At 43.9% G+C, this 144179-nt stretch overlaps 1 protein-coding gene, 1 long non-coding RNA gene and 1 other non-coding gene across 3 annotated transcripts; 2 read left to right on the forward strand and 1 right to left on the reverse strand.

The window, feature by feature from the left end:
* Positions 1-5720: 5720 nt before the first annotated feature.
* On the reverse strand, positions 5721-114087 carry Mboat1 (membrane bound glycerophospholipid O-acyltransferase 1). The gene is made up of 13 exons (XM_021180393.2): positions 113824-114087; positions 56807-56952; positions 55715-55792; positions 49171-49266; positions 32027-32082; positions 29284-29338; positions 27129-27312; positions 25441-25633; positions 19796-19899; positions 16539-16603; positions 14231-14363; positions 10997-11148; positions 5721-6976 (listed from the first exon to the last, which is right to left on the reverse strand). The coding sequence occupies exons 1-13, from the start codon at positions 113917-113919 to the stop codon at positions 6856-6858; spliced, it is 1479 nt and encodes a 492-aa protein (XP_021036052.1). The 5' UTR covers positions 113920-114087; the 3' UTR covers positions 5721-6855.
* LOC110308058 (uncharacterized) lies at positions 17099-20902 on the forward strand. The gene is made up of 5 exons (XR_002379508.3): positions 17099-17167; positions 17765-17863; positions 18547-18659; positions 20493-20579; positions 20782-20902. It is a non-coding gene; the product is annotated as an uncharacterized LOC110308058 (long non-coding RNA).
* LOC115029152 (U2 spliceosomal RNA) lies at positions 101015-101198 on the forward strand. The gene has a single exon (XR_003834718.1). It is a non-coding gene; the product is annotated as a U2 spliceosomal RNA (small nuclear RNA).
* Positions 114088-144179: the final 30092 nt, after the last annotated feature.

Raw genomic sequence — 144179 nt, forward strand, 5'->3', positions numbered from 1 at the left:
TCTGCTGACGGGTTCTTTTGCTGTGCAGAAACTTTTTAATGTTATGTAGCCCCATCTGTTGGCTCTTGCGGCTAGTGCTTGTGCTATTGCAGTTCTGTTCAGAGAATTCTTGCCCAAACAAGTGTCTTAAAGAGCATTGCCTGGTGGCTTCTGGCAGTTTCAGACTTTTGGCTTTAACTTGATGTCTCTGGTCCACTTCAAGTTGATTTTATGTACAGGGTGAAAGGCATGAATGTAGTTTCATCCTTCTACAGGCGGGGTCCAGTTTCGCCAGCTCCAACAGCTGACTAATCTTCCACTGCATGTTTTTGTTATTTTGTCAAAAACTTAGGTTCCCATGACCTCTCTGTTTTAATACCATGCTGTCTTTCTCACTGTAGTTCTGTAGCAGAATTTGAGGTCAAACTATAATAGTCATTTTAAAATTGTTATTAATTGAGAGTGTTTTGAGGATTTTATACACGGTGTTGTGTTTACATAATTTCCATGCTTCCCTCTCCCCCACCAGCTCCTCCAGAGTGTCTCACCAACACACACACACACACACACACACACACACACACACAGACACACACACACACACTATTGAGTCCATTTAACATTGCTCATATGTAGATGTGTTTATGGGGGATTGAATGACCTCGCAGGGCAGCTACACTGATTCTCCCTCCCAGCAGCCATGGCCTGTCTGTAGCTCTTCATCTGGGGGGAGACCTTGTGAGTTCTCCCCATCCATGTTGGTGTATCAACCGGAATGCCGTGATATGGATTTTCTTTAGCTGACTCTCTTATTGAGATTATTCTGAATCTGGCTTCCTATCAGAATCACATAGACAGTAACTAATAATGCGGACTCTGGCATAGCCCCAGACACCGTCACACCGAGAATCTGTGAAGGCACCTGTACAGAGCTGATGAAATCCCGAGGAAATGTGTTTTGTTGACACTAGCATGGCTATGTCAAGGACACCGATGCCTCAGACCCACAGGAGTGACAAAGGTCAGACTCCAGGATGTGGCAAGACCTTCCTCTGGTCCTTGTATGAACACTGGCTGAGAGTGCAGAAAGCTTTGACCTTCTGATCAACGCGTACTTCTCCCCAAAGTTTATAGCCCGAGATGGCTCTCCCACAGAGATCTTCCATGGAGACTAGCTTCCCGCTCCTCCTTGTGTTGTACATAATAAGCTTGCTGGGATCCAGGGTTGTGAAGTAGGAGCTCTTTCTGTCAGAGCAAGCACAGCCTATCCAATTCCAGATTGTCTGTCTGTCTGTCTGTCTGTCTGTCTGTCCTTTCTTCATCCATGAGTTATCCCTGTCAGGTTTCCAGTACCAGTCCATGCAGGATGTAGCAGGCATTCATTACTTTTATATCCCAAGATCTCTTGCCTTATAGACATGCTTGAAAGTGTACACAATGGGTGCATAGCAACCTTCAAATACACAGAGAACATCCTAGCCAGCACAATTGCAGATCCTTCTATATTCTCTATCTTATCCAGTGATTTCTCCCTTCTCTTGTCAATGTTAACCAAAACTGGAATGATAGCCCAGTTTTAGGTATTAAGAACATTTCTAGGGATCTGCAGGTGTGGTTCAGTGATTGAAGATTTGCCTAGCAGGCATAAGGTCCCAGCACTGCAAAGTGTGTCAAACGACTCAGTAACTAGACGCCTTCCTGTGCTTAAAGGTCACTAGAGCAGTCTGCATACTAGGAATTCTCCTTCTCCTTGGCCTTCAAACTCCTGTCACGGCCCTGTTCTGTTCCTGGGTGCTCTGTACTTAAGACCTCCCATAGCTGCCTTCATTTCTAGAAAAGCAACCTGCTTTTCACAGCAGGCTTCAGATACCCAGAGTCCAGGGAAACCTTTGAACTTTTATATATCTCAAAATACACCAAGAAGCATATTAAACAAAAGGACCTTTGGGAGCAAAGGTGTTGGCAAAGATCCATATACGTAACATCAGCTGACAAGCAGCTTGGCTTCCACCTCCATGTATTCCTTAGCTCCCATGCACTGTGGAATGGAGGCGAGGATTAACTCATGTTGCAAAACAACGCTCAGCTTAAATGGAATATGAAAAAGATTATTCTGAGCCACAGATGACTGACTGTGGTCCAGGGACACAGAATCAGGCTGCCCCGAATGACCTGCTCCAGTGTGGAAGTGGTTACTGAGCTTCTACAGCACATCCAGTTCTCTGCCCCAGTCAACTTCCAAGTGGCAGGGCCAGGCAGCCTGCATCTGCAACCTCTGGCCAGCCAGCCTGCATCATCTGCAACCTCTGGCCAGCCAGCCTGCATCTGGAAACCTCTGGCCAGCCAGCCTGCATCATCTGCAACCTCTGGCCAGCCAGCCTCCATCTGGAAACCTCTGGCCAGCCAGCCTGCATCATCTGCAACCTCTGGCCAGATGAATGCTACAAGAAAAAGCCAATTGGATCTTCAGCTGAGTTTGTCTTAACTTTGTCTCTTGACACCTGTAGTCTCAGAGCCCTGGCTTCCGCCTCTACTAGAGAAGGCCACTGCCAGGTTCCCAGAACTGTAAGAAGGAAAGCAGGTTAAAAATGAAGTTGTTCATGGATGCTTCTGTTCTTCTTCACGGCCAGAGTCGGCAAGGTTAGAAAGTTTGACAAAGCTCATGTGAGCTGAGACTTTTTTTTACAAAAATAACTTACCTTGTGGGCCCCGTGGAGTCACTTGCAGAGCCTGGAAACTACTTCTGTGAGCAGCCATGAATATGGAACCTGCTTCTTGGTATGGGTGGTGCCCTGTTTGCTTGAGGTCAAGGGGTCTTCAGACAAGGTCAAACTTAACTTTTCTGGACAGCAGGCCAGAGGACAGTGAAGTTGCTGCCCTGGTAGAGAATTAGCCCTAAGAAATAGTTGCTCTAAATTTGCAAGAAAGCAGGGATAAGGCCACCAACCCAACTGCTTTCTAATTTGGAGGTGCTGCATGTCCCCAGGGCATCCCATAGTACAGGGGTCTGAACTACATCTTTCTGAGATCATTGTATAGGGCAGAGAATGGGTCCCCAGCATCGTTTAGTTGCTAAAAGCACCAAGCCTACACCAAATATAACACATATTATAAATAAATGCATTCATTAGTGAATGGATGGAACAGGCAGTTTGAGACTATGTAAACTCATTGTTTGAGTGCTCTCCCCCACATAACATGCTTCCAGTGTTCTCTGCAACCACAGGCCTTTACCTCAGAAACTAATTTTGAAAAGCAGAAACATCTCCCAGTGCAAACACAGCTCAATCAAAACTGTCAAGAGCAATGACGCATTAAACTAATCCATTCAATCCTTCATTCACTCAACAAACACTTACTAAATCTTCATTACACAGCAGGCACTATGCCAAGTGCCAGAGACAATGGAAGAGAAAAAGATGAAGTTTCTAGACCACCAAGGCTCTGGTTTTCTTAAAGCCTCTTACGTAGTTCAGATGTACAGTGGAGGTGAAGAAGCAGGTCATCTATTCACTGCCCAGACACTTCAAAGAATGTATGGCTTGAGTCCTACCAGTCCCAGGGATGCATGTCAACTCCTCCAAGACCCCCTGCTGCCTTCTCTCTTAACTAGTTGGAATCTCAGATTGAATTTCCTAAGTCTTCTCTCAACTGCCAAATAATAAGTACAGGGCTGGCAGTGATGGTGTGTGCCTTTAATCCCAGATCTCAGGAAGCAGAGGCAGGTGGATCTCTGAGTTTGAGATCAGTCTTTTTAAAAAAAGGCAAGTACAAAAACAAACCATTAAAAGAGAATATTTTACATTTGTCTTGAGAGAGACAGGGAGAGAGAGAGAGAGAGAGAGAGAGAGAGAGAGAGAGAGAGAGAGAGAGAGAGAGAGCCAAGAGGTGGAAGAATTCTCAGCAGTTAAGGGTACTTGCTGTTCTTAAAGAGGACCCAGGTTTAATTTCTATGACTCACCAACCATCAGTGACTCCAGTTCCAGGAAATCTATGCCCTTTCCTGGCAACAGGCACACACATGGTGCATATACATACATACAGGCCATCATTCATACATATAACACTTTTTAATAACAATTTAAAAAGCAGATAATGTATTTAGTTTAACCCAAAACTCTCCGCCTAACCCATCTTTACTAAACACACATTCTACTTCAGACAGCCTAGAAATCTAATGCAATCAATACAGATTTCCCTACTGGATTTATAAACCAGATCTCCCCTTCTAGGTGCTGTCCCTTTAGAGCTTATGAAAAGCCTCACAGAAACAAGATGGTGGCCCAGCAGTCACATCTCCTCCCGTCACCAAGGTTCTCTCAGAAGTGGAGATGCTTAAGAACAGGGAAGCCTGGTACGAAAGAGCATCTCTGTCATGCGGCCTGCTCATGCTTCCTGTCGATCCTGATTGTTACCATGCTCTTCGGTGTGAAAGCTTTTTCATGTTTGTACCTCACAACATCCCTGCTGGAGGCTCGGGGACATTTCAGGCACCTACATCCCATCCTCTAGCACAGTGGTTCTCAAGCTTCCTAATGCTGCAACCTTTAACACAGTTCCTTATGTTGTGGCAACTACACCCCCACCCTCCCCAAACCATACAATTATTTCATTGCTGCTTCATGACTGTATTGTTGCTGTTAGGAATCAGAATGTAGATATAATATGTAGGATATCTGATATGTGACCCCCGAAGGCTCGGGACCCACAGGTTGAGAACTGTTGATCAATCACAAATACTGTTCTTGGGTTCTAGGGCAGGCTTGAGTTCCTGGTTAACTCTGAGTGAGCCTCATGTGCTGAGTTCATACTACTTAACCATGCAGGATCCAGAAGGCTGGGATAGCCTGCCCCTTGCCCCTCAGCAGAAGCCTGCAAGGCAGCCTCCCAGGGCTTGGTGTACCCTCCCCTCTCCTTCAGCTTCCACAGATTTTCTTCTCTGGCTTCTACTTCCTCTGGCTTCCTGCTGACGCGTTTGTTTCTGTTTCCATCGTACCCAATGAGGTGATGGCTACACTGAAGAGTATAGGTAAATCTCTTCCTGTCCCTAAACATCACAGGCTAACCACAACTTACCCAGAATGTACACGATATTAGCTATTACAAAAGCAATCCCCAGACTAGTTAAGATACAAGGGAGATTATTCTTATTCTTTCTGCAAATTGCCATTTTACATATGGAACTTAATCATCATTAGATGCTGGAATCCGCAAGTGGCTCTTGAACCAATCCCACACTGGTACCCCCGGGAGGGACTATTGTTCTCCTATGTAGCACCAAGACTGGATAAGTTTTGGTTAAAAGACTTGCTCATTTCACCATCTTAAGACACACTAGAAAAGACACTCACGGAAAACCCCATGGATAGTAGAAGCTCACACAAGAATGCCTTGGCCTTAAGTCTCAGTTGTATCAATAGTTCTGCAACACAGGACCACTAAAATGTCTAATCCACATTGCCTTCCTCTGTGGAGGAATAAGCCATACCTACAGAGCTGTGGACGGAGATAAGAAATCGGGTAAAGAAGTCGATCTCCATTCCTGACTTACATGGTAAGTACTGACCACGTGCTAGAACTTAAAACAACGAAAACTTCAGCTCAGCATGCATTTGTGAAAATACACACGTCTTGATACAAACAAAAATAATTTTTATGAGGAATCATTTCTTAAAATAGAAATATATTATTTATTCAGTGAGAAACTAATTTTTTTTAAATCAATTGTTCAGAACAAAATTTCACCTTCCAGGCCATTTGATTGAGGCACATCATTGAAGCGCATATTTTATTATTATTATTATCATCATCATTATTATTATCTTCCACATTTTAAATATTATATTTCCTTCTTTCACATAGACTATTTTATCCAGTAGAAATTCCCCGAAGGAGCTACAGCACATTCATAACAAAGACAGAGTAGAGCACTGTCGTTCGCCTGCAGCTTCCTGACATGACAGATCACCTAAAATAAAGCTGGCTGTAGCCCGTTACAGACATTACCAGGTGTCTACACGTTGGCCGTGATCATCGACACTCGCGTGATATGCAGAGACGAAAGGGAGCCTCTGCATGGTGAATGCAGCTATTTCTTGAAAAGACATTTGGCCGCCTTTGGACGGTGTGCTGGTATCTGGGTGCCTTCTCAGGGTCAATAGAAGTCAATCGGATTCAAGCACGGGAAATGGAAACCAGTAGCCCCCACCCGCTCCCCAGCTCCTGGGGCATGCAGGCAGCTTTCTGATGTCTAATCTTGGTTCAATTCAGAAGGAAAAAAAGGGAATACATTCCTGGCGGGGTTGGGGGTGATAATGTAGCTGGTTTGGGGGCGCATCGATCCATTCAAGCATTCAGGGGCTATTCTTCCCAGTTCCTGGAGGTTTTTTTTTTCTCCTATATCCTGAAAACTCCCCTCCACAATCTCTTTCCTCCAAGGGCTTTTGAGCATAAGAGTTGTGTCCACAGCCTAATAAGTTGCACATCCCAGGGTCTGGAGTTGCCAAGAGAAAAAAAAATTCATGCCTGGGAATGTTCTGATTTCAAAACTCCAGACAAGTCATCTCAGCAGACACCTCCTAAGTGCCAGAGGCAACGGCTGGAATCATACTTCCAGATTTCAGTAGGTGCAAATGATTTCAGAAGGCCTACCCGGTGGCCTCTTGTCTACGCTGTTTCTGAAAGGCCCTGTAAAGAATGCAGACAAAGCTAGACATGGTGATTTAATGGTACAAAAAAAAAGACATAAAAATATTCCCTGCAGCGAAAAAAAATACATGTAAACATCTCCTCTGAGTCACTGGAGAACCCTTGAGCCTGTCCGTTATGTCTTCCCAATGTCCCGCAACTCTCTTGTTCATCGTTTCTCTGTGGGTATCAGTCTGCCTTCTTCTTTACAGAATTTGGACTCTGAGACTGCCTTTGAGGCTGGCGTGGTTTGATTGGCAGAAAAAGGATTATCAGCAGACATATGATGTGTAAAAAAAAGAACACGGACCTAGAAGTAAAAACACAAGAGTTGTCTTTCAAAGAAGAACGTGAACAGAAAACACATATGACATCATCTTCAGTGGGATGAGAGGAGGCCGTGCTCAATGGCAGCAGAAGCATCGATTCCCAACGACTCTCTCACTCCTGGCTCTGGTGGGCAAGCAGGCCAGGGATGTATGAAACCACAAAGCTGGGTGAGGCAGACATAGCACCGTCCCACTGACATGATCAGACCAAGAGAATTAACTGTGGGAAGCCAAACATTCCAGCTGATCAAAAGCCGGGGGTCAGAGCACATGGGAGTTCGCTCTGTCCTCTAAGCACAGGCACAGCCTGATCTCCCACCTGTTTCTCCAGGTTGAGGAGCTCTCATCTACCTCAGGAACGGGAAGGATCCTGATTTACTAAAAGCTCTAATTCTATGACTCATTGGAGAGGCTTGTAAAGAGGCGCCATAGCGCATGTGTGGTCAGAGGATAACTTTTAGGAGTCAGTGTGCTCCTTCTAGCACGGGTTCCAGGGATTGAACTCAGGCTGTCAGACTTGCACACCAAGTGCTTTTAGTGGCTGAGCCATTTTACTGGCCCAGGATCTCGATTTTGAAAACTCCTTTTAGAGCCTTGGAAATAGCTTTCATCCAACCTAAACAAGAACCAAATTTTACTCTTAAGATGGGTTGGGGTGCCACTGCCACAATATAAATGCTAGGTAAACACTGGGCACAGCCTGCTAATATATACATGTAAATAGAAATTGCGTTTGTTAGCATAACTGTTCCAGATCTACTGGGAAGGCTAAATTAATACTTTAATCCTACTCCCTCAACCCTGCCCTCAAACTCACATAGAGATCTGACTGGCTCTGCCTCTCCACATTACTGAGATTAAAGATGCAAGCCGCTACACCAAGCTATCTGTTTTGAATTGATTTCTTAAAATCTTAAAGTCCTGGTTAGTGTTTACAGGTACCTGTTCCCAAGATGTCTGGTGAAAGAAAACAACATTTTCATTGTCTCTTTGACTTTCCCTTTCCTTGCTTTGTAGCTATGTAAGTTACTTTACTGAAACATCACCTGCTCACCTGTGCCCCCCTCTCTCTGTCTCTGTCTCTCTGTCTCTGTCTCTGTCTCTCTCTCCTTCCTTTCTCTGGATGGTAAGGACTGGACCTAGGACTTCTGTGTGTTAGGGAAGCATTTGTCACTGAGCTGTTGCCCTGTGTCCCCAATCAGTGCAATGTTCTCTAAAATCTAAAGAAAAAACAGGTCAAAGGCAAAGGATCCACTCCTCAGTAATGACCAGGCCAAATATCTCGGATCTAGCCTGAGCTCCTCTACCGTTGGCGAGAGGAATGGCTCCCTAAAAATGTTTAGGAGCAGTCAAAAGCACCGCCGTCTCGTCACTTGCTCTTTTGTCCCTTAAACACTAACTGCTTACGATGGCAGAAGCACAGGGCCAGGATACAGCTGAGTGGTGGAGAGCATGTTGTCATGGATGGAGCCTGTCTTTAATTCTTAGCACTGAAAACAAAAAGTGTTAAACTGCGATTTCCAAGAGAGCATGAGTTTCCGCCCTGTCCCCTGGGAGAACAGCAACAGGAAAGGCACAGTGGTCCTTTGGTACCCACAAGGGGACCAGTCCCAGGACATCTGCTCATGCTAAATCTCCAGACCCCCCATGTCCTTAGAAAATGGTGCAGTACTTGCATATAATCTATAGAAGCCTTTCCTATTCTTTTAATCACCTGTGGCATACTTAGAAAATCAAATATACTGTAAATGTCTAGAGAAAAACAGCGAGACGAAAGCTCCGTGCATGTTCCACCATAGAACCAGTTTCCTGTGGGCTCACGGGTGCAGCCCCATCTTCAAGCAGGAAGTAACCCACAGAAGACCCTGGACCACAGTCATGACAGTGGATAAACTGAACTATACAAGAGAAAACAAAGCCAAGGGAAGGATAAGGGAGGCTATTTGTATCTCTCCTGGAGAGGAAGCGGGTGTCACATGATGCTTCCCTGAGATTCCAGTCACCCCTCCCTCCATGCATGGAGTATATACGATGCACAAAACTGAAGAGGGGTTTGCTTCTCACTGGTGAAGCCAGCATGCAAAATATTGATGGTTTTGTAAATAATCCAATAAATTCATTTTCCCCATCTGGACTTGAGAGTCTTTCTTTGATCTGTCAGCTTCTTTTCTATCTGGGGAGCAGATGTTTATGTCTTTCAAGGAAAGTCATGAGAGACATCAACACAGACCCCACAGCATCTTAAAAATACTCTCAGCTCATGGATCAGAGGGTCAACTGTGTACAATGAACTGCTATTTGAATAATAAAGGAATAATAATAAAGTGACTGCCTAACTTGTGTGTAAGAAACACTGCAATTTAAGGGGGCCTCTTAAGGGAAATCCTGGACATAGACTGGATTCTCAGAGGTTAGAGTCAAGATGGCAGGAAACTCCGACTCTTAGGTGAACACACCTAAGATACTTTGTTCTTTTACTCTGGCTCATTTCCCATGGGATATGTGGCCATTATGTTAATTAAATCCCAGTACACAATCAAGAAAAGCAAACTTCAGTGTCCTTGTAAGGTTTAGTGGCCTTTCCTGACAGTCCATAGCTCCTCTAAAACTTTATGGAATATTCCATCTTTCGATTATGCAAAGTCTCAAGTTAGCTACCATTTATTGAACATACTCAATACTGACTTTGGGACTCTAGATATAAACAGCGTCTGTTCTCAAAGAACTGGCTATCTACAAAAGCTATTTATAAATTCTAAACCATCTTCTTTTTTTAATGTGTGCATGTGCTTGCTTCGTTTGAAGCTTATCTGTGCATCTGTATGTGGAAGCCAGAGCTCAGCTGTTGTTCAAAAACACTGCTCATTTCCTCTGAGACAGAGTCTTTCATTGGTTGGCCTGGTACTCTCCAGTTAGGCTGCACTAGCCAGCAAGCCCCAGGGATCCTGCTGTCTCTGCCTCCCCAGCGCTGGGATTACAGCTGCACTGCCACATCCGGCTTCTCATGTGGGTGCTAGAGATCGAACTCAGGTCCTAAGCTTTCAAGTCAAGTGCTTTATTGACTGAGCTACCCTGGGGAAAATTCTAACATCCTCACATATTGAATTTAAAAGAGCATTGCTTAAAAATAAGTGCGTGAATGAGTATTGGTGTTTCAAACGATTTCATAGGTTTCTTTTTCTTTCTCTTTTGTAACTTTTGGTTTTCTCACACACACCATATCAGAAATGTAAGTGAAAGATGGAGTCCATCTGAGAAATGAGTTTGTATATAGCTGTCCTTCACTGCTTCACTGCTGGCCACTAAACTTATCCACAAATAAGCTACAGATCTGAAAGGCAGCTATAGTCACCTTCTGTAAACGGCTGTGGCATTTGAATTTCCCTTTGTTAGATTTAATAGCTCTCTTAAGAGTGAGTCGGAGCTGGAGAGAGGGTTGGGTGTATACAATGATGAGGACTTGAGCTGAGATCCCCAGAAAATTTATTTTTTAAAAAAATCTGGGCATGTGGGTATGGCCAAATGTGTCAGTATTCTGAGTACTAGTGTAGGTTTCAGGGGAAGGACACAGGGGCAGAGTTAGGATGATGGCTTGGGCTTGTTGGCCACCAAGCCCAGCCAAAATATGGCTGGAAGAATAGATAGTCTCAAGCTGAAGATCCTCCTGCCTCTATTCGCAAGTGCTGGGATTACAGATGTACGTTCACCACCCTGTCCAGAGAATCCTCTGTGCTTGTGTTTTATATCTACCTCTTCCAAATGCACTTCTAGAGCCTTTCACACATTGGCAATGATACTTGAAAGCATCATCACAGGTACCAGTGCTCATGTGTTGGCATCTTTGGGACAGTCACTGCCTCTTAAGGCTTCTACGGGCACGTTCAGAGTCAAGTTGTGTTTAACTGTTCTTAGCAGAATCCCTCAGTCCATCGGTTCCATTTACCAATCCTGAAGTCAAGAAAAGGTAAGTCAGGCAACAGCTGAGGACCAAGGAGACTTACTTGTATAAACTGATGGTTGGCTCGACTGCCAACATGACGAAGGGCGCCGCCGTGTAAGAGACAGTCAACTGAGTGACAGCCCAGGTCACCACGTCATAGGCAATCTTTCGAGCTTTGGAAGAGAGGAAGTGGTGTCTGTAGTTCTTCCTCACCTGCAAACCAGGAAGGCAGAGGTAGGAGGCAGGAGTGAGAACTGAATTAACTTCCACTCAGTCACAAGGGAAGACACAGGCTGAAGAGCATGACCGACTCTTTGAATTGTACTTTCAACCAAAAAAAAACCCTTCCATCCCTTTTTTTATTACATATATATATATATACATGTATATATGTAATAACACAACATATATACTATATGGTATCCTTTTTAACCATTCCTCCCCCCACACACACACAAACACAGAGTTTAAGAACATGTCCTAGAGCCTTCCAAAACCTTTTCTATTTATATGTATCTACATTTATATTCTTAATGGCACTAGCGTATTTCTTTAGTCTATTTGAGATTTTTTGGTGTAATCTGTTATAGATTTTTGGCCATGCACATAAATATTAATCTTCAATGTAATTTATGGTAATTGGGGGAGACTTAGCTTGCCTGCCAGGCCCTTGTCTTGCTGTTACAGTTGTGCGGTGCATACTCTGTACTCTGTTATATTTCCATGGCTATAGTAGTGCAAGTGTCAATTGTCACCAGAACTGAAAGCAACTGCTATTTACTGGGTGCTTACTATGCAGGTATCTGTGCAAATGCTTTATACAGATCGTGTCTGTTGAGTCTTCTAGCAAATGACTAGCACTGCCTGGCAAAGCAAAAACCTTTCTTAGGCTGGGAATATGTGGTGATTAGAATATGCTTGGCCCAAGGAGTGGTACTATTAGGAGGTGTGGCCTTGTTAGGGTAGGTGGGGCCTTGTTGGAGGAAGTATGTCACTGTGGGAGTAGGTTTTGCCAGTCTTCTCTTGTTTGCCTTCAGAACAAGATGTAGCTCAGCTCCTCCAGTGCCATATCTGCCTGCCTGGATGCTGCCATCCTTCCTGCTATGATTAAAATGGACTGAACCTCTGAAACTGTAAGATAGTCCCAATTAAATGTTGTTCTTTATAAGAGTTGCCTTAGTCAAGGTGTCTCTTCACACCAATAAAACCCTATGATGGGATGTGTCTAGTTGGTAAGTACTTGTCTGTGACACACAAAACTCTGGAATCAGTCCCCAGTGCCTCTTAAAACCAGGCACAATGGCATAGGGCTATGATTCCAGCAATCCAGTGTGATCCAGAGGTGGGGGCAGGAGGATCAGAAGCTCAGAGTCATTTTAGATACATATTTTTGATACATACATGTTTTTGATACATACATGTTTTGGATACATACATTTTTGGATACATACATTTTTGGATACATACATTTTTGGATACATGTTTTGAATACTTTTTTTTTTTTTTTGGAATCTGGGATAGCCTGAGCTACATGCAATTCTGTTTCATGATAACAAACAAATCCCCCACCACCAACAATAATTCTTTTCACCTGCTCTCACGTCCTCAAGGATACTCTAAGCTCCATCCACTCAGAAATGCTGTGCAGCAGCTATGAAATTTTAATAGCTAAGGAAGTAACCTCCAGAAGCCAAGACTTTCATGACCGCTGAGTTCATTCTCTGGCTAGAAAAAAACTTGGAAACTCTGCTCCACCAATCCCTCTCTTGCCACTTGCTCACTAACTTCCTTCTGAAAAACTGTTTCCAAGGCTGCAATAGACAAATCTACATAAATCAAAGCTTGTGCCAGCAGAGGCCACTGGGGTATAGATATTTTAAGGAACGATACGCTGAATACATCAACAGAGCAAAGCGCTGACCTTTATTTTGTAGTTTGTTCTGACAATCTGTTCTTCGGTTTTGTTTCAGAATCCAAGTTGATATATATAAGAAGAACAAATAAAAGCTCTTTCCTGCTTCTCATGTTCAAATATGTATTTTAATTTTTTTGAATTTTTAAAATTAGTCTGAACAGCAACTTTCTACCTTGTTCACAGGCAGAATCTGATATACTTTGTCTAAGTAGAAGAGGGACATTCAGGGGAGAGCTCTTGACTTATTTATTCACTGTGATGTCTGGATACCTACACTGATTGGCATGTGGCAGGGCTGCTGGGATACCCATAGAAGACAGCCTTGGTAAAGAGCAAGTGCTTGGGAGATAATCCAGCTGTGAACTGAATACCCAGAACCCACTTTAAAATAAACAAAAAGCAACAACAAATAAAAACAAGGCAAAAAACCCAGGCCTAGTGACATCCACTTTTGTGCTGTCACCAGCTAAGTGGGAACAGGCAGACCCCTGGAAGCTCACCAGCAGCCAGTTCCAGGCCAATGAGAGATTTGTCTCGAAAGGAAAAACGATAGTGGGTGCTGTCTGAGAAATGATATCCAAGGCTGTCTTCTGTTCTACACACACACACACACACAAGCACACCTACATACTCGCCAACCCGCATCGCACCATACACCTACCTCACACAAAAGGAATAAATAACAAAATTTACATTATAGCACAACTCATGTCATTGAAACAAGAAAGCCCATAACCATGGTCAAAGAACAAAATTAAATCAAGTACAGAAGCCTATACTTCACACAAATAATTTGATGCTTTGATTGCATCAGACAGATGATGGTGGACCTGTCGCCAGTAGACTCAGTTCCTCAGGCTGCAACCTCACTGACTGCCAGAGCCATGGCCAATTACTTCTCAACTTAGCATAATGAAGTGCGATATGAAGCAGGGTAGGAGCGAACTGAAGTCTGGTAAAGCCTCCACTAATTAATAAACCTGATCATCTTTATATGCACATTCCGTCTGCAATGATTAAAAGTGTCTCCATTTCTCAAGGGAGTCATTTGTTGCTCATAAAATTCTTACTGTTTTACTCTCTGCAAGTGAATCAGTTAACCACTTTTACAAAGACAAGTCCTTATACATAGAAGTACTTTTGCAATAAGACAACTTTTTACATATTATATGATTTTTTTTCCCCAAATACTATTCCAAGAAAACAAAAGTAGCATACAGGGAGGAAGTTAGCACTCGGTATCAAAAAGCCACTCCCAGCAACCCCACAGCTCCAACTCACCAGAGCAACAACAACCATCACACACACACACACACACACACACACACACACACACACACACCACGTTGCTAAGAGACCCAAAACCTGAAGGAAGCTTACCGCTCTGGCTGCCAGTGTGACAGGGACTCCAGTTAGGAATGTGAAGTAGTATCCAGGGTAGACGCCGTGCCACAGAGCAGACAGGAGGAAGGTGAGCACTGTGGGGTACCAGGGAACCCGCTCATAGCACACACTGTGAAGAGAGGAAGGACCACCAACCCGTGGTGAAAACACTGCACAATTCCAGGGACACTTGCATCCCTTCGGGCAGACCCTACGGAAGTCCTTAGATCCATTCTGAAAGATGCCTGCCTGACTCTTAGCAGGAGCTTGCGATGAAATCTAGGCAGCCTGTGCTTCTCTGGCATCTTTGAGCACTATCAGACATGCACTCCCTGGCTCCACTATAAGTCATAACCTCATTAGACTAATTGGTCTGGACCCTATCACATGGGCTATTATCACAAAGGTCTGGGTGGTCTCGTTCAACTCAACACAAGTTCCTGCCTCATAGATGCAGGTTCCACCAAAGGGAGCATCCACTAAGGGTACTGATAAGAGTGTCAACGGCATTAAAACACCTGGACTCCATATGTGCATCTTTTGAAATTATCTTCATTTAGCCAACATTAATTCATCTTTCCAACATGCCCTTATGCCATCTGACTAATGGACATTTTCATCTTGGAACTCCAGGGAGAAATTAGTGTGCTAGTTAGAGGAACTGCTCAAAGCCTGTCAGATTTTAAATGACCAGGATAGACACTGAGCAGCCCTTACCCCAAATGCCTGAGACAGGCCTTTTCAATATCAGACCTCTTTTCTTTTCTTTTCTTTTCTTTTCTTTTCTTTTCTTTTCTTTTCTTTTCTTTTCTTTTCTTTTCTTTTTTCTTCTTTTCTTTTCTTCTTTTCTTTTCTTTTCTTCTTTTCTTTCTTTCTTTCTTTCTTTTTTTTTTTTTTTTTACAGAATTCAGATGTTTGCAACTGCATAAATTATCTTGGGAATGAGACCCAACTCTAAAACACAAAGCTCATTTGTATTTCATGAACACTTTCCATACACAGCTGGAATGCAGCTTCACCCAATGCCGCAGCATGGATGTTCTGACTGCTGTCTGTCCTGTGAGGTCAGAGGTGAAATTTTCCACATACGACATCATGCATCAAAGGCTTCAATATGGGGACCTTTGCTGCTTCATGTTCTCGGATGTCGATGCTCAATGTGGGAACTACACTGTGAGAAGCTAGAAAAGTTAGCTGATTCACTTGAGATCTTATTGATTAAAATAACTGATAGGAAGTGACAGGGGCTTTCTCTCTAAAACTCAAGTCTATGCATTGCCAATCACAGTCAAAGGTGGCCAATATACACTGTAAAAAGTCAGAGTGTCCTAATAGGAAGTGAAGCAGAAAATTCAAGCAATTAGCATGGATTCATCACCAACGGTTAAAAAGTAACTGATTTTTAAAGTTGTTATTATTATTATTATTATTATTATTATTATCATTATCATCATTAATTTTTTAAGACATGGTTTCTCTGTATAGCCCTGGCTGTGCTGGAGATGGCTCTGTAGACCAGGCTGGTCTTGAAATCAAAGATCTGCCTGTCTCTGACTCCCCAAGCCTGGGATCAAAGACCTGAGCCACCACAACTGATATACGTTCAGATTCAGGGGGCCATTTCCCTTTTCATTAGAAAAAAAGAAATATAACTGAGATTAAAAATACAGGATTAGAACTCTATTCTCAGTAAGATTTCTTTTTAACATGAGGACTAGGCACATGCATTTTTAAAAAAAATTCTTTGTGTCATTTTGCATGAGTGAAAACTTTTATCTCTAACATTTTTCAGTCTTAATCACCTTGGGCTGGGCACAGTAGCAGCTCTCATCAGGGATTTGACATTCACACTGACTTCTTAAGATCTAAAATCTAGACTCTCCTGGGTATCAGGCCATACATCCCAGAGGCCAAAGGTCTGGTTCTTGGAACTGACCTTTGGCCCTGTGTCTGTCACTCAAAACTCTGTGACTTTGGGCATGTCATGTAGCCCCTCCCTTTCACTTTCCATGGCTACTAAATGGGGTAATACAACTAATGACGTCTCACAGGATTGCCAGAAGAAATAAACAAGTGTGTGGAACAGAGTGGTGAGCATTATGGGATACAATGGGCTCAGACAGAGGGTCTTCTCAAGCCACTGTGCCTACTTCTTTTATTTACAAGATGTGCACGTTAATGTCAAAGTGTCAGACTACATTGCGGTCAGCAGCTGCATGACTGGACGGCAGCAGCTGCTGCTCACCTAGGAAGCCCCTAAGCGCATCCCTGCCAGGAGCAATCAAGTAGCTCTTGTGTCCCTTACCATTTCAGCCACGTAGATGTCTGAATATTCCAGTTTTCCAAGTACATTTTGAAACTCGTGGCAGTCTGAAAACAAGAAAATAACACCTATCATTAGCTTTAAAAAATACCCAAGCAACGGAAAGTCCTGCCCAGACTTCCCTTGCTCGGAGCTGGTGTGGATTCCGAGCGAGATTACTCACAGTCCCATCAATCAGCTGTTCTGCCCCCGGCAGTAACATTTTCTGGCATTTATAAGATGCAGTTAAGCTTTGGCTTGGAAACTTGAATCTGCCCAGAACTTATTTTTACATCAGTGCAAAACTGAAGGAGGGGGGTCCTGTCCATCCCCTCCCACTCTGATTTCCTAATAAACGAAGTCAAATGACTAAAAACTACTCTAAAATGGGATTTACCACACAGAAAGGTCGATCACCGGATTGTAGGGCTTTGGGGGCGAGTTACGTGAAACTGTTAACTTTGTACTTTGTAACCATGTGCAAACTAGGTCAGCCTTTTACAGTCATGTCTATAAATAGCGGCACAGTCCCAACTGCATCCAGTTTTGCCTGGAATAGTAAGAGCCTTCATGCATGAAGGGATCACAATACAGAAAAGAAAATAAAGAAATAACACCCATTGGGAAACAGGGTAAGTTAGTCAACTGCCAAAAGAAGGCAGCCCCAAATAAGCCATGAATTGTGCTTTCTCATTCAAAGGGTAACAAGAAGTGTGGCTTTTCCCTCATGGGAAACCAGCCATAAGAAACCCTGTTTACAGAGTAGGGGAAAGGAGGGGAAGTAGGGGAGGGAGGGAGGGAGAAAGAGGCAGGGGTGAGGGGAGGGGAGGGATTAATATATGAGAGAAGAATGAAGAAAGAAAGAGACAGAGAGAAAGAGGGAAGGAAGGAAGGAAGGAAGGAAGGAAGGAAGGAAGGAAGGAAGGAAGGAAGGAAGGAAGGAAGGAAGGAAAGAAGGGAGGGAGGGAGGGAGGGAGGGAGGGAGGGAGGTACGGAGGGAGGGAGGGACGGAGGGAGGAAACCTGCTGAGGCCACATATCCACCTGATGATTACATGCTTGAATGGAGAGCGCAGAGCAAACAGAACAAGAAGAGAAACAGAAGATGGCCTAACAGATGTTAGATGGGTAATACAGGTGGAAGCCAGATGATAGAGAACACAGGCTGGATGGACAACAAATGACAATAGAGAGATGAAGCACAATAATTACAATTGATGATGTACACAGGTAATGTGCTTCTCGGGTTTTTGTCAACTTGAAACAAGTTAGAGTTATTTGGGAAGAGGATCTTCAATCGAGAAAACACCTCCAACAGATTATCTGTAGGTAAGTCTATAAGTCACTTTCTTCATTAATGATTGTTGTAGGGGGGCCCAGCTCTCCGTGGGCAGTGCTATCCCTGGGCAAGTGGCCCTGAGATGAATAAGAGAGCAGGGTGAAAATATCACCAGTGGTCAAGCCAGGAAGCAGCACTCCTCGGCCTTAGCTCCTGCCTCCGGGTCCCTGCTCTGACTTCCCTCAGTGATGGGCTGTGATGTGGAAGAGTAGGCTGGGATAAACCACTTCCTCCCCAGGCTTCCTGTGGTCCCGGACTTTTATCACAGCAATAGAAACTCTAGGACAGGTAAATAGTTATGAACAGATGATAATTAGAGAAATGATAGATAACAGAGTAAAAGACAAGAGGAAATCAGACACACATATGAAAGATGCAAGGTAAATGGGAAAGAGGTAACGGATGATGTACAGTTGTCAGGTGATCTGTTATTTATTGGGTTTTTCTAAATCCAGTTTGTTTCTATTTACACAGCTAATAGATGCTTTAAACATGGCCTTGGAGCACTGTAACAAAATCAGACTTCCTTGTTGCTCCTTTGTTCTTGCCCCATACCAAATACAGTGGAAATTAATATTCTCATTTTCTCTTAGAATAACTATAAAACTTAATATCAGCCTTTGACCCCCAAGCACATACTCATAACGAAAGGGCTCTGATTTTCGATGCACAGTGGGATATACAGATTTCCCCACGGGAATGAAGTCCCTATCCAGGGCCTTGCCTGACATCTGCATAACGAAGAGAGGTGCACTGTCTTCTCAAGGCTTTCCGAGAATGAGACAGGTGGGTCTGCTGTCTGCAAACTTTCTGGCGGAGCAGTGGTTTACTGTAATGGGACAAAGTGTCATGGCTCACTCAGAACCAGTTCTAAATTTGAGCCATTTTTTAAAACCATACTTGCCAGGGCTTTCTGATGCAAAGAGCCCTCAGATTCTCTAGAATCCAAATAGTAGCATTTCCCCCACACTGGGGGCGAGCTGTTGGTGCAACCTGGTCAGTCTGAGGCATCAAATCTCACATGAAATTAAATCGAATATATGATGCAATTTGGTTAGGTAATAGGTACAAAGTGCTTCTGTTTCACTCTTCCCATTTGTCTTTGGAGGTAACAGTGGAAGAAGAGGATGGAGAAAGATGAAATGGAGGAGGAGAAAGGATGGGGAAAGGGGAGAGGAGGGAGTGAAAAGGGGGGTGAGGAGGAGGGGAAAGAAGGAAGAAGAAGATACAGAGAAAAGAGGAGAAAGAAAAGGAGGCAGAGAGAGGGAGAGAAAGGGGCAAGAGGGAGAAGAAAAGGAACAGGAAGGGAGGGGAAGAGGAGAGAGAAGAGGAAGAAGAAGAGAAGGAAAAAGAGGAGGAGGGGAAAGGAGGAAGAGGAAGAGGAGACTCTAACACACTCCTTACAACTTTTTGATAGGTGAAAGGCAGGCCAGCTTCCCTCTAGAGGCCTTCCAAATGCAAAAGGCCTCAGGCAGAAGAAGGTGGCGGTTTTCTCAGAGTCACTTTGGTCATTTTTCCACTAAATGTGGGTGGAAGATGGTCAGTTCCCCAGGCTTCCTAGACTCATGTCTGCCCCAGCATAGATGGGAATCAAAAACTGATAGTCGACCTGAGCAGCTGCCTGGATGTTGTGCTCTTAGCCTTCCTCTACTGCTGCAGGATAAAGGGCTCTGTGACCTGGGAGTCCTGTCCGTGCAAGTGTAAATAACGTTTACTTTTGCTTTAGCAAACTGGAATGACATGGTCTACAGGGAACCATGTCTGTCTCCAAAGACACACCCAGAGCCGTCATCCTAGCCATCATAAAGACTGGGGAAGAGACGCACTATCCTAGTGGACTAAAAAGTGTGCTTTGGGACAGTTCTCCAAAACCGAATGAATTAAAATTGTGACTGCTTGCCCCATAAACACAATATCCTCACCTCAATCTTCCAGATGTTCAGGTTAGATAGTAGATCCCAGCGAGACTTCCCATTCGCGTCCATGCCATTGAACCCAAATCCAGCTGCATTGTGCACCGCATCCGCTGTAGTTTTTAAGAAAAAAAAACATCAGGATCCAGGCAGAGGTCTTTAAAAGAGTGCAAACATTTGTCCAGTTCCAACACTGGAAACCTATTCTGTACTTTCTTGGAAAATGAGCTCCCCCCACACACACACACACACAGAGGATCTGGCCTCATTATGAACTCAACTGTTTGGTGACCTTGGTTTTCATTCATTTGTTCTACAGCCTTTAAGTAAGTGCTTGCTATATGCCACAAGACTGGAGGAGCATCTAACGGACAGAGACACATAGAGGAGGAGTGGAGAAATGAGATGAAGATAAGGCAGTGGGATTCAGAGCTGGGAGGATGCTAGAGGAAGAGAAGAGGCCACAACATGTCACTGCTTAGACGCAAAGCTCAGTAGGGGACGTGGCAGGGGGCTAAGAGTTATTACTCAAGATGGAAGACTGATGTGACCAAGGCAGGTTAAGGAAGAAAGGGTTTATTTTTCTCGTGGTGGGGAAGGCATGGCAGTAGGGGTACGAGGCCGCTGGTCACACAGCACCCTCAGTGAGGAGGTAGAGAGAGGAATGCTGGCTCTCAACTCACTTTCTCCATTTTATCCAATCCAGGAGCCCAGACCGTGGTATCACTCACACTCAGGGTGGGTCTTCCCGCCTCAGTTAAACCTCCTTGGAGAAGACTTCAGGCTTGCTCAGGTGAGTGTGCCCAAGGTTATTTGGAACCCCACATAGTTGTCTGTCAATATTAACCATCTCTAGGGTTATAGGGTAGGTGTGCTACGTCAGGAGAGACCCAGTACTGGAAACGAACCAAGATCTTATCCTGGACACGTTACACGCAAGAGGATGACAGGCTAACACAAGATGAAATTAATGTAAATTTTAAACCCATAACAAGGTAGAGAAGCCAAGTTGGGAACTGGGAACCAGCTGCAATGGACGCCACACCAATACACGGGGATCAACACCCTCCACAGTGTGCTGTGGCAGAGCTTAGGAGGCAGAGACAGAAGGATCAAGAGTACAAGATTATTCTGGGCTGCAGAGCAAGAATGAAGCTTGAACTACACAGGAAAATTTTCTCTCCAAAATAAAGAAAATAGCAAGCTATCTTCTCCACAGAGTCATTCTGAAAGCCTCCGCTTCCATCTTTATTTATTTAACTAAACTATAAGAAAATGGTCCCCAAAAGAACAATTTGCCTCAAAATGCTCTAATGAGGTGTTTTGTAACCAGCTAGAGTCCTGACAAGCTCCTATAGTTATGATGAAGACCAACAGACTAATTTCCTCCTTCATCATTGTCCAAATTCTGTTAGATTATGCTCTTCAAGAAAGTGCTCATTAGTGACTCATACTAATTAAATCACAGTGCTTCAGAGTTCTACATCTGAAGGAGATCTTTGAGGATCATCCCATAAAAGTTCAAGTGCAAATGCAGACCGCCTTCCTTCCAAGCCTGCTGGAGAGGAGCCCATCTTCAGAACAGTCACTCAAAAGGATGGCTCTGAGCTTAGTGGTCCAGGACTTGTCTAGCACTTACCATGAATGCCATCCGCAAAACTGGAAAGAAGGAGAGAGGGAGAGAGGGAAGGAGGGAGGGATGGAGGGAGAGGAAGGGAAGAGAGGGAGAGAGAGAAAGAAGAGAGGGAGAGAAGGGGAGAGAGAGGGAGAGAGAGGGGGAGATGGAGAGGAAGAGAGGGGGAGAGGGGGAGGGGGGAAAGAGGGAGAGATGGAGAGGGAGAGAGGTGGAGAGAGGGAAAGAGAGAAAAGGGGACAGAAGGAAAGAGAGAGAACACAGTTTTATGATTATCTCCTCTATTTTTAGCACAGTTGATGATTTAATGATGCTTATCTTAGGCTTGACTTCAGTTGAAAACTATCTGGTTTCTCGTAGAAGGATTTAAAAAGGACAGAGCCCATGTCATCCTCTGACCTCTAAAGGGAAACTCAGTAGAGAAAAAGGAGAAAACAGATCGCCAAAACGGAGCCTCATAGTTCATATGTGAGATCAAGTCGAGAAATGACTGATGTCAACCGGGAGACGGCCCATGTCCTTCACCTTGGGCCTACCACACAGAGCTGAATGCATGTGTCCTGTGATCACCAGCTGCGATAGTCAGACTTTCACAAGACACCTGAAGAAAGCCACTTAAGGCAGGAACAGCCCCAGATGTTGCAATCCATCACTATAGGGAAAGGATGTGTGTGTGTGTGTGTGTGTGTGTGTGTGTGTGTGTCAGAGCATGTCACATCATGGCTCTCAGGAAGCAAAAAGAGCAAATATGCCTGTGTCCCCATCTTTCTTCTTCTCCCTCATTCTCTCCCATCCCAGAGCCCTCAGCCAATGTGTGGTGCTGCTGCCACACAGGACTGGAATTTCCTCCAGGCTAACTGTCTCTGCAAATTCCCTTACATTCACATCTAGAAGTGTGCTTTACCAATAGCCTATGTGCTTCTCAATGCCAGCAAGCTGGCCATCAAGATGAGACATCGCATACCTTTCTGGGTCTCAGTACCCAACACCTTATGAGTATTTCTTATTTACTCTCCCAGCTGTGTTAGGAGGGACAGTAAGGTAGGCTCAGCAGTATAGGAATACAGAAGCTAGAGGAGGAGACAAACTTCTAGAAACCTGTCCTCTAAGAGTAAAATGGATATAATAATGGTGCCCAGGTTAAAGAGCTGTTGAGGTGTATATAAAGTACACAGTACAGGGCCCATCTGAGGAAGCACTCAAGAGAGGGTGGTGGCCATTTTTATTGTAATAGACTCTGCTAATGCAGATGCAAAGGAGACTGAGGCTAGCGATGGTTGTTCAATGTGCAGACAATTCCAGGGTAGGCAGTATTGAATGCATTGTAGGTCAGAACGGATTCCACATCCTAAAGGCTTAAGAGCTCCTTTTCAAGATGACTGATTCCCAGAATCACCCTGTTTGGAGAGCCAGGATTCCCTGTTCTGCACAGTGCTTTCTGCAGAAGTTTATCTGAGATTCCATCACGGCTCAGAGCAGCCAGAGAGAGGTGCTGACTCATAACCCCAAGCCAGCTTCCCTTTCTCCACGCATGGCGTAACTTACTATGGCAGACAAACTTGTTTGGATATCCCTTTCTTGGAGTTCGTGGGCCTTAGAATGTAGCCTACGCTACAGTTGAGCCTCCCTAATTAGTACCAAGTAGCTGGAGAGAATCAGGATTGGGTGTGAAGTCCAAAGAAAATAGTTTTACTAATTTAATAGAAACAGTAATGAGAGCAAGTCTTACATAGCACAGTGCAGCTGAGATCCGTGAGAGGCCAGCTTTAAGGATTCAATTTATAATAATTTATTATTAGTATATCAATTATATGTAAATGGCATTTTAAAGAACTGGATAAAACAATTATTCCGTTAAGCAATTTAAATATTCCCTGATGGACTATCCATTGCTTCTTTATTTATAAATAATGCAAAGGTTAATTTCAGACTAGCCCATGTAATCAAAACTGGAAAAAAAAACTTCAAATTGAAGCTGTGCAAATTAATAAAGCGTTTCCACTATGCAACCAGGAAAACAGAGATGGGGCAGACGGGATGGGAGATAAACATCTCAGTGCACAGAGAAAGCTGCCCCGAAGAATCACACCTACATTCCAGTCTGGGGAGTTCTCCTAAGCACAAAGACATCCTGTTCCCTGTCACCCCTCCCACCCAGACCCTGTCAGCACAACCCACCTGTGTCAGACTCTCCCCACGAGGCCACCGAATGGCCTTGTTTCCTCCTTAAATCTGGAGCTCATTTAATTCAAAGCCAGCCCTTAAGCCCTGAGATACAAAACGTGGGAGCAGGAAGGGTGGGGGGAAGAAGAGAGAAAGCAAACAGGTGAAAATAGAGAACGCAGTTAACAGAAACAGACTTTCCCACTCTCTTCCATCCTCTCTCCATAAACACATGTACGCATGCACACAGGTAAGCATGCATGTGTGCACGCATGCACACACTCACGGAAGTCCACGCGCGCACACACACACACACACACATGCACGCACAATACCGATGAACGCCTGAACACATTCTTACTCAGGTTAGAAGAGCAAAGTGAAAGCATTAACTATTTTGCATGGGAAAACATATATACGCAAGGATCCAAATGGACTCCCAGCTACTTGAGATAGAACTGCCTAGCTACTACAGAAACAAAGAAGGCAGCATTTTTAACTATCCAAGCAACAGCAGAATCAGAAAGGAGGGGAATGGACTTTTGAAACATTTTTCCTCCACATTATGGCCACTGGGGCTGCTCTTGATGCCTCTTGCCCAACTGGTGGAGAGTTCTGTGTCCCAACAAAATGGCAGTCTTGAGATGCAGAAGATATTTCCTAGGACAAAGCCTAGTACTCAACTAAATTACACCAAACAGAAATGGGAACACAACATAGCCCACTATAAATTCTAAGGCAGCTCTAATGCTGGCATGGTAGCTCACAGCTCTAAGTCCCAGCAGTGGCAGGTAGATCTCTGAGTTTGAGCCAGCCTGGTCTACAGAGTGAGTTCCAGGCCAGCTAGTAAGATCCAGTCTTAAACAAAACAAACAAAACAAAACAAAACAAAACAAAACAAAACAAAACAAAACCCTCTAAGTGTGTTGTCTCTGGCCAAATAATGCATTTGGACTGAACTTATACATACATTTTTTTTTACATTAGAAATAACCTTTTCCAGGGAAAAATTGCTTAATGGGCACGTTTGTGCGTGGGGCAATAAAAAGTGTCTGGCTCTCAACATTAACATAATGTCATGAAAAACCTGCCAATGCTGTTCTGCATGCCTAAATGGCCAAAATAGTCTATTACATATTACCAATACTGAAATAAGTAATTTTGCATCTGCCAAGTTTAATTAGGAACTTTCAACCCAAGGCACAAACTAAGAAGAGGATCGGCAGCTATTCCTTAATCTGCGGTGTGGATTCAAAATCCTTTACCAGCCTCTGTAAGGGCATAGGTTCATTACTTAGCAAAGCTTTATACAACTCCACCTCAAATTCTTTCAAAGGAACAATATAAAACCTTGAGATTGGCCAACACTCCCCAGAAGAAAAAAAAAAGAAGTGTGATTAAAAAAAACAATGAGGCGGAACTTTCCGCCATAAAGAGGAAAAGTTGAACTCAGCATCCTTCCGAAGCATTCCTGTCACCACGAGCAACCTGAACTGTGATATGTGCTAATATAACTCATCCTGCATACATCAACCTGTAAATGAAAAGCAAGCCAGACTGTACTGGAAGTTTCTCTCAACACCTCACTGCATGCAATGGTCAAGCTCAGTGGTTGGAAGCTGATACAAACACGGGGTTTAAACAACAGCCCAGGTACCCGCTTCTCACTGATAACCAGGTTATGGAGGGTGGAAGAGAGGAGCACAACATTGAAGACTAAAATTAGCACTGGCTTCCCAGCCACCCGTGAAGGATCGGACTTTAGAACGAGTCAATGATACAACTGGTATTCTGGCTACGCCATCCACAGAGGACCATGACGCTCCTCATTCATTTAGGGCCGCTCCATCAAACTTACCTAATGTCCATGCAAAGTAATACTTGGGCTTTGCGGCTTGCATGACGACATATAAGTACCAGAGACGACTCAGAAAGTTGGCCTTATGTACAAACCAGTCATCAATAAGGAAGGTGACGGGAAAGGACTTAGAGAGCGTCAAAAACAACAGGAGAGACATCAAGGTCATGCACAACTTCTGTATCACAGCTCCCTAGAAACGGGGGTGGGGGAGAGAAACCCATGTAACTACTCAGGTATGAAGAACCTAAAGAACACTGTCAGCAATGACTTCCCTAGAAGGAAGGGCGACGGGTGTGGATTTCCTGCCTCAAGGCACAGATCTGATAGGATTAGGTTAGGTGGTGTATTTAATGCAGAGCACGCATGTAACCCTTGAGGACTGGAAGTTTTCACTGTAAACATGGGACATATCTGAATGCATTTTTTGTATTCCTACCAACATAAGTTAGGTAGAGCTGTTATCCAAAACACAAGGGAAATGGATACCATTCCAGGGCATCATAGCCAGAGAGCCACACTTGCGTCACCAGGCAGGAGGGAGAGGCAGGTAACTGAACACCTGAGACGGAACACCTGGGCAGACAGTGGGTGATGTTAGCTTCCGAAGATGACTCAAATGTTAAATCTAGTGTCATTGTTAGCTTCAGCTGTTACTTTGACACAAACCTACGGTCACCAGGGAAGAAGGAAGCTCAGTTGATGAAATGCTTCCCCCCAGATTGCCCTATGGCATGTCTATGGGGCGTTTACCTAATTGCTAACTGATGTAAGAGGGCCCAGAGCCACTGGGCAGTTGGTCTGGACTGTAGAAGAGAGGTAGCTAAGCCTGAGCCTACAAGCAAGCCACTAAGCAGTTCTTCCTTTTTGCCTACAGCTTCTGCTCTGGCTTCTCACAGGCCTATAACCTGTAAGCTAAATCAGCCCTTTCCTCCTCTAGGTGTTTTTGATCATGGTTTTATCACAGCAACAGAGACACAAACTAGAATATCCAGAGTTAAGAGGTGCTGAGTTTCAATATCAGGATTCAGTCATTTTTCCCAGCTCCTCTGACCTCCGGGGAAATGTCATTCTACATGTCTGTAGTTTCCAACTTCCTAGGAATGGGTGCCCTTGATACGGCTCAGCAATGGAATCCTGCCCAGAAGGGACTGGGGCATAAGTGAACGGACATGACAAGGAACTGAGAACAACCTAAGTAATTGCCTATATTCTATTTTAAGCAAAGAGAGTGGGTGACTGGACATGCTCTCTACTAAGCTATTTGACATTTGGTTACTGCTGTTTACTGTTTTTTTGTTTTAAGATTTATTTATTGCGTATACAGTGTTCTGCCTGCATGTATGCCTTCACACCAGGCGAGGGCACTAGATTTCATTATAGATGGTTAAGCACCACCATGTGGTTGCTGGGAATTTAACCCCGAACCTCTGGGAGAACAGCCAGTGCTCTTAGCCTGTGAGTCAAGTCTCCAGCCCCTCTGTTTTCTTTTTTCTGTTCTGGGGATCAAACTTAGGAACTCGTGCATGCTAACGCAAGTGCTCTATCACCAAGCAACACTGCCAGCTACAACTTTTTAATTAAAATTATACCTTGACCTAGTAGCAAGGGTCAGCCCTGAAAGAGAAAACCATTCTCTGATCTTCCCCCACCGCCACCCAGAAACACGCCGAGTACTAAAAACTCACCGTGGGAGAAGGCTCTGGCAAACTCTGGAAACCCCTTTGCGTCCAGTTCACTTCCAGCAACTTCATGTGTATGTGTCTCCCTTCGATGAAGGCTACGTAGTCCTTGAAATTGTTGCAAGGGCCGGCTATGACACTCATAAAGTTGAGATGGTAGCTTAAGTATTCCAGAAGCGAGGGTTTTGTTCTGTGAACAGAAGCAAGATGTGAAACCAGATTCTTCATCCATGTTCAGTTCTCCTTCAGAACATGCCCGGATACTTGACTGCACTTCTGCTTTCTGTAAGATCCGGCTAAGAGAGACATCTTTGAGACAGTTACCACGGAGGAGAGAGGTAATTGAGATGCTCATAGTTTCACGTCTCCCTAGGCTGGTGAGGACCATGAACTCTGAGGGAAGAGGCATCTCACGCAAAGGTTATTCAGAGGCTCTTTTCTCATCACCTCTGTCTTCTTGCATCACAAAGCAGAGGAACAGACAAAGGCAGGGTGAGAATTTGACCTAATGTCATTGGCTGAGATGCTCTGGACTAGGGGAATTCTCTCCCCACTGCCAACACAAATACAAAGGAAATGGTGGGAGGACCCAACCTGCTTCCACTTGGACGCCACACAAAACCAGCCGTGCAATCTGTTGACTGCTTTGGTGTCCAGGTCCTAAAAACAATAGCAGGGAAAACCTGGAGTGCACGGTTCTGCTGGATGCTTCAAGAGCTCGTGGTTCCCTTGATACCATGGTAGGGAATTGTTGTAGAGAGGGGTCGCTTGAAACACCGGCACTCATTAGTTCGTCAGACTGTGCCTTAAGCTGTTAGTAGCCACACAGGACTGAGCTGAAGACTGGATGCATGAGAGCCCTCCAGTTCTTCCTGCACAACTGTTTCCAAATCTCAATTCTGTGGTAAAGGTACCACCCGGGACGCCATAGGGATGCCAGCAAGCTCTCAGGACCCTTTGGTGGGATTGTATCCTGCAGCTGTGGCTCTTGGTGAGCCACTCCAATGGTGCTTTCGTCCCCCATCAGTGTTCTTTCTTTCTTTCTTTCTTTCTTTCTTTCTTTCTTTCTTTCTTTCTTTCTTTCTTTCTTTTCTTTTCTTTTCTTTCTTCTTTCTTCTCTCTCTCTCTCTCTCTCTCTCTCTCTCTCTCTCTCTCTCTCTCTCCCTCCCCCTTCCTTCCTCCCTCCCTCTCTCTCTCTCTCTCTCTCTCTCTCTCTCTCTCTCTCTCTCTCCCTCTCCCTTCCTTCCTTCCTTTCTTTTCTTTTTTTTTTTTTTTGGTTTTTCAAGGCACGGTTTCTCTGTGTGTAGCCCTGGCTGTCCTGGAACTCACTCTGTAGACCAGGCTGGCCTTGAACTCAGAAATCCACCTGCCTCTGCCTCCCAGGTGCCACTCCACCACTGCCCGGCCCCATCAGTGTTTCTCTCCTGATTCTTCAGGATGCCCCCACCCTTCTCTCCATCACCATTCCCACTCCCCTCTCCATCCACACTAGCCAAAGACCAACTTCAGAATCCCGCTAACTCCCCAACCTGGATTCTCTTCTGGCCTAATTCCTCTTTCCCTGTGCTAGAGACCTAATCACATTAGATGAATTGGTAATTACTATTTCTCAAAGGCCCCAGACATTAAAAATAATTCTGGAGTAGACACACACATCCGGAGAAAGGAGAATCTCACAGGACGGACAAAATTAGATTCGAGATTCATCTGCCCTTGACCTCTGGCCTACAGGAGTCCCAAACATGCACAGAAGTGCTCTATAGCCAACGTTAGCCATTGCTTAACATTGTGCAAAGGCAAGGATTAGTCAACAGAGAAGTGCCCATCAATAGCAGATTCAATAGTAATATCATATCCATATAACGGAATTGATATGTATTTATTAAAATGAGGAAACTCTAGACCAGTGGTTCTCAAGCTGTGAATCATGAATTTGGGGGCTGCACATCAGATATCCTGCATATCAGATATTTACATTACAAGTCATAACCGTAGCAAAATTACAGTTATGAAGTAGGAATGAAAATAATTTTATGGTCGGGAGTCACCACAACGTGAGTAACTGTATTGAAGGGTCACGGTGTTAGGAGAATTGAGAAGTGCTGCCCTGGACACATGCAAAGGGCTTGAGGATGTACTGCTAATCACATTGCTAACTTACTTCACAGCAAGTCGGTGCTGCTCAGCAGAAAGGTCTTCAGCTTTTCCACCCAATCCTAGGAAAACGAAATTAGGGAAATAAGAAACCGATCCTAAGAGGCTACCCAAACTCAGTTGGAAAAAGCCAATTATTTTTGCTATCCAGATTTTGCTATAAAGAGCTCCTGGTTTTCATTTCCAAAAGCCCTACAGGAGGAAGGCAGTGAACTGAGTACACATATGGGCCCAGACCCCATCCTTCTGACAGGTGTAGTTATCCCGGATCAGTTATCCATGACTTCGTGTGAAGAAGGAATGTCTCCATAGGTTTGTATGAACACGGGAACATTCAAGGTTATTTGTATTAATTTGCCCAGTAGGATATTAGCTCCAGAGAATTCTGCCCTTTCCTTACCACATGGCAGGATGCCATTGCCCTAGCAGTTTTGAGAGTGCCTTTCATGAGCCGAACCAATTCAAATGTCTCCCTCATGATTCCCAGTGGGAAACACAATGTGATGATTAACAGTGACTGTCAAAGACAGGACCCCCGAATGACCTAGGAGATCAGCCTCTGGGCGTGCCTGGAGGGATTATCCAGAAGTGGCTAAAGTGAGGTGGGAAACCTCCCCCCCCCACTTCACTGTAGGCAGCACCACCACAAGGGCTAGGTTCTGGGGCTTAATAAAAGTGAGTTGGGTACCATAATGCACCCACCCCTCTCTGCCTCCTGACTTCAAGTGCAATGCGACGACGCACACACACTAACTAAAGTAGTATCTTCGAATGCTTTTCTGCTGTCTTGTTTTTGTGAAAGAAGAGTTCACTATTTAGCCCAAGCTGGCCCTGAATCTGCAGCCCTCCTCGTGAAGGCAATTCCACAAGGCACTTAAACTATGTGTGGTCCATCAGGCCTGTAATCATAGCATATGGAAGGCAGAGACAGGGGGATCAAATTTCAAGCCAGCTAGGAGACATAATAAGATCCTGTCAAAAGAAAATGCCTAAGAAAAGACAGAGTGTTTCTGGAATTCCCTCATTTGTCCCACACTCAAGTGGGGGTGGCAAAAGTAAATAAACAGTTTACTCCATGTTAGGAATACTCCAGGAAATGTGGTGAAGAGAGAGTACTTTAAAATGTAAATTTAGGCCCAAAGTCTATTTAAAAATTAAAAGAAGGAGGAGGAAGAGGAAAAAGGGGAAGAGGAGGAGGAGGTAGTGTCCAAAAAAAAAAAGGAAGAAGGATTCTAAGTTCAAGACTAAGCTGGGATACACATTAAAGCCATGTCTACACACACACACACACACAAAGAGAGAGAGAGACAGAGACAGAGACAGAGAGACAAACAGACACACAGACACACAGGCAGAGAGACAGACAGAGAGAAACAGAGAGGCAGAGAGAGAGAGAGAGAGAGAGAGAGAGAGAGAGAGACCAATTAAACCCATTTCACGTCTTCCTTGAGAGCTCAATAAGGACATGTGCATGGTAATTTGTAGAACTGAACTGACCTTGACTATTAGTCGTGTTATTCTGTTAGTCTACACTGGTAGCATGCCCAACCTCTTGACAGGGTGACACAAAATTGTCATGTATATGGTTTATACTCAAGAACAGAATAGCATAGCTAACCCCCACCCCACCCGCCTCTACCCCCCCCCCAGAAAATCTTATAACATTTTACATAAGTTTATAATTTGGGAGAGGGCTATCTTCAAAGCTGTCCTGAGCTTTCTCAGGCCTATGGGCCATCGGTTAGAGATTTCTGGCAGCCACTGCCAGACAAGGTTTCTGTTTTCCTGAGACTTCCTGTGACAATGAAAGTCATATTTTAGGATGTATCTGAGCCCAGAACAAATGAGAATGGTTGGTGGCTCTATAAACACCTCATTCTAGCTATGGAGGACACCCCATTCTAGTTATGGAATGACCCAGCTCTTTGCAGAGTAGCTAAAGCCCCAGGTATGAACGAAATGCACTGGGTCAAATGAAGTGCAATCTGTTCCCATGCTTTAAGTAAAACAAGGAAACTAGCTGTTGGAGAGAAATCTTCTCAACCAGTCTACTCTAAAGACATGTCAACAGTTGACATCAGCCCCAGAGCAGCTCAAACCCTCGGGGTACCTGCCCACTGAACCTCTTAACCCTGTATTGGAATCTTCCACCTGGCTCAAAGTCCTCCTCCCTTCTCTGAAAACTCACGCTAAGGACATAAATCACCTCTTCTGGCCATTGTTAGCAAGAACCTAAGTGGGGGGTTGGGGGAAAGGTTCAGTTTTACACACACACAAGACTCTTCCTTCTCCCAGACTTTTATAGGACAGGCTAATCTTATCAGATGATTTTCCCAAGCACACAGCTTCCCCTAAGGAGGCTAAAAACCCCAGCATTAAAAACCAATGCTGTTAAATATTTTACTACCCTCTAAGTTCTTCAGAGATGAAATCAAAGCAAAAGGGAAGCTGTTGTCTTAATAAATTTAGGAAAAGGCCGGAGGGCATCATGAATTAACTTTAAAATGTAAACAAAGACGCACTGATCTTGGAGCAAACATTTTAGCGAATGAAGGCGGTGGATTCCATAAGGGCATGGGTAGTGTTGGCTGGGACGGTGGAGGCTGGGACTAAGGAGGCCTGGGAACTCGGAACAGGAGAGAGCTGTCCTGCGGTGTTCGCATAAAGCTTGGACTGTGTGTGAAATACACGCACGGGAGCTCCAGATGCCTGGCTGCCTCTGAGAACCAAAAGGAAAATTGTTTTCTCACCATCATGAACTTGGAAAGCCAATGTCGTGATCTTCTGAGTGACAATCATCAGGGGCCTGGAAAGAGGACAGATAATGGAAACTTCTTTATACAAAAAAGAAACTTCTATTTCTTTGCATGATGGTTTTTCACCTTGATGTTTACTAGATTAAATACAGAAACAATGAACCCAAAATAATCCATTTTTACCCCCCTTGCAAGTTGCTTTACATATGCAGGCATAACAGTACTTGCTGTGGCACTCTGTCCTCGGGTGTTGATATAGGCTTTGCCATCTGGGACAGTCTGAGACAGCCCACAGGAGACCTTCATACAGGTCAATAAACACTGCATCATGGGAAGGGTAAGGAGGGCCAGCAAGATGGAATGTTCTCTTCCATGTTTCAAGCCTGAGTTAGCCCATATAGTTTAGACAGATGATAGGCTAGACTGTTTTGTCTCTATGGGATGTTCACTCTGGGATGTTCAAATAATGGTAAAATGACACCTTTCACAAATCATGCTCTCAATATTCAGAGACATGGGACTGTTGTCTGCTTCTTCATCTACATCTGCTGTAATCGGTTTTGTCCTGTTAAAGGGAAGATTGCACGTATACGCAATAAGATATATTTGTGAAATATAACTGTCTATAAATAAGCCATTGGTTAACAAAAACCTTAACTTGGTAGAGCCTACCACTGTTGTGAGACCTTTCCTGGGGGACATGAACAAACTTCTATTCATCCCAGATAGAACACCAATCAATGAAAGACAAAAGATATGGATTCCCTCAAGTCTTGTTGACCCAGTGACTTTAACTCGTGTCACACAGGTTCGTGGATAAAGAGTTACCAGCAGGAGAACAGGCAGCTAATGCGAGGCTACTGCACTGAAGAGAGTTCTTTCTCGCCCCCATATCTCCCAGCAAATATTGACTGCTTATATACCCTAGAGGACATGTAAGACCCAGAGGGCTTTAAGGGCCATCTTGTGAGAAGCTTCACACCATGTCAGGAGGTCCTATCATGTGCAGGACTTGTGGGACTAATTGCAACTAATTTTAAAACAACAACAACCATGTCATGCACAGAGGACACAGTCTCACAATAGCCTACAATAAAAATTTACCAGAAAAAAAAGAAGCTAGGATTATTGGATTGATGGTAAGGATCACCATTTTAACTTTCAGCTACATATATCACATCCCCGTAATGAGGCAGGAAGATCAGGAGTTAGGGGCTAACCTGTGTTACCTGGAGAGACCCTGTCATACACACACACACACAAAAAAAAATTTGTGCTTCAAAGAAAGTGAAAATACTTATAAAACATACATTTTATAACCTATTAACAGACAGTTTAATTTAAAGATAACCATAAAATTTCAAGGAGTAATTCTCATGTCTGTGTGTGTGTCTGTAAATGGATAATAAGCACATGAAAAGATGGCAGCTAGTAATTAGCAGTCACAGAGATTCAAGTGGGAAACTCCGTGAGATGCCACTCCCAAGCACCAGAACCGCTGTAATGAAAATGATGGACAATCACAAGTGTTTGCAGGGATGCAGAGAAATCAGCACCTCATACACTGCTGCTGAGAGCACGCGATGGTTAATTTTGATCATCAACTTGACTTGATTAAGAAACACATGGGAAATTAATGAAGCACACTTTTGGTTGCGTCTGTGAGTGCATTTTGAGAGGTTTACCTAACGAGGGAAGATTCACCCTAAATACAGATAGCATTATGCCACAGGCTAGAGCACCAGACTCAGTGAAAGGGGGCATGAGCTGAAGAGATGACTCAGAAAAAATACTACCTACTCCTTGAAATCTTCCCACATCTAACCTCGGGTTTGCAGAAACCTAATATCCAATAGGCAGGACTTAAAACAAAATAATGCTGGGCTTTGAAAAAAATATATAGGTCTGCCTAGAAAGGAGGACATCTGTGCTCTGCCAGAACACATAACAATACTTAACAGCCAACAAGGAGGTAACCAGGTCAGGCACTCTAGGGCAGCAAGTCATGCCATGCTTTTTTATGTTGAAAAATAATTGAATACCATGGTTTTAGTCCTTGTAATAAGGGCTACCTCCGAGCTCTTAGAAGACAAGTTGGTCGTGCAGATCCATGTATCTTTGTAGCTCACCCTCTTGATGTTCAGGAAGACTTCTGACCCACAATGTACAACAAAGGCCAAGAGCTATTTTTCTTAAAAGAGGTTTACTATATATAGGCACTGCATTCAAGGTAGTTTCTAAATATGGCCTTTAAAGCATCATCGTTTATTATTTTCCCCAAAGTCTTTTTTGTGTTTCTTTGCTTTATTCTTAAAGCCTGGAAATGCTAAGAATGTAGCTTCCTAAGCAAATCCCAGCAGATATTTTTAAATGGGTGCCACATTCTCTGGTAACCATGCTATCTGAAAACCATGTAAGGCCTCACAGTCAAGTTAACCCATACCTTCGCCATAGTGTCTGAACACAGGTACATCAATAATGTGATAAAATATTATGGAATTAGCCTAGAAATTCCATCTCTGTAAAAAATACACTTGTTTTCATCTTCCCACGGCTACATTAAATGTACTCCATTGCACAAACATTTAATAGTCTAGTCTCATATTACCAGGGATTAAACCCAGGGTCTCATTATGCTAGAGAAGTACTCGATCACTGAGCTATGTCATCAGTTCTTTCTTAAGAGGTTCATTGAGATGCCCAGGTTTGCTTTGAACTTACTATGAAGCTTAGGCAGGCCTTAAACCCATGGCATTCCTCCCTCAGCCTCCTGAGCAGCTACAGATATAGATGTGTACTGATAGGCCTAGCTTAAGTGTCTGTCTTATTTGAGGCCCTGTCTATCCCCATCACCATCTTCCCTATGTGGGAAGAGGAAAAATGTTTCACTCAAAAAAAAAAAAATCTCCGTACATGTATTTCCATTTGAGTGTTGGCTTCTCAATGGATGAAGATTAATACAGTGTGTACTATCTGATTGCTCAGTAAAGTCAATAAATACTAACCTCTCAGCATGAAATCTCTCCCATTGCAATATGTAAAAAACACATTGTTGTCAAACCTTAGAGAAGACATTGCTTGGAGGAGGAGAAAGAGGAGAAGGAAGAATGACAAGAAAAAGAAGAAGATGAAGAAGAGGAGGAATAAGAAGAGCAAGAAGAACAAGAAGCAATAGCAGTGGTGGGTGAAATGTTATCTAGAAATACGTACATAATATTATACATTATCTAATTTTTACTCTCAAAACTGTTGCTTCTATTGAAATATCTGAAGAAGTCTCCAGCAATTTACACAAAAAGAAACAACTCAGAGATGAAGAGATGGCTCAGCAGGTAAAGCACTTTTTGTATGAGCACAAAAACCAGATTTCCAATCCCCAGTGGACACATACATGTCAGGCGGGTCTAATGGCCTTCCTGTAATCCTGTACTTAGAAGGCAGAGATGGGAGCCCTGGGGCAAGCTAGTTAGCTATGCTAGCCAAATTGGTAAGCTCTTGGTTCACACTGAGCCTCAGCCTCTAAGGTAGAAATGGTCAAGGAAGATACCTAAGCTCAACCTCTGGCCTCAACAGACTCAACTGTGCACAGTTGTGTATCTCCGTCTTCATACATGTATGCACCCACATATATACACATTCACACATGCATGCACACTACATACAAGAAAGTAAACGATTCACAGTGCAGTCATGTGTCTATATATAAAATCCACAAGCTAGAACCAGAAGCTGTCCACCGAAAGTAAAAGTGGTCCTGAACCCGGGAGACTTGAATCTGCCAGCCTGACAGCAGCAGATTTTCCTTCACAGAACTACCCGGAACTCACTGCTTTCTAGTTATGAGTGTCTCTAAATGTGCTGTCTACCAAGCATAAATACAGAGGGTGTCTCAAGTAATCAGACCTGGGAATGAAATACTCTGACTAAAAAATGTAATTCCCACATATATTCTAACCAAATAAAACAATCTAAGATACATCTGTTGTCTTATAATTTATAATCATGCTCACTAATGCAAAAATGTAAAGCTCAGCATATAGAATGTGGTAGTTAATATATTATCAATGGACAGATCTAACCTCACCAGTAAGGCAAGCTTCTAGGAGCACCACTAAGGGATTCATAGCAGGCTAGCCTCTGGGGAGCACCTGTGTGGGATTTTGTAGATTAGGATAGCCCCAAAGAGCACCTGTAGGGGATTTTGTAGATTAGGCTAGCCTCTGGGAGCACCAAGTGTGGACTTGTGTAGATTAGGCTAGCCTCTGGAAGCACCTATAAGGGGTTCTGTAGATTAAGCTAGCTTCTGGGGGTACCTGTGAGGGGTCTTCTATACCAGGCTAGCCTCTTGCGTGCCTGTGAGGGACTATCGTGAACACACAATGCAAGCACAGGGAGAAAGGCGAAGATCCACGAACGGGTCCCTCGTGCAACTGAAGTGCTTCTTCTCACAGTGAGGCTCTGAGCCGGAGCTGTGCTTCCTTTTTGCTGTCAGCACTCAGCCACACCCTCAGATCTGCACGCTCATCCATCTTGGGCTGTGCCCATGGTCCTGTGGACACCTCTGAAACCAAGGGGGCAGGCCAGCATGGGAAGCAGAGCCATCTCCCTTCTGTGCCTTCCCCCCCCCCTCTGATTAAAACGAGAAGCATGAAAAATCATACTTTTTATTCTTGCACTTACAATGATTAGTGTGATATAGGTAAAGAAATATAAGTGCGGGGAAAGAAGAAATATAAGCACAGAAGTAAAGTAAGGAAAAACAGGTAGATGAATATAAGTTTGGGGCAAATAGACAAAAGAGTGATAATCCCCAACCATCACCACCCACAACAACAGACACACACACACACACACACACACACACACACACACACACACACCCAACTCATACCTCTCTTCAAAGATTTAAGCTCTATTCTTTGGCCCTGATCAAAAACACAGTCACCACTTCTCATTTCAACAAGGCACTGGACAAATGGACACGGCACGATTTCTGTCTGCAGAATTAACCTCTACGTGACTGTGTTAAAGACAGGAAGCCTACAGTAGCCTGAAGCGGGAAGAATGTGACGAGAAGCTATCCTTGGACTCTCTTTGCACATGTGTTCTCTTTCCACATAGAACCCAATTACGTGGACATCAGGCTGGCTATCGGATGGGTGATCTGGCATCATAAAGGAACAGAGGAAAACACTGCTCAGGGACAATGAGGTGAATGACCACCAGTAGGAGGGGACCAAAATCATAGTTCTTTTTTTTTTTTAAAGATTTATTTATTTATTATATGTAAGTACACTGTAGCTGTCTTCAGACACTCCAGAAGAGGGAGTCAGATCTCGTTACGGATGGTTGTGAGCCACCATGTGGTTGGTGGGATTTGAACTCCGGACCTTCAGAAGAGCAGTCAGGTGCTCTTACCCACTGAGCCATCTCACCAGTCCCCAAAGTAATAGTTCTAATGTGCACCTATACGATAGCCACGAACACAAATGGTGGATGTTTCAAATGTTAACCATGAATCTCTGTGAACTTGTAATATGCGTTTAAATATATTTAAATAACATTCAGGAGCTGTCATTATGATACTACTAATAAAACAATTATAGCATCTCCAGTAACGGCCCCTCTGGGAGGAAGCTATCTTCCACTCGCCGTTTCTTTCCATTCCCTTTCTACAGATATCTAGGTTCAGAGAAAGAATTAGATTCACCTTACATGCTTTAAAAACATTTTCTTCTTCCTCTGCTTGTTTTGGGGGTAGGGAGTGAGACAGTGTCTCATTCTGTAGCCAACTCTGCCCTCCAACTCAGGATAATCCTCCTGCCTTAACCTCCCGAGAGCTGGGACTGCAGATGGGAACCACTTTACCTAGCTTAAAAGCCTCATTACCAATGGCAGTATTGATTAGCTCTTCGATTTAATTGTTCACAATTTTTTAGACCATTTAGGATACTTCCAGTTTTTTCACTATTAATGAAAATAGCTAAAACTCCCAAATAAATTTATTTCCTTACTGTCATTCAATTCCTATTAATTTCGCCTATTATAGAATATAAACATCAAAGGAAATTCTGTTTTGAAACTTGCAGGAAAATTGCCTCGCAGAAGGGTCAGATGTATTTATCCTCCCATTGGCCGTGTGGGAGAGTTCACATTCCATGTTTCCAAAAACACTTGGGTGACCTGAATTGCCAACGTGAGGTGGGAAATTATCTGCCCGGATCTGTCCTGGACTGGAAAAAAGAAGTAAGAGCTCTGGCTGCTGCTCTCAGAAAAAATAACTTCCTTTGTGCCCTTCTGTGAGAGCAAAAACAAGAATCAATTCACGACAATAAGCTTTAGAAATATCAGCTTTGCTACAATTGCAGCGTCTCCCCTAGGGAGAGGAATACATATTCTAACGCCTTCTGTAGGCACGTTCACAGAGAAAACATGGAGTTGTTCACAGCTATTAACACACGTATCAATTTAAATTCCATTAGCAACACTGACAAAGTACATTCTGTGTGTTCTCTTCACAGGTTCAGCCCACAGCGACTTGATTACTTTTGAATGATAAATAAATTTTCAAGTCTCGAAGTAACCTAAAGTCTGAGTGCATATGTTCGTCCAAATTAAAGATATCCATATATGTTCTGACACTAATCGCATTCAATCCCATTAAATGCCTGTCTGTGCTCTTACACTAATAGTACAATTAAGAGCGCTAAGCCCGAAGAGTCACACTCACAAGACAGATGCTCCCACATCTAGCTGCTTTGTGATGCTGAGTTCCACTCAGAAACTTTATCTCTTGACAAAGTCCCAAAGACCACATTTCAGTTGAAAGAAATAGCAAGGCTAAGTCAACTCCATATTAAAAGAAAGCTTGTGGCTGTTGCGTATTTACAGTAAGAACCAGCATTCTGGGTCAGTGGGATGGTTCATCCAATAAACTGTCTGCCACCAAGCCTGATGACCTGAGTTCATTCCTCAGGACTCAAACACCATATCTTCTGACCTCCAACACAGGTGTTGTGCCATGCAAATGTACACACAAACACAACCTAAATGAGTACAAAATGGTTTTAAATTTTAAAAAGTAAAGTGGTAATAATTTTGAAAAGAATTAACATTGGTAAAGATCCCCCTGTAATTGTCAATTTGTGATTGAAACCCTTTGTGAATTTCAGGGTTGGAATGCCTCTCCATTTATGTCAGGAAGATAGGTTTATAGCTGCCATTTTCTTTTAAAAAGAAAAGATAGATAGATAGATAGATAGATAGATAGATAGATAGATAGATATTAACAAGAAAGAATGGTGGCGCACACCTTTAATCTCAGCACTTGAGAGGCAGAGGCAGGTGACTCTCTGAGTTTGAGGCCAGGATGTTCTTACAGAATGAGTTCCAGGACAGCCAGGGCTACATAGAGAATTTCTCAAAATCAATAAAGAAACAAACACATAAGCTAGAAACAATCAAACCTCCATGTAGTAGATAGCACTGTCCCTTAGCCATCAGAAAACTGAGTCACGACAACCTCCAAGTCCCAGGTGCACCTTTGTTTCTGCTCCCCAAGCACTTACTTGCAAGCTGAACACTCAGCAGTTTGGTGTGTGTAACCTCCAGAGATTTCTTACAGGAAAGAAAGAGAGAGAGAGAGAGAGAGAGAGAGAGAGAGAGAGAGAGAGAGAGAGAGAGAGAGAGAGAGAGAGAGAGAGAAAGAAAGAAAGAAAGAAAGAAAGAAAGAAAGAAAGAAAGAAAGAAAGAAAGAAAGAAAGAAAGAAAGAAAAGAAGCCACAAAATACACACCACTTTAGGAAATTCACCAAGCCTCAGCTTGCAGAAAGAGACAGCAGCTAATTTGCACCTTCTTCCTAGGCAAACACAGCCCCAGCCCTGGGGTGCACGCACATGATTGTTTTCCCCAAATGCCCTTAAATTTCCTCTTCTAGTAACTTTCCATGATTCTGAGCATACTAAAAGTGAAGCAAATGACGCCATATGTACGATGCATACCCATAAACCCAACATATATCTGAGAGAGTTCAAACTCAGTTTATGCTATGGAGAAGAAACCAGCCTGGAATACATAGCAAGATGGTCTGGGGTGGGATAGGGTGGGGCAGAGAAAGAAAAAGAAAAGGAGGAAAATGTATGATGGTAACAAGACAGATGGGGGAAGAGGTAGAAGAAGAGCATCCCAGACATGAATGGTGAAGTGCTGTTATCGAACACAGTCAGGAGCAGGAGATGGGTGCTGACCCATCCAAAGCTACAGAACCATGAATCAATGTGTATGAGTTGCCTCAAGCTGCTAAAACAAATTGCCACACCGTCAGATGGCTTACAAAAATGAAATTTGGGTTCCAATTTTTAAATTCACACTTCTCACGCAATGCAAAAGTCCAGTGCTAATCAGATGTGCACGGTGGTGGCTCTTTCTGGAGGCTCAGCGGGGCAACCTGCCCTATGCTTCTTCCTGACTTCGGCTGGTTGACAACAATTCTCACCCTAACTGGACTCGGGCTACACCTGTAATTTCTACCTCCACCTTCACACAGTTGTCTTCCCTCTATGTGTGACTAGGTCTATCTACCCAGGCCCTCTTACAAAGACACCAGTCAGACTGCATCCAAAGCACATATATTAACTCACGGTCACCCCATCTTGATTGATCACATCTGCAAAGATTCTATTTGGGAAGGAGGATGGAGGCTCAGGCTGAGTGGACAGCTGTTCTGCAGCTGTGCCCATTCCTGTGCGTGTCATCTGTGCCTGCTATACACAGACTTCCCAGTCTATGCCTGCTGAATAATGAATGAAGGAGCCTTCGATGCAGGACCAAGGCCTTTCCTTGGCTTGTAGCTTTCCTACACAACGGTGGCTCATGATATCATCATGATGAAAGTCCATCTGATATCTCTAGGGTCATTTCCTCTAGCATTATTTAATGCTAGAGGGAGGTTTGAAATAAAGGGTGCTTGCAAAGTAATCTGAGCAAAGAAACTTTGATATTTGCAGTGTTCTCTAATGCTCCCAGCAGCCTCTTCCACAGTCAATTCAACAGTCATTATTTTTAATATACTAAACTTCCTTCAGTGGCTTTCCAAAGTCCCTAAGCTGGTTTTAAGCAAACCGCTATCTCTCCTTTCATATCAATATATCCATATTTATTTACTTTCATTTATACATATACACACATTTATATATATTATATATATATATATTTGTATATACATATATACACACACACACACCTGCACTCAGCTTCTATGTAACCTGAGATAGTTAACTGTCCTTTTGGATATGCGTTTGAGGGTGTTGAGAATCAATATCGTAAGTGAAGAATCTCTGTCCTCACCGGGATCCCTGGTGGTATGGTCCAGGTCACTGCAGGCCTGGCCAGGACAAACAGTCATGTGTGAACTCTCCTTCTAATTCTGTGCTCCAACATCCATCTTCTCCCTTCAGACCTCTGAACTCCAGGTTCTTGGGCCTTCAGCTCTGACCCCGTCAGGGATTCTACTGCTGCGACAAAACACCATGACCCAAAACAACTTTGGGAGGAGAGGGGTTTATTTGGCTTACATTTCCATGTTGATGTTCATCATCGAAGGGAGTCAGCACAGGAACTCAAGTAGGGCAGGAACCTGGAGGCAAGAGCTGATGCGGAGGCCATGGAGAGGTGCTGCTTACTCTTGGCTCTCCAAAGCTTGTATAGCCTGCTTTCTTATAGAACCCCAGACCGCCTTCCCCAGGGTGTCCCTGCCCACAATTGGCTGGACTCTCCTATGTCAATCACTTATTAAGAAAATGCTCTACAGGCCTGCCTACAACCTGATCTTATAGAGGCATTTTCTCAATTGAGTATTTCTCCTCTCCACTGACTCTAGCTTGTGTCAAGTTGTCATAAATCTAGCCAGCACAGGCTCTGAGATACAGCAGCAGCCCCTGAGCCTGATTACCATCAGCCTCAGCCTGGGAGTTACAACTTCAGGTGGGACTTCTTGGTCTTTCCAATAACATGAGACAATTCTCTTATTAAATCCCTTAATGTGTGTGTTTGTGTGTGTGTGTGCACACACACACTCACACACACATAGTTATCCCTGTTGTTCAGTTTCCCAGGAAGGCTCTAACAGACATACATTAGCACAACTGGAATAAACCAGGGTGGAAATCACAGACGACACGTGGAGGGGGTAGGTATAATACTGCTATGTGTTCAAATGCTAAGTACTGGTCCCCAAGCTCTGATTGCCCACTGATGAGGAGATCCTCATGTGTACCAAATGATGCTATGTTCCTTGCTTCCCAAGTTTATTGATCAATAAAAGGCTAAAGTCTGTGATTGGGCAGTAAATAGAGGTAGGCACGTTTTCAGTTTCCTGGCTGGGCATTGCAGGTAGAGAGAGGAGATGAAATGAGCAGGAAGCCACCATAACGAGGAGATGGACTGTGAGCACATGATCAGGAAAACCAGCAAGTAACAAGGGACAAACACCTGGGATGTAAATTAGAATAGCTCCAGACCCTGCCCCATCTAAGCTTACAGCTTGTAACTAAAATACCTGGATTGTATCTTTTATACAAGCTAACAAGAATTTACAATTCCTTTTACAGACACTCATAACACAGCTGATAAAAATGTCCACAGCTATCAACAACAGCACTTGCAGTCTATATAAATGGACTTGGTAAATATGATTAACAGGCAATAGCAACCCCAGCCTGTGACACCCAGGTGACAATTCTCTTGTTACCCAGACTACTGCATGACAGGGACAGGGGTCAGGTGGAGAAGCTACAGAGGGTGGCCACCAGGACAGGGAAGTGAACAAGTGGTTTTTAGTTAGGTACTTTTAAATAACCAAGTTAATGGCTGTCAAAGAGAGCAAAAGATCTTCTAGTAGAGGATTAATCCAAGCCTAAAGGAATGAGCTAGACCAGCATGTGAGGCACTAAACTTTTATGAATCGCATAGTATGGGTAGGAGATAGCACCAAGGGAAGAAACACTGTGGCAGTTCTGGGTCACTGCCCCTTTGTAGACCATCCCTCTGGCAAGTATAGACAGAGACTTGAAAGGGGTTAAAATTGTGGCAAGGATAGCCAGCCAATAAGGAAGGAATCTTAGACCTGACTGTCACCAGCATGGTGACAATTTAATGAGCTTGGTAATACCCAGACTGCTGGCATTGTGCCTGCCCTGTTGGTGGCACTAAATTGCTGCGTAAATCAAGTAATGTGCATTTCCTGCCTCAAAAGATATACACAAGAAATAGGTAATATAGATTTTTAAGTGAAAGCTAGTTGTTCGACACTCAGCCCTGTGTGGAATTTCTACATCAGATCATCAGGGCCCAGAGAATACTGTAGGAGAGGAGAAAGAGTGTCCTATGCAGATATATTCTGGATTCTGGTTTCGTGTTTTTTTATGGGATTCCTGAGTGTTTGAACGAGTGAATCTCTATTTCTCGTGCCTTCTCTTGGGCTCTTCTCCTTCTGTTTGTTTGCTCTGTGTGAAGTTCTAATGGGTTGATTTATGTTTTATTTTATTATATTTTTATATTTTATTTTGTGTTGTTGTTATCCCTTAGAAGCCTGTTTGTGTTCTAGTGTGAGACAGAGAGGAGATGGGTCTGGATCAGAGGGGAGGCTGGGGTGGGGGTGGGGGAACTGGAAGGAGCAGAGGAAAAAAGCTGTAATCAGGATGTATTGCATGAAAGAGAAGTTTCTTTTCAATAAAAGGAAAAAAAGTTTGGTTAATATCCCAACTGTTATATTTGATAAGTCTCCCAAAAACATTGAAAAACAGAATAAAGGGTTTTTTAATTATTATTTTATATGTACAGTGTTTTTCTTGCAGGTATTTCCATGTACCAAGTGCAAGCCTGGTACCCAGGAAGTCCAGAAAAGAACATCCGATCCCCTGAGACTGGAGCTCCAAGTGTGTGAGCTGCTATGTGGGGGACCCTGGGAATCACACCCAGGCCCTCTGGAAGTACAGCCAGTGTACTTAACTGCTGAGCCATCTCTCCAACCTGAGTGAAGTATTTTATACACTCATTTATGGAACACCTACCTATTAAGGGTCTAGAGCCCTTCTTTGTAGGACTCCAGAGTGAAGCCAAAACATAAAGAAGAAAATAAACTCTATAAGCAGTAGTGATTCCCACTAAAAATTTTAAAATATTTATTTATTTTATTTTTTATATGTATGGGTATTTTGCCTGTGTGTATATCTGTATACCATGTATGTGTCTGGTGGCCTATAAATATTTGCTAGCTGCTGTGTGGGTGGCAGGAATCAACTGTGTGTGCCTGGTCCTCTGAAAGAGCAGTCAGTGCTCTTAACTGCTAAGCCATCTCTCCAGTCCTTTTTTTTAATTAGATATTTTCTTTATATACATTTCAAATACTATCCCGAAAGTTCCCTATACCCTCCCCCTGCCCTGCTCTCCTACCCACTCACTCCCACTTCTTGGCCCTGGCATTCCCCTGTACTGGGGCATATAAAGTTTGCAATACCAAGGGGCCTCTCTTCCAGTGATGATCAACTAGGCCATCTTCTGCTACATATGCAGCTAGAGACATGAACTCTGGGGGTACTGGTTAGTTCATATTGTTGTTCCACCTATAGGGTTGCAAACCCCTTCAGGTCCTTGTGTGCTTTCTCTAGCTTCTCCATTGGGGGTCCTGTGTTCCATCTTCTAGATGACTGTGAGCATCCACTTCTGTATTTGCCAGGCACTGGCATAGCCTCACAAAAGATAGCTATACCAGGGTTCCTTCAGCAAAATCTTGCTGGCATATGCAATAGTGTCTAGGTTTGGTGGCTGATTATGGGATGGATCCCCAGGTGGGGTAGTCTTTGGATAGTCCATCCTTTCGTCTTAGCTCCAAACTTTGTCTCTGTAACTCCTTTGATGGGTATTTTGTTCCCTATTCTAAGGAGGAATGAAGTATCCACCCATTAGTCTTCTCTCGTCTTGATTTTCTTGTGTTTTGCAAATTGTATCTTGGGTGTTCTAAGTTTCTGGGCTAATATCCACTTATCAGTGAGTGCATATCTAATGGCTTCTTTTGTGATTGGGTTACCTCACTAAGGATGATATCATCCAGATACATCCATTTGTCCAAGAATTTCATAAATTCATTGTTTTTAATAGCTGAGTACTACTCCATTAATGATAAAACATTCTGGCTATTTTGTGGCCTTTATTGCTCCTCTATTTTCCAAGGTTTACAAGCAACACGCATCATTTAAAAAAGTAAAAATAAAAATCAGTGTTTAACTGATTTTGGGATAATTGAGGAAGCATTTCATGGTTTGAGGACAAGACAGACACACGCAGGTGAAACAGGAAGCAGAAAGTCATCAGGGGTCCAGAGGTAGGAAGGACTGAAGAACAGAGAGTCTGTGACCAGATGGTGATCCTGAAGATTTAAATATAGCAGGTCCTTAAACAGGGCACATTTTGCCTTCCAGAGCCTTCTCGTGTTGGGCAGTTTTGTGACCCAACTTACAAGTTCTCAGAAGTGAGCTACAATGTTTTATAGGATTGTTGATTGTATTCTAGGCATCACTCAGCTGACCTAGCATCCATCCACACTTGAACTGCACGGACTCATGAAAGCTGTACCATCCATACCTTCAAGATGCTCAACTTCCTCAAAAGACAGCACTCTCGCTCCAGGCTGCAGGCTTTCCACCCCTTTGCTGATAACTGCATGCTTGACACTCATGGGAATACCTCTCTACAGTTTTTTCATTGAACCCACGAATGAGTCACATTCCAGTCGCCCAGTCCTACTGATTTAGCTAACTTTTCCTGATGTTGTGACCAAATATCCAATGGAAACAACCTTCATAGAAGAAGAATTATCTTGCTCAGAGCACAGAGGAGTCAGCCCATCACAACAGGAAGGACTCACATCATGGAGGCCGTGAAGCAGAGATAGAGAAGGTAGGTGTCAGCAGGCTTCCTCCTCTTACCCATTACTGCGTGAGGACCCCTCATCCCATGAGACACTGTTGCCCATATTCAGGGTGGATCCTAGCCCATCAGCTAATTCTCTGCAAACACTATCTAGACACGGCAAGAGGTGTAGCTCACCGATCTCCTAGGTGACTCTGAAGCTAATCAGTTTGACCATGGATCTTGACCCTTACCATTACTGATCGCAGACACTGTGGTTTCCCATGCGGCTGTTTACGTGAGGCTATTTACACTTCCTTAAGGCTAGTTACAAACACCGCTTACTTCATACATTTCGGCTAGTTCCAAATCTCAACCTTATTTAACATCGATGAAATAACCTTCCTTTAGTTAATGTTTTAAACACTTCATACTCGACAGCATTATGGTTTATATTAATTTATTTATTTCCCTCCGCTTAGAGCAAGGCCTATTCACCAAGGATTCGTGGAACCAGATGCAATCTAGCTCAGGTTCTGATCCATGCTGCATGTACCGAACAGAGTCCAGTTCCTGAGGAATTCCTAACAGAAGACCAAGAGTCGCCAGGAACGAGCCTGCCTCAACTCCACCAGAGTCATAGAAAGCTGTTCTTGAACTAAGATGAACAGTAGTGTGTGGTGTGTGTGTGTGTGGTGTGTGTGTGTGTGTGTATGTGTGTGTGTGTGTTTATGCAGGGACATGTGCACTTGTGGAGGTCAGACAACAACCTTGGGTGTTGATCCTCAAGGGCTATCCTAGTTATTCGAGACAGGGTCTCTCAGAACCTGGAACTTTCCAAGTAGGCTGGGCTGTCTGGCCAGAGAGCCCCAGGCTGAGCAAGTCATACTGAACAAGCCAGTTAGCCCTGCTTGACTCCATTTTCCCAGCAATGGAATCATACACTTGTACCACCACACTTGGCTTCCTTATGTGGGTTCTATGGATAAAGTTGGGTCCTTGTGCTTGCAGGTAAGCACTTTACCGACTGTACTGCTATGCCAGGAAGCGTTCATGAACCCCCAAAGACCACCAAGGAGCCGTCTCTGATGTAATCACATTAGGGCCTCTTTATTATAAACTGGAGTTTGGGCCTACCCACTGTCGACCCACAGGACAGTTTAGTGAAGTAGCCCCAAAGTTTCATCAGGACAAGTTTTTCATAGGAAATGGGAACAAATGAGGGGGTGACCATCTTGGCAAGCATCTAATTGAATGACTATTGTAAGCCGACAGGTGGGCGCTCTAAAGCAAGACGGTGTACAATCACAGTGATCAGGAAGTACATCTGAAACAATCAAACTAATCTTTGATTAGTTAGGAAGTAGTTAGAGAGTAACTCTGGCCGAGGGCAAGCTGTGAGATCCTTCCTGGTCCTTGGGCATAGCTTGGGTTAAGCTGCAGGTCAATTTCTTGGGCTTTTCTATTTTAAGATGGATGCTGGTCCCAAGATGGAGTAGGTTTGGGCTCTCTGCACCATCTCTCCATGACACAGAATCAGCAATGGTCTGTACCAGGAAGCTAATATGTACCAGAGGGCCCACCAAGTCATAGGGGATTTCTCTAGTAGTTGGCAGAAGTTAAGGGGATCTAGAAGTGGAATCATGGGTGCAGTACAGCCAAAGGGTGCTAAAAGGCATTAGGACATTGAGATTTGTCAGCTACTATGCATGATTAACTAGTAACAGATGAAATTTATTTATAACCCTCTATAGCTCCAGCTCCAGGAATCTAATGTCCTCTTCTGGTTTCCACCAGCATTGCAGCCAAGTCACACATACTCACAGACACACACATGCCCACACAGATGACACACAGAGACCACACACACACAAATACATCTTTAAAATCTTTTAAAGAGAGGAAACACTGTAACAGTGTGTCTATGCTCGCTCCAGAGAGTGGCACTATTAGAAGGTGTGGCCCTGTTGGGATAGGTATGGCCTTGTTGGAATAGGTGTGGTCTTGTTGGAATAGGTGTGTCACTGTGGGCATGGGCTTTAAGACCCTCATCCTAGCTGCCTGGAAGTCAGTATTCTGCTAGCAGCCTTCAGATGAAGATGTAGAACTCTCAGATCCTCTGGCAGCATGCCTGCCTGGATTTAAGTTTTTCTTCACCTAGATCTTGCTCTGCTTTGCCTCCTTGGATTAAAGGCTTGCACTACCATGCCTCAACCTAAATTTAGATGGGTGGGATCTTGCTCCAAGGTCACTGCTCCCTTAATTCATATTAATATCCTTGAACCCAGGATTCAGCTCCATTTCACTTCCTGGTGCCCCTTAAAACACAAACCATATATTTTATATTTTTCTTTCTCAGCTAGGATGAAGGTCTTAAAGCCCACACCCACAGTGACACACCTACTCAAACAAGGCCACACCTCCTAACAGTGCCACTCCCTGGGGCGAGCATATACAAACATATAAAGGAAGTGTGCTGTAAAGTTTTATGTCAATTTGACACAAGCTAACATCATCTGAGAAGAGGGAAGCTCAATTAAGAAAATACCTCCATAATATTCAGCTGTAAGATATTCTCTTAATTAGTGATTGATAGGAGAGAGCCCAGTCCATTCTGGGTGATGCCATCCCTGGAGTGGTGGCCCTGCTTCTATAAGAAAGCAGGCTGAGCAAGGCATGTGGAGCACCCAGTAAGCAGTGCCCCTCCAGGGCCTCTGCATCAGCTCCTGCCTCCAGGTTCCTATCCTGCTTGGTTCCTGTCCTGACTTCCTTTGATGATGAACTGTGATTTGGAAGTGTAATGCAAATTCACCTTTTCTTCAATAATCAGCTTTTTGGTCACGGTGTTTCATTACAGCACTAGAAACACTGAAACCAGAAACACAGTATAATCTTTAGTGTTTACAAGCCCTGCCATTGTACTAACCAAAGTGACTGTGGACAAGGCATAATCATATGCCTAACTCTGTTCCAAGAAGACTGAAAGGAGGAATGGGAGGGCCCTGAGGCTCCTGGGTTGTACCTTCTTGCTACCTTCTGTGACCTCCTTATGATTGTACAGAGTTAACAGTACAGAACAAGTACATTTTTAACCTCACCTTCATTACTGCGGTGCCTCGCTGTGATTTAGCTGGGCATGATTATCCTTAATGTGTACTTGGTGTTTATGGACCCTGAGAGACCTAGTCAAGGTCATCAGTTAAACACTCCCACTTCCAACTGAGATACTCACCCAGAAAAATCTGTAGTGAGAATTCCATAGTGGAAGATGTATATGCGGCTGATGTGGCATATCGTAAGGTAGCCCATGGCTACAAAAAAGGAATACCTGAAACCCAAAACACAAGAGACCGGATTAATGTATAGAACAGCAAGGTGCTCAACAAACGCTCTCTTTGTCCTCTCTTTCACCCTCTGCAAATGACTGTTCACAAAGTCTTGAGTTCTCATCTATCCCATCTCCCCTTTCCTCCCATTCCTCTGGGCCCTTTATCTTTTCTTACCCAGACTCCATCTGTGCAGCAAGTATGTACAGTGCCTACACAGGCCAAAGAGCATCCAACTCCCTGGAACTAGCATTACAGGCAGCTGTGAGCCACCGTGTGAGTGCTGGGAATTGAACCTGGGTCCTCTGAAAAAGCAGCCAGTGCTCTTAACTGCTGAGCCATCTCTCCAGCACTAGCTGCTTACCTCTGAGCATGGGCAGATATCATCAGACTCTATTTTTTTTTCAGTTTTCCAATGTGGGCTCAGTACCCAAGGAGCTCCAAGCTTTAGTGCCAGATAATGACTTCTGAGCTGTCAAAATCCCTGGACTAGGGCCAAGAAGTGGGAGTGGGTGGGTAGGGCGGTGGGGGGGGAGTATGGGGGACTTTTGGGATAGCATTGGAAATGTAAATGAAGAAAATACTAATGAAGAAGAAGAAGAAGAAGAAGAAGAAGAAGAAGAAGAAGGAGGAGGAGGAGGAGGAGGAGGAGGAGGAGGAGGAGAAGAAGAAGAAGAAGAAGAAGAAGAAGAAGAAGAAGAAGAAGAAGAAGAAGAAGAAGAAGAAGAAGAAGAAGAAGAAGAAGAAGAAGAAGAAGAAGAAGAAGAAGAAGAAGAAGAAGAAGAAGAAGAAGAAGAAGAAGAAGATAATCCCTGGACTAAGGAACTACAGTGTTCTAACTTTCTAGCAGACAGCTACTGTTGTAGTACTCAGCTTCTATCATATAAGCCAACCCAATAAAGTCCCCTTTTTACATGTGTACGTCTGTCTCTCTGTGTCATTTTCTGTCTTTCTGTCTGTCTCTCTGTGTCTCCTGTATTTCTGTGCCTGTCTCTCTCTGTGTCTCTGTCTATCATCTCTCTCTGTCTCTCTCCCTGCTCTCTCTTTCTGCTATACCTCTCCTCTCTGTCTCTGTCTCTGTCTCTGTCTCTCTCTTGTGTGTGTGTGTGTGTGTGTGTGTGTGTGTGTGTATGTGCTTACACAGGGTCTCACCCTGTAACTCTGTAACTGTAACTGGCATGGAACTCATTCTATGTAAACCAGATTGGCCTGGAACTCACAGAGATCTATTTGCCTCTGGCTCTGCCTCCCAAGTGCCAGGATTAAAGGCATACACCATCATGTCTGGATGTGTATGCATTTTGTATTGGTCTTGCTTCTCTATAGCATCCTCCATATCACATCACACCTGTCCCCCTAGCCCAGCATAAGCCACTGCTTAGCTGCTTGAATTCTGCTAATGTAGAACACTAACAAATTAAAATTACCCACATGAATGTCTGCTTCCCAAACTCACTGGAATCTTGAGCATCTCAACCCTGAGCCTGACACATGGATTGGGGGTAGGGAGGGTACCAGTGACTACTGTAGAGATGAATACGCTTACCATTTTAAATCTAACAGATAGAGACATAAATCCAAAAGCTTTAACTTCTAACATATGTCATAAACCAGGGAGGATGAATATTCTGACATTAAATTGTACTGAGACTCACATTAAAATAACTCATGAATTCTAGGTCAACTCAGGGAGTTGTGAAGTAAGGAGTATATCCAGATAGTGGGCATAAAGAGTTCTATAAAGCATCACACGATATTAGGTTCTCTTTCATCCTAGCTATGGAGGACGATGGTCCAGCTGAAAGGCAGTGGTTGGACATTTGCCTACTGTGCACAAAGACCTGAGCCTGCTACTCAGCATCACCAGAAAGAAGAAAGGAAAACAGCAAGAATCGAATAGGCTTAGTCAAAAAGTCAAAATCCGAAATGTTCTCAAACAAAAAAAATGTTCTGCAATAAAAGGAAGAAGGAAGGGAGGGGGAGAGGGAGAGGGGGAGATGGGGGAGAGAGAGGAAGGGAGAGAGGAGGGGGAAAGAAGAGAAGAGAAGAGAAGAGAAGAGAAGAGAAGAGAAGAGAAGAGAAGAGAAGAGAAGAGAAGAGAAGAGAAGAGAAGAGAAGAGAAGAGACTGAGTGTCATGTCAGTTCTCAAAAATGCTCAGATTGCAAAATATTCCCAACCTTTTACTCTGAGAGTTAAACCACTGAGCTCTATGTTCATGGTCTAAAAACTTTAAAGCCTTCAAAACTGGAAGCACTTCTTTGCAAAACACACTAGATAAAGAATAGTCCGCTGACTCCATACAAAAGGCTTTCCTTACCTTGGATCCATCCCAAATCCCTCCTAAGCATGAAGACAGTCAACAAAGACAATGCCCAAGAACAAATGCCCTGAGCAACTAGAGCGGGAGGAGAGGGAGGAAGCCTCATTGCCCCTGGCTTCCATTTCCCTCCATTCTAGAAAGTTCATGAGCATCAGACAAAAATACAAAGCACATTCTTCAGGCAATAGACTCTTGTAGAACCAGGTCAACTATAGCCACACCTGTCTCTTCCCTGGCTTACAGGGTAAACAGATTCAGTGCAGTGGTTGTAACTAAACCACAGCTGTCAAAAACAGGGATAAGAATTGAATCCTAACAAACCAGGGCAGGCCATTCTTGCCCTGGCTAGACCTGAATCCTCTGTGGTGCAGAAAAGACATATTGTGAACACAAATAATAAGAATGCAAACCCCGGCACTCATAAAAGTAATCTGTGGTATGAGAAACTGGCGGGGTGGTTATTTTTGGAAAAAGAAGTGTGACAGAGATTGGGACAGGACAGTTGGTAGTGTTCTCTCATGTTGACCTGGCTGGGTATATATACATATATATGTGTATATGTGTATGTATGTGTGTATGTATGTATGTATATATATATAGAATATATATATATAGAATATATATATATATAATAGAATATATATATATATTCTACCTGCACTTCTTTACATAAGCATTCATTTGCTCAATTCAAACAATAAAATAAAATCTCTATCCTACACACTTGTTTTAGAAGGACTGTGTTAACAATGAAATCAAACATCAACTGATACATTAATCACTATGTACTGAGGATAATGCAGCACACTAAAAAGAGCTTAGCATGGGATGTAGCACAAAGCAAGGGCTCCAGAATCAATTAACTACATCACCAGCACCCAAGGCCCACATTCTTGAAGATACAAACAAGATCTGCCTAAGCTGGTCCCAGAAGAGCAAACTGACACCTGCGTTTCCTGCCTAATACTGTAACTTGGGATGAAAACAGAGGTTATACCCTGAGAACTCTCTCAAAATACCCTGAGCAACAGCTAGGCCAGAAATGGGTTCATTGAAGGCAGCAGTCAACACTCCCTCTCCTTATTTCTTCTCAACCACAAAATAGACCTCTCAGCACTGGACATGAAAAGAAGAATGATTCAGATAGGATCATAAGCTCATTGTCTTCAGAATCCTAATCCAAGGGAACTGGGAAGATGGCTCAGTGTGTAAGATGCTTGCATAGCAAGCATAAGGACCTGAGTTCTGAACCCCAGCACCCATGGAAAAAGCTGGTCACAGCTGTCCTTGACAGTAACCCTAGCAGTTGCAGGCAGAGAGAGACAGATCCTGGAAGCCTGCTGGAAGGAGAGCCCAGACAAAAAACTGTGACCTCCCAGTTTCAGTTAGAGACACTGTCTCGAGGCAATGAGGTGTCTAGCACCAAAGGAAGATATCTGATATTCTGCTCTTGTCCATGCATGCATGTACCACACACACACACACACACACACACACACACACACACACACACACACTCGGAGTTATCTATAGTCAACCAGAAATAATTACAAGCTGTTTTTAATTAAAAAGAAAAGAAGGAAACCCATCCACACTTTTACAAACTCCACCCCTTGTGGGAATAAGGGGAATGCTAATCCACAGGGAGGCTCCCCCATCTACTCAGATCTCACATTTCCTAACCCCAACCTCTTGTTCTCTCCCTGGAACTCAGAGGAAACAACTTTGGGACACAAGTTAGAGCTACATGGAGTTCTTCCTTTGGGAACTGGACCACTCCCTACTTCTGCAAACTGGCAAGCATTCAAGCAAACAGAGAGAGGAAGAACGGGTTTGGGCATCTCCCATTTCACTCCCATGCAGAATGTTCTGCTACCACAACACGGCTGTGGTGAAAGTCACGGTCTGGACGGCTCAGCTCCACCTTAGTTAGAATGTCCCATTCCCAGACTCTGGCCGCTGTGGAACAAGGGCTCACATGACCCTTTAAAAGCCAGAGTGCGCCCTACCAGTGTCATGTAAGTATGAGGGAGTGCTGACAGATTTTGGTGGGTAGGTAACTGGCAAAGTGCCACCCCTAACCAAGATGCTGTTACAGAAAGGACAAGCAATCACACATGCACTCGGGCACACACACACACACACACACACACACACACACGTCACCACAACATGACTCTTCTTAAGGCTCTTATAAGCATTATACATATAGTGTAAAGAAATTATCTTCCTTCTCAAATTAGAAAAATGGACTTCCTGATGTTCCTCCAGAAAGAATGGTGCTATCTTCTCTAGGAGAGGCACCGAGGAGAGGGAGATTAGAAGTCACTCCCAGGGCTCATTTGAATACAAAGTTGGAAGACTAATGAAGTGTAAAAGTCTATTAAAAAAAAAAAGACTTTCCTCCAAAAACAAAAATTTATCATAACTACAAATTTATATTGAAAAGTTACATAAACGTGTTTTTAACATGTGTGGTGCTGGCCTCACTAATCAGGTGGCCTCCGAAAACCAGGAGGTCCACCTTCTCTCTCTCTCTCTCTCTCTCCCTCCCTTCCTCCCTCCCTCCCTCCCTCCCTCCCTCCCTCCCTCCCTCCTTCCCTCCCTCCCCACCTCTCCCACTCCATCCCTCTATTCCTCCCCACCCCATCTTTTGACAGGGACTCTCTACATAGCCCTGGCTGTCTTGGAATGCATCATGTAGAGCAGGCTGGCCTCCACCTCACAGAAATCCTCCTGCTTCTGCCTCCCCAGGGCCAGAACTAAAGAAGGCCTATGCCAATATGCATGGCCTGAAAGTATCTTTTCAAAGCACCCCAGCCATCTCTTCCATAAATATTTACTGAGCCTTTAGTCTTGCCTGTGCCAAGAGTCTTTCTAAATACTGAAAATGCATCATTAGCAAAAGATAAAAGTCTTTATATTTCCAAAATACACTAGAGGCTGAAGTGGCGGCTCAGCAACTAAGATTTCTTGCTGCTCTGACTGAAGACCCAGGTGCAATTCCCAGAATCTACACCATGGGGCTTGTAACCTCCTGTAGCCCTGGTCCCAGGGGATCCCGTGCCCTCCTCAGGCATCTGTATACACACGGGACACATAAACTCACACAGGCACACACATAATACAAATAAAACAAATCCTTCAGGAGTTACTTCATTTTTAATTGTGTGTGCACGTGAATGCAGGTGCCCATGGAAGACAGAAGGGGAAGCCGGGTTCTCTGAAATCCTCAGAGGTCACAGGCAGGTGTGAGCACCACACATGGACAGTAGGAACTGAACTTGCGTGAACCTTCTCTCCAGCCCTCCCAAATACATTTCTTTTAAATAAAAGAAACTTGAAAAAGCAATAATGTTCTAGGCTCCACAAAAGGCAAAATCAACACTGAGATTTCAGACAGACCACAGGAAAGACGGACACTGTAAAAAAAACACACACCACCGGTCTATCTTCTGACCATGGGACCCTGCAGACTACAAGGAAGAGCAAAACTACTTCTGTGCCTTAAAAGCAAACATCACAGCAAAACCTTGCTCTTTCTTGCTGAAGAGTTTTCCTTATGTTCTACATTTACGTATTCATAGAATACAAGAAATGAGTTTTGATATGCGCTAACACTCAGAAAATGGCACCCAAACTTGAGAGTGCACTTTGCCTCACATCACCCCGGCACACTTCTTTCCCCATGTCCCAGCATCACCCCACGCCAAGTAACTTCTGATCCTCTTACCACCACAGATTACCTTGTATTTTCTAAAACACAATGTGGGTGGCTTCCTTCATTCAACACATTCATTTTGAGGTGCACACATGTCATTCTGTACCTCTGCTGGGCACTCCTTTCTACAGCTGCATTGTAGTCCAGTGCGGTGACCATCTAAGCTGGACCCAGCTAGAGGCTGCCTAATACAGATAAACCCTCTTTCAACTGAATTCCACTTTGTATCTTTTTTACATAAAGATGTTTATCTTTTTCCCACATCCTTTTCCCGGAAGATTCCTATCCTCCCGATTCTCTTCCATCCTGGAGACTCTTAGACACATCACTTAGGGGAACAATCGGAATACATTTCCCCCAGAAGATTCCAAAATTCTTCCCGTACACTACTCTATCCCAGGATCTTACCTGTGAATGTTGGATACACTTGCAGTGACCATGACCCCATAACACATCAACACCAGCACAAAGAGATGTACAGCATACCTTTAAGATATAAAAAAAGGGGGGGGGTGGAGGAAAGATGCTAAAACATACTGACGTACCTCCTGGGTACCCCACTCCCATCCACCCATTCCAAAGAGTAAGCAATCAGTTAATTCACGAGAGAACATAAGTCAAATTATTGTTCTACGGAATCAAAACACTGTATCTCAAAAAAGACACCAGGAAACCTGGACACAGTTTACAAGTTGCAGCCCTAGGAATGTCTGGAATCAGTAAGTGGGAATGTTTACAGCTGGTTTACATCCATATAAAATTGAAAGCCCAAAGAGAATTATTTTGTGTGGATTTTCTGTTTTTAAGTCTCAAAGCTATTTTTCTAAGTTTCAAAGTGCCAGTACCAAAATCCCACTCCCTATATACCAGGGCTTTGTCACACAGTGGCGGATTCGAAATGTGCATCTTTTCCCAGTGGTTTGTGAAAGTATTGTGGGACCTTCACCAAATTCACAATTTCCTTGAAGAGTCACGTCTAGAAATGTTATTGTCTAAAGAGTGCACCCTAAGGAGTGTCACTGCCTAGGTATTTGCAATCTCCTGGTGTTAGCAGGTTTCCACACTAAGCTAAATCTCACATCTGTTAGAGAATGACGCATAGCCCTGATACCTGCCCTGAAACCTTTGGACTAACACCAAGTCTCCAACAGGAAGACAAGAAACACACCGTCTGCAAACATTAGGGAGGGTCCCTGTTGGGAAGAGTTAAACCTTACAGCATTCCATCTATATGACTCAAGGAGGTCTGTAGAGATCTAATCTTAAGAAGGAAAAAAAAAGACTTTCAACAGGTAGCCTCATTGTTGGCTCCAGTCCTTAACTTGAGTGAAGGCTCCCACAACATCCCCATTGGTTTACACTAAGATTTCTACGACATTCACAATCTCACCAATCTTTTCAATGCATGAGGTATTTTACAATGTCATATATTTCTTACCAAGAGTAATATCACAAAACATCCAAGCAATAAACATTAGAATTTAGGAGGTGTATACTCACCAACCAAAACAAAACACAACAAAATAGATGCCCAAAATGGTGGCCAAGGTGTGCCGGACCTCAGGGCTGGCTTTACCAGGATGTAAGTAGATTCTGAACCAGAAAGCAGCAGACAAGGCAAAGAGCTGGCAAGCCACAAAGTTAACCTGGGGAGACAGGGAAGAAAGACTTTCTCAGTGTTTTGCCTATGTGTGAATCTGCTTTGGGTTTTTCAGGCATCTATACCCAAGATGCATCTGAAGGTTAGGCTTTTCCCCTCTCAGCTGAGTGTCTGTTTGGAGGAGGGACGAGCAACAGAAGGAGAATGCAGCCTTCGCATGGTATAAAAAGCCCAGGCTGGAGCAGAGGCTGGGAGGTTAACGATACTTTTTGCTCAGTCCCCCTCCCCCCCCCCCACACACACAGGTAGAGATATGGAGGCTCTGAATCATCAGAAACTCCATTGCCAAGGGATCTGATAGTCTCTTCTGGCCTCCTGGGGTGCCAGACATGCAGTCAAAGCACACACACACAGATAGATAGATAGATAGATAGATAGATAGATAGATAGATGAATAAATAAAATTTGAAATGAAATGATAAACTCGGGGGTCCCTTCTCCAGCTCCTCCAAACCTTCAAATGCTCTCCTTTCCACAGCAGGACATGTCTAAGGCAGCAGTTCTAACCTTCCTAATGCTGCAACACTTCAATACATTTCCTCATGCTCTTGTGACACCCAACCATAAAATTATCTCGCTGCTACTTCATAACTGTAATTTTGCTACTGTTATGAATCACAATATAAATATCTGATATGTAGACAACCTCTATGGAAGTTGAGATCCACTGGTGTAAGGAGACAGGAAGTCTGCTGACTGGTTGTTTTGTTTCTGTTTTTTTTCCCCTCCGGGGGCAGTTCTGTAAAAGGAAGAGTATAATATCCGCTATGCCCTTGTTCTGTGGTTTAGATGTAAAGCGCCCCCAACAGGCTGACATGTTGAAACATCAGATTCCACAGCCGCTGGTGCTATTTTTTGAAGGTTGTTGTATCAAGAGGTGGAGCCTCACTGGAGGAGGAAGTATGTCACGAGGGTGGTAAGCCCCACTTCCTATCTGCCCTCTGCTTCCTTACTATGGATATAGTATGACCTTTCTTCCCACCATGCCTTTTTCCCATGGTGGATGGGATCCCCCACAGCGTGAGCCAACTTCCTCCCTAAGTCGTCAAGCTTTTGGCCACAACAACAAGAATAGTTAATTAATATGCTTTTTCTTCTGAAAACTTAAAAATCCAAGGTTTTGCCAAAGTGATCATCAAGTGTTTTCTAACCCCACTTTTCTTATTTTAAATCAGCACAATGTCTGCAAGTTCAAGATGTGACTCTGGGTATCCATAAGAGACACAACCCACATTAAACTTTCCAGTGTCAATCATGACCATGCTAAAAGACAGCAAACGCCCTCTGACACAAGTCTCAGTGAAGAGGTGTGGGCCTGGCTGGCTTAGCAGTAGGGCAGTCGTCTTGTGTGTATGAGGTCCTAGACTTGGTCCCCAGCACTGGCAATGAGGCAAATGAGTTTAAGGCAGACAGGAAGAGGAGGAACAAGAGGAGGACAAGCCAAAGACAGAAGAAGAGATGGAGGAGTTTACTAAAACATTAAAAGCTGGGTATGGTAGTTGACACCTAAAACCTCAGCACTTGAGGATCAAAGCAGGAGGGTCAGGAGTTCAAGGTCATCCCCTCGCTGCATATATGTGATCAAGGACAGCCTAGGCTCTCTATGCAAGCCAAGGGGGGAAAAAGAGAGAGAAAGAGAAAAAAACATTTTTTTTAAATTCCTCAAAACCCATGGGGAAAATCAGCTAATTTTTGAAAAAGCACTAACGTTTATCTTTGCAGTTTAAACTTAAGGCAAATCAAATTCCAAACATGCTGAGTGGTTTGACCATTATCGAAAGCTGGAAAAGTCACGTAAACTCTTCAAAGCATTTAGGAAGCAAAGAGTTAAAAAAAAAATTTTAAGTCATGAATAAAACCACAGGATTTCATCAGCACTTTCCCAAGCCTCAAAGAGGAGCAGCTGTTACTAATGTTCATTAGCTGTGTACTAGGGGAGGGGCAGGAGCGAGAGAGGGAAGGGGAGAGGGAGGGGGAGGGGGAAAGGGAGGGGAAGAAGAAGGAGGGGCACCAGCTCCACTTGAGTTCACTTTGTCTTCTCCAGAAAAAAAAAGCAACAATACTTTCGACCCCTTACAGAAAATGAAACTTTCAGAAAGTTTTTGGTCTGGCTTTGATGACAACTGTATTGTTTCCTCTCTGTTGAAAAGATTATATCTCACCAGACACTCAAACACACCTGTTCCCACTAGACTCCACCTTTACTTAGGCTCTGAAAAGACCCAGAGAAAAGGACTTAAAAGCCTACCATGCAAGTTTTGACCCTCTTTTAATCTAGGCTAAATGAGCAACCAACAACTGGCACACAAGAGTGAGAATCTAGTGGGAGAGCACTCCTGTCACTCCAGCAGAGGGGAGCTGAGGCAGGAGGACTGCTAATTCAAGGCCAGCCACAGGGTATATAATAAGATCCTGGCTGGGGCTGGAGAAAACAGCTCAGCAGTAAAGAGCACTGACTCTTCTTCCTGAGGTCCTGAGTTCAATTTCCTAAAAACCACATGGTGGCTCACAACCATCTATAATGGGATCCGATGCCCTCTTCTGGTGTGTCTGAAAACAGCTACAGTGTACTCATACACATAAAATAAATAAAATCTTTTTTTTTTAAAGATCCTGTCTAAACAAATGAAAACTTGTGTGCATGTATTTGTGTGTGAGAGATAGAGAGAAAGAGAGGGGGAGAGAGGAAAAGGGAGAGAGAGGAAGAGAGAGGTAAAGGGAGAGGGAGAGAGGGAGAGAGGGAGAGGGAGAGAGGGGGAGAGAGAGAGACTCCTCTCAGCCCAGCAGCCAGCCTAGAGTAGGGCATATTTATTCAGGAAAGTACCCACAGAGATATTTGTTCCATTCCATCTGTTTGGCCAGGAAATATGGAGCGTTTGTAGATGAGAAATGATTCAGGGAATACAGTATTCTTTGGAACACAGCCCTCGGGACAGTAGCAACAGCACTGCCTGGAAACCAGTTTAACCTTCTCTGGGACCCCAGATCTACTGAAGCGGGGCATTTCATGGGTGGGATCCACGTGTGTTTCTGTGACTCTTTACCCCACCATACTCCACTTTGAAACACTGATATGAATGAGAAAGAAAGCTTTCAATGGGCTAAATAATCAATGACACAAGCTAGCCAGGTAGAATGGTGTGTATTTATAATTCTGGCCTCTGGGAGGCAGAGGCAGGAGAATTAGCACAATCTTGAAGCCAGCCCAGGTTGCAACCTAGTATGTTTTAGAACCAGCCAAGCTACATAGAAAGAGCCTATCTCAAAACCAAACCAAAAGAAAACAAAACAAAAGCAATACAGCCTAAAAGTGACTGCAAAGTATTGTCTGAATTAACAAACGTCCCTGGCTTGCCCAAACTTCACTGAAGTTCCTACATCTTCTAGATCCATCTCCAGTCGTAGCAAGAACCACACTCTATCCTTCCTGCCTGTCACCCTTAGTATTTGATCAGTCCCCTGTTTCACTGTCACCTAAAGTCATCTTTGGACTAAAGAAGCTAACATGCATGACCACTTGAAGCAGTGCGTGCAATCTCTATTAGTCTACACTACCAAAATTAGCATGTGCATGCGCTGAGGACGGGATGGACTCACCAACTACTGTGGGCTGTTTTAAAGTGACCTCCCCAGCTTCTGCCTGGTACCCATTCTCTCCCCCCCCTCCCCCCCCAGCATTCACATGGAAGCCCAAGCTCCTTCTGCACCAAGAGGCAATACAGCCCTGAATCCAGTCAGCCTCTGGGTTTTCAGCTCCTAAGATGAGTTTTTCAAATCTACAACAGAGACAAACCTAAAAGTCAAGGCAGTTCCAGAAAGGGGACTGGAAAGGAGAAAGGTGTTTTCTTTTGGTTTTGGTTTTGTTTTGTTCTTTTAAAATTTCATTCAAAAAAGTTGCCTTTGTGAAAAGGATTCGACATATACCAAATCCCCCAAAGATTAAACTCCATCCCTCAGAGGAAGCAAGGATAAAGACAGTGTGCCAACATGCATTGTGATATCCTTTATTAAATCCTTCACAATTACAAGGAATGCTAGCAGGATATTTCCTTCTCCAGTGCTGTGGCCCACAGAGGCGTGACTGCTGTGGCCTCCAAAGGCATGCTGGGGGCTGCAGTTTCATTCTTGAGCTCTTAACGACACTGTTCCCACAGTTACAGTATTGTGTGGACCCCACTGTACCAAGACGCCAGCTGCTTTGTTGATCCGATTCCCAAACACAAGCTAGGCGGGCATGAGTCAGAGCCAACACATGCTCAGTTTCCACAGCCTTTGCAAGATTTCAAAGGTGCTGGTAGGAAATCAAACATGCCCCCCCCCAAAGTGTGTGTTTTTATTCCACCAGCCCAGGGTGTGCTGGGCTGCGATTTTCAAATGTGGTTCATAAAGAAACCCTCCCCCCATCCCCCCAGCTACGCTCACACTCTGCTAGAAAGCTGTTATTTGGGGATTTCTGTCTCATAGTCTTCATGGCTTCCAAATAAAAACAAACTGTGTCAGGACCTAAAAATATTGCCTTCCTCCTGATTGAAGAAAGTCAAGCACACTATTTTTAACAGATAGCAAATATCAACTATCCAAAACGATTTCCCCTCGTCCAGTGGTGTACCAAGGAGAGGCAGGTGAGAGGGCAGGCCTGGAACAGAAGACAAAACCAACTGAAAGGGCCCTGACTCAAAGGAAAGTCATTCTCCACCACAAACAGTGCTTCCTTGCCTGCACTGCATGCCCGCCTCCCAAAGGAGAAAAAAAAGCAGAAGGGAACTCAAACTGTGATTCCCTTCTGTTCCGAAGAACAAAAAGTGTCTGTCCCCCACCCTTTAGCTACTTTTCATTTTCAAAGAGATCCTTATTCCCAGTGCTTTGGAATGTCAGCAAGACATGCTTTTAAGTCTCCAAAGAGCCCATTTTTCTCCACTGCCCGTGGATAAGCAAATGTTATTAAAGATGGATAATCAATGTGCATAATTTTACAACCCAGCAAACTTTCAATTGATATCTCCTCTCATCCTGAACATAAAATGTCTTTTATTGAGTGGAGGACAATGACCCTGACTACCACACTAAGGATTCTGACAGCTTTATGCACTAGCCTGCTTCCCTAGACACAGGGAGACAAGAGCAGCACTGTGAAGTGCAATGGCTAAAGTCACAGCAAAGTCCATGGAGGTCACACGCCACTCACCGTCTCAGTTCCTAGCATTCTCTGCCAAGCATACCACTCGAGAAACTTTGCTGGATGCCTATGGTAGTTTCTATAGGCCATAACAAAGCACCACAAACCAGTTAAACAGCAGAGATGGATTGGAAGTTGGAAGGCTGAGACTGGCTTCTCTGGAACCTCGCTCCTTAGCTTTACTCTCTCGCTCTGTGTCCTCACATAATCTTCTCTCTGTGTATCAGGTGTCTTGATTTTCCATATAAGGACAGCAGCTCTATTAGATTCCATATGGCCCATTCTCATCAGAACCTCTTTAAAGACCATCTCCAACCATGGCCACATTCTCAGACACGGGGAGGTTACGACTTCAGTGTGTGAATCTAACCTGTAACACTGTCCAATAAAAACCCTCTTCTCTAGGGGAATGCCAGGGCCAAAAGAATGGGAATGGGTGGGTAGGGAAGTGGGGGGCGGTATGGGGGACTTTTGGGATAGCATTGGAAATGTAATTGAGGAAAATATGTAATAAAAAATATTAAAAATTAAAAAAAACCCTCTTCTCAAACCCATGAGTTAACATCACTGTTCTTATCCCCAAAAGACAGAGAGCAGGCAGAGTCCAAAGCCAAGGCTTCCTGGGATGCTATGGGTCTCATCATAAGCCTGGAGCCAGCTACCTAGAGGCTACAGCAAAAACGACCACCAACGGGGCCACCCAGCTGCTGGCCCTGCTTGGATGCTACTATCCCTGTTGAAAACTTGATAGCTCATTCTAGGTTTGTACATGTTGAAAAGGGTTCACTATCCATTGGCCTCTGTTTCAAACACAGAAGCTCAAAAACAGTGACAAAAAGCACTTTTTAGAGATGTGTGTATTCGTGTACATGAACTGGTACCCATCTAGTGTCTTCCTCTGCCACGCCCCACCTCATCTTTCCAGACAGTCTCTCAATGAACCTGGAGCCAATTTGCCTGAGCTGGCTAGCCAGCCATCCCAGGGATTTACCTGTGTCAGCCCCCAGCACTGAGGCCATAGGTGGGTCCACCTACGGGGCCATCTCCCCAGCCTGGCACTCAGCATTTACTGGAGCATGTTATATGTCAGGGGCTCAACAACTGTCAGTTGTCATTCAAAGCGACTCACATCTATTATCGAATCATCTCAAAGACTGCCAGTAACTGCCAAGGAAACGAAACCACCAACTCCTTAAAACACTCAAATCTATACTAGCACTCTGAGTTAAACTGAGGCTCCTCATCACCAGGCAAGACACCAGCGCTCTCCAGGGAGGGTTTGAAGTAATACTACCAGGGCTAACAGTCCTTGCCAATGACTGTTTTTTGAGTGAAACTCTGCAAGTCTCCAGCGTTTGTCTTCTCACATACCAAGTCTCCTTCAGCAGTTCTGAGTAAGATAAGATTATCCCTCTTAATTCTCAGAGAAACAATCCACACACACACTGGGTTATAGTTTAAATTACATGGGAAGATTTCTGGCTTGCTGGGTCCTGAAAATACTATGTGCATTGTATTAGTTACTAAGTCGGAACAAAATCCCTTTAAAAATGGATACAGTGGGCGCATGGGGTCATCATGTCTGCAAATGGTCATGGTGTCTCTTTATCCAGGACAAGGATAACCTACCCAGAAGTCCTGTTTATATCCCTTGGCTTAGCAGACAGAGAAGAATGAAGAAAATTCAGGACCATGTAGGATTAAAACTCTGTCTTCCAACATATTCTCATCCACCTCCTCTGAAAACAAATCCACTGCCTCTGTTAGCCAGTATAAAGAGCCAATATATAACGACAGTGTGGCTAGCATTTCTGGTACCAGGCACATGGCCAGAGCTTGGCCACGCCCTCTTTTCTGTCTAAATAAGTCTTTCATCTTCACAACTCTGGGGATATTTGAAATATGTGGTAGACAAAGAAATTAAGTCACAAAAGAGTTAAGAAACTTATCAAAAGTTCACATACCAGAAAGCCAGTAGCAATACTGGATTTGAATCCAGGGAGTCTAAGGCTGAGAGTGCGGCTCATTGGATACAATGCCTGTACAGAGCCCTGGGTCCAATGCTATCCTGGGATACACAGCAAGTTTGAGGCCAGCCTGGGTTATGAAAAGCCTTGTCTTGAAGAAAAGCAACTCGAGGCACCTGGCTCCTGAGTCCACCAATGAACACACTGAACTCAACATTGTCACTCTGTATCTGTAGGATTACCTCATTTTCCAGATGAAGAAACTTGAGCTTGGTAAGCATTCTGGGTGACAGGGCTGCTGAGTCTCAGAGTTGGGACTAGAAGCCAGCATCCTATGTGAAGTGAATTTCCTGTAACTATAATACACAGCTGGGAGAAACCATTTAAAAAGAAGAAAGGCTCACATGTTCAGTCCATGGACAGTGAGCTTTGCTGCTTCCGACACAAGATGATACAGAACATCGTGGCAGAGCATGGAGTGCGAGGGAGGCCTGCTCACCTCATAAGGTCCAGGATACAGTAAGAAAGGGGCATGCCCCAGCAACTTAGCTTCCTCCAGTCACACACCTCAATATATGGGCATTTGGAAGACCTTTCAGGCACAAATACAGCTACCTGACTCACACCCAGCAAGCCTTCCTGTGGCTGTCTACAGCCTTGGACACAGAGTCTGTACAATTTAACTGTAAACGTCTCTGACTAAAAGACCGCCCTAAGATAAAGGCTCTCAATTAACCTCTAGAATCAAAAGAACGTTAGAAAAGAAACATTTTAATTAAATTCTTTTTAAAATTCCTCCAGAAACAAAATTGAAAATAACTGATATTTGGGCTCATGTAGGAATAGGGTCTTATCAAAGAACTCTGGGCATCTGGAGGGAGTAAGGGCACTGAAGAGGCCTGGGAGAGAAGGTAGAACATTTGTGGATGATGTTATAAGCTTGAATGTAGGGAGGTTGAAGACACGTAGGAAAATAGCCCTACCACTAACAGGTGTGTGTGTGTGTGTGTGTGTGTGTGTGTGTGTGTGTGTGTGCAGTGCATATGGATAATACACATTTGTATAATGTCTACATGGCTAATATAAGACATTAACATTATGTATATATTACTATAACATGTATATGTATGTATTGCATGAGTGTATATTTATGTGTAGTCTATATTTTTATAAAATCTGAAATTTTCCATGTGACTCAGTTCCACTCAGCTGATGTTGTAATCAACTTCTCTCTATCTTATAGAATAATAAAACATAACATCCAGTAAAGAATTGCCACCATGTTCTCAGTTATATGAGAAAATAGCATCTATGCACAGTATTGTAGTGGGCATTCAGTGGAATGTGTTAGCATGTTCTAAGCTATAAAATGCCACATGAATTAGCTGTAAAGTTATCTGGGCAGTGTTGGCACACACCTTTAATCCCAGCATTTGGGAGGCAGAGGCAGGTAGATCTCTATGAGATTAAGGTCAGCCTGGTCTACATCTTGAGTTCCAGAACAGCCAGAGCTACATAGAGAAACCTTGTCTTGAAAAAATAAAAACAAAACCAAAAATCTTTAAAGTGAATTGCTTAACAAGACCGCCCTGAAATAAATACTCTCAATTGACCACTAGCATCAAAGGGATTTCCCCCCTAAAATCGCATTTATTTGGAGCAAATTCAGCTCCTAGACCTGGACCGTTGAATGCAGGAGTTCCACCAATTCCTTCGGCTGTAGCAGCATGGCCAAATCGTTCAGTTGGTAGTGGGGTCAATCCCAGGGTTCCATCTGGCATCATAGTGGCAGGTTCTGGAGGGGCCAGAGTACCAGGTGGCACAGGAGCAGTGGTCGTGGCACCCCTATTGTTTATGTGCACAGCACCTCCCATGGCCATTTGGCCCATCCGTATCTCTTGTTATCTCCCATCAGGGAAGGTTCCCTTGAATCCTTCCTGCTATCCTAGCATAGTGTCTTCTTCTCGTCGCTGCATCTCTTCCTCATGACGCCTGCGTTCCTCTTCCTGCCTGAGTTCTAACTGCTTTTGTTGCTGAACCTCTTGGTTATGCAGCCCCCCATTCTCTGAAGCTCATCAAATCCTGCCTCATTAGCATAGTCTGGTGCTCTTGGTGTGCTGCCTCCACCTCCATCTCCAGCTTTGCCGGAGCTTCCTGGATGTTCCAGTCTGCTCCATCCTGTGCAAATCTGGGTGGCTGTTCTATCTCTTTGTGAAACTGCTGGGTTTTTTTATAACCAGCTTCTCTGGAGGTCTAACCTTAGTCCATGGTGATCTGATAGGATGCATGGGATTATTTCAATCTTCTGGTATCTGTTGAGGCCTGTTTTGTGACTACTTATATGGTCAATTTCGGAGAAGGTGCCGTGAGGTGCTGAGAAGGTATATTCTTTTGATTTAGGATGAAATGTTCTATAGGTATCTGTTAAATCCATTTGGTCCATAACTTCTGTTAGTTTCACTGTGTCTCTGTTTACTTTGTGTTTCCATGATCTGTCCATTGCTGAGAGTGGGGTGTTGCGTCTCTCACTATTATTGTGTGCGGTGCAATGTGTGCTTCAAGCTTTAGTAGTTTCTTTTATGAATGTGGCTGCCCTTGCATTTGAAGCTTAGATGTTCAGAATTGAGAGTTCTTGGTAGATTTTTCCTTTGATGAGTATGAAGTGTCCTTCCTTATACTTTTTGATAACTTTTGGTTGAAAGTTGATTTTACTCAATATTAGAATAGCTACTCCAGCTTGTTTCTTGGGACCATTTGCTTGGGAAATTGTTTTCCAGCCCTTTACTCTGAGGTAGTGTCTGTCTTTGACACTGAGGTGCATTTCCTGTATGCAGCAAAATGATGGGTCCTGTTTATGTATCCAGTCTGTTAGTCTATGTCTTTTTATTGGGGAATTGAGTCCATTGATGATATTAAGAGATATTAAGGAATAGTGATTGTTGATTCCTGTTAATTTTGATGTTATTTTTATGTTTGTGTGGCTATCTTCTTTTGGGTTTGTTGAAAGATTACTTTCTTGCTTTTTCTAGGATGTAGTTTCCCTCTTTGTGTTGGCGTTTTCCATCTATTATCCTCTGTAGGGCTGGATTTGTGGAAAGATATTGTGTAAATTTATTTTTGTCATGGAATATCTTGTTTTCTCCATATTTGGTAATTGAGAGCTTTGCTAAGTATAGCACCTGGGCTGGCATTGTGTTCTCTTAGGGTCTGTATGACATCTTCCCAGGATCTTCTAGCTTTCATAGTCTCTGCTGAGACGTCGGGTGTAATTCTGATAGGTCTGCCTTTATATCTTACTTGAGTTTTTACCCTTACTGCTTTTAATATTCATTCTTTGTTTTGTGCTTTTGGTGTTTTGACTATTTTGTGACAGGAAAAATTGCTTTTCTGGTTCAATCTATTCGGAGTTCTGTGGGCTTCTTGTATGTATCTCTTTCTTTAGGTTGGGGAAGTTTTCTTCTATAATTTTGTTGAAGATATTTACTGACCATCTAAGTTGGGAATCTTCACTCTCTTCTATAGCTATTATCCCTAGGTTTGGTCTTTTCATTGTCTCTTGGATTTCCTGGATGTTTTGGGTTAGGAGCTTTTTGCATTTTGCATTTTCTTTGACTGTTGTGTCAATGTTTTCTATGGTATCTTCTGTCGCTAAGATTCTCTCTTCTATCTCTTGTATTCTGTTGGTCATGCTTGCATCTATGACTCCTGATCTCTTTCCTAGGTTTTCTGTCTCTAGGGTGTCCCTTTGTGATTTCTTTATTGTTTCTATTTCCATTTTTGGATCCTGGATGGTTTTGTTCATTTCCTTCACCTATTTGTTTGTGTTTTTCTGTAATTCTTTAAGGGATTTTTTCTGTCTCCTCTTTAAGGGCTTCTACCTGTTTACATGTGTTCTCCTGTATTTCTTTAAGGGAATTATTTATATCCTTCTTAACAACCTCTATCATCATCATGATATGTGATTTTAAATCAGAGTCTTGCTTTTCTGGTATGTTGAGGTATCCAGGGCTTGATGTGGTGGGAGAACAGGGATCTGATGATGCCAAGTAGCCTAGGTTTCTATGGCTTATATTCTTGCCCTTGCCTCTCAACATCTGGTTATCCCTGGTGTTAGCTGGTCTTGCTGTCTCTAACTGTGGCTTGTCCCACCTGCAAGCCTGTGTGTCAGTACTCCTGGAAGACCAGTCCTTTCCCGGTGTTCCTGGTGCAGAAACTGGAAGGATCCTGTCCCAGCCTGCTCCTTGGTTCCTGTGTCCTGAGGGCTCCAGGCAGGTCCCTCTGAGCAGCAGTGGTGGTCTTACTTGTGCTCACGGGCCTGTCAACACTCCTGGGAAGCCAGCTATCTCAAGGCACTATTTGGGTATGGAGCAATGGGCCACAGGATCAGCTCTAGGCACAGACGGAAACTGGAAGGATCCTGTCCCACGCTCGCATTTTTGCACCGTTGACTTTGGTTTGAACACAGGAAAGTGTCTGCCTCCCAGTCCTCTCTAACCCTGATTTCCTCTGCCCATAGTTCTTTGCTCAGAGTAAGGGCGACACTGCCCCAAGAAAAAGCCAAAGGAATCTTTAAAAAAAAAACAATTTTTAATTAAAAATTTAAAAATTCCTCCCAAAACAAGATTGAAAACAACTTGATATTTGGACCAGAGATGGCTCATCAGGTAAATGCACTTACCACCAAGCCTAATGATCTGAATTTAATTCCCAGGCCTTATGTGGTGGATAGTGAGAACCACTTCCAGCAAGTTGTCTTCTGACCTCTGAACCCACACAAAACACAGACACACACACACACACACACACACACACACACACACACACACAATGTAATTAAAAACTTTTGTTTCCTCCCAAAACAAAATTTTAAAAAATAATATTCATAGATTCTGGGGCCTCACACTGAACCACAATGGAAGAAAGGCATCCTTTCTCTTATAAAACTTCCCTGAGTGATTCTACCAGGCAGACAGAGCTGAGATCTTGCTTAGACTTATCATACTGCTAAGTGGCAGATAAGAGGAGATATAAGCATATGTAAGCTACAGTGGTTTAAAGGCATTACAAAAATTTATCAGACTTTCCATTGATTTGGTCCAACCCCCCCCCCAAAGTGGTCCCTAGATGTCCATACTCTCTAGAGAAGGAAATGGAGTCTCCAAACAGCTAACTCTGTTTTTACCACCTGGCCAGTGGGGACTACGATATCACTGAGCCTTCTTTGACCTGGCATTCCTATGTGCTGGCTCAAATCCTGAGTGCCTTTATTAACACTCCCTTGCTCCTCCACATCCTCTGCTGTACACATTGGAAGAACCTTACAAGGAAGACTTAGAGCATTGTGGACCTAAGGTTTTACAGAAGGTTTAAAAAACAAGCTGGGATCTTCCTGTCTCACAGCACTGGGATAGCAGGCCTGGGAGGCCATGCCTGGCTTTTCACATAGAAGCTGAGATTTGAACCTAGTTTCTCCTGCTTGCTTAGCAAGTATTCTTATTTTTATAGGCATCTCCCCAGCCCAGGGAGATGCCTATAAAACACTATTAAACACTGTTATAGCTGAATATGTCTTCAAGTATTCTAAACTTCATATGAAAGAAGTATTGCTAGGTTGCACTGAACAAAATTGTAGGGTGATTTGAAATTTTACAAATGAACGAATAGTGAGGGGCTGTGGGGTTGGTTCCGTTGATAGAGTGCCCACCATGAAAGCATAGGGTCTGAGTATGGATGCCCAGCAGATGTTCCTTGTCATCACAGAAGACACCTGATGTCAACCTCTGGCCTTTCTATATAGACACAGATACATACACATACAGAGGTACATATACATAAACATGTACATATACACACCTATCCCATGCACAGCACACACACACACATACACACACACAGACACATAAAACCAACTGGTCTATATGGGGTACATAAGGCAATTCAGACAAGTTAAACTACTGCCCTGGCTTCCAGGACTGAATGAAACATACTGCAGGGATGCATACCTTCCCTTCTTCCAAGCATCAAATTAAAAGATAAAGTCACATTTAAAAGAAGTCCACCATAAGAAGCCATCTGAATTTTCACGGATTTCATTTTATTACTAAAATGAATAAATCCTCACTTTAAATAAAATGACAGAATCTATTTTCAATAGAAGATGTAAAAAATGAAATGAAGGGATGATCTCATCATCCACCTTCCTTCCTTGGAGATCAGAGAACATTCCTTGTTTTCTATATTTAATTTCAATAGAAAAATGTGGTTTCTAATCACAGGCATTGGTTTCTCCTTTGGCTTCATACAGTTGTAGTGTAATGACAACCCTGTGATGTGGTTTTCCACTGGGCTATGAAGGCGGGCATCTTTCTCGGTATGTTGATTCGTTCTGTCAACTTGATTGCATTAGTAAATGCCTGGGGCATTAGCCAAGCACTCTTCTGGGTATGCCTGTGAGGGTGTTTCCAAGAAGACTGGCTGAGAGGGAAAGACCGATCCTGAATGTATGGCACTATGCCACACACTGGGATCCAGACTGAATAAAGAGAGAAAGAGGGGTCAGTTGAGCACTGGATTCCTGGTTCTGCTTCCTGATCCACCATGATGTGAACAATCGGTGTTCTGCCACCATAGCCAAAGCTGGTTCCACAGCTTCTAGGCTGAACTGTCTCCTGCACTGTGAGCCTGAGCAAGCTTCCCTTCCTCAAGTAATTCCTCTACAGTAGGGCAGCAGCGAGAAGAGCAACTTAACACATCAAATTCACTCATCTCTAGTTAACCTGTATGTTTTAAAGCTGCAGAGTACATCACAGCATGGGGCGGTCGAAGGTGAATGAGCACTCCTCCTTCATCCTTAGATTTTTACAGATGGTTCCTTTCCTGGGAAGGTATATCAGTCAGCTTTGGGTTGCTGTGACAAATACTTGGGGTAAACCAAGTATTTTTGGTTTGTGTGACAAAATACTTTGGGGGTAAACCAAGCCACAGAGGTTTTTGTGGTTCACAGCTATAGAGGTTTCCATCCAGGGCCACTTGGTCCCATAGCAGTGGTCCTGTTGCCGGGCAGAACACCTTGGTGGGAAAGGCATGAGGAAAGAGCTTAGTTCACCTAATGAATGCAGGGAAGTAAAGTAGGAGAGAGGAAGGGCCAAGGTCTCCATTCGCCCTTCAATGCTATCCCCGCCCCAACCCTTTAACTAGTCCCCTGTCTTGCAGAAGATTCTACCCAACAGTGTCAATGGCTGACAACCAATCCCTCAACACCACGGCTTTTGCAGGATGTTTAAGATCCAAACCATAACGAGGAAGAAGCATTCTACTTCCTGTCCACCCTGAGGAGTTGCTTGGAATAAAGTTAAAGGGAAGCACTGAGCATGCCCAGTCCGGGCCCCAAGTGGTTTCTTCATTGAGAACCAGCCTGTCTACACGGAGCATTCCCAGACCTGTGCTCCCTGCACATTATCCCACACAGGAGTCTTGCTGCTCTGCAGCATCAATATGGAGGGACAAGAAGTCACTTCCATTCAAGAGTAAAGCTATATGGCAAGGCCTGATGGTACAGAGGCCTGCCTGAACTACACAGTGAATACAAGGCACTTGGAAAAATATCGTTTGCAAATAAAAAGTGAAGAAAGGGGTAGGACTGGGATTAACCCTCAATACTCCACCAGTAATAGTCATTAATAAATAATACATAACCAGTAAACCCTTTGTGATCCAAGAGTTCCATCATTATTAAAGTAATATTTCAATCACTGGTAATAGTTGCTTGGGTCTTATTTCCAAATTGGTCCTAAGTCAAGGAGAAAAAGCATGCATATTGTGTATCAAGTGTCCAGGATGCTATGCTCATGACAGCATTCACACAACCATTCTACAATTTCTCATTTGCTTACAGCTTTTGTTGTTATAAGCTGCACCATACAGAACACTTTCATACATAACAAATACTCACTGATGTAATTATATGGCTGTAAGTTAAAGTCCTAGCTCCACCCAATGATAGAGTTATTCAAAATTCTAAGTCCCATTACTTCTGTTTTCCAAACATGAAGCCAGTTTCAACTGCTACTAGTAAGACTGGTTCTTCCCCTGCCACAGCCCCTCCTGCGGCTGGCATTGGATGGAGGAATCTGCCCTGTAGTTTTCAATCAGGTGGGGAGAAACTGAGGGGCACTACTTCCAATTTTCTGATTAGTAATTGAGCCCATTTCCCTGCCTGGCTGGCCTTTAGGCAGGGAGTTCCGTGGTCACTAGACTAACTAACACCCTCAAGCATTCACTGAAGAGAGGGAGCAGCACCCGGATGAGCTGAACACAGTTCCTCAATCTGCAGAAGCTAGGAGGCAATAAACAGTGGCACAAGTGCCAACTTGTCCCCTGCTATAACCTCAGCTGAATCACGCAGCCTGTGTCTCTATCAAGGAAATATAGGGTTGGCAAGAGGGTTCAACAGGTAAAGACACTTGCTGCCAAACCTAATGGCCTGAGTTCAATCCCCGGTACCCACACATACAAACCCACATACATAGATAAGCAAATAAATGTACGCACATAAAATACATACACAAAACTTAGACTACTATAGTTGCTCTCCCAGAATTAATCCATGTCCGGTGATGCACATAGCACCCACCCCAGCACTGAGTGTGCAGCACACTCTAGATGTTGCAACTAGCCTTTTTTGCACCTTTGAACTGTTTTTCTGACACAGAACAGGAGAGATACTCGGAGGCACTACTTAGAGGCTATCATTTTTCTAAATAACCCTTGGTATAGGTCAACCCTTCATGCATAGGATGAAGAGAACTCCCCCAAGTCACAATGACCTATCAAACAATAAACTCCTACACAGTTTAGTAACCAGCATGCCCTACGTGTAAAAAGGCAATCGGATTGCCTGCCAGTTTTCCCAAATGACATTCGGATTCATCACTGTGTTTTAAAGAGACAACATTCACAACTCAATGACCAATCTCCTCTCTACTTTTAAATTCTTCAGTATTTATATTCACATTTGAAATGCAAAATTTAATTTTAAAAATGAGTCCAACCAGCATCAATAATGTGATAAAAAAATTCTCTCTCTCTCTCTCTCTCTCTGCGCGCGCGTGCGCGCACACACACACACACACACACACACACAGAGGGTGTTTAGCTGTTTCCTGTAACTAACAAGGCAGTCAGTATAACTATCACCAGTGTTTTCCCACTGGGTAAATTGAAGGTTAAATAAGGTAAAGAAAAAAACAAAACAAAACAAAAAAGACAAGTTCCCAAATGGCTTCTTTGCCCCATAACCTATGTTGTCTCCTAAACAAACAAATGAGACTAACTACGGGCAATCTTTTTCCTGGTGACCTTAAGATAAATGTTATTATTCCAAAGTAAGGTTCTCTACAGTCATACCCATCAATAATAATTATTATCATAACTACAATTGTTATTGTTCCTGTTTAGATCTTACCATGAGTGAGACCTTTGGGGACAAAGGTAAAAGCAGAGGGAGGGCTGCTGTCTTATGCAATACCCGGGGGCAAAACCAATTATCTCAGAATATGTTGTGAAATTCTCAAAAGTCCCAAAACAAAATTAATTTTAATTTGTCTTAATTTGAAAATAAAATACATTGCCATTTAGTTTTGATAAAACAAAGCTCTCGTGGGGACAGGTGGAATACAGCACAAATGTCACATCTCCAAAAGTGGAAGGACCCGAGGGCTCAGTGGCCACTGTGGAATGGAGGAGGGTGGCTGTCAGAAGAGGGATACTGTGACTGTGTATTCCCTAGGACCTAGGTTATTCTGAGCTCTCATTACACCATCACTTTCTCCAAAATATTTGTGTAAAATAAAAAGGAAGTCAACATAGACCAAGAGGCAAAGCCAACTGCCGGTCCCTAAGAGTCACCCTTCTTCAGGTGCAGACACAATTACCAGCTACAGATTAAGTCGATTTTCAATAGTGGGCAAGCTTTTCTTTAGGGTGCATTAATTTTCCAACCTTATCAGCTCTGTACAGAAAAATGAAATTACCTGTAGTTTTGTTTGTTTTATTGTAACAGGCTATAGTTATCCCAGGCTGGACTAGAACTTCGGATCTTTCTGCTTCAGCCTACCAAATGCCAGGGCTACCGGCATGGGCCACCACACTCAGTGTGGATTTCCATTTTTAAAATCAGACTTCATTGTTGGTTCCCACCCTTCATTCACAAACTACAGAGCACACAGGCCACAGAGCACACAGGTGCTCTGGCCAAGGCCTAAATTCTCCTACTTGACCAAAGCCGGTGAGCAGATTAGATTGGCTCTTAGCATCACTTGCCACACCTCTGCCCTTCTTCTTGACACAGGAGCCAGGTCCTCCTGCCCCGCTTCTCTTGCCTTTCTGCTCACTGTTATCTCCTCTCCTTTGAGGATGCTGCCTCCCACGGCCTATACCAGGCTTTTCTTCTACCATGTTATAAAAGCAGTGTCACCAATCACTTCTACAGCACCAAAACCCAGTTGTTACTGTTGGGTTCTCTGTTCCACCTAGATGTCTCTCCTGAATTCCCAGCATAGGCCCTCCTGTCTTTCTGCCATTTCAATCCACCTATAACAGCTCATAATTTTCCTTTTGTTTATCCAACTCCACTACTTATCTAAGGCAGTGCTTCCCAACCTTCCTCCCGTTGCATCCCTTGACTACAGTGCTCATGTTGTGGTGACACCTTGACCATAGAAATATTTTTGTTCCTATTTCATAACTGTAATTTTGCCACTCTTATGGATTGCAATGTAAATATTTTTGGAGATAGATGTTTGCCAAAGGGGTTATTACCCACAGGTTGAGAACCACTGTTCTGAGGAAGACCAGATGACTGCCTCACTCTGTCTTATACTCACTGTATAGGCTCAATCTGTCCACACTGTATACTGTGCTCTTCTGCCCATCATGCCCATCTTAAATCCACTGACTTCCCCCTATACCTACCATACTCCTGCCAAACCTTTATATCATAACGGTATTACAATAATTCCAGAAACTGCCTAACTGACCTCCAGTCCTGGTTTTGTCCATTTCTCCTCCTTAGCCCTGATCTCAGTTTAGAGTCACCTCCTGCTAGAAGCTTTCTCTCATCAAGTTCCAAGATAATAGACTGCTGCTGCTGCTGCTGCTGCTGCTGGGCAGTACCCTCGGAGTCCACAGACACATTCTTCTGTAGGGATCTCTTTCTTCACCTAAGCAAAAACCTTCAAGAAGGCGGAGTCCATGCCTCCTCAGTGTGGCTGTTGTTCTAGACTCAGCTAATGTCTGCTCAAGCCACGGGGGCGCCAACAACCAACCAGAGGAACAACTCTACCCAAATCTAGCTTGACAAATGAGTGAGTTTACTGTGGTGACTTACAGAAACATGGACCAGAGGTGACACTCAGGGTGTTGCATCCCCAGAGAGCTTACACTGACCTGGGTAACAGTTGGGGAAAGTTACACCCCTAGCTCCCTTCCCAATTTGCAGGCAGCACCACCAAAAAGTATCCTTGCTCCAGCAATTGCTTATGACTTTGATGACTTTGGGAAAGAGCTCTGTGACTTTTGTAACTTTCATGAACTTTGGGGGCATTATAAGTTTAGTAAGTTTCCTATTTTATGAACTCCCCCACCCCCACTCTGAACAGTAAAGCTTCAATTCCTAAGAAACAGCTACACAACTGGGACCGTAATGTCCACTGTCTCCATTAGGGGCTCAATACTGTTAATAAACAAATGGCGAAGACAGTGAATGAAGGTTAGGTTAAGAAGCAAAAGAGGTGATGAGCTTGTCAGGGGAGTTTTCAAAAAGTAGGTAAAGGGAAACAGAGTGGAGAACTGGTAATCCAAGGCCTGTAGTCTGGACAGACAATGTCAGCTTGATCCAGCCAGGGACAGATGCTAAGAAAACCTTTGTCACAAGTGTGATGTGTGACCATGTATGTTCTAGACCCACTGGTGAGTTCATCAAAAATGTGACCCTTTGAGAGTCAGGTGATGGTTTTTCTTTAGCAAAAATATCTTGTTCAGATCAAACCTTCACTTCCGCCTCGAATGGGAGACATTATAATTAATCCTCCAGAACCAATCAAGGAGTAGATCACACCTGAACAACTGAGGAAGGAAAATGTAAGAGAAGTTACTTCATATACCTGAGGTACAGTGCTATGAAAACCAACTCTCACGGAGGTTAAAGACTTTCATACTGCACTTACCAAACCAATGAAGGGCCTGCAGCCAGAAACTAAGCAGAGGGGCCAGAGAGATGATTTGGCTGTTACGAGCACTTGTTGTTCTTACAGAGGACTCAGGATTAGGTTCTTAGCATCTTCACGGGAGGCAGCTCACAGCAGTCTGTAATTCTACTTCCAGAGATGTGACACCCCCTTCTGATCTCTATAGGCACGGCACACCAAGACACACACACACACACACACACACACACACACACACACTGAACCATCATACACACAAGCAAAAATCCATACACATCAAATAAAAATAAATACATAAAGTCAAAATTTTGCCCTCTCAAGTCTGTAGTTACCAAAGGCTTTATAAGCCTAAATTTTTGCAAAGAAAATGCCAACAAGAACTACGATGATAGGGCTGGAGAGATGGCTCAGAGGTTAAGAGCACTGACTGCTCTTCCAAAGGTCCTAAGTTCAATTCCCAGCAACCACATGGGCACATAACCATCTATAATGAGATCTGGTGCCCTTTTTCTGCCCTTCAGGCAGCAGAACACTGTATACATACATACATACATAAAATGTTAAAAGGGCTAATATCCAATATATACAAAGAACTCAAGAAGTTAGACTCCAGAGAATCAAATAACCCTACTAAAAATGGGATACAGAGCTAAATAAAGAATTCTCAACTGAGGAATATTGAATGGTTGAGAAGCACCTAAAGAAATGTTCAGCATGCTTAGTCATCAGGGAAATGCAAATCAAAACAACCCTAAGATTCCGCCTCACACCTGTCAGAATGGCTAAAATAAAAAAACTCAGTTAACAGCAGATGCTGGTGAGGATGTGGAGAAAGAAGAACACTCCTCCATCGTTGGTGGGATTGCAAGCTGGTACAACCACTCTGGAAATCAGTCTGGAAGTTCCTCAGAAAATTAGACATAGTATTACCTAAAGACCCAACTATACCACTCCTGGGCATATACCCAAAAGATTCTCCAACATATAACACAGACACATGCTCCACTATGTTCATAGCAGCCTTATGTGTAACAGCCAGAAGCTGGAAACAACCCAGACGTCCTTCAAAAGAGGAATGAATACAGAAAATGTGGTACATTTGCACAATGTCAAGAACATTAACTTCATGAAATTCACAGGCAAATGGATAAACTAGAAAATATGATCCTGAATGAGGTAACCCAATGACAAAAGAACACACATGATATACACTTACTGTTACGTGGATATTAGCCCAAAAGCTCAGAATACCCAAGATACAATTCACAGACCACATGAAGCTCAAGAAAAAGGAAAACCAAAGTGTGGGTGCTTTGGTCTTTCTTAGAAGGGGGAAGAAAATACTCATGGGAGCAAGTATGGAGACAAAGTATGGATCAGAGACTGAAGGAAAGGCCATCCAGAGACTGACCCACCTGAGGATCCATCCCATATACAGTCACCAAATGCAGACACTATTGTGGATGCCAAGAAGTGCATGCTGACAGGAGCCTGATATAGCTGTCTCCTGAGAGGCTCTGCCAGAGGTATACAAATACAGAGACAGATGCTCGAAGCCAACCATTGGACGGAGTATGGGGTCCCCAATGAAGGAGTTAAAGGACCCAAGAAGCTGAAGAGGTTTGCAACCCCACAGGAAGAACAACAATATCAACCAACCAGACCCCCCAGAGCTTCCAGGGACTAAATCACCAAGCAAGGAGGGACCATGGCTCCAGCTGCATGTGTAGCAGAAAATGGCCTTGTCGGGCATCAATGGGAGGAGGGCCCTTGGTCCTGTGAAGGCTTGATGCCCTAATGTAGAGGAATGTGAGGGTGGGGAGGCAGGAATGCAGGAGAGCACCCTCATATAAGCGGCAGGAAGGGGAGATGGGAAAAGGAATTTCTGGGGAGAGGGGAAAAATGGGGAACGGGGATAACTTTTGAAATGTAAATAAAGAAAATATCCAATAAAAAAATGTTAATGGTTAAAAAAAAAGGAGTGAGATGGAGAGATGGCTCAGTGGTTAAGAGCACTGACTGCTCTTCCAGTGGTCCTGAATTCAAGTCTCAGAAACCACGTGGTGGCTCACAGTGGTCTGTAATGGGACTCGATGCTTTCTTCTGGAGTGTCTGACAACACCTACAGTGTATTCATATACATAAAATAGATTAATATTTTTTAAAAAAAGAACCACAATGAAAAGTCATGTAAATGTGAAAATACAAAATAATTCCATGCATATATAATATTAACCTTATGCATCTTGAGTGTATTTATCAATTAATAGTTTAATTAATAGCAATAGTATAGTTCATACTAAATAAAACTATAAACACAGTAAATTATGTTTCAATATAATAGGCGACACCAAAACACAGTGGGGGTTAAATACAAGAGAGTAGAGGCATGTGGTTGCCTAAATGTCATAGGAAAACATGTGTCGTCACCCAGTATGGCAGCTGGCATTTCCAGACCCCTGCTTCCATAAAGGAAAAAAAAAAAAGAGTTCCAACAGTAAAGCTAGGATTGAATCTCAAACTTCCACAATTTACTCATAGGTTAAACAGGTTTTAAAAGACACCACAATCTAATGAGAATCTTTCTTCAGAAATGATGAATTATTCATGCTGGAAAAAAATACCAGAAACTGAGTCAAAACTCACTCGGCTGCTTGCAAACTGGAACACACAAAGGAGAGTTTGAAAGTGTTTGGTTGACGAAGAGGGAGACTGGAGATCAGACCACTTTTTCAAACTCTGAGAACTGAATGTAAGATCGAGTCATGCAGGTAAATATTTGGGAGCATGGAGTTTAAAGAATGGAGGGTGGAAAGATGTAAATGTTTGGGAAGGAAAATATGTAAAAATCGGAGTAGCAAAAAGGATATGGAAGCCGTCCATCTTCTCAAGATAGTTGTAAAGCTCAGATGAGACCCTAACCTTGACAGAACAATGAAAACAATAAAACTCTCCACATTGCCGGAACACACTCCAGGTAAAACAGGAGGGGCTCTACAGAACGACCATCACCTCCAAACCGAATTGCTGCCTCCTGGAGAGAGGACCGGGGGCTCATAAGACTTAGAACGCTAAAGAGGTTCAGAAAACCCGTGAACATTACAGGATCTACAACACCCCATCCCAAGGCTACAACAGTCATGGATCATTGCTGGAGAGAGGAAACTTTTTGTTACAGCTACCTGAGAAGCAGGGGAATGGGAAGGGAGCTCCAGGGATGTGACTTTGGTTAGCCATAGGAGTGGGCTTCTCAGTGATGCAGCTACCTTTGAGTCAGCCAAGCTCCTGTAAGTAACTTTCCACCCATGATCCTGTGAGCAACTACCCACCCATGTTCCTGTGAGTAACTGCCCACCCATGATCCTGTGAGCAACTACCCACCCATGTTCCTGTGAGTAACTGCCCACCCATGATCCTGTGAGCAACTACCCACCCATGATCCTGTGAGCAACTACCCACCCATGTTCCTGTGAGTAACTGCCCACCCATGTTCCTGTGAGTAACTGCCCACCCATGATCCTGTGAGTAATTCCAACAACCCCACTGGTTCACCATTGCTGAGCTTAGGTGCTTTGTTGTGTCACAGCTGCCCTATCTGAGGTGAACAGATGTTAGTTTGTATCTTCTTGTCAAAGTCACACAACAGTCTCATTCACAGGAACCTAGCAGTTTGTTACTCTTTGAATCTACATGCAATCACGAAGGAGAAGCTAAAAAAAATCCAGGAGAAAAAAGTCAGAGTATTTTATATGATCAACAGGTATCAATGGCTCCCATGACTAGTGGCTGCAAGAATAAAACCCTCCTTCTTCTTGACTCGGCCTTCAGTACGTCATGTACTCAGCCAGTAAAGGCAGACGTTCTGCTTCAGTGAATAGGAAGTCTATCTGGCTTTTGTTTGCTTTAGAGCTGAAAAGCAAGGGAAAACCTAGCTCAACGCTCATACCACCTTGTTCACTCTTCACAATGCCCAAAGATCCAATCATGCCATGGGGAAGCATACAGACGAGTACAGACTGGTACAAACCAGTACAGACCGATACAGACTGGTACAGACTAGTACAGAGCGATACAGACCAGAGAACAAGAGCAGCTCTTCAAACAATTCCGAGGGCCATGTTTACACGCTACATGACAGAAGCCAATAACACAAGCCAGGCACTTTTTTTTTACAGCCTGTAGCTTGGAATAAAAAATGAGGCTAGTAACTGTTGGATCTTCTGAAGAATTCATGTGCTTTAAATAAAAGAATTTGAAGGAACTTAAGAATAGCAGTAACCTAAACCAATCTAGAAATAACCACAATTCCAGTGGTACATTACGGATTCACTAGGGTTTGAAGAGAATGTCTGTGATGCCAGGGACCCCCATGCCCACCTTCTAGGTAGTAACGATGCATGGCTTATTTCGAGAGTGAATAACTGAGGTTTATAATATACTTGCTATCATGGCTGGGATACAATGTGCCTCCCAAAGGCTCATTTACTAGACACCTGGACCCTAGCGGATCGACATCAGGATTGACATCATTGGACCTTTGGAGAGTGGGACCTAGCAGAAGGTAGTTAAATCACTGGGAGAAGCATCTTCAGAAAGGGTTAATATAGTTCTCATAAGACCCAAGGTAGTCCTTACAAAGTAGGTTATCAAGCGAGGCCACCCAAGCACACTCCACCGCTTCCTTTTTCCCTCTTCATGCAATGTTGTGATACAAAGGCACCTGCCTTACGAGAGGCCAACAGATATGGCTACCTAGTTATGAACTTTTACGCTCCAAAACTGTGAGCCAAATAAATAGAAACAGTAGGTTAAGGGCGCCTGCTGCCAAAATGGCGACCTGAGTTTAATCCCCAGAGCCCATAATAGAAAAAGAAAAATAGTCATCTGAGTTCAACATGCCCCCCACACACACAAACACACAAACACACACACACAAATACACACACAAACACAATCACACACAAACACACAAAACACACAAACACACACATACACAAACACACACACAAACACACACACAAACACAATCACACAAAACACACACAAACACACACATACACAAATAAGCAAATATGAAAAAAAAATTATGAAAAACATTCAAGAAGTCAAATCACCTTTAGCACAGACATTGCTTTCTAAGCACAGTACAGGAACTTAGATTCTCAAAACAAACCGTTTTTTTTTCCTTGAAGAGAAACTGAAGGGGCGATACAATCTGTTGAAAACTGCATTGCAGTGTGTCATGTAGCCCTAGGGCATTTTCATGGTTGTCTGCAGAGAGCTGGCTACTGAGAACCTTGCTTGGTTTTGTCTCTGTTTTAACATAAACAAAGTGCTGTGGCTTTGAGCCCAGAATCTGGAGCCTACCTGATCTGCTACTCACCCACTATGTATTACCTCCAACTCTAAAATGGACACACGCCCTACCACATTCAGAGGAAATAAGGCTTTAGCATATTAAGATACATAAAATCATAATACTCATATCAGTGCCCTCAAGGAGTCTCTGTTTATTGAAGAGCAGATGTTTTGTTTCAAAACTAGGTAATTGTTTTAAGCTGAGCCTTTTTAATTTATTTTTATTTTATTACATTTTGAATTGTGTGTGTGCAGAAGTCAGAGGATAACAGAGAGAGTCAGTTCTCTTTTTCCACCAGGCGGGCACTGGGGATCAAAGTCAAGGCTGTCAAGTTTGATGGCCAGCACCTTTACCTGCTCAGCCGTCTCCCCAGCCCTGATAGCTTTTCCTTTAAACAGGTCTATTATATGATTCCGAGGAGAAGATGACCAAAAGTACTCATTTCTTGTTAAATTCTATTTCAAAGACTATGGAAAGGTGTAGACTCATAATTACAATTATAATTATGAGCAGAACCCAACCACTTACCAGGTACTTCACACAGAGGAGAATGCCCACGTTCCTTAGCAGTCCAACTCGCCCATCAAGAACGACTAGCTGCTCCCATAACTCAGAACACAGTACCAAGAACCTTGCTGGGAGGAGCTTCGTTCGGCAGTGAAAACCGGGCTGGTGCTAATCATTTTCCGCCAACAGTCTGGCCTTTGATCCTCAGGAAGTTTCATCTGTTCCTGCTTCTTAAGCAGCAAACAAAAGGCCTCTGATCTACCTGGAGATGCTGTGATAACAATTATGACTATTTTTAAAACTCACCAAGAAATGCAGCTATGCACAGCAAGTGCAGTGTGTATCCTGATGCCTCCTAGAATCTGACAGGTTTGTTAGGAGTCATCTCCTAAGAGGCCAGCTTTGTCTGATTTTTTTTTCTTCTTTTCTCATTTCCATTACTTTCCCCAAATCTCAAGCTGTGACTCTGCCCCTAAGAGCTTCACCTCCCTCCTCGCTTTACCTCTAGGACAGCTCCACCAAGTCCTTATGGAAGAACTGAGCATCCTTCAGCTGTCCAAAAGGTTCTCGAACTAAACTAACACTGAGGCTACTCTCACCAAGCATAATGGTTCACACCTATAATCCTTCACTTCAGAGTCTGAGACAGGAGGAGGACGTGTATAAGGCCAGTCCTCTACATGTTGAGCTTAGGAGCTACAATGGCAGATGCTATCTCACACCTCCAGACTCTTCTATTCTAAGCCCACGTGAAACTTCCTGTCTCCTCTGGTAGTTCTTCTCTTTCTGTTTCACATTGGAGCTGGATCGTTCCACACCATAAACAGAAGCTGTTACCTGCTGCTACTAGCTAGCTTCCAGGAATGCAAGTTCTAGGGGAAGGAGGGTGGGGTTGGGCGGGCGGGGGGAATGCCTGCATACAAGGAAATGGGAGATGAAAGTGCCTGTAATTTTGTTTGGGATGTGCCCTGCCCCTTCCCAAGGACACCACTTCCTTCTGAGCAGAAGCTAGACTTCTTAGAGCTACCAAGTAAGATGAAACCCATCATCCTAATCCTTATCAAACAGCTAGTGGCCCGCCAGTGTGGAGAATCACGGGACGTACATATGTTTAAATTAAGAGTTGCTACTGGGGTATCGCTTCGTAGTTAAGGACACTTGCTGCTCTAGGAAGAAGCCCACTTCTGCTCCCACCTCCAGTATTAGGCAGCTCTCAGTTGCCTCTTACTCTGGCCTGGAGCCATCTTCTGGTCTCCACAGACAACTGCACACACATGGTATACATACATTATACTCATGTACATACACATAAAATAAATATTTTTTTTAAAAAAAGTTACTACTATGTTAACCATGATAGTCCTTCCAAGCACACCTGGTGTTACGGTGGGGATATTGGTTCCCTGGTCCTGTAACAGCCGCTAACTAGGTCTGTGACTGGAGCATGAAGGATTGCTGTCAATCTCTGGTATAAATTTCATTAGAGAACCCTTATGGAGATGCTATGGGCACAGGTGTAATACTGCTGCCTTCGGTAAACTGTACTGTCATCCAAAGGAGGTAAAGAATGAGTGCTTGCCTCTCCTCGTCTTACCCTGCAGTGTTAAAATGCTCTGAATAGCAAAATCTGGATCTCATGTGAATGATCCATCAGGTTCCTGTTGGCCTAGAAACTTCCTAGAAAAGTGCTTAGTGATTTTGCTAAGATAACGTGACTTATCTTAAGAGAGTGGGTTCCTGGCCACTCTGACGACAAATGATGAGCTGCCTCCCTGCACATAAAGTTGCCATTGGTGAGGCAATCAGTAAACTATCAGGTATGCTATGTACACACTCCATAGGGGCAGGACAATCTCAACTCATCAAACATCTTCTCGACAGCCATGATCGCGCCAGCAGTATCTAGAGCGTGGGAATTCCCAGCAGGAAGATAAATGAAATGGAAATGTCCATCCCGGCCCTGGAAGAGAGGAAAATACCCAACCTTTGCCTGCTTTTGATGATGGCTATCATTTACCTATGGCAATTTGATTGTGCCTGTGACATCCAGTCTGGGCTATCAAGCATCTCCACTAGCAGATTGTGCTGGTTAACTTTGATTGTCAGCTGGCTTGCATTAATAATCATATAGGGTATTAACCAGACACATGGGGGAGTCTGTGAGAGCTTTTCCAGAGAGGGCTAACTGAAGAGGGAAGATCCTCCCTAAGTGTGAACGGCATTCTTCCATGGGTCAGGGTCCCAGACTAAATAAAAGGGGTCCTTGGGACAAGTATAATGAGTACCAGCTTGCCCATCTCTACTTCCTGATCCATCACGATGAGGGCAGGCTCAGTACTCAACTCCCATCAACACGAACACATGCACACACACACACACAGAGAGACACAGACACACACACAGAGACACACACACACACAGAGACACGAACTCCACTGTGAACACATGCACACACACACACACACACACACACACACACACACACAGAGACACAGACACAGAGAGAGAGAGAGAAAGAGAGAGAGAGAGAGATCAGAAACAAAGAAAGAGATAGAGACACACAGAAACAGACATTCACACACACACACACACACACATTGACTATACCCTGTTAAATTGTAGCCCAAAAGGTAAAAAAATTCTTCTTTCCTCCTTTCCTTAAGCTACCTCTGTAAGGTACTTTTATCACAGCATTAGAAAAGTACCTAATACAGGTTATATCTTCATGGACTAATACAGACTGTTGCTTTCATGGGCTCTTTACAGGAACCCCAAGATACCTTTATATCCTTCCACTTTCCCTAACCACCCCTTTCTCCAACCACCCTCACTGACCTCACTACACCATGCATTCTCCAGTGCCACTTCCCTTGTGTTCCGGCCCACAGCTTGCCAAGTCTCAATACCCCGGCCCCTCTTCTTAAGAGTGTACCCAGTGAGCTACCCTCTGGTAGCTGATGCCAGTGAGTCCCCCAGCTCAGGCTGCCTCAAATCCTATTTTCTGAGTCTTCCAAAAAACAGCTGCTCCAATATTCTGCTAACTAAGCTCAAGACCCGTCAACACTTAGAAAGCTGCCAGTGTAAATCTACATTGCCTGGCCCCTGGAGTCACTGGAACTGCTGTACTTTGAAATAGAATTCTGACCTCTAAATGGGACCCCAACTCTTCCTTCTGCCACTTAAAAACCAATTACTTGTGACTTCTTTTCAAATTCAAACAGATAATTTATCCATGCGTAAATGAATTTGATTAAAATTTTCATTTAGTAACTGGCCTCTCTTAAGGAAACTTCCAAACTGCTTTACATTGGAGGTATACAAAAGCTTAATTAGAATTTGAAAATTGGGAACAAAAGAAAATGAACTAACCAGACAGAGGTTGGATGTAACCCAAACCGACTTTAATGAGACATGTAATTAAAGTAGACATGCCATTGACTAGAAATACTCTCACTGAACCTGGGGTTCATCAACTCAGTTAGGGTGGGGGGCCAGCAAACTCCAGGGATCGGCCTGTCTCTGCACTGCTCAAGTGTTTAAATGCTTGGCCCACAGACATTGGCACTATTAGGAGGTATCGCTTTGTTGGGGTAGATGTGACCTTGTTAGAGGAAGTGTGTCACTATGGAGCATGTTTTGAGGTGTCTTATGCTCAAGCTATGGCCAGTGTGGCACTCAGTCTTCCGCTGCTGCCTACAGATGTAGAACTCTCAGCTCCTTCTCTAGCACCATGTCTGCCTGCACACCACGTTTCCCGCCATGATGATAATGGACTAATCTTCTGAAACTGTAAGCCAGCCCAATTGAACATTTTCCTTTTCAAGAGTTGCCGTGGTGTCTCTTCACAGCACTAGAAACCCTAAGGCAGGATGTCAACCCAGGTCTTCAACTTGAACAGCTAGCACTTTAAAGCCTGAGCCATCTCCACAGCCTCTGATTTCTTCGTTCTTAAATCCTAAACTGAAGGAACAGGAGACACAGATCTAATGAATTCAGTCAGGATCCCACCTAGCCCGGCTCTGGGTTCAGCACGTGCTGTACATGTTACAAATGGCAGGAGCTTGAGTACCACCTTCTAGAAGGAGGGATTCCTGCACACTATGGACTGCTAATAGGACACACCCTCAGTCCCCATCACATAAGGAAGGTGCAACCCGTGCGATGTCTAGAGTTCATGTCTGCATGGAGATAGATGGAGACTCTGTGTAGTAGTTTGAATGAGAATGGTGCACATACACTCAGAGCAGTTGGTGGAACTGTTTGGTAAGGATTGGGAGGTGAAGCCTTGAAGAAGGTGTGTCACTGGGGCTAGACTTGGAGATTTCAAAAGCCAGCATGTCTCCTAGTCTCTCTCTCTCTCTCTCTCTCTCTCTCTCTCTCTCTCTCTCTCTCTCTCTCTCTCTCTCTCTCTCTTCTGTCTCTCCCTCTCTCTTTCTCTTTCTTCCTCCCTCCCCCTCTCTCTTTCTCTCTCTCTCCCCCCCTCTCTGTGTATCTACTTGTAGAGTGTGATGTAAGCTCTCTGCTACTGCTCTAGCATCATACCTACCTGACTGCTACCATGCTCCCTGCCATGATGGTCATCTGAACCTATAGGTTCCTAATAAAGCCTTCTTCTAATAAACTGCCTTGGTCATGGTGTCTTATTGGAGCAACGGAAAAGTACCTAAGACTCTTGTGTTTCCAACCGCAAGCACTAAGGAAAGTTGTATACAGTTAAGGTCTAATGCCTCAAATGACTGATGACTACCCTACGTCTGCAGTGAATTTAAGGAGCACACACCAACACACATCATTTTTACAGGCAGAAAGGTATCACAAGACAGCCTATGCTAGACAGTTAGAAGTACTTAGGTTAGGTCATTGTTCACCTACATAGAAGGCCAGTGAGTCAAGACACATTGCTCAAATTCCTTAGCTATAAATCAGAAGTATAAATCATTGTGCGGTGACACACATTTAATCTCAGCAGAGGCAGGCAAATCCCTGTGAGTTTGTGGCTAGCCTGTTCTAGATAGCAAATTTTAGAACTGTCAACAATACAGAAAGAACTTGTCCTAAAAAAAAAAAAAAAAAAAAAAAAAAAAAAAAAAAAAAGAAGAAGAAGAAGCTGAGGAGGATGACGATGACGACGATGATGATGATTACACAGAAGTATAAATATCTCAGAGTTGTATAAATAATTCATTGGAAAGTTCCAGAAAACTGTCTTGGTGTTTTTGTGCTAGTATAACAACTCACTTTGAGCTAGGTAATTTGTAAACAACAAAAACAGTTCTAGAGGCTGGAAAGTCCCAGGTAAAGTTGCCAATAGACGTTTTGTCTTCTAGACAGTGCCTCCTATACTTGGCAGGAGTTCCTTCCACTTCTTTTTACAGAGACACGAATTTCCTTCAAGAGAACAGCCCTCTCTTAATACTACTGCATTGGTCATGTGGTCTCATTATAATTCTAGAGAAGACTCAAGCGTTCAACCAGCAAAATCAAGCAGGCTGTCAATCTCTCCATCTGGGCCCATACATTATCAGAGCTGTTCCACTCCTAGAACACTAGAAAGTGACCTTCTACCATTCTCCTTGTCCTCAATCACCCTGCCTGAGGAAGAGGAAAGACTGCTATGAGAACACTCTTCCCTCCTCTGGGGAGACCAATGTACCAAGGACTCACCCTTTGACCCTCTCTCCTGCTTCCAGCCTCATCAAGTTCCCCAAAGCATCCCAGTAGCATTACCTGCAATTGAGACAGATCAGCTCAGCCCAGGATGTAGAATAGCCTACCTAATCTCTGGGTCCACACTGACTCTTCCATGTAAGCTTTCCTGGAATGTGAAGGGCTGGAGAGATGGTGCAGCGATTAAAAGAACTGGCTGCACTTCTAGAAGACCCAGGTTCAACTCCCAGCAACCACATGGCAGCTCACAACATCTATAACTCCAGTTCCAAGAGATCCAATGCCTTCTTCTGTGGAGATACCCCAGTGTGTTGAGCCAGTATGGTGGCACACGCCTTCAATCACAGCACCCAGGAGGCAGAGGAAGGTTATCTCTATTGAATTGGAGGCTAGTCTGGTCTACCAAGCAAGTTCTAGGCCAGCCAGGGCTACAAGAGATGATCTTAACAAAACAAAACGAAACAAAATAAAAACAGCAGTTCCCAACACCACTCACATAGGTGGGAGATAGCTCTTCTGACCCTCACAGGCACCTGTAGGCAGGCACATAGCACACATACATACATTTGGGCTAGTACATAAACAATAAAAATAAGTAAATGAAAACTTCCTTAACACATTTATTTTATTCTCTAAGATCCAAAGACTTTCACCATTTTTTCATACCACCACCGAACCTACCTGTCATCGTCTTTCAAAAGATGAAGGCTAACATTTAAGGACTGACTGCATGCCTAAAGCCTCACCAGTTCTGATATGTTTTTTACTTCTGACTAGAAGCCTCAGATCACTATGTGATGAGGGAGAAGGGAACAGACTCAATTCACTGCTGGCACAAACCCGCTTGCAGGTTCCAGGCACGGAGAAGGAGGCTCTAGCTTCCTCTACTCATTGTTCTCCACATTACCACAACTGATGCACCAGGCAAGCCCGCTGCCTGGGAGCTCTGCCTCCACCCTCCAGTCCGAGCACTTGAAGATCCACACAGCTCATCCCTCCTACAGCCAAAGACCAGGGCTTGAGAAACAAGAGAGAAAAGCTGAGCATGAACCTCGGCAGAACGGGAGGCCAGTGGCTGGCTGCGAAGCTCTGAATCAGGAGAGTCCACAGAAGGCCAGCAGGAAATTCCACCACTTACGGGCAGAGCCCGTGAGAAACCCTTCAAGACATGGTACATGTTGGAGTCACAGTATAAAGAGGTGGAAACTGTGTCTTGCCATGGGATTTAGGAGAAAATATATACTTCCAGAATGAGATTAAACTAACCAGAAATTCAGGAGGAAATCCGCACCACAGAACCTGGGGTCAGTGACTGGTTCTAGTTCATTTAACAGCTCCACTCTCAGCCTTCCAAAGTGCGAAGCGGGAAGGCGTTGGCATGGTGACCTGCTCAGCCTTGGGCAAAAACTAAAGCTTGTAAACACAGCTATAAACTACTCACAAGTTGGTCAGAAATGCTTATGACAAATTTAAACATCTTTAGGATAAAAATAGCTTTGCCTATTTATTCCTCTAAACCATCTTTGACTCCCACAACTCGTTCATTCAGATATTAACAAAGTCTTCCCAAGAACCCCAGAGAGAATTCCTAAACTGCTTGGAATGCTTAAACACCAATCAACAACTCCAATTGCAGGAACCTAATTTGGATGTTTAGCCTTCTCTTTTCTTTTCTTTTCTTTTCTTTTCTTTTCTTTTCTTTTCTTTGTTTTTTATTATTTTTATTCATTCATTCATTTATTCAATTGAGACAGAGTCTCACTGACTGACCTGGAACTCAAGGTGTAGATCAGGCTAGCCTCAAGGCAATATTGATCGTCCTTCCTCTGCCCCCGAATTGCTGAGTTCAAAGGTGTGTGCAGTCCCTTACCCTACCCTAGGCCTAGCCTTTTTAATGTGGTTACATTTTACTGATTCTGAAGAGAAGAACAGACTAGAAAGAATTCAAAATTGGAAAGAATATGACATGTCAAAAAAAAAAAAAAAAAAAAAAAAAAAGCTCGCTTGGTGTCCCTGAGCAATGTATCAAATTATAATGTGCCTGGGTCTTATCAACAACGAAGTAAGGAAAGGAATCAGATTATAGGTGTGGTAGCTTTTTAACTTTCTAGTCAAAAACAAATAAAACATGTCATAGCACATCCACAGCACACTAAATGAGGTGCAGTCACCAAGGCAAGAGTGCTGGAGTCCCAAAGCATTCACATACTTCTTCCCATACCCTTTCTGAAGAGATTCAAATTCTAGTTTTATAAACTGAAAACAATTTGCCGAGCTGGAGAGGTGACTTAGTGATTAAGACTGCTCGTGGCTCTTACAGAGGAACTGTATTCACCTCCCAGTACCTGCATCACGCAGCTCACAACCACGGGTAAGTTCAGGTCTAGGGAACCAAATGCCCTCTTGTGACCTCCAAAGACAACCCACATGCATATGCACACACACACACACACACACACACACACACACACACACGCAAAGACACATGACACATACATGTAATCCTAAACTTTTAAAAAATATTTTTGAAAATTACAATAACAGTGAAGTCAATCTCTGCTTTCAACAGTGAAGGGGGAGGGTAGGTCATAATATGGAGCACTAGGTCACTGGAGTCATTTATGAAAGAAGTGTTAAAAGGATAATGCCCATGGGTTTTCTATCTACAATGGAAACTGGAGCAGCAAGAAGCAAGTATGGAGGCACATGTCTGTAATCCCAGCACTTGGGGCATGAAGGCAGGAAGGAAAGGAATGAGAGCCAGCCTCAGCTACATAGCAAGTTTATAGTCAGCCTGGGCTACATGAAAGACTGTTGAACAGAACAGAAAGGAGAAATGGAAGAAATGGAAAGGAAGTGGAGGAAGGAGCGGACATGCCTTAGGTAGGCCAGGGAAGTGTGTGAACAAACCCACAGGATGTAGAGGAGAACTCAAGGGTGTACATACACTAAACCGTAAGCTAGGGACCATAAAGAGAACCAAACACAGACCTACAACTCAGAGACCACTCAGCCTTGAGAACAGTAAGCTGTCTGATTACTGTAACAGACAGGAAATTTCCAAGGGAGTAAAAATGTAGACCAAACCCCCACAGAGGTAAAAGCTCAAATAACCCCTTTGTACAAAGCTCAGACTTTGTCTGAGACCTGGAAAATCCCGCTTCCTCTTACTGCCCCCCGGTGCACCCCAGGCAGCTTCTAAGATCATCAGAAAGATGGGAAGCTGACAGCAGTGTGAGAAGGCCCGAGGTGACCATGGTGAAGAGAAGCATCAATGACTGGACATCACAGCGTGGAAACATTCAGTCCCTGAGAGACCCACGTCCCTTCTTTGGACCCCTCCCTCCATCTGACTATTTCCATCTATTTGGCTCCCTCTTAATGAAAAAAAATAGCACATCAGTGCTCTTCTGTTGTGTACCCGGAAGTGACTCTAACTCACCACCACCCCCACTCCCCTCCCAGTGAGTTCAGTCCACCAAACTCCGAATCCATCCTTCTTCATGTTAATGTCACTTTGTCTCTTACAGCTTCTCAGGTTTTATGGTTTCTTCACATCTGTCTTCCAATACAGCCAATTCCTTTCTTTCTTTAAAAAACATTAAGCAAAGCTCTCTTGCCCTTCTTGCCATCTTCACCTCCCTTCTTTGAAGCTATCAGACAGACTTCCCTGTGATCAGTCCACAATAGGTATGGTCACTTCCTCACACCGCAGCCCCTCCTGAACTCAGCAATTAGCTATGCTCACAAAACTTCATTCTTCACTAACCCCAGCTTTCTTCTTAAGAAATTTTAACATTCCCCTTCCTCCTGTAGGCCTACAACACTCATTTCCTTGCTAAATGGCCTTTGGGATGCCATCTCTCTTGGGGAATCCTCCATTGCACTGGCAATGCCTGCTCAAAGATCAAACGCCTATTCAAGGTTGAATACTTCCCTGTTCACTTTCCCTCAGCCACATCTCAGTGTACTAATGTCCTTCCAAACCATAACCCACCTACAGAGGGACACGACTTGACTTGCACAGAGCAAAACACTGTGTGTGACCCACCTGCCCAGCTACTGTATCACATGCAAGGGACAATGGTGGAGAACAAGTCCCCTAGTTATTGCACAAACCTGACCAGCCAGTGATCAAGCCTCGGAGGATGTGATGTGTTCCCACGATTACCCAAATATTCTCAAGTCATCCCTGCTTTGAAGCATAAACATCAATGAGTAGGTAAGAAAGGAAAATTGGGGGCTGGAGAGGTGGCTCAGCAGTTAAGAGCACTGGCTGCTCTTCCAAAGGTCCTGAGTTCAAATTCCAGCAACCACATGGTGGCTCACAACCATCCATAATGAGATATGATGCCCTCTTCTGGGATGTCTGAAGACAACTAGAGTGTACTTACACATAATAAATAAATAAATAAATAAATAAATAAATAAATAAATAAATAAATAAATCTTTTAAAAAAAATAGGGGGGCGGGGTCAAAATTCAGACTGCACTGCTAGCCAGCCATGGAACATACAAGTCACATAGCCAATGGGGCTTTTGGGGGGAATGTTATTTCTTACCACATAAAGATGTGTTGTGGCTTCAAAAGGCATAATATGGTAATAAACGAAGTCTCAATTTGAAAGTCTTACTCACAGCTCTGTTAGCAATATAACCAGAAGCTGAAGGCAATGTGGGCAATAGACCCCTGTGTAATGCAACAAATAAGGATACCTCAGGCCAGACTTCTTCAGGAAGTAAACATTTCCAGACCATGGCATGGTAGCCCACCCCTGAAATCCCAGAAACCGGCAGGCTGAGACACTCACACAAAAAGCTGTGGGATCAAGGTCAACCCAAGTCATATAAGCATTCCAGGCTGGTGGAGGCTACCCCATGAGACCCTTGCTAAAAAGACAAAAATCAGTTCATTTTTTTTCTCTAGAAGAAACAGAAATTATATCTCTTTATGTACGCAGATGGCTGAAAGAAAAGTAAACCTGGTGGTTCTTTAGTTCGACGCCTGTTTCAAAAGACAAGGGAAGGAGTTTGCACAGGCAGAGCCCCTTGGGTGGTAAGAAACCACCAGGCTCGTCACCTCAGCATCTCAGAGATTAAAAAACCCCACAGGCTTTATCTTACAAGAGCCATGCCTTTGAAAGGCTTTGTCACTTCCTGGATACATCAAACTTCCTTGAATCTGATCATAATTCCATTCTCCAATTTCACTACAATCAAAACCTTCTTCCTTCCAATCTGTCATTCATATATCTCGCCTTGTGCCTTCTCCTGATTCCCACCCCACCTCCTTTTTCCCTGCCTTAAAGGACCTTATATCCCTTTATCCTGTCATGAATCCTACCTTGAGTTTCTCTTCTAGAAACTACCCAAATACCTCTCACATTGCCTCCCTGTCCCTGCATCCCAGACATTGACTAAGGAAGCTCCAAGGACAGGCTTGGTAAATCTAAGATGGCATGATGGAGTTGTCCATCTTAGACCACTGAGAAGAAAGCACCTAGGGTTGTAGGTGTAACTCAGTGGTAGAGCATTTACCCAGCATGCACAGAGCCCTGGGTTCTGACCCCAGAAGCACCAAAACAGCCCTAAGACAATTCTTGAGCGATAACTCTTTGCCTATGTGTTTTAACAAGGAAGACTTTTTATCTGAGTTTCAAAACCATGGAGCAGATAATATGTGTTAACCAAACATTTACTAAACTAAAGCTTTCCCAAGAGTTGGCCATACCGTCTGAATCATATGCTCACATGACAGAGATGAGGCCCCAAAAGTGTAACTGGCTTGCACTAATAGATATCTGCTGTAAGCCTACAAGGAACTCTCCATAAACCAATTCTTGCTATAACTGCCATCACTGAGCAAGGTGAGGTCACAAACAGATCTCAACAGAAAACCCAAAAGTATGTGTCACCCAACCTGGCTCTGCAGTTTTGTCTGTTTTCATTCCTTCAGCTTGCCACTCCAAACCCCTTGCATTAGAAAAACAGAGTCCCCGTGTACATCAGCCTCTGCCAGAAACTGAACCTCCTCCCAGAGCTTGAGAGATGGCTCAGCAGGGAAGAGCATACCGCCCTTTAGAGAGGACCTGAGTCTGGTTTCTGTGTGCTTATCAGCAGCTCATAGCTACCCATAACTCCAGCTCAAAGAATCTGATGTCTTTGGTCTCCACAGGCACCTGCACTCACATGGGACTCTCTGAAGGTCCTAGGAGACCAAAGAAAGTGGCAATCAAAAGCAGCACTCAAATCCAGGATCACACAAGTAGCATTTATTAAAGCCTTACAGACAGGTGGGTCCCTGAACCCCAGAGCAGGAGTTAAGGGGCTCAGATGCAAGTCTACACAGGAGGGAGCTCAAGCCAATTAGAATGTTGTAACCTCTCAACCTCTCACATTGCTAGTCTCTCAAACACTAGCAACATGTCAGTGTTGGTTAAGAGACAGTCAGAGTGTCAATGGCTGTACTGAAACTCTTGGCTGTCTTAGCAACTTTGTCCTACAAGGGTTGGAACACTTGCCAAAATCACCTGACTGGCCTAATGGTGCTTAAGAGGGTTTTAATTATCTCAAGGCAGATACCTACATTGCTTACAAGTAGATTACAGCCTCCTGTTGTTTGAACAACATGCACTTAAAAGTTCCTATAATGAGGAAAGTGAATGGAGAGGAGATGGCGGCAACTTTCTGTGATCATTACCAAGGTCAAAACCTAAGGAAAACTTGTGAGCTGTGCCAAACGCAGGACGGGTTGCGTGGGCGGGCCTCTGTGGTTGAGGGTTAGAGAAAGAGAAGTTAAGAATTGTTCATTCTCGGGGCTGGTGAGATGGCTCAGTGGGTAAGAGCACCCGACTGCTCTTCCAAAGGTCCGAAGTTCAAATCCCAGCAACCACATGGTGGCTCACAACCACCCGTAATGAGATCTGATGCCCTCTTCTGGTGCATCTGAAGACAGACAGCTACAATGTACTTACATATAATAAATAAAATAAATCTTTAAAAAAAAAAAATTGTTCATTCTCAAAGATTACCCAACCAGGAGCCTGAAGATTTAAGGCAAGCTAAAGTTCTTTCATCATCACGGAAATGACTTAAGATGTAGGCAAAGATTTTAATAAAGCCAACTGTAAGATGAAAGTAAAACCAAGCACAATTACATACTGATGCAATTGTAGATTGATGTTCCAATCTTTTAACTGGAAAATCCTGTGGAGGCTGGGAACATAGCTCAGTTGAAGAGCACTGCCCAGTGTGGACCTCGAGTTCCATCCCCAGCACAAGAAAAATTACAACAGGGAGAAGGGGAAGAGAAACCAAGGTGGATGGAAGGAGAAAGGGAATAAAGAAAGAAGAAGGGGAGGGAGGGAGGAAGGGGAGAGAAAAGAGAGACGAGAAAGAGAAGGCCCAGAAAAATACTGGTCCCAATTCAATTTCTACCAATATAGTATATATGAAGTTGATTGGTAGAATAAAACTAAGAATTCTAGGTAATAGTTTTATAGTTAAAAGGCATCAGCACGGGCTTTATGCAAGAGTCTCGGAAGAGCAAGAAATGTGCCCACGCTCACCCTATCAACATCTCCCACTAGTTGACTGTACTTACTACAGCCAAAGAACTGTTTTGACACATAGTAACAACTAGATGAAAGTTAACAGGGATCATTGTTCTTGGTTAGACTCCTGCATTGGATCCAAATAGAACAGGCTGAAAATAAAGTCACCCCTTCAAGGTCTCTATCACTGTGCTCCTCCATCAGTGTCAAGATGCATCATAATGAAATTCTCTCTGCCATTATCCTTACACACGAGCACACACACACACACACCTGATGCTAATTAATTAGCTATTTCCCTAGTATTTTATCTTCTACGGTTTCCATCTTAAATGTGTGAAAGACCTAGTCCACAGCCTATAGCATTATGGGAAGATGGTTGTGTCTCAAGAGGCAGAGCCTAGTGAAGGGAAGTTAAATCATTGGAGGTACACCCTTGAAGTGGATATGGAGTCCTAGGACATTTGCTGTCTCTCTGCTTCCTGGCCACCCTAAGGGCTCTCCTCTGTCATATGCCCAGTGAGGTTACTATTACACCATACCCGCAAAGCAATAAGACCAGGGAACTTGAATCCTCTGAAGGCAAGATCCATAGCAAACCTTTTTGTTCTATAAGCTGAAAGTCTCAGATAATTTGACAAAGCAACAGCAAGCAGACCAACACCCTCTCATAGGCCCTGCCTCACAGGAGAAGGGGCTAAAATGACCACTCATGGTTCTGGTTTTGTTTCTGCATGGTTCGAGAGCTGGGCCCAACAACCCAAGTTGCTTTTCCCAGATCATAGGAATCCTTATTCAATTGTATGGAATGAGAGGCTGACTCACTCTACAATTGAAAATAAAACCAAAAATAAGTACATACTTAGGGAGGTAGAGGGAAGACTGGTAGATTATTGAATTACAAACATAAGAGATTATAGATAGATGATAGATGACAGAAAGGTAGATTGGTAGATAGCAGGTAGGCAGGTAGGCAAGTAGGTAGGTAGATAATAGGTAAGTAGATAGATGGTAGATGATGGAAAAGGAAAGAGAAAGAGAGAGAGGGAAAGGATGCAGGGAATGAGGGAGGGAGAGAAAGAGGGAGAGGGAGGGAGTTTTAAGGAAACAAAGCACTAAAGGACTTTAAAAGAACAAACAGGAGAAAAAGCCTATTATTCTCCTTAAAGTGTTATAACTGAGCCTTTGGCACTAGTAACTAAGAGCCACGCTTCATTCAGATTCCTGACTTTCCCGATGTTTCTTCTCTGCTTCAGGATTCCAGAACGCTACATTACAGTTCCATGCCATTTTAGCCTCCTCTGCTGCGAAAACTACCTGGGTTCCCCTGATTTTGATGACTCTGACAGTTTTCTTCACCTGTGTGTTAGGTTTATTACATACACACTACACACCACCCTGCAGGGTAACTTTAAAACACTACACACTGCCTGATGTGTATTACATGTATACTACACACAGCCCTGGATGCTAAGTTTGGTGCATGTACACGGCACATCACCCCATGTGCTAAGGTTGTTGCATGTACACGGCACACAGCCCCATGTGTTAAGTTTAGCACAAGCACACTACACACCACAGGCTCACTTTGCTCAGATCTTGAAAGTCCAGAGCTGGGAGTGCACACTGCACAGTGCTGGAATATTCCATGGTCTCTGTCCCTTTCTCAAGGTAAAGCTTGTTTAACTTTTTCATCCTGAAACATTTTTTTATTTGCAGAGAATTGACCAAACAGTCAATTTCAACCTGTGCTTTGCCACCTCCCCTAAAACCAACCCCTTACCTGACCATTTTCAAAAAGCCAAGGCATTAATTCAGGTTAAACAGTGCTCTTGGGTTTTAGTCTGAACTTACAGACAATGAGTATACAGACACATAGTGTACAGCATGATGCTCCCACATAGGTACCCTCTACATGACAATCAAATGTGAGTAACTTTAGCATATCTGTCACCTCACATTTAACACACACTATGAATATCAAAACCCTCCTCCCACTTTGAAATAAACAACACATTAATTGTTTGCCCCAGAAAGCTTTGAAAAATCTTTACAGAAACTCTCAACTCATCTGGGTGTGATTGTGCACCCCTGGAATCCCAGCACTTAGCAGCTGGAGGCAGGAGGATCCGGGGCTAAGAGGCCCAGCTGTACAGGAGTCTGAGGTCAGCCACAGTGACATGAGACTCTTCCCCCACCCCCAAAAATGCCACTAGGAACTCAAACTTAGTATCTGTCTGATACTCTGTTCAGAATCACACAGGCTATGGGTTTCTGCAAGGAAGGTCAGAGCAGTTGATGCCACTTGCACACTTTCAGGGTGACCTGCTGTGAGCAAAGCCACCTCTCCCAGTATGTGCGCTTGCAGAGGTGACGCAGACCTGGCTCCACTGTAAGGTCATTTACCCCGGCCTGTTCCCACACGACGCTATTGAAAGCGGTAATGGGGGAAGAGCACAAATTACTAGTATTCTGTAGAAGGTTCTAGATGTTCTGTGTAAAATACATGGTAATCTATACCTCTACGTCTCTTCTGAGAGGACCGTACTCCTCAGCTTCCCTCCGCTTATTTATCTAGGCAGCCATTTATCTAGGCAGCCTCACTTCCTGGTGTGAACTTACAGAACGGCGACTTTACACGGTAAGTTATACTGAAGAATGCATATTATCTCTAAGTAGGCTATGTTGTAATCTTCTTTAATATATCCTCCCCGGTCTTAGATTTCTTTCTTAATTCGTTACACTTTGCTCCAGGATTCCCCATTTTTCAACCACCTCCTGAGACTATCTGACTTACCACTGTCATGCATGAAATTAATTAATTAATTAATTAATTGGTTTTTATTTAGGGTACTTCTATACTTTCTGGAACTACAAAAAAAAGGCAGAAAAGACAAAACTCCAGGTTCATCTTACAGATTTCACAGTTGAGCCCTACACGTGCTTCTCCAAAGACTCCAGTTTCTCGTGATGAGGAAGGGCATTAGAAAGATGATCGGACCTTAGGAACACTCGCTGCTGATGGGAGTTTTATTCTTATAGACCACTCAGCTGACAAACTAAAGAACTCTCAGTATGTGTGCTAACCTTTGAATCTTCAAATAGCTATATTTTTCTTTGTAACTTTCTGTATTTATATTAAGTTAAGCATGGGTGTATGGCAACAGACTGGTCATTTCCATGTACACCTGATCTAGTAAAAATGAGATTCTTAGGGTCAGTGAGATGGCTCAGTGGGTAAAGACACTTGTCACCAAGCCCCGATGACCTGATCTCTATCTCCAGGACCCTCACGGTAGAAGAGAACCAGCTTCCACATGTCACACAGACAGGCCTTGGTTCTGGGCTGAGACAACAATGCAGTCTCCCCTGAGGATGACAGTTCACATCACACATAGAAAATGCTGCTTAAATGAGACAGTTCTGAGAAATTCCCTGAGTACCTGGCAAGAGTAAAGCCAAATTATGTCAAAGGTGTGCCCTGTAAGCCCCTGTCTCAAAGCATTCCCATAGAAAAACTCAAACAGAGCGTAATGACCCAGCCAAAAATCTCCAAAGACCCTGGGTGTGAGGTGCCAGTCACACAGAATCATACACAGCAAAGGTCCATTCAGAGGTAATGTCCACAGCAGGCAGTTATGTGGGCATGAAGAACAGGGTTGCCTGGGCTAGCAGAAGAGGAAAGGCAGAGCCAGATGTGCCAGGATGAGAAACTTGCTAATGAGACGGGGCTTCTGTTCAGACAGAATGGACCATTCAAGAATTAGGTTGCGACAATCGTTGGGCAACCTTTAAGTACATTAAAAATATATAAAATAGGTGAAACATGAATTATGAAATACTAGCACAGAGAACAGGACAATAGAGAGGATAATAGAGAAATCAGTAAAATATCAAAAACTCTGGGCTTATTTAATAGTTACATCATAATGTTGGTGGTTTTAATTTTTATAAATACAGTAACGATGATAGAATTTTCTCAGGAGCTGAAGAGAGCTCCTTAGAAGTTAATGGAACAAAGAAGCTGCCCTCTATGTTCAAGGTCCTCTTCAGGAAATGAGTCTCACTGATATTCCACCTTCCCTACCCCACTAATGACATCCCATCCTACCCCACTGATACCACACCTACCCCACAGATACCACACCCTACCCCACTAATACCACACACACCCTGCTACACTGATGGTAGCCCACCCTACCCCGCTGCCTAAGCGGCATGCTGAGGTCTTCCTGAGCCTGTCCTTCCTGAGGTCTTCCTGATCATACAGCTTTGCACCCTACTTGGTCAGCCCATCTCCTCACTTCGGTTCACTTCCTTCAGCCTTTGGCCAGCCTGATTTTCTTAGAGGGATTTCCCTTGCTCTTTCCTAACACTTCCCACTCTTCTAGAAATTACCCCATGGAACCAGACCTAGACACACACTACTCTAAAGGTGTTCAAAGGTCACCACGTACACAGAATGCAGCTTTGCCGCTCTGATAAAGCCATAAGTAGTTTATTTCTAAATTGCCTTATCACCACTGCTTTCCTTCAAATTTTCCCTACAATTTCATCAAACTAAGGCCCATAATCATAATTCATTATTCACCATCATGAGTCAGGGCCCCACCTTGATGAAATGGCTGTTTTTTATTTACAACCTCATTATCCTATAAACTACGACAACAAAAGCCAACAGTCAAACAGTGACATCCCTTAAAACCCTCTACATGCTTAAGTAGAAAGATGACACATACAGCAAATTATGTTTTTGTAAAGTAGAAAATTAGCCATAAAACGGAGAATATGGACGAGGGGCATAGCTTGCTTGGTGGCCAGAGTGTTTGCCTACCACACACAAGGCTCTGATTTTGAGCCCCAACGTCTCATAAAGCAAGCATGGTGTTGCATGCCTGTAATCTCTGAACTGTAGAGGTGGAGACAGAAAGATCAGAAGTTCAAAGCTATCTTCCCCACACATATAGAGTTTGAGGTCTGCTTAGAATACATGAGACTCTGGTAAAAAATAAAAAAGTAAACTATGCAAAAATGTTCACAGGGCTAAAAGGAAGAGCAGCTAAGTAAGGTTAATTTAAGAAAAAAAATTAATTTTACTTTCCCTACACAATCTACCACATCTGTTTGTTTCCCTCTTGTTAAATAACCTATAGGTAAATTGACAGTTACTGTTGGGAGACCAGGCCAGTGTTCCTTTCGAATGGAGAGAGAGGCTAAAAAATCTCATCCTTGACAAACAAGAGTGAGCAGCTGTTCTCTTTGCATGAACTCTTCCCAGAGTAGAATACAAGTTCCCAAGACACTCTGCCTTTAACAGGGAGAAGATTCTAGAATCACAAAGGTCAATCCATTCTGGTCAACACACACCAAAATGAACCCCTTTCATTATTTGAAAAAATAATAAAAACTGTCAAAGATACTGCTACAACCTTTAAGCCAAGACCACTGGAAAGTAGAAACGAAAATGAAGGTTCTTAGTGTGTGGACCTGACTCTAATAGGTCCTCCTTTAACCTAAAGCCAGCCCGCCCATCCTTAATACCATCAAAGGCACTGGAATCACACAGCCAAGTGGGTCTGAGAGAGCCTAGTTTCCACAGCTTCTCATCTTTTGGCTAAAATCAAGTGTAGCATGTGTTCTTACCAGTTTAATATCTGGTGTGTCCTTTATCTGACAATAATATATTCAATGGATTTTTTTTTAAAACAGACAGACTCTTCTCTGTCCATTCCATGCATCCACCTGGTACTACAATGCCTCTGAGAATGATGCACTTCATCATATAATAATTGCAAAAGTATGATTTCTAGTGGATGATCAAGAATTCTAAGCAAGTACGGTGGTCAGTAAGCCAGCTATAGGCAAAGCAGTTTTCAGTCCAACACACCGAAGTCCTTATACAGATGTCTCGCTGCTCCCATCTCGCTGAGGGGAAAATGAAAACAACCTCTCCTCTCATAGCTCCCGAGTGAAGGGGTGATCGGGAACTCTTCATATTCCTGGGTTAGGTGCTAAAAGACCTTGACCTAGCCCTCTTACGCCCCAAACAAGAGCAGGTCAATATGTACAAAAGGCCACGGCTGTTCCTGAAAGACTAGAAATGGAAGAGAAAGGGCAGAAAGGAGGTCAGATATCTTCAAAGCTCCTCATGCTGATATGAATCAGTTTCTAAGAAACAGGGTAAGAATGGAGGAGCACAAAATAGAAGTAGAGAGAAAAAGCAAACTGAAGAAAGGTAGGCCATCAAGTGGGCGCGATCTCGTAGGCGTGGTCATGTGGGCACGGTCATGTGGGCGCGGTCACATGGGCACGGTCACGTGGGCAGAAAGGAGACAAAAGAGACCATCCTGGGCACAAGTAGACACAGTCGATCCCTAGAAGAAGATGCAGGAGAAAGAGTCGTCTAGGAAACGAGCCAGTAGAAAGACTGGCCTTCATTATCCATCCTTCTCTGTCTGCCCATGCTTTTAATTAATACCAAGAGTATATGCTACCAGTGTAAAGGCTAAGGGTTTGTTACTATTTTTTTTCTCTCCAAGATGCTGTCTCACTCTATACCAAGGCTGGCCTGAAACTCAACTATGTATCCCAGGCTTGGTATCAAACTCTTAGCGATCCTGCAGCCTCAGCCTCTAGTGTGCTGGGATAATACTCAAGAGTAGCCATGCCTCACTAAAAGGTGAAATTTTTAAATTCATCTGCAGCAACAACAAAATTGGTGATAAAGCATTTAATACACGAGAAAGATACATAGTAGGTTCTCATTGGCTTCAGTAAATTAAAAAAATTAATAAACTAATACTTTTTAATAAAAAGTTTAAAAAGTCTTAGGAACAAAGGAGTTTTGACCGGGACAAGAGACCATTGGATGGGGCCAGGGCCTCTTCTCAGCCCCTCTCTGAGGACCTCAGCTGATTCATACTGCTGAGTCATCTGCCACAGGTTGGAACTGCAAAATGATGGAGAAGGATCAAGCTGAGAAGGAAAAAGACAGAAAAGCCTGAGAGCATTGTTAACCTCAACCCTGGTGTGAAATCAGAGGCTGGACCAAGCAGAGCACATGCGCATCACATCCTTTGTCCCCCTCCCTTTTCCAAACTGGACCAGAACTTAAGCTCAGAGTCCTGTGTTGTTTTAGAAGGTGGGAGATGGTAGTGACCGCCATGGGAGGTCCTCTGCAGCTCAACCCAGACATCTGAATTCAGTATTTTAAGCTATGTTAACACTACTGTGGACTTCAAATCCACATACCTAAAGTCAGACAGGATCACAAAAGCATAAAAGATTAACCACTGAACTCGTAAGTAGCGCTAAAACAGTAGAGCTCAAGCCCTGGTATTACAAGGAAGTTGGTCAATGATTCACCAAGCTCACTTTTTTTTTTAAGAGAACTAAAAAGCACATTAGAAATGGGTTAATGATTCTAGTCTTCTGCAGGAAGTAAGTTCAGCCTGGGGGTTGGCTGTCTTGCAATAAAACACATTTTTACTCGAAGCCTAGCCTTGTGCACCTGGTAAAATTTCTAGAAACGGCCATTAGACTGACGAAAGTTTTTCCTATATCTTATCAACTCAGGGGCCTAACTTGCTTAAACAGGAGATCTCCAAAATCTATAACCACTTTTCTGAGTGTGTACAGGTTGCTGTTACCAGAGCCATTTCCAGATTGTATCTCTTCGAATATTATCATTCCCTGCGATTTTTCTTAGAGTGCTCAATCAAGGACCATGTTTTAGAATATTTGAGAGTTGGGTTTTTTTAGGTGTGATTTGAACTTAGAGAAGAAAAACATTACACACTATACAACATAAATCAGAGACAACTTACCCAGAAACAGCACAGAAATCAACAGTATCATCCACACGATGAGATCAGGAACAGAGGATGTTAAAATTAAGCATAATTAAATTATCAGTAACGGGGTCAAAAACCAGAGATAGGTCTAATTAGAATGAAATGCAGGCTTTAAATAATACACAGACCTAAAGCTCTTGGCCAAAAAAAAAAAAAAAACCTGCTTCCCAAATTTATCCCAACTTAGTCATTCATTCCAGACCAAGAATGTAAATAAAATTCCATCACAATTCAACAAACACAGATTTAGGTCCTACTTTGTTGCAAGCATACAAAGGTGCCTAGCACGAGTTCTCACTGATGTTTCTTAAAATATTTACGGAGGCCTTTGTGGAAAACTATCTCCTGCTCTTACACCCAGCATCTTATAAATCAGACAAGGTGTGAGGAGACACACACACATGCACACATGCACAGACACACACGCACAGAGACACACACACAGACACATACACACACACACACTCACACACACAGACAGACACACACACACACATACACACACACACATACACACACACACACACGAGAGGTGGAGCAGTGGCTGTTTTGTCTGTTTAAGGAGGGCTTGCAGCACACAATGCTTTTCTAGGTCTCCTTGGGTTGGAATGTACTCAGTTATTGAAATATTTGACTTGCGTGCATGAAGCCCTGGGTTCAATTCCTAGCAACCACCCTGTGCTACAAGAAACCCTCTTCAAGGAAAACAACAACAACAAAAAACCACACACACACACAAATCAGACCTCCCAACACAGGAAATCTAAGCTACTTGGCAAGGAAGTCCTGCCTTTATTAACCTTGTATGTAAAGTACTTTTGAGTTTGCTATTTGTTTGTTTCTTTTCTTCATTTGTGTAGTGTATGTATGTATGTGTGTGTATGTGTGTGTCTCTGTGTATGTATATGTGTCTGTGTGTGTCTCTGTGTGAGTGTGTGTATTTACACAGTCAGGCTTGGTGGCAAGCGCCTTTACCCGCGGGTTCTTCCATCTCACTGACCCTGAAAAGTTTCCTCTGACATACTGAGCCTGGTTTTTGTTTCTTGTTTCTGCTTCCTTTGCTTTTTCTGCCTGTAAAGCCACCTCCTCTGTACAACTCAGATTCCTAAACTACTAATAAAAGACAATCAAGTTTTTAAACTCAGGTTGCTGACATTCTGCACTATGATGGTGATCGCAGCCCACAGTGGATGTGACTCTTCCTGGAGTCTCCAGGCCTGTGCTGAGGCAGCTTCTTTCTGGAATATTCTGCTTATCCCACCTAGTCCAGATCTCCCCCACAAATTCTTCTTTTCTCTTGCCTTCTCCTAGAGCATTCCTTCTGGCCCTGGGCGCATTGAGGCCTAGAGGGTGGAGTGCACATATACTCAACACTTGGACATACCAAGAGAGCAGTGTAACAAGCATTAACAGGTCCTCCTGGAGGGCACAGCTCAGGGTCCTCTCTGCATCTCACACTAAGCCGAGGTGTACCTGGACACTGAGCACTTAGGGTACTCAGTGTGTAACTTTGCCAATAAGCTATCTGTGGTGAGCAGAGCAGAAAGTACTGAATAATAAATGCATGCCTAAGCCATGAGGGAAGTGGCCCAATAATAATAATGGAGGTGTCTGAAGAATGGAGAGTGGGGGGTTAGAGGTGTGGCTCAGCCATGGGTTCAATTTCCAGCACAAACACACACACACACACCCTAACTTTATTTTATAAGTTGGAACTTTCGAGGGAAACAAGGCTTGGTGCTTATTGCTATTATATTGTATAAGCTACAAAAAAAAAAATAAGCTGCAATAGTATTCGCCATTTATTGTGAACACCAATAAAATATAAACCAGGGGCAAGATTATAATTTTTGTTTTTGTTATTTTGGTTTTGGACTTTTGTTGTTGTTGTTGTTGTTCATTCATTCATCCCTTTGTATGTTTGTTTGACAACCGAGGGGAATATCTCTCTACATAGCTCTGATTGTCCTGGAGCTCACTTTGTAAACCAGGTTGGCCTCAAACTCAGAGATCCTCTGCTTCTCTGCCTCTTGCTTCTCTCTCTGCTTCTCTGTCTCTGTCTCTCTCTCCCCATCTGCCTCTGCCTCTGCCTCTGCCTCTGCCTCTGCCTCTGCCTCTGCCTCTGCCTCTGCCTCTGCCTCTGCCTCTGCCTCTGCCTCTGCCTCTGCCTCTGCCTCTGCCTCTGCCTCTGCCTCTGCCTCTGCCTCTGCCTCTGCCTCATGCTGAGATTAAAGGCATGTGACACCATACCAAGCATAATTTTCTTTTTAAAAAAACCAAATGTACCTTCGGCATGAATGCAGCCTTTTATACAGGATGACATGCTCTGTTTTATTCCTTTTTCTAGTCAGGTGACTTTATTCTCATTCAAACTTGGCTGTTTTCAAATTCTAAGATGCTGTGCCCAGCGGAGCAGCCCTCGGGTATCTGTATAAATTTTAAAATATAATAATCACGAAAAACCTGGGAAAAAAACAAGAGCCCCAAGCTGTGGGAGACAGGAGGACAGGGGGAGGGGAGGTAGCAGACAGAAAGGCACAGACTAGGAATAACATGTGGGGTGGGGAGGGGGCAATGTGCCCACAGAGGCTGTGAAGACATTGGAGGGACGGAATATCAGCCATCCGCTGTGGTTAGAAAATGGCTCAGTGTGGCTGGGACACCATGTGGTGGGGACACAGAGCCTAATTTAGACACAGTGCTGGGTTCAAACCCTACCCCTCTCCTTTCATCCTGAAGAACTAAAGATAAGCCCCCCAAATCCCGAGCTTGGTTTGAAAATATGGGAAATGCCTCTGAATTGTGTATGTGTGTGTGTGTGTATGTGTGTGTGTGTGTGTGTGTGTTGTGCAGGTATCATACTCATGTGTACAGGTACAGGCGTGCATGAGGAGGCCAAGAGTCAACTCTGGGTATTATTCCTTAGGGGATGCTTAGGTTATTGAAAACGGGTCTCTTGCGAGGCCCCAGGCTTGCCAAGTGGGCTAAGCTAGCTAGCTAATGAGCCCCAGGGATCTGCCACTCTCCATCTCTCTAACACCAAAGTTACAAGTGTGCCAGCTTTCTACAAGAGTCCATGGTCTCTATCTCAGGTCCTGATGTCTGCCTGCACAGCAAGCACTTTTACCAAATGAGCTGTCTCCCCGGCCCCTGACTTTTGGTTATTTAGTTCTGCCTCTCGGTTGATTGAGTAGTTGTATCCAGAACAGTTGGCTAGATGCCAATAGCATAAACCTTCAACATGTAGAGCTGAGAGTGTCCTTAGGCCAGACAGGTTACGCTGAAGCCAAGACGGAAAGACCATCTCTTGTTCACAACAGGAAAGTTAAAACCCCAGGGTCACTGCTTAAAATGCAAAGGAGTGTTCTGTCACCTATACAATCTATTGGCCCTACCTGCAGGCCACTACACTATGGCATAAACCAATATTCTGCAGGAGGGCCCTCCTGGAGACCCTAGGATGAAGACTGTTTATCCTCCTGTTCCATGTATACAAGGTCCTTACCTAAAAGGAGAGTGCTAGAGTGTGTGGTATCCCCACCCTACCAGCCTTGTCCTCTCCACCCGCATGGAACGGAAAGCTTATACCTGTGTGGCCATAACACGCCCACGAGATGTTCCCTAGCTGTTCCCCAAAGCCACCTTCTACCGCCCCAGTGTCATCTCTTCAGAAGCACAAAGGGACTTTCCACCAGTCATATACCGCTCTAAGAAAGGCTACAACCTCAACCATAGGTCACTGGACTCGCTGGATTCTGGGGTTTCAGGGAGACACCTGCACCTCCCTAGACACATGCCATTACCCTAACATCAGACCCCACATCAGAGTTCCAGTTCTCAACTTTCACCAGTGCACAGCTCCTGACCCCTCCTCCATGACTCATTCTCCCTCCTCCCTCCTCCCTCCTTCCTCCTCTCTCCTCCCTCTGACCGCTAACCTCACTTTGCTCCCACTTTACCACTAAAACTGAAAAGTCAATGTCTAGAGAACCGGGTCAGTGCTTTTCCAAAACCCCTCTGGCTGCCTGGGATCATTTTACTTCAGCCTTCTGCAAAGCCCCTTCTCCTTGCAGACTCCTCCCACTGATAGCATTCAGTGAGATAATGCATGCAGGAAGAAGGCTGGCCCAGTTGGTTATGTCCTTTTCTGGTCTTTCTTCCTGCTGCCGAAAACCTTCCACAGTTCTGAGATCTTACATACCTCAAGAGCTCCATCTCAAAGCCCCAAGTACGCATGAGCAACTTCAACCATGACACTCCCCGGGACCTCAGGCATGTGTAGAGGACCTGGTTTTTACCCTGACCCCACGTGTACACACCCTGCTTGAGCTTTCCCTGGCACCTAATCCTTTAAGTCCCTCATGGCTCTCTCTCCCTCTTCACCGTTACCATGTTTACCTACTTGTCAACGGCCTTCTTAACTTTGCAATAGACTTCTCTGAAAACCTCATCTGTTCCATATTGCTCCTAAAAGGAGCTGTTGAAAGAGACACAAACGTGTTCCAAAAGTCAGATGGCCAGAGGAAATGGCTCAGTCAGTAAAACACATCCCTTACAAGCATGAGGACCCGAATTTGATTCCTAGCACCCATGTAGAAATTCTTGAAGTGATGGCACATTTATAAGGGCTGTGTGCAGCCTTGGTGATGCAGAGACAGGAGGATAGGCTGGCTGGTCAGCAGATCTAGCGTAATTAGTGAGCTCTAGGCCAGCAAAAGCCCCAGTCTCAAAGGAGATGCGTGGTGATCCTGAGAATGACACTAAAGGTGTGCTCTGGCTTCCACAGACATGTCTATGCCTCTGAACACACGCACACACACACACACAGACACACACACACACACAGAGGCACACGCAGGTTCACCCGTACACACGTATGTATACACAAAGGCATAGTAAACAACTAAGAATTTAATTTCCAGCAAGTTGATTAATGCTCACTAAATTGGCCTCTTTGTCTAATCCCCCTGCTGTAATTTGGATGTGTAATGTCTCCCACACACAGACACACAGGCTCCTATGATAGAATGCCTTCTCTGCCTTGATAGGCTGAACCTAATGTTTCCGTTGAGTCTCCCCCATTACCTCCCCTTCCTACCATAATGGACCACACCTTCACACGTCCTTCCTTGCACAAGTTGCTTCTTTTCAGGTATTCAGTCACAGTAGCCCCTTAGTGATCTCTCCAAACCATTGCCCATCCTCAAAGCCCTTGCTCCACCCTGCATCCTTGCCTCCTTCAGCAATGATCTCCTGTATCGTTGATAACATGACAATCTTTTCATACTTTGAACCCTTCAACGTCTTCTCTCGAATTCCCTCTATAGACCAGATGGACTTAGGAGTCTCAGAATTCTCCTGCCTTGGCCTCTAACTGGTAAAATTACAGATGTGAGCTGCCACACCTGGCTTAGATGTGTCATTGCTAAAAGCCTGGGGAAGACTCTGTTAGTCCAGGTGGCACCCAGGAAATGCATCCCTGCCTCACCCAGAATGAGCTTTTAGGGTTAGCATCATTTTACTCAGGCTTGAATCACCACCTCCCATGACTCTGGAAACCCTCAGAACACAACAGAGGGGTGTGGTCTGTGGCCTACCTAGACTAATTTCTTCCTGTGACCCTGTCATTTTTGACATCCACCAGTGAGAGGAATATTAACTGGGAAGAGATCTGGTTTTGAAAAAAAAAAAAAAGGCTGAAGCCAAAGAGGAATCACAGAAAAACGAGAAGGGAGAAGGATGGAGAGCAGGGAGCTGGGGGTGGGAAGCCCTGTGTCCTGATGGGTGTTCACGCCCGTCCTGAGCTGAGGTGAGCTGGGACAAACCCAGCTCACAGGTTGGAGGCTGCAGATAAAAGCCGTGTTAGAATGAGGCACCTTCTTCCAAAAGGCCAACCAACCTCCGTCCCCTTTCAATACAAGATCCCTGTGATGGGAATGTCTCTTTGGTGGAGACTGAACCCTAGTGTTTTTAAGACCCTGGTTTTAATCTCCAGGACCAAAAAAAAAAATCACACAATCAAAATACTGTGTTCTGCATGGGACTTTAATAACTGACAACCTTAGCACCTACTGTTATGAACAGGCACTTGTTGGACATCTAAAATCCTTTGGAGGAGAGGCAAAACCTAAACCCATAAAAAAAAACAAAAACTAGACTTTGAAATCAAGACTACAAACTCAGCAAGGTCACAATACAAGGTGACTATCGCCCGGTGCCTTGGTTGTACACAGTAAATCTTACAGGAGTCAAACGTGCCCTGAGCACTTCCCTTCCTGCTCCCCTGAGGTGCCCACTGTAATCTTTGTAATCCACACTGCCTGTTTACTCCTCTACTGGTGGATACCCTTCTGGGATGGGGGCCTTGATGTTATTTCGCCACACAGCCAAGTACCTGGTACTAACAGGATTAAATAAATATTTAATGGATTTAACAATGGCTGTGGACTGTGAGCCAAGATTTTAACATAGGGCAAGACTTAGATAAGAACAGAACAGAAGGCTGGATTTTTCAAGCATACCCAAGGACTTCAACCAGGTGACCGAAAGCGGCAGGAAACCTAAAGTCACAGATCTTAGTGTAATAATTTTCTGCTGTGTCACCATTAGCCTAGTGCCAGGTCTCCAAGGCTGGCCTTCATGAGTACACTTAGGAAAGAATAATAACAACAATAATAGTATTTATTTTCATGTGTATGAGTGGTTTGCCTGCATGTACGTACGTATAGCACATGCATGCCCTGTACCCTTAGAGGTCAGAAGAGGTCAGATTCCCCAGCAACTAGAGTTACAAGACGGTTGTGAGCCACTGCGTGGGTGCTGGAACCAAAGCCAGGTAGGTCCTTGGCTAGAGTAGCAAGCACTCTTAACCACTGAGTTATCTCTCCATCCTCAAGAGTCCTCGTTCACAGGCCTGTGTTAAACCCCTAAACCCTGGCTACTCTAATCTCCGAATCATCTCCTGGGTCACTGAAGCTCTGTGTCTAGATAATCCCGTGTTCACACAGACAATGGCTGATTTAAAAATACATTTTCACACTGTCTTCATTTATATGGCACACAAGTAAGTGTGCATGCATGAGAGGATATTTTGTGGAACTCGGTTTTCTCCCCTCATTGGATGAGTTACTGGGATGACACTCACTTCACCCACTGAGCCATCTCTGGACCCCACAATAGAGTTTTCAGCAAACATATGCATACTGTGGACACCCTGAGACACCCCCAATTCCTGTACTTCATTTGAATGCCAGTGCCTCTCCTTAAATAAGAGTTTTACATTTATCAGCCTGGAGATCTTGTTAGGCAAGCCAAGTCCCCCCAAGGAAGAAGCTATAGACTTCCGTCACAGACATAACTGCACTCCGCCTTCCTATTTCACACTGCCCAGAGGAATAGATACACAGGCACACTGGTGAGCAGCAATGAAGAGTTTCCTTCACAAGCCAGAACACAGAGCACAGTCCTGAAACTGAGATAAGAAACTTTTTTAAAAGATTTTCTTTTGATTGATGTGTGTGTGTGTGTGTGTGTGTGTGTGTGTGTGTGTGTGTGTGTGTGTGTGTGCATCTGTAAACGTAGGTATGTGGATCTATCTGTATGTGGATGCGTGCAGACTCATGCATGTGGTGACCATGGAGAAGAGGGCATGAGATCCTCTGGAGCTGGGGTTAGTGAGCTGCCTGACACAGGTGAAGGAAACCAAAGTCGGATTCACTGGAAGAACAGAAAGCACAGGCAAAACTGCTCAGCCATCTCTCTAACCCCAGTAAGAAAGTTCCTGATGTGGAGAATCCCAGACACTGAGGGCAATCACAGAAATGCAGTTTCCTAGAAGTTACAAACAAGAACATGAAATCTTTTTTTATTTAATTTTTGTTTTACATATTCTCTTTACATCTCACTCGCTGTCCCCCCTCCCAGTCATCACCCCACACACATACAAAATCCTTCCTCTCTCCCCCTCCCCTTCTCCTCTGAGTGGGCTTCCTCCTGGATATTCCCCACCCCCTGACACTTAAAGTATCTGTGAAGCTGGGCACCTCCTTTCCCACTGAGGCCAGACAAGGCAACCCAGCCAGAAGAGCTTATCCCACATACAGGCAACAGCTTTTGGGATAGCCCCTTTCCAGTTAGGAACATGAAATCTTAAGACACTGGGAAAGGGCTTCAAAGACAAACCTCTTGCCACAGTTTGCCCCCAAATCATACTATTGATGGCTTGGGACTTTTCCCCAGGCTGAAAGCAAGTGATTTGGGGTATCGTATGATTAACATTTTTACCAAGTTGCTCAAACTGACCCAGTTGGTCAGGCTGACCCAGGATCTCAGAGAAACCAAGTGGTCGTCATGATTTTTCCATCCATCTCATGATAATCCGAGTTCATTTATGGAACGAACTAAAATCTATCATGTCTGGAGTACTCTTTTTTTCTTTTTTCATACATTAAAACCAGGATTCCTTTGGGGGCTGAATAGATGGCTCTGAGGTTAAAAGCAAGTCAGGGGACACAGTTCAGTTCCCAGGAGCCACATCCAGCAGCTCAGAAATGCTTGGAACTCCAGCTTCAGGGGACCCAAGACCCTTTTCTGACCTTGGTGGACACGTACACTCATGTACACACACCCACACATGAACAGAACACACACACACACACACACACTGTAAAGTACTAAGTCTCTTCTAAAAACCAGGGTAACTTTTACAAAAACCCTGTAGCTTGGGGACGGACGTGGATCGTGGATGCAGCCAGAGGCTTAATGACACCAGCTTCTTCCCGCACAATTGCCCTTCACCAATCCATGTATTTCTGTCTGGGTCAGGGATGGGGGGCGGTTGGGGGGAGGGGAGGAAAGCCCACTCTATTCTATATTATTGTAAAATAGATTATTATGCAAAAGAAAATGCAATTACTATAGGTTCTAGTAGTAATTAGAGACGTCAATGCAAAATGAACTCCTCCTATGGAAATTCAGCAACAAATACATCCGGCTTCTGAATGAAAGAATTCGCTCTTGTGCCTGCCCCTGCCAGGGTCCCTTGGACTCCTGACCTTGACTTAATATCTGATACTTCTACCAAGTTCCTGATTCTTAAGGTTTTGCAACTGATGAGAAGGCAGTAGTAGTCAGAACCTAAGAGTTAGGATGAGGGCGAACCCTGTGAGTAATGCAAACAGCCAGGGCCAACTTCCTCATTGTCAAAGGAATGCAAACAGAAGAGGCACAGGTACAGGTAGCTCTAGTATGAAAAGAAAGAAAGATAGGAAGGACAGAAACTGCTCTAAGAAGACAGGAACATTTTGTTTTGTTTTGCATTTTCGAGCCGGGAGTTTTACTGTGTTGCCCAGGCTGACTTGGTACTCTCTCCCCATGGCCTAGGCAGGTCTCCAACTCGGAGCAATCTTCCTGCCAGTTTCCCTGGTACTGGAAATACAAGCATGCACCTCGAGACCCAGCAAAGGAAGGGAAACTAAACTGGGAAACTCAGCGGAAACAGGTTAGTAAGGACAGCAGTGGGTCTTTCTCCAACCTGTCCTGCCTGATTCCATTCAAACCATTACATCCTACACGGGGGACATAGCCTGAGGCACCGAAGGAAATAAGGCAAGACAACATACACCTCAGGAAGACTTTTCTTGACCTCAGTATGGAGGCCAGAAGACAGGACAGACCCTCCAGCATGCTACAAACTCTACCACTGAACTGCACTCCAGCTGTCTTTGGCAAAATTCCTACCAGGTTACTGTTGCCAGTTCTACCTCTAGTGTAGCAGGCGACTCCTGAACAGTTCCAAAGAAGTCCCCACAGCCCTTTTCCTCCCAGGGCCCGCCCTACGCATCAGCTTCACACATCAGGGATGAATGAGAACTGAGTAAGGCCCTCTGAGAAGCATCTCAACACTGTGGCGAAAGGATCACCACAAGTTCTAGCCCAGCCTAGACAAAGTAAGAGACTTCGATGCCAGCCTGAACTTCAGAGTGAGTGCCAAGACAGTCAGGGCCAGATGCTGTCTCAACAAACGGAACAAAAAAGTCATCACCATATACTATACTATAGACCTACACATCTGGTTAGTCAGGCTTTTTACTTTTTGTTTGGTTTTGTTTGAGAGTTAAGGCTTCTCCCTCAGCATCCTGGACAGAGAAGACGGGAACTTGCTGCAATTTCCCTGCCCCAGGCTCTGAAGAACTGGGATTAAAGGCATGATCCACCACACCCTGGATCAGACTTACTCTTAAAGTAGGATCGCCTAAATTTAAAAATCACAAAGACTTAACTACGCTGATGGGGGAAATGCTGGGTTCATGAATCACACCACTAAATAATTCGATCACAGAGCAAACTTAAAAGTTCAGTCCAACTTGCTAGCTTAGGTGGATGTATAGTTTTCACGCAGAAAAAGCAGCCAACTCAGAGAAAAAAGAAAAAAAGGGAAGAAAAAGCCCTCGCACGTGTAGGGTTCATAGCCATAAACTAAGCTCTGAGCGAATCCAGGTCGCAATCCTGTTCCCAGACGGAGGGTCTGGGTAGCGGGTGGGACGCTGTTACCTGATCCAGCGGGATGCCCAGGAGCTGGCTGAGCGGGTGCAGGCAGGTGGAGCCCGTGGTACGGTAAGAGAGGCTGGCGGGCGGCCGTGCTGCCATCCTGCATCTTCAGGGTGCTCTGTCGCCCGGGAGCTGCACACTGGCCACCTTGAGGGCTCCTAAGGACCTCGCGGGAACCTGGCGCCGACTCCAGGGCGCGGACCTGGCGCTGCGGGACCCCGCGCCTGGGAGGGCAGGGCCCCCGCGTTCTGCTTCCCGCTCCGCGCCGCCCGCCGCCCATTGGCCAGCAGCCGGGGACGCCCCGGAGGAGGAGCCGGGCAGAGATGGGCGCGGATCCCCGGGAGCCCGGCCCGGGGCAGGAGACCGGGAGACGCCCAGTCCGTTCCCCAGTTCACCGTCCTCCCCGGGCGAGCAGCGGACCCGATCCGGGTTCCTCCGAAGCCGTCTCACCCTTCTCCCAGGCAGCTGGGGTGTCCTGTGCTCCAGTTTCAGGCCCGGCTCCTGTTGCTACTCCGGAAGCCAGAAGAGACCTTCGAGCTAACCAACACTGCTCATTTTGCTTACATTTTGAAGATTTATTTATTTGCAGTTTAGAAGCAGGGTCTCCTGTAGCCCAGACTTTCCCTAAACTCCCAAATACTGAAATTACAGATGTGCCCAAACATAAAATTCCACTCCAGATTATTCTTCTCCTTCCCATCTCCTTCTCCTTCCCTGTGTTCTTTGATTGTGTTCTGAATTCCTGATCCTCCTATCTGGTTCTCTCTTCTTTCTCTCTTCTCTCTTCTCCTCTCTTCTCTCTTCTCTCTTCTCTCTTCTCTCTTCTCTCTTCTCTCTTCTCTCTTCTCTCTTCCCACTTCCCTCTTCCCTCTTCCCTCTTCCCTCTTCCCTCTTCCCTCTTCTCTCTCTCTCTCTCTCTCTCTCTCTCTCTCTCTCTCTCTCTCTCTCTCTCTCTCTCTCTCACACACACACACACACATATGTTTTTTACTTTACATGTATGTATGTACTTGTGAGTGGATGCCACAGGAGACCGGAAGAGTCCATGGAGTTCCAGGAGATTGAGAGCCACTCTGTGGGTGCTGGAAATAGAACTCCAGCCCTCTGCAGCAAGGGAGATTGCTCTCAGATCCTGAGCCATCTCTTCAGCACCCAAGGTTGTCATTCTTTACCTTCTCTGGTCAAGCCACAATTTCCAGCACCCTAATCCACTATCCCTGCTTCCTTCTGTGACTTGTCTCATTTTCATCTGGACCGTTTCTCTCCAGTAAGCTTCTGTTTACTGTTTACTACCCACGTGATGATGGGTCTTTCACTTGCTGTAACAGCTCTGTATCTCTGTTTCTTGAGAAATCCTTTTCAACTCACTAATAGACATTTTAAAACATCAGAGAGACCCTTCTAGCACCTTACCAGTCTCTGCTGCATCTAACCTGATGTCAAAGTAGCTGCTCTCATTGAAAGTCTGAGAAACACCCAGGGACCTACTGAAGAGAAAAGAAGCCAGGAACCAAGAGATCCCTCTGGACACACAAACACCTTTTAAAAGGTTGTGTGTGTGTGTGTCCCTGTAGAGGCTGGAAGGGAGAGTCAGAGCTGTAGTTACAGGCAGTACTGGCAGTTCATCCACATCCTGTGGGCTGGCATCTGAAGTCCAGTCCTCTGGGAGAGCTGGAAACATTCTTAACCACCCTTAACCACTGAGCCATCTTGTCAGCCCCTGCATCCCTTTGCTTAGGCTGTGTAGTGACTTTCTATAGGAGTGGGAAGTAATTGAACATGAAGAGAGGAGAAGGTCCACACTGACAGCAAAGCAACTTCTCAGCATCTTTACAAGATGGTGATAATGATGAACTGGAGATGTAGCCATGTGCCTGTGAGCTTACAGGAGCTACTGCACTATTCATGCAGCCAAAGACTATGGAGTAAACCAGTGCTTTGTCCTCGGGAGAGATGTGAGCAGAACACTGGGGCATGGGCACGCCCTCCACCTCCAGTGTCCCTGCCACATCTGTGCCCCTCCAACCTCCATGTACCATGTACCATGTACCAGCTTCAGGACTGTGGAATCTCTGCTCCGCTTAGGAAGTCTCAGTGGCCCCCATCAGCCATGATCCATCATCATGGAGGGGTCTTCTAGCACCCTGGAGTGAGCCTTGAAACATGAGTCCTCCATAGGCACTTCCATGCCTGCTTCCTGTCTTTGGCCCAGGAAAGTCCAAGCCGTGCTCTGTGCCCATCCAGACCTGCAATGAAAACAACAGAAACACTGTTGCTTTCTGAAGAACTGCAGAATCTTACAGATTCATGACTGATAGCTCCTTTCTCCACCTAGGATGAGAGTAAAATGTGCAAATAGAGAAACATCAGCCCTGTAAGTCCCTCATACCACACACCTGCAGTCCTCCCTATGTGCAAGGTGAAGGACACAGGATTGTTTGAGCCTGAAGTTGGTGACCTGCTTAAGAAATGTCCTGAGACTCCATTAAAAAAAATAATAATATGGGCTGGTGAGATGGCTCAGTGGGTAAGAGCACTGACTGCTCTTCTGAAGGTCTTGAGTTCAAATCCCAGCAACCACATGGTGGCTCACAACCACCCGCAATGAGATCTGACGCCCTCTTCTGGTACGTCTGAAGTCAGTGTACTTATGTACAGTGTACTTATGTACAGTGTACTTATGTATAATAATAATAAATAAATCTAAAATAATAATAATAATAATAATAATACACACCCTTTCTAGGAAACACTAAATGTTAGCTGATAAAGAAAGAGGCGTTTAGGACCATGGGGCACTGGGCTAATGTGTAGAAAGCCAAGGAAAAAGGAGCTTTGTGTGCCCAGGCGAAGCCTCTGGAAGCTGCCAAAGATTTGCTAGCAGAAATATCCAACCAGAGATGTAGTTAATGACTTTAGATAGATTTTATGAATGTGGATTCAGGTTTCAAAATTAAACGGATGCCCGATATACACCTGCAACAATGTCTTCCCAGAGACATAGGTTTTACTGATGACATTTAGAAATACCATTCCTAGAAAGCTACAGCCAACACTAAACGGGTAGGCCACAGGTTTTAGACTCATGTCCTCGGCCAAGGAATAATGGGAAAAGTCTACACTATGCTTCTCCCAAGCAGATTCACAGCACAAGCACATGCACACACATACATGTACTCTTAAGTGTACATGCATACATATAAACACACATGCAAACACATGAAGAGACACACACAGGAATATGCTTGAGGCTAAGGAGACTAGTCAGAGTCACCAAGCATCAACCCTGGTAGATAACCAACCTGAAATATTACGAATCTTAAGTGAGGTAAGCTCTTAAGTGGAATCCGAAAATCAGATAGGGGCTACAAGCATTTATTTAAAAATGAAAAGGGGGGCATGCAATCCTAGCTACTGGGAAGGGCAGCAGGGTCATCCTTGAACCCAGATGTCTAGAGACAGCTTAGGATACACCTAGACTTTAGCTAAAGAAAGGGAAGGAGCCCCTTAGGAGTGGACAGAAGTAGACCATGGCTCAGTGTTCTCAAGCAACTGTTTTCCATAAATACGGTTAGGTAGGTTTCTTGGACTTGTAGACATTGTCCTCTGGCAAGAAAGGTGGCTCAGTCATTCAGAGTGTTTGCTGCACTTCCCCAGGACCCGAAGACCTGAGATTGTTTCTCAGCACCCAGGTCAGTGGTTCACAACTACCTGTCGCTCCAGCTCCAGGGAACTTAACTATTTTGGCCTCTAAGGGCACTCGCACATAAAATCATAAACAAACCAACCTGCTTTCTAAAAAGGAGGAGGAAGTAGAAAAGGTGGGGGGAGATCAACATGAAAATGAATGTTATCTACCACAGCACATCAAGATAAAAACTAAAGGTCAGGTGCATACAGCTCTGATAAAGATTGTAGCCTGTTCAGGAAAAGTATACACTACTGTTGTTGGAGGGACCACACCAGTGGCACCGGACTGTAATCCCAACACCCAGTGGGCTAAGACAGAAGAGGATCATGAGTTCTAGGTGACATGGGTCTACAGAGCAAGTCCCACTGTCTTCCCTCCTATCCATCCTCTCCCCCCCAACATCCCCCAACACACACAGAAATAACTCCAGTCTCGCACTTGTCCTACCGAGTAATCAAAGAACAACAGAGTTTAAGGCCATCTTCAAAGTCTTCAAAGATGCAAACCCCTAAGAGGACAATGAAAACTATCTTCATACCCTGTGTCAAGCTAAACTTGCCTCTTAGAATGTCTATACAATGGTAGCACAGAGCCACGGAGCACTAGCATTTGTATGTTTGGGGTTTTTTGGTTTGTTTTTTTTTTTTTTTTTTTTTTGCTTTTTGTTTTGTTTTCTTTTGTTTTGTTTTTTGATCCTCTCAACGACTCTAGGATGGTTGCACTTCTATTACTATTACATCTCTGTCTATTGTTAAGAATACCAAGTTACTGGTGACTTGCAGATGTCTCCAGACTTATTCAGCTAGTGCAAGGCAAAGATGCAAATAAAACCCATGATTCCCGATCTACTTTTAATTATCTAGAGATCTTTTTATTATGCTAGGTGTCCACCTTCAGGAAAGAGCAGAAACTGTTTGCCTGTGATGTTAAACTGGAGAACTGATCTGGAGAGGGTGGAGACCCCACCCACCCCCCAGGGAGCATTGTCTTTGGGCCTTGAGTGGTTTCAATACTACCCACAAAGCTGCAAGGAACTTGAATTTTGCAATCTGGGCTCCAGTTTCGAGTTTTAGCTCAACTGATAGGTGTGTGTTTGGACTTATGTTATTATCTACCAAGCCAAGCATGGCTTTCCAGGCTGGAGATCAAAGATGACACCACTTTTCTGTTTTCACCTGTTCAAAAAAAATGAAGAAACTGATAAAACCAAAAACGATTCAATGTACTACTACCACACTTACCACATTTTTTTTCTCCTTAAGGATTTTTGCATGTCGGCAGTTGAGATATATCAATACTAGTTATCTCAATGAGCTAGCCTCTGACACCCAGGAGATACTGATAAATCCAAAGACAACAGAATCTATAATAAGGTCAAGAAACTCAGTCAATGAAAGAAAGAAAATTCAAGACTTCAAAGCCCTAGCCAGAAAGTTTATTCAAGGTCCATGACTCATGCAGCTTACTAGTTAGGAGAGCTTTTTGGGCTTAGAGCAAAGAACAAAGGCTGTAAAGTCATCCCAGGAACCAACTAGCCATAAAGATAGGGAAGACATACAAGAATGTCCCAACTGGCCCCACACCTCCCTATCTCCCGCCCTTGTGACCTAAGTTAAATAAATGTTAACCAGATGCTCTGCTGTTACCTCGATCTGAATGTACAGTCTGCTGATGTTTAAATGAACCAATCATGTGAAACCGTGCCAATTCCTCCCCAGCCCCACCCCTTTTCTATAAAAACCCCTAGATTCCAAGCCTCGTGGTCGAATCCACTGTCTCCTGCCTGAGATACGTTTCAACCCGGAGCTCCGCCATTAAACTACCTCGTGTATTTACATCAATACGGTCTGTTCGTGTTTCTTTTAGTGGGGCGTTTCCCACTAGGTTCTTTCATCATGAGAAATGGCAGAGGCAAAGCAAAAGCCAGATGCAGAAACCAAGCCTGATTTAAAAAAAAAAACAAAACACTCCTAATTAGGTTTTAAAATACGATTTTGTGTATCCTGGTAGTAATCATTTGAGACCAAATGTCCTGTCAAAGGCAGGTAATGAAATCCCTCCATCCTGAAGGGCTGGTGACTTTGTGCCATCCATATACTTTTGTCCAGTGTGGTGCCATAGACCTTCAATGCCAACACTAAGAAAGATAGAACAGGGTGAAGTACAAGGCCAGCCTGGGCTACACAGAGATATGCTATCTGAAAAAGGAGGAGAGGGAAGGGAAGGGGAGAACAGGGGAGGGAAGGGGAGGGGAGGGGAGGGGAGGGGAGGGGAGGGGAGGGGAGGGGAGGGGAGGGGAGGGGAGGGGAGGGGAGGGGAGGGGAGGGGAGGGGAGGGGAGGGGAGGGGAGGGGAGGGGAGGGGAGCTGGGAAGGTGTGTGTTGATAAAGTGCTTGCCTTGCAAACCCAAGGATCTGAGTTCCCAAAACCCACAGAAAATAAGCTGGGCACACTTGCAATGACACCACTGTGGATGCAGGGACAGGCGGAATTTCCAGACTAAAGAGAGACCTTGTCTCAAAAAGATTAAATGGGAACAGCACCTAAGAAACAACACGTGAGAGTGCTCTCTGGTTTCCATACGCACGTGCCAACTCTCTCTCTCTCTCTCTCTCTCTCTCTCTCTCTCTCTCTCACGCACGCACGCACGCACGCACGCACGCACGCACGCGCACGCGCACGCACCCCTAAGATGAAGACCTATCATGTCTGGAATGAGAACTGAAGGAAAGGTTATGTAAAATAACACAGCACACTGATTCTATACCCAGCAAATACCTATTTTAAGAGGCTATGGCTTGTTTTTGTTGTTGGTTGCTTGGTTTGTTGGTTTTGGTGGGTTGTTTTGTTTGTTTGTTTGTTTGTTTGTTTGTTTTTGAGGCGAGGTCTTACAGTGTAGCCCAATCCAACCTGGAACCCACTGTATAGACCAGGCCAGCCTCCAATTCACAGAACTGCCTTTCTCCATGTGCTGAGTACTGGGATTAAAGGCTTGTGCCACTAATCATGGCAGGGCTATGGTTTGTAAAGCTCTGTTGTCTGGGCCACAGATACACCGGAAGCAGCCCCTACCCTACAAAATCCATCCCTTCATGCCATCTCTACACATCCAATAAGTCACTTAAAACCAGTGCTACTTACTAGACAGTGATAAGTACATAGAAAAAAAGAAAAATTACAGCAGGACAGAGGGGTTGGTGGATTACATAGGTCAACGCAGAAGTAGCCCTAACTAACCACCAAAGGATAAGGGATAGCTCATTCTAGGCCTACATATGAGTGATCACAGCCTACCAAGACAGATCCCAGTCAGCCCATGTATCCTGTGCTAAGTTTCATGAAGGTTTTACAGTTTTTATAATTGTACAACAGGAGAAAGTCATGAATCAAAGTACTTCTAAAAACGGTGGTAGAACCCTCAGGCCAGCAGCCAATAACTAAGTGAATAAAGGTCTGATGAAACCCAGTGGTCTATTAAGTTCCTATGTCCCAAAAGGAGTCACATGACAGTCATGAAGGTGTTAGATCTGATGTAGAGGGGGACAATGAAGCCGGGCGTGGTGGCGCACTCCTTTAATCCCAGCACTCAGGAGGCAGAGGCAGGCGGATTTCTGAGTTCGAGGCCAGCCTGGACAAAGTGAGTGCCAGGACAGCCGGGGCTACACAGAGAAACCCTGTCTCCATAAACCAAAAAAAAAAAAAAAGAGGGGGACAATGAGTGGCTATGACTGGGGTACAGATGGCCAAGGACAAGTTGGTTCAACTTCAAGACCACATTGATTGCAGCGTTCCAACTCTCCACAGCAATGTCATTCTTAGTCAGCCTTGGGGCATCTTTAACATAGGCTGGGCTTTTTTTTCCCTGTGAACTTCAAATCACACATACATACCAGTGTTTAGCAGAGGAGTTCCGACTGCTCCCAGTGAACATGACTTGTAGGGAGTAAATGACTAACCAAGCAGATTTCTCTTTCTTTTCTCAGTATATGAGACAGCTGGTAATGTAGTCGCATCGGTCCATGGTCGGGAGGCTGAGAAAGGGGACACTGTCACTCAGCTGGCTTTCTCCTTTGCCCTTTCTGACTGCTGTGACAAAATGCTGGCCAAAAGCCACCAAAGAAGGAAGTGTTCCTTTTGGTTTACAGTTCTAAGTTACAGTCCATGATGGTGAGGAAGGCTGGTGGTAGGAGCTCAGAGCAGCGAGTTACACTGTACCTACGGTCAGAGAGAAGAGCGCTGGGACTCAACTCACTTTCTTCTACTTATTCAATCTTGGGCCCCAGCCCCTGGGTTTTCCACAGTTAGGAGTTATTTTCTCCACCTTAGTTAACCCAGCCTAGAAACTCTCTCACAGACATGCTCAGAGATTTGTTTCCTATGTGGCTCTAGATCCTGTCTAGTTGGCAACAATATTAACCATTTCAGCTACTTCGTGAAAGAAAATAGCTATAGAAAAAAGAAAAGCAGAGACTATAAGCTGTATGCCTGGAACTGTCTAACTTGTTATGACTGTTGCCATTGTGGCTATAACTTTCCTTTTTTGCATGTCACATGGCCCTGGTGTGTGTCACAAACCCTTTAGGTCAACACTATTAAGCAGTCAGCCTGGCATAGTGTGCTGGCTACTGATGACTGGATAGTTTGTTAATGGACCTTGAAAATGCTCAAGGGTTTTAGAAAAGTCAGGCACATCCAACTAGTTTTGACCCACATCTGTCTAACTCAGCATATAGACCACTTTCTCCTGACTTGGAGTTCTGGGACCCGTGACTCGGTTCTGGACACAGGTCCCTCATAAAATTGACTTGTATGATCCTGGATCTACGATCATTGTCTTTGGCCCTTTGACATTCTCTGCCTTTAATGGCAGGTTCTCATACCCAAAGATAGGGTCCTCTTTAAACATCACTTCCTTAAGTAAGTCACAGCAACAATGGTGGGGGAAGAAAGTGTGGTCATAATGGTTCCTCTTCACTGTCCACTTGGATTTGAATCACCTAGGAAACACACCTCTAGTGTACCTGTGTATTCCCAGACAGCCTGGGGAGAGATGATCCGTCCTGAATGTGGGTGGAATTATCCCATGGGTTCAAGACTGAACTAAAAGAAGAAAGAGAGTTGCCCACCAGTGTTTGTCTCTCTCTGCTTCCCAGTGCTAGGTGCAGCATGACCAGCTGCCTCTATCTCCATCCTTCCCCACCACAACAAACTGTAACATAAAGCTGGGAACCAAAACATACCCTTCCTTTCTGAAGTGTCTCCTGTCAACTATTTTGTCAAAGAAAAATACTTGAGACTACTCAGTGGGTAGAAAGCTTGCTACCTAAGCATAGTGTCCTAAGTTCAGTCCCCAGAAGCTACATAAAAAAAAAAAAAAAAAAAAAAAAAAAACACAGCTCCAACCATAGTCTCTATGTTTTAGGGATTGGTCATTAACCATCTTTAATACTGAATTCTTCTGTGAAGGTTTCTTTCTCACGTGGTCTCCTGTCTTCCCCCCTTTCAGCTGACAAGATTGCCTAACACTCTGTCGTCGTTTGATTTCTGGGGTCCGGATAAAATTCTGATCCATAGCAACTTATGGGATAAAAGGATTTTCTTCATCCTACCTGTTACAGTCTGCCAATGAAGGAGGGCAAGGCAGGAATCTGAGCAGGAATGTAAAGGCAGACTGCTCAGTGTTCCACACAGAATTACTCTGTGGTGCACCACAGAACTCACTTCATAGCTAAAGAGCTACCTTGGGAGCCATAGATGCTGCTTGCTAACTGAATCATAGACTGGCTTACACCTAACTTACTTCCTGGCATAGTCCAGGGCCACCCACATTGCTCTGGATCCTCCTACATGAATTAACAACCAAGACACTCCCTATCCACCCCACAGACATACCCACAAGCCAAGCTGGCTTAGACAGTTCCTCTTAGATGAATCTAGACTGTCAAATTGGCAGTCAAGCTAACCAGGACATTCAAGAATCAGACTTGCTCTGTCTTCCCAGATGAAATCCCAGGATAGACTCTCATTGGCTCTGGGAGGGTCATGTGCTGACCTCTGAACCAAGGGATGGATGTACCACTGTAATTTGAACCATATACTCTTCTGTGGGGCTGAAGATGGAACTGAATCCTTTTGGGTTGCAAGTAGGAAAGGGGCAGTAAATGGGGCTCTGCAATCAATAGACAGGGAATCAACAGCAAGCTCTCAATAAAAGCAGACGTCTATTTCAGCGCTGGATGTTCTATGCATTAATTCCTCTTCTGATTCTGTTGATAGCTTCAAAAGCTCCCTCTCAGGTTTTGGCTAAATTAGTTAGTCTCTTTGAATTAATTTACTCACTGTAGCATGAAGAAGGAGGTAAAATAATTACCAAGGCTATTTCCATTCTTAATTCACTCATTTTTCGATACACATGTTAAGTGAGTGAAGAGAGGGAGACTTTGAAATGTAGTCTCAACAGAAAGCAGTGATAAAATTAACACTCCTGTGGCTATAAAAACTTATACCAGCTCCCAGGAACACCTAAATTAAATTCCAGAAATAAATAACTCAGATCAATTACTGAGCAAGCGCTTACAGATGTGAAGGACTCTCAGAAAGTACTCAGGAGGAAAAAAAAACTGATTTAATAATTACACATGACCCTACAAGGGTGAAAGAAGATGACAACTAAAGAGATAGAAATAGATTAGAATTACAGGCTTTTGTGATTCTGCTATCAAATGTTTTTATTACATTTATTTTTTTGTGTCTATGTATGTGGGCACACACTTTCCATAGTGGATAAGTAGAGGAAGGAAGATAATTGTGGGACTTAGGTCTCTTGTCAACCATCTGGGTCCTGGTGGAAGCCAGATCACAGGGCAAGAGCCATTACCTGCTGAGTCATCTCACTGGCCCATAATTCAGATATTTAAAAAGATACTCGTTAACCAAATAAGAGCAGGGAAATAAAATGTATGTGCATGAGTGCGTGTGGGGGTGTGTGTGGTGTGGGGTGTGTGTGTGTGTGTGTGTGTGTGTGTGTGTGTGTGTGTGTGTGTGTTAATTTGAAATGTGAAATGGACTCCCCAGGTTCATGCATTTAAATACTTCATCTCTGGCCACTTGGAGGGATTGGGGAACCCCTGGGGTGGGAAGCATGGCTGACAGAGGAGAGTCACTAGGGACCTTTGAAGGTCACAGCTGAGCCTGCTCTCAGCCCAAGCTCTCTCTGCTTCCTGTCTACTACCATATGACTAACTGCTTCATGCCTCCCCCCACTGCCGTGAAGAGAGTTTCTGCAGCCACCACAAGCCAAACGAACCCTCCTCTCTTAAGCTGCTTCTGTTGGGTATTTTATCATACCCAACAAAATGGCACTATGACAGTGAGCTCATCCCAGTGACGTGAGCACTGTGGATGTGAACACAGTGCATCTCACGCAACACGGAATCCACAACCCTGTGTATCAGAGTCCACATCCTGAAACGTGGCATGGTGTGTATAAAAGGAAAATAAGGCCTTGGACCATATGATGGGCATCTCCACTCAGCTCTGCGGGTTACAGAACTGAAGGAAGCCCCCCCCCCCCATCCCACTTCGTCTTTTTTGTTCCGGTGTAGGAAGATCACACTCATCTCAAGAGAATGGGACAATATAAATAGTCCTTGACCTTCAGAAGATTCCCGCCTTCTACCAACAGATCTGACCTGATAAACATTCTCATTTATGGCTAGTCCGAAATGAGACACTCAGTATCACGAGATGGCAGCATCGGCTGCAAACAGCTTTGTGCTGTCGCTGCCTACTCTGAGCCTGAGACTTGCTCTTCACAGGCCCCTCCTCAGGTGAGGACTGGATTCTTGACTGCACCGCCAAAAAAAGAATTTGGAGACCTTCCTGGACAAAAAAAAAAAAAAGAAAAAAAAAGAGTTGTGGTTTATCAAGAAGAAGTTTTAACATGGATCAAGCAAGGGGGTTAAGAAAGAGATGCTCAAAGAAACGATACAATACAACCCAAGTTTGTGGAAGTAGCTACTAAAGAGAGGGTTGCTTTTCGTGCCTTAGCTGGAATAGGGATTTCGAGTCTATATTTTAAAAGACTTTCTAAAACACTCTTTTCCTTTTATCTCCTTTTGTTCCAGTTTTTGATGAATGGGATTATAGAATAGCTCGGCCGTAGACGGACTTACAATATGACACTGTGAAATCGTGAGACGCAAAGGTTGGACAAGGAGAAGAAATGTGTCTTTTATCGTAAATGGGGGTCCTTGGAAAATTCCTAGAAATTATCAGGTTTATTGGTGGAGAAGAGGAAGAGCCACACGTGTCCAGGCCTTAAGCATGACTCCTTGCTATTTTAGCAGTTTTATTTGAAAATCCATATAAGAGGGGATTATCTACATGCGCCCAGCCTTCACAGCAAGTGTTTGCTATGCTGCGATTGTGACCTTTGAGAGGGTGAAAGTCTCACTCAGACTTCACATGAGCAGCACCTTTTCCTTCCTGCACCCCAACCTTCCCTATATTTATATCCCGCCTCACAGTGCCAAGACACAATGGCACCGGGTAGGTGAGTCTGCTCAGCAGGGAAATGTGCTTGCTGGCAACCTGTAGACCGGTGTTTGGTCCCCAAGCCCCACATTGTAGAAAGAAAGAAAAAAAGAATTCTTAACAAGTTGTCCTCTGACCTCTGCACATACATCACAGCATATAAACATCCACAAATTAGTTGACTAAATACTTTCAATATGTACACCTCTTTCTTAGATACACCTGCTCTTTCAATTTTCTTTCTTTTCTTGAAAACATTTCAGTTTAATTACGTGTGTCTGTGGGGAGGTATGCATACATTCGGGCAGTGCTCCCAAAGGCCAGAAGAGGGGGGGAGACCGCTGGAGCTGGAGTTACAGGCAGTTTTGAGCTCCCAGGTGTGGATGCTGGAAACTGAACTTGGGATTCACTGGCTGTCAGTCTGAGTGTCCCTGGCTCCATCCTCACACTGGATGGTTCCTAAAATGCCCATAAATTTTCTGATAATTCTATAGCAATGATTACGAGTTTACATAAAAAGATATAAGGATATATATACATATGTATATATATATATATATATGATTTTGTATGTACAATTTTGTATACATAATTATATATAATATATAGAAATATATATTACTATATTTACTAGCCAAGAGAAAGGACACACAGGGCTAGGTTCTGTAATAGACTCGAGTGACACACTGACCTTATGAGGAGTATGTCTGCTGATACAGCAGCCCACCACTGTTAAGAGTAGAAAATGTACATAGCAGAGCAAACTGCTCACTTCATTGTCCAGGAAGAGGAAAAGAAGAAAGTGGAATGAGCAAGGGGAGGAGGAAGAAAGGGAACAGGGAAAATGAAGAGGAAAAGGAGAGGGAGAAGGAAGAGGAAGAGAAGGGTGAAGAAGAATAGAAAATAAGGAAGTAGAAAGCAGGGAGGAAATGGGGGAGGAAGAAAAGGAGAGAAGTGGAGTATAGAAAGCAGAGAGAGAGAAGAGAGGCTCTACCACCTCCAAGTGGGACCACAATGAGGACCAAACTTTTAGAACGCAGACCTTGCACACGGTAGGAAAGCAGGGTGTGGGCTGCCTTCAAACAGCAGGACCTGTGCCATCAGACTTACAACCTTCAATCCTTGACTCAAATTACTTACTATATAACTTGTTTCAGACAATTTGAAGTGTGTGTGTGTGTGTGTGTGTGTGTGTGTATACTAGGGGCTCAAAATTAGAGCTATGGTGAACGTTATTTTATTGTTGTTTAAATAAGGAGGAAGTTGTATTGACGTGTAGTTTGAAAGTAAACAAGAGCTCTTGCTCCTCTCTTGGTCTCTTACTCGTTCCCTGCATCCCTCCCTTCCCCCCACTTGCTCATGCCCGGCCTCTACTCCTCTACTTTTCTGCTCCTGCTCTCTCTCTCTCTCTCTCCTCTCTCTCTCTCTCTCTCTCTCTCTCTCTCTCTCTCTCTCTCTCTCTCTGCCTCTACTACCCTCTTAACTCCCCTCCCAAAGCCCTGAATAAACTCTATCCTATACTAAAAAGAAAAGAAAAGAAAGTAAGTAAACAAAATAACACACACACACACACACACCCTGAGACACATGGAACATCATGGAAGGTACTGAGAAAACGGAATGGGAACTTAAAGTGAACCAAAATACCATATGTACATATGTACAATTACCAAAAAATTTTTAAAAATTAAGAAAGTAGGCCGGGCAGTGATGGCGCATGCCTTTAATCCCAGCATTTGGGAGGCAGAGGCAGGAGGATCTCTGAGTTCGAGGCCTGCCTGGTTTACAGAGTGAGTTCCAGGACAGCCAGGACTATACAGAGAAACTCTGTCTCGAAAAACCAAAAAAAAAAAAAAAAACCCACAAAAATTAAGAAAGTAATCTCATTTACCACAACAATTAAAAATATTTAGAAATAAATTTAATCAAAGAAAAGACTTATCCACTCAAAACTGTTAAAATTTTAGTGCTAAAAATAGATAAAAACACAAATAAATAGAAAAATAGCCTGTATTCACAACTTAAACACTTAGTGTTAAGAAATGTATGCTACCCAAAGCAATCTACAGATACAGTGCAAACCCCATCAAAATTCCAATAATGCTTGTTCACAGAAATAGAAAAAGTGATCCCAAAATTCATCTAGAAAACATAAAACATAGTTAATATTTTGCTATGAGCAGTACCCTGCTTGAGGCAATCTTGAGAAGAAAGAACAAAGCTGGAAATATCGTACTTCCTGGTTTCAAACTCTCTACAAAGCCATAGTAACTCAAATAGTGCGGTGATACAGAAACTGTGTCCTGCAGCCAGCAGAACACAGCAGATTGCTGAGAAATGAACCCTTCTGTTCATGGTCTATCGGCACAATGGGCACAGGATGGGCTTAGCCACAGAGAGAATAAGGGAAACCAGATACACATGAAAGAATGAAATTGAACCTCAATCTTATACCACGTGAAAAAAATACAAAATTAAGCTGGGTATAGTGGTATATCATTGGATCCTAGCATTTGGGACACAGAGGCAGGCAGATCTATGAATTGAAGGCCAGTCTGGTCTACACGTCGGTTCCAGGACAGCAAGCATCGCATAGAGCCTTTTCCTCAAACAAAACCGACAATGTTAACAGATTAATATAAAATTGATCTTAAGTTTAAACATGAGATATGAAAGTATAGCATTACTAGAAGGGAACAGGGGAAACGACCCAACATCAGTCTCAGCAAAGAGTTTTTAATTCGACCCCCACAGCTTAGGCAACAGAAAGAAAACAGACACACATTTGCAACACACTGGAAAGCTCCTCTCCAGCAAAGGACAGGACAGGAAGGAGGAAACCGGCAGATGGGAGGTCTCTCAGAGTCACTCAGCTGGTAAAAGGTCAATGCCTAAAATGGATGCAGAATTGAAATTTCTCAATAGTAAGAAAAATAAATAAACTGATTTAAAAAATAAATGAGCAAAGCCCCTGAATAGATATTGCTTTTAAAAAGACAATGAATGGTTGGTTTTTTAAAAAAAACTTCTCAAAAGTCATGAATTGTAGGAAAATGAAAGTTAGACCTGTAGCAAGATAGAATTTATTATATATATATATATATATATATATATATACACATATATACATATATTGTATATACACATATATATCATATATATGATATGAGATGAGTAGATAAATAGAAGGCAGAGGGAGGGGCAAGGGAGAACAAACCAGAACAAAACAGGGGCTAAGAGTAATTCCCAAGCACTGGGCCCTAAATGGGGCCTCTCTCTCATCCCCTCCAAGACCCAGGAACATCACAGAAGAAGGAGGGAAAATGTGAGAGTCTGTTTGGGAAGGCTGCTGTGAAATGCTGTCTTCAGGACACAACATGGCTTTTGCCCTTATGAACTCCCAGCATCTTGAAGTGACCTGCACAAAGTGGAGCCCATCAATCTTCGATCAGAGATGGGGACCTGATCATAAGACCCCCACCTCTCCCTGAGGAATGCTAGCAGTTAACCATTACCGGAAAAGAGTAATTTTTTGCCGGGCGGTGGTGGTGCACACCTTTAATCCCAGCACTAGGGAGGCAGAGGCAGGTGGATTTCTGAGTTCGAGGCCAGCCTGGTCTACAAAGTGAATTCCAGGACAGCCAGGGCTATACAGAGAAACCCTGTCTCAAAACAAACAAACAAATAAAGAGTAACTTTCCCCCCAGTGGTTCCCCTCCCCCCCGGGGGGGAGGGGAGAAAGGATTAAGTAAGTTTATTTTACAAACTGGCTGAAAAATAACTTCAAGAAAGTCAGTAGAATTCATTACAGTCTCATCCTCCCTGACAAAGGCTGTGCCCGATTTGGAGGTGTGATGGCTATGTCCAGATAATCCCCTATTTGGAACTTCTGTGACTGCAGGGTCATGGAGTCATCAGTCCCCCAGTGGTTTTGATATTTGCAACACAGGTGAAATGTGGAGAAAACGCTGACATCCAGAATTCCAGGTATCATGTATAAGAACGGGACTTCCTCGCTTACGCATGGAATCTTAAAAAGCAAGCTTATAGTAGAGTGTAGACAGGAGGGATGGGAGGATGCTGGTTAAGGGTACAGAATATCAGCCCAAAGAAACAGAAATGAGGTTGAAGATTAATTACATAAGGGGGGGACATTAGTTAACAATACTGTCGTTTATATTCAAAATGGCTAACTGAGTAAAATTCAGACATCCTAAACCACCAAAAATGATATGTACTTTTGGTGACACAAACACTATTTAGCTTGATTTAGTCATTTCACATTATACATATAAATTTTATAGCAAATTATTATTTGACAAACCATTACAGCCTTTCTCTATGTAGAAAAATCACACGAATGCCAAAGGAAAAATAAATAACCCATAATCTTTCTAATATATATCTTCCCCAGAGTTCTGAAAGCTTCTAAATTATACAAAATGTTTCTACTTTTCCTAACACTGTGCCCCTGTAGCACTTCCTACTTCTGTGGCTGCCACAGTCTATCTTCCATTTTATCTGTGAGTGAGCAAGCCCTAATCATCCTTGGATACTGAGTATCAGGAGGGCTGCTACTTCTTATGTCCACTGCACCTTTTAAAATTCTTCAAGGTGTACTCAATATTTTACACAGAGAAAAACTAATAACAAGAAAGAAAGTTATAAAGGCAAAGTATTATAAACACTTTTAAATTTATTCTTTGAGAATGTCTACACATGCACAACATATTTTGAGTATACCCACCCTGTTACACCCTCCAATTCCTTCCAGGCCCCACCCTCTCACCATGTCCTCCTTCCAACTTACATCTTTTTTACTTTAACAAGTGAATCCAATTAGCACTGCTCTTATGTGCAGCGACACTTTTCTAAATGCCACACTACTTAATCTCCACATATATTTTCCTTAGAGGAAAAGATATCAAAGCTCTGAGACAAGCCTTTGAAACAAAACTTTCCCGATATGCTTGTGCAATGGTGGCACAAAGCTTGCGGGAGTAACCAACCAATAGCTGATGAGACTTAAAGTCCACCCACACATTGGGATTCATACCCAGTGCTGCTTGGATAACCAAGATCCTGAGACCAGATAAATAGCCCAGAAACCTAGAGTAAAACCAAAACTACTGCTCTACTAAAGAACCTAACAGTAAAATGACACCTAATGACGTTTTGGTATACTCATAGAGCCGCGCCTTAAGTTCAGCCATCGTCAGAGAAGCTTCCTCCTGCAGCAGATGGGAGCAAACACTCACAGCCAGACACTATGCTAAGAGAGACCTTGGAACCCTCAGCCCTAAATAGGATGTCTCCATCAAATCCTCCCTTCATGGCTCAGGGAACCCTGCAGAAGAGGAGACCGGGGGGACGGAGGACCCCAAGGAAACAAGACCTTGCAAACACAACATGGCCAACACACCTATGAGCTCACGGAGACTAAGGTGGCGTACGCAGGGCCTGCAGTAATCTGCACCAGATGGGGGTCCTAGAGCTGAGACAAGAAGTGGATACACACACCCATCCCTAATCCACTAACATATCTGATAGGCAGAACACCACTTTAGATGGAAGGATTGGCAGTTAGTGTTTATTTTTCTCCTTTGGTTGTGAAAAGTACCAAAGTTCTTCCAGTACCAAGAACACTTACCCATCAGGATGAAGGCTCTGGGTAGACACCAGCTTAATTTTGGGTAGGCGTTGTCTTCAGCAATACAGCTTTGCCATCAATTTGTATAAAACAACCTATAGTCTTGGCTGTTTGGTGGTTCCCATGGGACTCCTTTGGCCAACAATTCAATTAGATGTAACCAATTCCTAGCACTGGAAGCTTCATTTAATGACAAGAGATGTCTGGCTGGGCCTGTGTCTCCCCCTTTATTTGGCAATTTCATTTAGATTGCCTTTAAATATGTATTTATTTGTGAAGTTTCTACCATATTAAATTTCCATATAATCCCTCAAATGGCCCTTAATCTTAACTGACTCTTCCCATATTCCTTCCCAGGTCCCTCTTTTCCACTTAATCCTCCAGTTCTAGCCCCTTCTCTGCCTGATCCTCCAGTTCTAGATAAGGGAAAACATATCATATTTGATACCATATTTGTCTCTCCAGGTCTGTGTTACCTCACTCAGGATAATTTTTTTTCTAAATCTATTCATGATTTCATTTTTCTTAACAACTGAATAGCATTCCACATTGAGCCACATTGCTATTACCCATTCAGCACTTGAAGTATATTTGTATTTGTGTTCTATGCACTTCCTATCTATTGCAACTAGAGCAGCAATGAATGTAGCCATGCAAGGATCAATGAGGTAGGATATCTGGCCTGTGACTTAGGGTGAGACCAGCAAACTCACAGAGACCTATGTGCCTCCACCTCCTCTGCCTCTGCCTCTGCCTCTGCCTCTGCCTCTGCCTCTGCCTCTGCCTCTGCCTCTGCCTCTGCCTCTGCCTCTGCCTCTGCCTCTGCCTCTGCCTCTGCCTCTGCCTCTGCCTCTGCCTCTGCCTCTGCCTCTGCCTCTGCCTCTGCCTCTGCCTCTGCCTCTGCCTCTGCCTCTGCCTCTGCCTCTGCCTCTGCCTCTGCCTCTGCCTCTGCCTCTGCCTCTGCCTCTGCCTCTGCCTCTGCCTCTGCCTCTGCCTCTGCCTCTGCCTCTGCCTCTGCCTCTGCCTCTGCCTCTGCCTCTGCCTCTGCCTCTGCCTCCTAGGTGCTGGGATTAAAGGCATATATCACCATACCTGGCCCTCTCTTGACTGGTTTATAGTTTGCAGTACTTTTGAGTATGGTTCCACTCTGTGCTTATATATATAATTTATATTTATATATATGTATATATACTACATTTTATTTATATTCATTTAATATATACCTATAAAGACAACCTAGCGGCATTCAGATAATTCAGATAAAAGCTTTTAATTGCCTTCCAATACAGTGCCATTGAGTGTGCCCACAGCATATTTTTGCTGAATCAATAAATGAATAATGCTGTAGTGGGTGCTTGCCAAAGGTTCTGAGAATAAGAACCCACATTCCTTTCTAGGTTTGGTTTCTTATAGAAGCTAACTTTTTTTCACCCAAATTGGCTTTGAGTCACTGATATGATTCATAAACTTAAAAACAGGTTGAACCTGAAATCACCCTGCAGGAAATGAGCTAAGGAACATAGATTGAAAGGGGGAGGCTTGGGAGAAGAAGGGGGAGGAGGGGAGAGGAGGGCGGAGGAACTCCTTCTAAGTTCCTAGTGTGAAATGAGGAAATGTCAACAGCAGTTTTGTTCTCATTACCCCAGTTACCTTGTTTGAAATAGTTAAATCAAGTGCAAAGCCTCCAGTATTCAAAAGGCACATTTCTCAGGTGTGGCTCACCTCGCGCTCCACCCCCAGATGAGTCACTATACAGAGGTTAGCAGGGAGTGATCTGTCCTTGAGCCCTCCCGCACTCATACACAAAATCATTAATAACAGATGGGGAGAGAGATGGACGGATGGATGGATGGGTGGGTGGGTGGGTGGGTGGATGGATGGGTGGGTGGGTGGGTGGGTGGATGGATGGGTGGGTGGGTGGGTGGGTGGATCATCACTAGAGGGGAGATGAATCTATCTCAGCTGGCCCTGCTGGAATCCTTTAAATTGGGAGAGAAGGCAGAGAAGGAGAAGTCATGAGCACCTTGTCAAAGGGTTCAGAGTCAAGTAAGGTGGTAATAGTGGGTTTGAAGACATCTTAGAAGAAAGCATAATCTCAGGGCCCTGTTTTCTCTGCAACCCAAGCTTCTGGTAACATCTGGCACTTTCCTAGGAAGACTTTTGCCTTTTGCTACCTATTTCATTGTGGGTGATGGCACATCCAGAAGCCCATAAAGGTAGTCAAGCTAGAAACATGAACAGTTCACTCTGGAAAAAGATAACATGCGGAGGATAGTTTCAGCCCTTAATGCTAGCTCGTGGAGGCTTCTGGTCCCTGCCCTATAGTGTGGGTAAGATGTCCAACCCATGACCACATGCTTTAGAAGATTAATTCTCCCTCTCCTGTGCACACACACGGAGTACTCTTACCTCTAAATATTACTGCAGCTACTCAAGATTCCTCTTCTCAAATGGCTCTGAGCCTTCTTCTGGTTCAGTCTTACATTGGTGTCTTCTCTGTGTCTAACTGGAGTATCCACCCCAACCTGTAAGGTACAGGCATCTGTGAGCAGCTGTTAGCAGATGGATAGAGCTTTGCAAGGCTAGGCTGTTCCTATAGATCCCAGGTGGCACAGGGACTCTTGAGTACAGGAGTAGCAGGCAACTGGATCACCTATCCCCAGATGACCACAAGCCCATGGACAGCAGCATTAAGTAATTTCAAAATGTGAAATCAGATTTCACCTTTCAGATAACAAGAAAGTGTTCTTATCAATAGACGATAAACCAGATTTGGGTATTTGGTGTAGTGTTTGCCTAGTATGCATAAACCCTTGGAGTCCATCTCCAGTGCCCCATAAACTAGGCGTCATGACTCATACCTACACTCCCACCCTCAGGAAACAGACACAGAAGGATCAGGAGTTCAAGGTTATCCCAAACTACACAGCAAGTTTGAGGGCAGCCTGAGCAACTTGAGGCCCTGTCTCGCCACAGAAGAAGAAAAGAGGGTTGGGGGTCTTAGGCACTGTTCTATTGCTGTAAGGATACACCATGATTGAGGCAACTCTTATAAAAGGAAGAATTTAATCGGGGAATTGCTTACAGTTTCAGAGGTTCAGTCCATTATCACGTAGTTGAGGAGCATGGTGGCACATGTGACTCTGGAGCAGTAGCTGGGATCTCCACCCTGAGAGACTGGGCCTGGTGTGAGCTTTGAAAACCTCAAATCCACCCCCAATGACATACCTTGTGATGGTTTAAATAAGAATGGTCCACACAGAGTCCTATGTTTGAACGCTTTGCTTGTAAGGAGTGGCAGTATTTGGAGGTATAACCCTGTTGGAAGCTCAGTCTCCTTCTGCTGCCTTAGAATCAAGATGAAGAACTCTCAGTCCCTTCTCCAGCATCATATATGCCTACATACTGCTATCTTCCCTGCCACAATAATAATGGAAGCAGTAACCCAGTCCCAATTAAATGTTTTCCTTTATTAGAGTAGCTATTGTCATGGTGTCTCTTCATAGCGATACAACCCCAAGACAGACCTCCTTATCATTGTAATCCTCTCAAGTAGTGCCACTTCCTGATGACTGAGAATTCAAATATGTGAGCCTATGGAAGGCTGGAGCATTCTTATTCAAATTAACACAGAGCAGAAGGGGAAGATGGGGAGAAGGAGGAGGAAGAGGAAGAAGAAGGAAGGAACAAAAGAAAGGAGGTAGGAAATTGGGTAGGTAGGTAGGAAGGAGGGAGAGAAAGCCTCTATTTTATTTAACAATTTGTTAAATTGGCTTATAACTTTGAGACCTATCAGGTTTGTACTCTTGCTTGAGCACTGAAGAAGGCGGAAGTGGATGGACGCACTGTGTTTTTCCATACAACATTGGCTATTTATGGCATTCCCAGTAATTCGGATTTGGTCAGTCCTAGGGAATTCCTCTTTGCTGCATACCAGTTTCTCAGTCTGTCAAGGAGATTATTATGCTTTCCCTGGCAAAGAAATATTTAACCTGGTGTCAATAATTCATGGCAATAACAGAAAGGGCACTATAGTCTTTCATAGAAAAAATGGAGGTGTCAGGATGGGTTATGGCTTTCCAACGTCTCTAGCCTTCTCATCTGCTTTAAAGTTTTAGCTACTTTTTCTAGGTTTCTTTAACAAAGGACTCTGTAAAATTCAATATTTAACAAATTAATGAGTTTCCTGTGTTTTGGTTTATTTTAGAGAAAGCACTATCAAAATATTGAAACAACTTTAATTCTATAAATATTCTACTGGAGCTCGAATTTTACACTAGTTATTACTATAGCAACACCCAGGGATGCTAAGGTATCTTTCCTTACTGCGCAACAGACCCTCCAGATAGCAAAGCGACACCAAAGGCTTTTTAAATGCACCATGACACAGTGCAGGAATCCATTACACAGCCCGACACCAACACTGTTGAAGGGATTTGGTTGCCAGGGATCCTCATTATCAAAGGCCTGTCTCTGGAGCCCACAATGAACACACAGAAAGAGCATCGCCTCAAACTGCCAGTTACAGTGAGTAAACATGTCTTAAAAGTCTATCTAGAAGACACAGGAAGGAGAGTGCTGGAGATGTAGCTCAGTGGATAGAGTGCCCACCTTGCACAAAGGCAGCCCTGGGGTGGTTCCCCGGCACTGCATGAACTAGGCTTGGCCGAGAAGGTCTATAATCTCAGCACTTAGGAGAGATAGGCACGAGGATCAGAAGTTCAAGGGTATCCTCAGCTACCTAAGGAGTTGGAGGACAGCCTAGACTATGTGAAACTATTCTGAAACCAAGAAGAGGCAGCCGATCAGGAAAACTTTTTCTCTTTTTAGCTTCACCAAATGTATTTACTTGAGCTTTCTTTGTTCATTTGGTGATTCTGAGATGGACAATATGTTCTGCTGTTGGTCATGCATGGCCTGGTGGTTAAAAATGTCTTGGTGAGAATGGATCCACTCACTCTCCAGATGAGGCACAATGAATCCAAATTTCTCCTTTCACTGTGAAATACTGTCTTCCTTTGTGTTTTGTTGCTCTGTAGGAACACCACGACCAAGGCAAATCTTATTAAAGGCAAACATTTCACTGGGGCTGGTTTACAGTTTCAGAGGTTTAGTCTATTATCATCATGGCAGGAAGCATGGCAGCATGCAGGCAGACATGGTGTTGGAGGAGCTGAGAGTTCTACATCTTGATCTGTAGGCAGTCAGGAGGAAACTCTGCCTCACTAGGCTCTTCCTCACTAGGCATAGCTTGAGCTCATATATGAGAGCTCAAAGCCCACCTCCACAGTGACACACTTCCTCTAATAAGGCCACACCTCCTAACAGTGCCACTCCCTATGGGCCAAGCATTCAAATCTATGTGGTCCATGTCTATTTTAACTACTACAAATACCTACAGCACACTTGTAGCCTTCACAAACAGCAAACAGGCCATTCCCAACTTGACTGCATCCACAAGTATCAACATACCTGCACCCTTGATAACCCTACTACTTGCCCTGGCCCTAGCCCACCATCATTGACCTCACCAGCACAGGGGTGCCTTGTCCTTTGTAGCACTAGCTCCGTGGAGAACCTTAGAAAAGAGGTCTAGCTGGATAGTGGATAGATATTATGCTATCATTGGACTTAGGGCAACAATTTATGGTTCTGTCAGAAGGGCTGCATATTTCCATTTATTTCCTCTGACTGCCAGGGTGGGATATCCAAGACGCTCATTCATAAGACCACAGTCATAATCACTCTTGTTTTCTTTTCTTGTATTTTTTGGTCACAAGCACTGTAAGAGCATTGCAGATGTGTGTATCTCTAGAACTAAGTCCCCCCATGTTCTGAGAATTCTGTAGAAGTTCCTTCACTGACTCAAGCTTCAGAAGTTTAGATTTGGGCAGTAGCTCAATGTTAGTGCACTTGCCTACCATGTACAGGGCCATAGGTTCATTGATCTTGGCACTGAGGTTGGGGCGGGGAGAGCAAGCTCAGGACAATCATACACGAATTCTTTATATAAAATCATCTTCCTTTTAAGAGCTTTCTGAAACAGGCTCTAGTCTCAGAGGCCCAAGGCTCACAGGGCATAGGCAAATTGCTCTGCATGGGTAGGTTGCATGTTAGGTCTTGGCTCTGCATTGTATGTGCCTACTCAAACTAGAACTACGGTAGGAGGGGGAGGAACACTTCTGCCTGGGATCTGTGCTCTGGTTCCTAAGATTGTACAGCAAGTCCTTTTAACCACAGAGCCATCTCTCCAGCCCTCAGAATTAATTTTTCTCTGAGTAAAATCAGACTGGCCAAGGCAAGTGGAACAACTTTATTATTCAGAGTAGATGGGACTTGTTCTTTGTGGCCACAGTCAGTATTTGTGTAATTGTTCTGGCTGTTTATACATCTATTTTCACAAGGAGCCTTTGACATAATCCATGCGAAGGTGCAGTACCTAGGCCCAGGCAGCTAAGGCTGAAAAAAGCAACTAAATCCATAACTACGGTTTTTTTTTACTTGACAAGTTTTAGGATCGAACTGTACTTAGGGCTCAGAGAAATGTTTAGAATAAAGAAAATTATACCTAATCAGACTGTGGGAGGTGTTAGAAGAGTTTTGAAAAGTCATGCTTAATTCAGCCTTGCTAGCCAGCACTGAGGAGGAAGGGAGCAGAGGCATTCTGGGAAGAGGCTGCTGTGCATGTTAAAATCCAAAGAGTCAGCCCGGTATGTCCCAGGTTCTGCAGTTGAGCAACAGTGAAAGACACATAGTCACCTGGAATCTGAACACAGGAGAGGTGAGGAGCTAAATTCCATTCAGAGTATAGCCTTAAGCTATCCATCTCACACACCTTTATTGCATGTATGTATGTATGTATGTATGTGCACACATGTGCGTATATATGTGGAAGCCAGAGATCAACCTCAGGAGCTGTGCCTCAGTTCCATCTACCTCATTTTTTTGAGACAAGAGACGTGAGGCCCACTGATAGATCCAAGGATCAACTTGTCTCCACCTCCCAACACTTCCAAGCACATGCTAACATACTCAGTTTTGGGGGTGAAAAGTGGAGATTGAACTCAGATCCTCATGCCTCCATGACAAACACTTGCCCGTAAGTCCTAGTCCACTCACATGCCTTCATACTCTTTTACACTTATTCATTGATGTGTGTGTGTGTGTGTCTGTCTGTCTGTCCTTATGGAAGGGAGTTAATTATCTTCCATTATGTGGGTTCTAACATTGACGTCAGGTTGTTAGGTTTGGCTGAAAGTGCCATCACTTGCTGAGCCGTCTCACCACCTCCTTATGCACCACTTATGGATGCACAGATTTCTGGATGTGTGAGTTTCTTATGCTGGAAGTAATGACCTTCCATGGGGGCACAGACCTTGTCATCTGCAGTGGTTTGAATAGGAATGGCCCCTCATTGGCTCATGTATTTGAATGCTTGGCCATTAGGGAGTGGTGCTACTTAAGAGGGATTATGAGGTGTGGCCTTGTTGGGGAAATGTCTCACTGGGGATTGGCTTTGGGGTTTCAAAAGCCCAAGCCAGGCACAGTGGTTCTCTCTTCCTGTTGGTTGTGGAGCCAGAACTCTTAGCTACCATGTCTGCCTGTGTGCCACCACACTCCCCACCATAAAGACAATGGACTAAGCCTGTGAAGCTGAGTCAGTCCCATTTAAACACTTTCTTTTGTAAGAGTTGCATTGGTCATGGTGTCTCTTCACAGTGATAGAACACTGACTGAGACACCATCCTTATTTGAGTTGCTGTGGTCATGGCATGTCTTCATAGCAATAGAACAGTGACTCAGACACCAGCCTTGCTTGTTTCTCTGTCTGCACTGTGTAAAAATATTTAAAGAGATTTTTTTCTCTATCTAGGCTAGCTCCCAAATAAATGACACAGAGTCTATAAGACTTATTTAATCAAGCTTTATGGCACAATAACCGGGCACTCATTGATCTATTCTAATCCTCTGAGATAATCTGGCTACCTCCCAGCCAAAATCCCCAAGATACTTGCATTTTAATAATGATCTGACTCTCTCAGCTCCAGATGTTTTTCCATGGTTTCTCCTCTCGACCTTTCTCATGGTGAGCCCTCTCTTCCTCTTCTCTACTCCTCTCCTGGCTGGGATGGGAAGTCCAGCCCTATTCTCTTTTCTGCCAAGCCATTGGCTGATCAGCTTTTATTGACAAGTCAGAGAATAAATGGGGAGCAATATTTACATAAACTTGAAACAAGAGATACATAGAATAATCTTTACAATGCCATGCCCAGATTGCCACAAGATATGGGAGCAGAGAAATCCGCATTTGAATAATACAAGGATAATTTTTACACAGTGCATAAAAACATTGTGCCTACAGCAGTGCCTAGGACATAGTAGACTCTCAAAAGATAAACTTTGTAAAAGTAAATTAATAATTCCTATGACTGGAAGGTCTATTAGTTGGATTTTCAGAAAAGAACTGGTGGTTTGAATATTTAAAAGGGGATTTATTAGAGTGGTGGCTTACAGGCTGTGGTCCGACTTGTCCAACAATATCTGTCTCTCAAAGCAAAGACCAAGGATCTCATAATTGCTCCATCCATGAGGTTGGATGTCTCAGTTGGTCTTTGTCTATGTTGGAGCTTCCAATGAACGAGGTTCTAATACCAGCCAAAAAATGTCTCACCAGGAGGTTAATGACCTTGTCACTGAAAGTCAGGACAAACAGGCAACAAGGCAAAAGCTCCCTTGTCCCTGCCCTTAAATGTCGGCTGCCAGCACAAGGGAAAGCTCAGATTTAGGGTGATTCTTCATAACTCAATGATCCAGGCAAGAAAATCACTTACTGGTATACCCAGTTGCTTGGATTTCAGTTGCTTCAAGACATAGTTAAGTTGACAACCAAGATTAGTCCTCATAGAAAGGTAAACCATTTTATCAATGACAAAAGAATGTATTTTGTGTGTGTCTATGTAGTGCTGTGGTATTGAAATACCACTGTATTGTTGGTTCTTCAGCTCAGAGCACGGTACATGTCACATAGAAGGTGCTTAACTAATGATTTATAAATGAGTGTGTGAGTGACACTTGTAATATAAATATGGAGACAATAAAATTTCGAGTATTTCTACAACTGTATGATCTGTAGATCCTTGTCTTCCTAGTGATTCTGTTTATATAAAAAGCTACTTAATAATCATGACTTTCTTTAGTTACCTAGCAACGTAAATAGTTTTACCTGCATCTAATTAACCTGTTTTCTTCTAGACTGCGGGATTATTATTGCCACTTAAGGACATTGGAGTGTAGATAACATATTTGGGCAGGAGTGACTCCTCATGAGGCATCCACCTGTTCTGGCTGGATTTCACCACCTTTGGAAACCAAGTAGAGACCATAAATGTTTGGGTTGTTTGGTTTGGTTTGGTTTGGTTGGTTTGGTTTGGTTTGGTTTGGTTTGGTTTGGTTTGGTTTGGTTTGGTTTGGTTTGGTTTGGTTTGATTGAGGGAGTTGTTTGGTTTTTGTTTTGTTTTGTATTTGTTTATGTTTTGGTTTTTAGAGACAGGGTTTCTCTGTTTAGCCCTAGCTCTCCTGGAACTCACTTATATAGTCCTGGAACTCAAAGATCTGCCTGCCTTGTATTCTCAGTGCTGGAGTTAAACATGTTTGCCACCACCACCACAACCCCCCCCCCAGCAAGGTTTCATAAATATCTTTATTTATTATTTGAGAATTTAATAAATACATTCAATATATTTTTTCTGTATTCATCTCCCATTCTTTCTCCTACCCCTTCTCAGATTCCTCACTCCCCTCCTCTCAACCTCATGGTTTTTTTTTTCTTTTTTGAGATACAGTCTCTCTATATAGACCTGTCTGTCCCCAAATTCAGAGATCTAACTCTTTCTGTCTCCTGGGTGCTAGATTTAAAAGTATGTGCTACTATGTCCAGACATTTTGTTTTTATAAATAACCCACCCAGTCTAATGTGTGCTTCCCATACAGCCATAAGTTTTGGGCAGCCATTGGAGCATTGTCAACCTACCAGGAGCTTTACACTTCAAGAAAACAGCCTCCCGAACCATCCACCATCTATAATAGCTTCTCCGCTAGGGATGGACCTCAGGAGCCCTCCTGCTCCCTGCTGAAACATTGACTGGCTTGCTCTTGTGCAGGCAGGCACAACTGCTGTGAGTTCAGGATTACAGTTCTCTTGAATGTCCCCACAGTTACACTCTGTTCTCCCAACCTCGGCTCTTACAATCTTCCTGCTCTCTTCTCCATAAAAATCAAACCAAACCAAAACAAAACAAAACATAACATAAAAGTTGGTAGAACAACCTGACCTAGCTATTCTAAACGGTATTTGGAGGTATGTCTTCAAAAGCTAGGAACAAAAAGTTCAACTGAGAATAAAGAGCCCACACTATGAAATTACAGTGTAGAGCATATTGTCTGCAGACAGAGTCTGATCTACGCACCCTGACCCCAACTGGCATCCCTTCACATCAAATGAAAACATTTATTTTGAAATACATTCTTCAGCAGGAGAATTCTGTTTCAAGTATATGAGCATACTTGAGGGCTGTCACTTTCTCTGCAGAGGAAATCTTCTGAAAAGAGAGAATGGGAGACTGAAGACGGAAGGAGAGAGAGGGAATGGTGTGAAGAATAATGTCCGGATATAGTAGAGCCTCGGGTAGCACCTGTTGAGTTGAGATGGATCAAGATGGAAGCATCTTCTGTAATAAAGCAAAGAAAAAATTATTAAAAAAAAAAAAGGTAAAGGAACACAGGCAGTTGAAATGTACAAATGTACAGCTGGTGAGATGGCTCAGTGGGTAAGAGCACCCGACTGCTCCTCCAAAGGTCCAGAGTTCAAATCCCAGCAACCACATGGTGGCTCACAACCATCCGCAAGGAGACCTGGCGCCCTCTTCTGGAGTGTCTGAAGACAGCTACAGTGTACTTACATATAATAAATAAATCTTTAAAAAAAAAAAAAGAAATGTACAGTTCTATAACTTAGGGATGAGTGGACTGTGTGATATGTAAAGGAGGATGGACCTAAAGTCACCACAGTGGTGAGGAGCCATTGCTGTAGGGAGGTGTGTGTGTGTGTGTGTGTGTGTGTGTGTGTGTGTGTGTGTGGAGAGAGAGAGACAGAGAGAGACAGAGACAGAGAGACAGAGAGAGAAAAAAAGAGGAAAGTTTGGCTGTGCCTCTGAGGTCCTGAAAGAACCTTGACTTTGAAAAGTGTTATGGCTTTGTTTTGTTTTGTTTTTTGTTTTTTATTTTGGTTTTTTGGTTTTTCAAGACAGGGTTTCTCTGTGTAGCCCTGGCTGTCCGGGAACTCACTTTGTAGACCAGGCTGGCCTAACTCAGAAATCTGCCTGCCTCTGCCTCCCGAGTGCTGGGATTAAAGGTGTGCGCCACCACGCCCGGATGAGTGTTATGGTTTAATAGGAAATGCTGCTCACGGGCTCATGTGATTGAACACTTTGGTTTTTGCTGGCAGTGCGGTCTTAGGAAGCTTGTGGAAGCTTTAAAAGTAGAGTTCAACTGGAGGAAATGAGTCACCCAGAAACCAGCACTAAGGTATGTTATAGCCTGGACCATCTCCCTCATAGGCTCTCTGCTTCCTGGGATGTAAGCAAGCAGCCTTGTATTCCCACCACCACAGCCACCGATACCATTGAACGCTCTCTGCCTTCTCTGCCATGACGGACTGTACCCTCCCAAACCGTGAGCTAAAGTGAACCGTCCTTTCTTTGAGTTGCTTCTTCCAGACACTTTACCCCAGTGAGGAGAAAAGTAACGCAGGAACGAAACTGCTTGAGATCGTAAGAGAAAGACACCCTGGCTTGAGCAACGGACAATGAGAGGAAACTGGAGTGCGTGTAAGGCGGCGTAAAACCTGTCCGTACTGAATGAGTTGTCTTTCTGTTGTTATTTTAGGGACACCTATGCTAGTGGAGGCACAGTAAATATTTTTAATATGGGATAACTACCCAGCCCCAGTGACTGTCTAAGAGGTAGACGCAAGACTTCAATCTGAGCTGAGTGTGGCGGCACATGCCTCTAATCTCAGCACTCAGAAGGTAGAGGCATGTGAATCTCTGAGTTCAAGGCCAGCCTGGTCTACAGAGTTGTTGGCCATTGTCCACCCAGTGGGCAAAGCAAGCTGGGACGAACCCGATCCACGGGGCTCTGGTCCAGCTAGGAATGCCGGAGTGTTACAGTTCTTAAAAGAGAAGCAAGGAGGTTTGGGCAGGCTGCATGGGCCAGGTTGCTGAGGTCCTGGGACTCTCATCAGCGCCAGTGGCAAAACACACACATACAAAGGGATCAGTGGGTGGGGATAGTAAAAAAGACAGAGAGACCTCTGTCTCTACAGAGGGAAAGAGACAGAAGGACAGAGACAGAGAATCCAACCTGGGCACTTGACAGGAGCATCTTTTCATGTCTAGCTACAGATCTTTCAGGATATGTCTTTGAC

Source organism: Mus caroli, unplaced genomic scaffold, assembly GCF_978045245.1.
Source record: "Mus caroli unplaced genomic scaffold, Mus_caroli_1 scaffold_15, whole genome shotgun sequence".
In the NCBI taxonomy this organism is placed as follows: domain Eukaryota; kingdom Metazoa; phylum Chordata; class Mammalia; order Rodentia; family Muridae; genus Mus; species Mus caroli.

Excerpts from the sequence above, each read along its gene's own strand:
- Mboat1 (XM_021180393.2), bottom strand. The coding sequence starts at position 113,919 with ATGGCAGCACGGCCGCCCGCCAGCCTCTCTTACCGTACCACGGGCTCC. Across the intron at positions 14,364-16,538 it reads ACATCTACGTGGCTGAAATG|TGTGTGCTATGAGCGGGTTC; the intron begins GTAAGGGACACA and ends CTCTCTTCACAG. Across the intron at positions 6,977-10,996 it reads CCAACCATCAGTTTATACAA|GTCCGTGTTCTTTTTTTTAC; the intron begins GTAAGTCTCCTT and ends TTTTACTTCTAG.